General features: G+C 37.8%; 1 pseudogene; it reads right to left on the reverse strand.

The window, feature by feature from the left end:
* Positions 1–60,903: 60,903 nt before the first annotated feature.
* LOC149240368 (uncharacterized) lies at positions 60,904–61,809 on the reverse strand (annotated as a pseudogene).
* Positions 61,810–144,179: the final 82,370 nt, after the last annotated feature.

Below are 144,179 nucleotides of genomic sequence, written 5' to 3' on the forward strand. Positions count from 1 at the left end.
TTCCAACAATCCTAGCAGCAGTGGAGGACTGAATTTAAGGCCAATCCAATTGGCCTTCAAACTTTGCATTGAGTGCTTATACAGGGGCACTCTCCTCATGGCTTCCCTCATCCTGTTTGGGGAGTGATACTCCTTGATCCGTAGGCTGTGTGGCAATGTATTCCACCTTCTCATGCAGGCATGAATGCAGTCATCTCCAAACAATCTCTCCATGTCCTCGAAATGAGCAATAGCCTGGGCTTGCTTGTCAACATAGTCAGGGACAACTTGAGGATTAGCTGCAAGGTGTTGGTGGGCATAGATGAGAGCCACGGGCTCTGCTGGTTCTACTCTAATCATCAGGGGTTCATTTAGTTCTTTTGCCATCAGTTCTTCATGGCTCATCCAAGATGCCATGGCCATCAGCTACAAGTCTCCCAACGTAGCATTTGGATCCCATAAGTTCATGTCAGTAAGTGCCATGTTGTGCAAGTAAAACTCTACTAGCTTCGCTTTGTCCTCAGCTGAACTGTGATCACATAGATGCATGAATTGGCCATAATCTTGAAAAGGTATTGTGCCCCTCTGGGCTAGTGTCTTGATCTGAAATTGGAGCCATTGATCCTTGAGGTACACTACATATGATTTGGCTGGCTGCCTACACTGTAATGCCTCCATAGCCCAGCTGGCCATGCAGGCTAACTAGGCTTCCTTTTCCTATAGCTGCGTTCTCAAAATCAACACCTCATTTTTTTTCTTGGGATTCCCTTTCCTGTTGTTGTTTTATCAATGTTTCACTGTCTGCCTGGGGTTCCTCTTCCTATTGCTATCTTTTTAAGATTGACAACTCATTTCCTCCTTTAGGTTCCCTTTCTTGCAGCTACTTCTTCAACATTTCATTTTCTACCTCTAATTGAGCTCTTCTGATGCTTTCTGTATGCCTAACCATGCTCAATTCTTTGCCCATCTCCCTCAATTTTTTTTCCATGTGCCCAATGTCTTCCACCCCTTTTGATTTTGCAATCTGCATCCATGTATGGGTCTTGACTCTTTCCTTTTCTAGCTCGAAGAAAAGAGGGACTGCAAACTTTTGTGGGATGATCTTCCCACCTTCCAGAAGGTTGTAGTAAGAGCCTAAGTTAGGCTGAGGTCTAGGCTCTGGTATCTCTTTTGCCTTGTCTTCCTCCTTGGTCTGTTCTTCTACCTTCTTTTCAATTTTTTCAATCTCTTGGAGCTTTGCCAATGTCTCCTGTAGAGAGGTCTGCGCCTCCTGTAGGACTATTTTAGAGTCCATTAGTTTGATCCTTTCTTTCCAAGTAGAGGTCTTAGGACTTCCTCTTTCGTAAGTGATGGGGGTTTTGGAGGGAGATTCCTCCCTTGTTGCAATAAGGACATCCTCAATGACGATGGGCTGCTTTGAAGGTGGCTGAGGCTTCCCCATCTTGATTCTAGTGCTCTTTCGAGCCTTGAAGTACATAGATGGTTGTCTCTTCCTTTTCCCTTTGGGCTTGGCTGGAGTACTAAGTGCAGCAAGAACAGCTACTACTTCTCTTGCTAGTGTCTCAGGAGACACTTCTTCTTGCTATGTTTCTTCTTCCTCATCTGTTGTTTTGTATGTTTCTTCCGGTTCTGTGTCTGCTGTCTCTGACTCTGTTTTCTCCTCTGCTTGATGAGTTTTTGCCTTTCCTGTGGCAACCTTTTTTTGAGCTATCTTAGGCTTCTTATTTTTAGTTCTTGGCCTCTTCTTTTTCTCTGTTGTGGTTTTACCTTTTTCTGCTTTTGATGTTGTCTTCTTCTCTGCTTTAGGCTCATTTATGGTGGTGTCATGTTTCTCCTCTCCTCTCTATTTTTCTTCTTCTGTGTGGGGTTCCTCTTCTTCCAATTGAATGTTCTGTTCTTCTTCATGGATTTCCTTCTCAGCTTCCCCTTTTTGTTCCTCCTCTTCACTTCCATATGGACTAAGGTCATCAGTGAGAGTTTTTATATCATCCTCTTTATTCATGTTCCTGAAAATCTCCTAACCTATGGGGATTGTGTAAGTGTGGAGGGCATCCTCCACCAGCAATTTAATTAGCCCATGGTGGGCCAATTGGTCTAGAACCCCTGCCTTCAGTTTGGTGCTAGACTCTATTAAGGATTGGAGGAGAAAATATGGAAGACTAAGTTTTCTAGATGCAGGAAGGTCCATGCCATATCTTAGTTCATGTAACAGTCTGAAATGATACCCATAAACTATGTTGTATCTTCCTTCACAGGAGATATATTTCATGATTTGATAACTGACCTCACACCATGGATAAGGTATACTTGTCCTCTTGATGCCATTCTTATCCTCCACAGGATGTTCATCAGGCTGGAAAAAGGTCTTCTTGCCCACTTGACCTAGTAGATTTTCTTCCTTACTCTAGGGGAGCCCAAGTGGGAGGCTTGTAATCCTGCTAATAAACTCTGGTTTAAATTCTATGGTTAGACCCCTGAAACTGACTATAGCATGGGTTTTTGAATGAGGTTTTAAAGACAATAAAAATTCCTTTGTGACTTCCTCATCATACCCATGAAATTTTTCAAAGAAAGGCATCCAATTTGCCCTAGTAAATAGTGCTACCACTTGTGGATGTTCATGTAGCTTTGTTGAATTCATAGTCTTCTTCCTTATAAAACCCCCTGTCAATGTTCAGAGACTACTAGAATGTTTCAGGTGAGGAGGAAGGTAGCAAATTTTCAAACCTGAAAACAGGGGTACAACTGAGGTTTTCTTTCTGGAACTAGAGAGAGTTTTTCATGTTCTTCCTTTCTAACAAAGACAAATTGCAACTTTCCTTCCCTTCAAACTCTATTCTCAAACTTAATTGACTTCACGATCTGTTTGAGAGAAACAATATTTAAAAAACAGAGAGTATATAGAACAGTGTTTTTTCCCTTTCACAAAATAAGCAGACTACCCAAAGCAAATTCACTTCTTTCACAGGCTTAATTCTCTAGAGTTGCATCATCTTTTTACATAGGAGAATACCACGGAGGAGAAAGAGACATAATTTTAGTGCGGAGAGTAAATGGAGAAACTTTATATATTTCTGAAAAACACAGGCAGACTTCTGTTCTCACTTTTCCTTTCTTTTCAACTCAATGCTTCGCTTCAAATCCCACCACCTTTTGTAGATATATGAAATGCAGAGTGGGTTTTATTGAGCCTACCTTTTCGAGCTCGAATTTGGCATAAAATCCTGAATTTTCCTCTACGAGACTACTCACTGGCCCTCCTGTAGAAGGGCTTCTGTAGGACTGTGTTTCCACTCCTGTAGAGTGTGATAATGCTCCTGCAGAGCCCAATAAGTGGAAGGGTTTTGAAACTGATAGAGAGCGACTGTTTCGAGGCTCTGGAGGTGGTAGGTAGGTTGCTACAGCCTAGAACTCGTCAATGCAAATGAAAACAAAGGTGGTGAACGCAGTCAACTACAACGTACTTAAGCTTACGGGCATGTTCTGCGGTGACAAGATGAGGTGGCAGGAAGGGTACGTTATCCCCATCCAGACCATTGGTCCCTACATCAGTGTATTATGAATCTTCATGCCGCCTGCCCACAATCACTTTCATCATTCCCATTATATGCCACCACCACTACCTGTTTTGAGTTTTCTACCCGAGTTGACTGAACAAACGTTCCGATTGCACCCACTAAGCACTGTTTGAATTAGACGAGGGTGTTATTCGAACTGGACGAGGGGTGCTGTTTGAACTGGACAATGGTGGCCAATTAGCTGGCCACCAATCTTGTTTAATCATAACCATCTCATTTGTCCATGTGGTTTCTAAATTATACTCATGCAACAGAGGAACAAGTTTAGTGACTTACCTGTTAGTCACTATCGTGTTGTTGCATGCTCAGATTTTGGCGTTCTGTTCATGGATTACTACTGTTGGTGCCCATGGCTTCTGAATTGGTGGCTTGGCTACCTCATGCTGGTGATCTTTAATCAGGACCGGTCCCTTGTGTGCTTTATCACCTGTGGCTACACTGGCCTTGCCTCTGGAGCTCGATTTTTAAGGGGATCAGCTGCTATAGGAATCCTACAGGATTTCATGTAACTGCTTCTCCCTCTAAAACTTTTGGCTGAGGTTTGAGCAAGGACTGGAGAGATAGTCGAGGAAGGTTCTTATAGTCCCTAGGTGAGAGATAAGTTAAAGATGTTGTTGTTTTATTCTTCATTTTTTTTTGAAAAACAAAAGAAACAGGATTTCTGTGTTTTTTGTGCGGGGAAGAAAGAAGCGAGTGGAGATGTAGTGGTGTAGGTATGGAATGGAGAGTTAGGAGGATGAATGGTGGTAGGGGGGTCCACAGGTCTTCTGGACAAGTTTCTAGCCCTCTGAACCTTTTCTAAACTTGATTTCGAACTCTCTATGATTTCTATAGGAGCCTCCTGTAGAATGCACAGAGCCTCCTGTAGGATGCAGTTTTCCGGAACAAGTGAGACCATGGACTGGGAAAAGACAATAGCGATGGAGAAATGGTATATCAAGGGTGTATTCATCTTGGCCATGTCCCTTTTTCTTCTATGGCCCTCATGCAATCTGCAATGCATTCAAAAAAAAGATAATTTTTTGTTCCTGTTTTTTCTTCTTTTTTTTCTCTGTTTTTTTTTTTTTTTAATGAGACAGTTGGGGCACCTCCAGGAGGTTTTCACCCTTCACTGCCTACCCTGGGCACCTCCAAGGGGAGGTTTTCACGCAGGGATCTTTTATTCTCCTTTTTTTTTTTTTTTTTTAGGGTGTGGGTGGAGTGGAGGCAGAGGCTTGCTCCACTACCAACACTATTTTACTCATATTCTCAATGAATTCTTGCTTTGAGAGGGGCTTCCTGTAGATCTTCAACCTATGTCCATTGACAAGCATGGGGATTCCTTCTTCATCGATGGTCCTAATAAAAACTGAACCATTGTCATTGCACCTTTCTACTGTGTACGGTCCCAGCCATCTTGTCCTCAGTTTTCCCTTGAAATATTTATACCTTGAATCATACAGCAACGCCCAATCTCCTTCCTGGAATTGTTTCTCTTTGAGGTGTCTGTCATGCCATATTTTCATTTGAATCTGGACTACCTCTGAGTGGATAAGGGCCTGCAATCTCTATTCATCCAATCCATTTAGCTGAGGTAACCATTCCTTTTGGGCATGGCTAAGATCTAGGTCCAGTTGAGCTACCATCCTTAGTGTGTTATATTCAAATTCTATTGACAGCAAAGCCTTCTTCCCATAGACCAACTCATAGGGTGTGAACCATGTGGTAGTTTTCCAGGTGGTGTTATAGGCTTAGGTGGCCTCAACCAATCGATCTGCCCAATATTTTCTACTGCTGCTCACCACCATGGTCAAAATTCCTTCCAAAGCTCTATTAGTGACTTCCACCTGTCCATTTGCTTGCAGATGATAGGGGGTGGATGTTTTGTGCTTAATTTTGTGATGTGTGAGTAGGTCTTCAATCATATTGGAGGTAAACTCACTCTCTTGATATGTGACTAATTCTCTTAGATATCCAAACTTGTAGAATATATTCTCTCTCAAAAAATCAGCTACTTTTTCTTCTGTAGCTACCTTGATCGCCTTTGTTTCTGCCCATTTTGTCAGATAATCAGTGCACGTGATGATGTAAGATTTCTGCTTTGAAGGAGGATTAACAGGACCCACAAAGTCCATGCCCCACTTCTCAAATGGCTCGAAAGTCACTTAAGGTTGTAAGGGCATCTCATCCCTTGGAGTAGGTTTCCCCATCCTTTGACATCAGCCACATTGGCTGATATATCTCCTTACATCTTGATAAAGAGTGGGCCAATAGTAACCTGTCTGCAAAATTTTGAAGGCAGTCCTCTTTGCTGCAAAATGGCCCCCACAGGGCCCATCATGACAGGTTAGGAGAATGTCAAAAAATTCCTCCTCCTGACACATCTCCTCAAAATATGATCTAGGCCAAGTTTGAAGAGATTTCCCCCAATCCAGGTGAAAGGGGCAGTTTTCCTCACGATCTTGCTCTTCTCTTTTGAGGACAGGTGTGGCGGGAACTATGCTGAAACCAAGTAATTTTCTATATCAGAAAACCATGGAGAGAGTACTGAGATAGCAAATAGGTGTTCATCTAGCATTTGATCATCCACCATTCCTTCTTCACCTACAGGTAGATCTATTCTAGACAAAAAATCAGCAACAACATTTTCCTTACCCGACTTATCAACAATGGTTAAATCAAATTGCTGCAATAAAAGTAACCATCTAATAATACGAGCATTTACATCTGGTTTGTTCATTAAATACCTAATTGCAGCATGATCAGTGTGTAAAAATGTTTGATAGCCGGTGATGTAGTGTCTGAACTTATTTAGGGAATGGACTACAACTAGGAGCTCCTTTTCAGTTACAGTGTAGTTTAATTCTGCCTTCGACAAGTTTTTACTTACAAAATATATGGCATAAGGCAGCTTCTCATCAATTTTCCCTAAGGCTGCTCCTATCGCTTTGTTCGAGGCATCTGTATGAATGTGGAAAGGTAGGGCCTAGTTTGGACCTCTCAAAATTGGGGCAGTCACTAGTTTACTTTTCAAGGTATCCAGAGCCTCTTGACAGTTGTCAGTCCATATGAACTCAGCATCTTTTCCCAAAAGACCAAAAAATGGAGAGGCTAGCTTACTGAAATCCTTAATGAATCTTCTATAATACCCTGCTAAACCTAGGAAACTTCAAACATCTCTTACCTTTTGAGGAGGTGGGACCCTTTGGATGATGGAAATTTTGTTGGGGTCCACCTATAATCCTTGCTGAGAAATTGCATGACCTAGCATGGTCCCTTTAGTCATCAGGAATTCACATTTTTTAGGACTAAGGGACAGGTTAATTTCAATACACTTGTTCAAAACTTTTCCTAGGTTAGACAAAGCCTCCTGGAAGTTAGAACCATAAGGGGTAAAGTCATCCATATAGATTTCCACTGCATCATGAACCAGCTCAGCAAATATACTCAATACAACACTTTGGAAAGTGGTGGGAGCATTACACAATCTAAAAGGAAGGACTCGGTATGCAGAGGTACCCCAAGGACAAGTGAAAGTGGTCTTATCTTGGTCTTCTGGGCTGATTTGGATCTGGTTGTACCCACTAAACCCATATAGGAAGGAGAAAAACTTCTTCCCTGCCAAGCCATCTAACACTTGATCTATGAAAGGAAAAGGAAAATGGTCCCTTTTGGTGGCCTTGTTTAATTCTCGATAGTTGACACAGATTCTCCACTTCCCATTTTTCTTTGGCACTAGCACCAAAGGAGAGACCCATTCTCTGTCAGAGATAGGGTAGGTGAATCCTGCATCCAATAAATTTTGTATTTCTTCTTTGACAATGTCATTAAGGGCTAGATTCATACTCCTTTGAGGTTGCCTGACTGGTTTGCAATCTTCCTTAATGTAAATGTGATGAGTACAGACTGAAGGTTGCACTCCCTTCATCTCCTTATAGCTCCAAGCAAAAGCATCCAAGTGGTTTCTTAATAATCTACATAGTTCTTTCTCCTGAGAGGTGGATAGGGATGAGTTGATCTTCAAGGTTCTTTCTGGGCTGAATTCCACATTCTTAACTCGGAGAGAGGTCGAGTTAGCCACACAGATATCAACAAAAGGATTGGCTTGGGTTTCTTCCACTAGCTCTTCTAATGGCAACACACTGGGGGGTGGATTCTAAATCAAGTTTTCAGTAAGATCATCCTCAGTTTGTGTCCCCCCCCCCATTGGTAGCTCCTACTGCACACAGTGGTGCGGAATAGACTTCATCCTCATCTTCTTCCTCTAACCAGAGAGGTAAATCATGTTCTAACAAAGATTGGGCAGGAGGATATAGGACTAGCTGCTTGGACATATGCCCATTCTTGATTGTCATGTTCCCAACTCGACAACTGATGTAGGCATCTACAGTAGCCAACCAGGGTCTTCCAAGGATGAGAGGATACCTAGTGAGCTTTGCCTTTGGTTAGAGAATCAAGAAATTAGTAGGGTACTCCCAAGAATCAATGGAGACCATTACATCTTCCACAATCCCTTTAAGGGTCACGGTGGAGCAGTCTGCTAATTGTAGTACTGTTGTGGTCTTTCTCAGGGAGCCCTGAAGGTTGAGTTTGAGCATAGTGTCCTTGGTCATCACATTAATGGCAGCCCCTAGATCAATCAGGGTATGGGGGATTATGGTGCCATTGATGTGGACATCGACTACAGGACTTCCAGGGTCTAGATATTTCGGACAAATTACCTGCCCCAACATTAAGTCGGACAGTTGTCCTATGACATTGATAGTTGGAGCATCTCTCCTACGCCTACCTGGGTGCCTGAAGCACTTCTCCTTGATCATCTTGTTGTATATAGGCACATCCTTTATGGCTTGGAGAAGTGGTATCTTTACACATAATTGTTTCAATTCTCCTAGAAGTTCAGTTTCTTTTGGGGTAGGCTGTGTTGTTCCAGTTAATCTCTCAGGAAAGGGTGGAGTGGCTTTTGGTTCACTTTCCTCTTTTTCTTCCTCATCCTCCTTAGGGGGAGGTTGGTTATCTGGGAGAACCTTTCCAGATTATAGGTTAATCTCCTAAATATCCACAGTATAGGTCGGGCATGATGTTTCCCCACTATATACCTGTTGGGTTTGTCTATTATTCGGGTTTGATTTCGGTTGCGCAGGTATTTGAGGTTGCCTTGGTGGAGCAGGAGGTAATTGTTGCGGTTGAGTAGGTGGTGGAGGAAAAAGAGTGGGGGGAGAGTTGTACTGGGGCCTGCACCCCTGATGAGGTGCATTCCACCGAGGCTATGGCTGAGCATAAGAGTGAAATGAATGAGTAGTTGGTTGAGCATGGTATTGATATGGATATGACCAAGCAGGGGTGTGGACCAGGAAGGATGAGCAGGGGGACCCTAAGAAGGCATGGAAGTAGCTTGGTTAGGGTTGTAATATGTTTGGGATGTCCCTTGCATTCCCTGTTGGTAAGGTCTGGGCCCATGTGTTCTCCTTTGGTCCATGAAATAGAGTGGTTCAGTGGCTCCTTCGACCCCCTGGTATGTAGCTTTAAGTTCGAGCAAGGAAGGGCACTGATTCATAGAATGGTCTTCTTCACAAACTGAACACACTTCTATAGAGTTCAATGGACATTCATTCCTAGGATGCCTTCTAGTGCACCTAGGACAAAAGATGGCCAAAGCCCTCTCTGCTTCCTCTTGTTTTCTTTTCATATGAAAGGTATCCATTTGCATGGCAAGAGTCTACCTCATCTCACTCTTGAAATCTTCTAGCAGATTTTCAAATTCACCTCTAAGGGATGAATTGGATGAGGATGTACTGGCTAAGGGTTGACTTCCCCTACCTCTCTTTCTGGCTGCCCTAGAATGGTTTCTAAACACAGTCTTTATGTCATCATAAGGTAGTTGGTAGATGTCCCCCCTAGCCAGCAAATGGAGGGTATCTAGAAGGTCTTCTGGGACTCCTATGAGCAAGACCAACTTCAAAGATTCAGGGTTAAGTGTGCACCTATCCCTTTTATAACTGAGCTGAAACCTCTCTTCATAGTCTTCCAAGGATTCATCGCTTCCCATGGTCATTCGGAAGATTTATTCCTTGGTATCCTTTGACCTACAGTAGTCCCGGTATTTGTTATTAAAGGCTTGCTGCATCTGAGCCCAAGTTGTGATGCTGTTGCCAGGTAACCCCATGAACCAATGCAATGCTGCATCCTTGAGGGTAGAAGGAAACAATTTCAACTTCTGCTCATCTTCTGCATAGTCATAGGTCCGACAGATAACAACAAATTCAAACAAGAAGGTATCAGGATCTTCGGTAGTCAACCCATGGAAGTGAGGTAAGGCTGAAGGACTTATGTTTTTCATTTTAGTGTCCCCATTGGTCTCTTGGATGGGAAAGGTACCCTCTACTCTTTCCCCATTCCCTCTAACATTTCTATTTTCAGCCATGGTCTCAGGAGGAATGGTTTCTTGCTCTTCTTCTGCTATAGGCCCTTCGTATATCTTTGGTGGTTCACCTATAGGTTCTTCTAGATCACTGCCACCGAAGAAGAGAGAAGGGTGACTTTGTGATGTGATGGGGGTGTTGGGTAGGAATTTTCCAGAATTATCTCTGTTCCTACGAGGAATGAAAGGAAATCCCTTTTTGGGTGATTTTTGTTTTTTTTTTTTCCTACTTGTACCTGCAAAACTGAAATGGATTGAACAACAAATTGCAACTAACTGAAATGAAATTTCAGAATTGAAATGAAAGCAAGGAAATGACTAATCTACTTTGCTGGGATGGAAATTGCAGAATTTGAAATGAAAGTAGGAAATGTCTAATCTAGTTTGCTGAAATGAAATTGTAGAATTGAAATGAAAGCAAGGAAATGACTAATCTACGTTTGCTAAAATGGAAATTGCAGAATTGAAATGAAAGTAGGAAATGACTAATCTACGTTTGCTGAAATGGAAATTGTAGAATTGAAATGAAAGCAAGAAATGACTAATCTACTCTTACTGAAATGGAAATTACAGAATTGAAAGGACTAACCTACTTTTGCAAAATTGAAATTGTAGAAATGAAACAACTACTCTACTTTCACTGAAATAAGCTACTTAGCAGAATGTTGCAGTAGAAAATAGAAGAAAGTAGTAATCACAAAATACTCTGACGCTTCCCCGACAACGGCGCCAAAAAGATGGTGAGCACCAGTATCGCAGTAATAATGCTACAACTCCTAGGGCTTCCTTCTTTACTTTTATCAACCTAGTAGTTCATAACAAACTTGGAAGCGATGGTGCTGTATGCACAAGTACTAGCTCTTACTACAGGATGTCACTTGGTCAGCTGGCACAAGTTTGCTAGGATCTTAAGCCAACTTCTATGAATTCTCAGAAGAAGCTTTTAACTGTGATGGAAGAAAGCTAACTCTATAGAGGCTATTCTGTTTATAGAAAGAGAATGGAAACTGAAATATAATGCAAACCATAACAAACCCTAGAAAACCATAATTTACCTATTAACCCTACTTTTGCATGAAAAGAGATGAAAACTGATGAAATGAGTGCCATTGACTATTGAAAAGCTAAATTGCATTTATTCCAGCTACTTCTGAAAATAAATGAGAAGAAAACATCTTTTTGTGTTTTTGAGTGTCTTTATGTGAAATGATTATGCTTGTGATTTATCTAGTTGTGATTGTGCAGAGGTTTGGTGGCGAAGGAAGGCAGAGTTGGTCTTTGCAGAGGTGGATGGAGGTGTGGAGAGGTCCTAAGAAGCCCCTAGTACCCTTCTTAAGACTTTCATAGTGATCAGACTTCGAAAAATCACTCACAAGAAATTCTACAGGAGGCTGTAGGGGATCTATAGGAGGAGGCCGAGAGCTATTTTTGAAGTTTTGAAGGTGGAAAAATAATGGGAAATGGTAACTGAGGGATAAATGAAGGTGTTGAGGTGTCTGGAGCTTGTCAAGGAAGATCAGAAAAGAACATGATGGTTGGATTTGTTCAAATGGTAAGAGGATAGCTTATGGAGAAAAACGCAGAAATTAGGGCAGATTGGCAAAATGTTGCAAATGACTTGGGAAACCTATGAGAAGTGAGCTGGTGCTAGCTGTTTTATGGATGTATAGTGAGTTGAGGTGTCCTACAAGAGATCTGCACATCTACTTACAGAAACTGATCAAATAAAGAACTAACTATGCCATGAAAACAAAAATTTCTCTAACTTGACCTAATTTCTGACCTACAATAGAAAAATGTTGAACAGTAACCTTTGAACAGAAAAGCATGTAGATAGATCTATGGTAAAAGAATAGGAAATGATCTAAGCAAATGAATCTGAACCAATATATCGATCTTTCCAAATCAAGTTATCACACTAGCAGTTGCATGGAAAAACAAAACTGTGTTTTTGGTGGTAGCAGAAGTGTCTTGACCTCAAATCATAGTCCCCAAAAGGGAGAAAGGAGATCAAGGCCTATTGTTGGCCTTTTTGATTCTTTTTTTGTCACTATAGTAACCTACTTGAGCAACTGAAACAAAAACAGCTATGCAAACCATCAAAAGCAACCTAATCTAACAAGGTAAAATGAATCTATGTAACAGAAATTAACTCATGAACTGAAGAAAAAACATATAAGTACACAATAAGAGGTGCTGGGAAGCTTGGGTTGGGCCCTAAACCAAGAGCATCAGCCCTCTGAAAGAGATCAGTGCTGGCTCAAAAGTTGTTTCATCTTCATTATCAAAAATAGCAGTCACATTACATGAACTGTTCTCAAAAGGAACTTGAAAATAAACTGAACAATGTGCTGCACCAAAGTGCGAAAATTCTACTAATGACTGGCTAACCTACTAAGGCTCTAAGTCCCCTTATTTATACAAATGGATTCCTCCAACAGTCCTCCTAAAATCAAGGAACTCGGCTTCCTAGAACTGGAGATAACAGCAATCCTTCTTTACTTGCTCGGCTGCCCCTTGGAATGTGGACCTTTGTGCTCCGAGTTGCTGATGGAGGATTCGAGGAAAGGGGTCATAAATGAAGGAGACACCCCCCTACAAATCCTCTTCCCTATTTTCCTCGAGTTTTGGCTGCCTTTTGCTCATAAATCCCTTGACTTTGTCCAAAATTGACCAAAAAATATGCATAAGGCACACATTAGACTACATGGCAAAATGACTAACCTAATTCACTCTATTAGCATAAATATATTTAGAAACATGCAACAAACTAATGAGAATGGTGGATTAAGTCGAAATAAGAGGCCAAATGAGCCCATATAATTACCCATTTCTGGGGCTTATCACATTTTACGAAAAAACTATAAAGTCGACTAATAAAAAATTTAGGCTATATAGAAAGCTCCATTAGGCAAAACTTGAAAAGTACTCCAAAACTAGATTTGATGCATAATGGCATCCTTTATAAATCCAAGTGGATGAACCTGGTTCTCTTGAGAAAGACATGGATAGAAACAAGGTCATAATGAAAACAACCCTAGAATGAGTCTCAAACATACAAAACCATACGGGGATTTTTTTCCTTTCCACAAGGAGATGAATAACTTCAATCACATGAAGCCTTCTACATAATTATAGAAAAGGTTGAAATTTCCTTTCAGGAATAGGTGAAAGCTAGTACAATCGCCAAAGAAGGATAGATTGAATGGTACATCTAAGATGGGATAAGAAGTTAGCATTTATTAGACATGAGCATGAGAAAATTTGTAGAGAACTTATTGAGATGGATGAGCCAAATCACTGATATGGGAATATCATGGTGCATGTACTAACTATGATTCACAGTTAAGCTTTGGATTTGAAACAATAATTGCTTCAAGTAAAGTAGGCAAGGAAACACGTGGTATGAGTCACCAAAAGTACAGCTAATGAAACACTTGAAGTGATCAAATAAGAAAGAATCCTTCTAATCAAACAAGTTGATGTAGTTAGGAGGATACCAAGATTTTAGGTTGGGTAAGTGTAGGGTGTGAACACACGATTTTTGTAATTAAACCCCATAAGGTATCAACTCGAACAATGTAATAAATGTAGTGTATGATCAATATTGACAAGAACAAACAAGTCATAAGATACATTTTTTCATCAATGTTAACCTTGTTAAGTAAACCATAGCTATTAAAATACTTGGTAATTAGGATGGATCAACTACTTTTCAATATTTAACTTATATTATCAACTATACTATCTCATGGATAATTTATCTATGTCATTTTGACAGCGGTTGGTTTTTTATTTGGGGGTATTAGGGTGACCCACTTGGTCCTAGTATGTTACTATGTTTTGCTTATGGATACGTGTGTGCTAACTTTGTTTTATTATCATTACTTTCTTTGCTATAATGTATTATTTACTCATAATTGATTTATTTAGTTTCTTATGCTTAATTAGATTAACTATTAGTGAAAACGTTATATTGATTACACATATTGCAAGTTTAACCATTTTTAAGCTCAATAAGGCCTCTAAACCCCAATCCAAATTTTCCTCAAAGTGTATTTATTACTGAATCCCCATGAATCCAACACCTACATGAATGTATGAAGGTAGGCAATCATATTAATATGGAACAAAATCATAAACAAGTGATAGGGAATTTTCATTTCTAGTAATACTAAAATTAGGAAAGTGTCTAAAAGATATAAAACCAAATTTTTTGTGGTAGGATGGAGAGAAGAGGAAGAGAGGTTATATTGCCTCAATTCCCCCCTATAAACTTAACATAGATATAATGCTTGCTATAAACTTAACATGAATATAATTCTTGCTATCAATGGTTGACATGATCTCTCATTCTAGTCTAGCTATTGTACATATGATACAAGATATCACTTTATTCATCTTTATAATAGCAATGTGGAAACAACAACAATGACTAAAGAGTTAATTCCATGCTCATCAAATTGAACAAAACACAATATTCCATGTTGATATGAAGAATGTGAAATTGCTCTTCCATCCAAAAAATCAAACTATAATCTACGTTATATGATTGGTACCAATTACAAAAAATCAATGCTCTATTGCACAAATTTAGATAAGTGTTCAAAATCCTATTATGTATCTCCATAGCTAATAAATTTAGCACTTGGTGTGCAAATGTAGCATGGACATCCTCAAACATCATCATAATTATTCTTGGATCAAGGACTTGGTGAAAAATCTTAGGTTGCATTGTTCTAAATTTCTCAATCTCTACTACAATCATAAACACTTCATGATATGGTTGAAGAAATTAAAATTATTGTGAAATATGACGACATTTTGCAATCAAATCATCAATTTTCTTCCCAAAAATCTCAACATCACTTATCCATACATTTATCATCTTCAAACATTGTGACAAGGTGAAAACTTGCTTCACAAGTAATGTTTTATCTATGGAATTTAAGGAATGTTGTTGGATGGTATCATGCTCTAGTGGAAGGATAAAATGAATCTTACAAGCTAGGTGACTAGTTGTGATAAAGGTGTACATGCTACTATAAGATATGTGTGCTTCTACCAAAAGGATAAACAAACATCCAAATATAATTGTAGAGTTATCTCCAAATATATTTAATTAATATTGGTTGATGTAAATCCTACACATTCTAAATGAAACTATTTTCCACAATAACCTTTCCAAATCCATAATGTATAAGCCTTGATTTCATTTTATGCATAAAAAAGAGCATTACGATCATCTACAATTATCACTTTAACTAAAAAATTATAGTTCCAAAATTCAACATGTTTGCCCCAAATCTCTAATCCTTGGCATATGGAATTTCCAATATAGCTTCATCCAATATTCTCAAGGTATGAACTAAGTTATCCATGACGATATCCTCAAATCCTTGTTGTACGTAAACTATAGGACCAATTTAAAACATGCTTGACCATCATCTAAAGCACTAATATTGAAAAATGGGGGTTGGGGACAAGGACAAAAGGAATTTCTGGAGTATAGTATTTTGGTGGATTATAATGTTAAATTCATGGTAATTGTCTCAACAATTATTTCTACTATGAAAGCACTAAGTGGAAAAGGGTTTTGCATACTCTTGTAGGGGGTGGGATATTGTGGTTTTAGGGAAAAGGGGCATGAAGGAGGAAATGTTATAGAGATAAATGTCCATATGTGTCAGAAGGTGGGAGGTGGATGGGGGTGTGCATGTCGGGGAGTATGTAAGAAGACCAAAAGTTAGGGGTTTGGAGTTTAGCTTGGGGGGGTTGATTGAGTCATCCAAAGTAGGTTGCAATAGTTATTTTTGAATCCAACATGAGTACATCTATGTTTAGGGTATGATGAGAGGTTTCTTGTGGTAATTCTTCCAAGATAGGGATCAATGAAGGATGGCATGTATTGGTGGGTGGAAATATGAATTCACTAAGAGGGATTCATTCAATGGAGATATGGTGAGAAAAACTAAATAGAGTCAAGGTTATGGAAAATTTGTTTGGGCACAATTGTGGCATGTATGGGTAGCTAAAGAAGAGGGTTTTTTACTTTTAACCTATCACACGATACTATCATCATCAAGTGGAGTGAAATTGTGGTTGCAACCATCTATGATTTTGTCTTGTATTGATTAGGAGTCATGTGGATTAGTAACCAAAAGTGGATATAGATTGATGATGTTTCATTGGTGAAGGACTCATTAGATCCACTTCATTCATTAGTATTTTCTTCTTACTGCCTCTTAAAAAAATTATAATCTAAATGGCTACATATAGGCTAACATGTTAATGTATGGAGATTGTGACACTGAGAATTCACATGTGCCAAAACAAACCTGAGAATATCTAACTATGTCAACACTAATCTATTTTATCTACTAAAGGCCATGAAAAAATCACCATATTGAAAATTATTGAAAATGTTCAAATTCTATCTCAAACTAATTCTCAAGTTTTAATGAGTGACACATGGAAGCTTATATACCTATCTCTTCATTAATCCATCACTATAAAGCAACATGGGTAGGTAAGATAAATTGACTGTGTTAATAAGTGGTAACATGTTAACACATTAGTTCAAACAAGAACCCATTCATATTTAATTACTTTTGTAAACTTTAAAATAGATACAAAGAGTCATAAGAAATCACTGGGAATTGTTGTTTAGGTTGCAACCATTTTCATTTTTTTCTATGTTGAATTCTCACAAATGAATAGACAGTTGTACATAAATGGAATGCTTATTATTCACAAAGAATGTGCATATAACTACATTGTCTTGGCCCTTGGTTTCATATTCCAAGACTTCTCTTGGACTTCCAATATCTATTGGAATTATTACACATCAATCCTTACATGTTAGGTTTCCAACATTACCCCCCTTAATTTGTGGGGATGTATATGTGTCCAAGAAGAGAGTTGTAATACAAAAATGCATGGAATCCAATGGCCAAATATGCTCTCTAAAAAGACAATTTTTAAGGAATACCACAAGCCCAATGAGGTGGGAGAACTCGAGGTCTCAACTGGGGGTGTTTTAAGTCCTGTCACCAACTCTGGAACTAAAGCTTGATGCAATTCCTAGAACAATTCCAAATCTAGCTAGAAGTTGAAGTCTTGTACTTGTGCAAGTGCTTCTTGATAATGGTTTATATGTGACCATAAACTGATGTAGTAGAAACATAAGTCCTTTTCCAATAGAGGTTTAAGGCAGAAAACCAACCAAAATCATTTTCATGGAGCATTTCTTTGTCTCTGGCTACAACTTTGAATCCAACTATGGTTGACTCTAGATTTAGGCTATGGAAGTTGGATCTAGTTCAGGTTATGTCTCAACTTCACTTGATTTGGCTTTGAATATGGTAATTGACCATCTATTCCCCCTTGTTAGATACAAGGTGAAAAAATGAATAAATTGCAACAACAAGACGTGTCTTTAATCGAGAACGAACTACGAAGTATGATTGAAATATCTTATTAGCTATTGAAGCCCATTGTCAAGAAGTGATCCATCCAAGGTGAATCTTTTCTCTTGTAGGAGGCTTGTTTTTGGAACATTTATTTGAATGATGAGTATTTTTACCACAATTTTCTCATGGGTGAAGATCAAAACATTGATATTTCACATGGCCAACCTAATCACAATGTTGGGATCTACAAATATGATGTGGCTATGGAGGAGGAGCAAGATCTATAATAGGCGAAGATGCATTTTCTTGAAGAAACCCGACACTGTGAAACTAGATTGGCTTGAAATAGTCTAGGATGTAAGAGGACACATCCTTGTTCATCCCAATACCGATTTTGTTCAAGTTGTTGATAAGTTCTTCCCAAGGTCTGATGATGGGCTTAGGAAGTGTAGCTTGAACTTCTGCATATTTATGTAAACTTTCTCCTGAAAAGGGAATTTGATAGGGATCAGCCTCAACCTCACTTATTTGATCACTTTTTGGTTGCTAATGGGAGTCTATTTCAATCTAAAACAAAGAATTTTTCTATAAAAAAAATAGTTCAGAGTGTTGACTCTTTTGTTGTAACAAAGATTCAAGTTGCAAAAACTCGTTCTTGTCTTGTGCATTTTGCAAATAGGTTTGAATGTTAGAGAGAGTTCCCTTGTTGATTTGGATTGTGTTGTCAGCAGCAAAGTGTATAAAAGTATTCAGCAACTCTAGTACTCCGTCAAGTTTGGCAATTTTCTTAAAATACAAAAAACACTTCCAATCAACTTTGAAAAGGGTGTCAATTTCAACCGAAAATGCACTTGTTTACAATGAAATTTAACAAATGAATATAAATGGAACCTAAATGTCAGATGAAAGAGAAATCTTCATCTTGCATTATAGATATATGAGAAATTTGCAAGATTTAGGAAGTAAGATGCCTCCAACCTTCAAAATAAGGCATCACTTTTATATATGCCACTTTCTCTAAAGTGTAATGTAAGCAATGAGACAAAGATCCAACAAGCAATCCAGTGGAAAAATTTGAAGGTCGAACCACTGGCCTCATTTTAAATAGAAAATAAATACTCCAGTCTTCTTAAAATAGGAATTATAAGGAAGATGGTTTTTTATCTAATAACCCAAGAGAGCTAGCTTCTCAATAGAAAAATCACACCTTTTACAATCCAATTGAGCAACATATCATAATCCCCCACTACTACCACATACCATCCACTGATCTTCACCAATTGACAGATTTCCTCTGTAGGTGACCCCCAAATAGCCACCACAATCCATTTCTCAGTCTTAACAATGTTGTATTTGATCTTTTCATTTATAAATTGATTCCCTTCTACTTACTCACATCAGGATAAAGGAATCCAAACATAGAAACACTATGTAGCCTCTATTGTGGAGGATTTGAAGGCCCTTGACCTTCAAATATACAAAAATACAAAGTCGATTAACAATTTGGATAAAACACTGCCCAATCTACTGTTGGGTCAAAGTCTAATTGATTATTTCATCTATATTCAGAAGCTCATATTTTAAGACTAGAGATGAACTATAAGCAATGAGTATATGCTTACAAAGCTGAGCTAAACGAATCACACTACACTGAGATGTTCTACCATCTACTATCACTTTATCATGACCCTTAACATAGAATAGCTCTGTGGAATTCTAAATCCTTGGAAACCTATCATTCAAACCATGAACCCAAAGATGGTCCTCACCCAAGTCTCCTTCTCGTGTGTGTATATAAATCTGAGAGCTGCTGGGTGGTCGAAGATTGTGCCAAAAGGAATTCGTTAAATGTGTTGTAATGATGAGGATAAAGTTACAGTTATTTCTAGCCAAAAGTATGCAGTTGTAAATGATTGCATAGGATCAAGCAATAGAATATTGTGATTGTTTTAGAGTCAGTAGAAAACGCTAAGCAAGGGCTACTCGAAAATTCAACGAAAAAACATATCACATATTCCTGCTATCATGTACAAAGCAAGACCATGCTAAGGTTAGACTAGGGATGCATGCAATGTATCTATCGCAATGGTCACCTTAATGAGCTACTTCCACTCAACACATATCGCAATTTCTGTCAAGGATTATGATCAATATGGGATGTAGGTCATTGTCATAACAATGATCACAAAACTAATAAAATAGTAAAGTTAACAAAACTATTTAAAAAAAATCAAATAGTAAAGTTAACAAAACTATTTAAAAAAATCAAATAATAAATCAAAACAGAACAAATAGGATAAAATATAAATGTACATATAAGTAGATGTCTAAATGAAGCACACATTTTTATATATAACAATAAATGGAATATAAATGTAAAAGTAAACATTTGAAAAAAAAAATGACGAGTTAAATTCAAACCAAAAATATTCAATTAAATTAAAATGAAAAGTTAAATTCAATGATCAAATGGTCATGGGAGCTCAAGGCCCAAGTGGAGAACGAGACAGAGACGAGGATCTAGGTCTTGTGGTCAAACAATAGGTGAGAGTACACCTCCAATGACATAACAAATTTTGACAAGGAGGCATGGATCAAGAGGGAGTTGATATTATTGTTCAACCCTCAGTAGAATAAGGTTGTAGAGAGAAAGAATTGGTCCATTATTAATCCTGCCAGGACTATGATATGTGAATAGAACCTGCCTGTGTTCCTTTGGGCAAAGGCATGTAACATAGTAGTATATGTGCAAAACAAGATTCCTCACAAGATATTAGGGGTCAAGACTATGGGGGGAGCTTTTACTAGGTTCAAGCCAAAGATAGGACATTTGAGGATCGGTGGTTGTCTAGTATACATCCACATTCCAATGGAGAAGAGGAAAAATTTGAACATTTGGGAATCTTTGGTTCTTTAGTAGACATAAATGTGTCTATGAAGAAGAGGATGAAGTTGGAGCCTTAATGAGAGAAGGGGATGTTCATGCAATATAGAAAGATCTAAAAATATTACAGGATCTTCATACCAAGACAAAGGAATTCAGTTATTAGTAGATATTTCAAGTTTGGGGAGAAATTACGATCTAAGAAGTCCGATGAGTTTCCACCAACAATAACAAAGGATGAAGGAGCAAGAGGCTCTGAAGGGAGAACACCATTTAGACGCTTCTAGTTCAGGGAGTCAACTTTCAAGTGGGGAGAACGAGTTAATAGCTCTTTCCAATAATGTGAGGATACCTAGGTGGTTTACATATACATTAAGAATGATCAGGAGCACATTGAGGCTTCTAAGAGCACATTTAGGGAGAGTTTGCCTCTGAAGAAGTTTCCAAAAGTACATGGCATTGATAAACAACATTATTGATAAGGCAACAGACCAAGAGTTTTAGAGGAATGTTTTGGTGAAAGGTGATGTATGGGACATTGTGCTAAGATCAAAGGTGAAAACAGTTCTAGGTGGTTATTTTAGAGGTAATTTTCTTGCTAAAAGGGAGTGTTGATAATTGTAGCATCAAACAAGTACTTCTGCACAAATTTAAGAGTCTAGACATGTAGAAGTTATTTAAATCCTTCAACCTTAGCAAAAACATTTTAAGGAATAATTAAAGTAAATTTCTTTTATAAGAAAAATCAATTTAATCTAATGAAATACAAACGTTATTTACATTAGTGAATTAGATGAATCCTAGCCATTGATCTTAAGTGAAGTGAGATCTAATCTCAACCGATAATCAGTTTGGAGATTAGGGTTATGGATTCCTCCAACAAATCAAGCTTATACAAGTAAGGCTAGGTGAAGGAGCAAGACACACAAGAGACATTGAGAACTTGAGACACAAAGGACTATGACTCAAGGAGATCTTAGCAAGGGTGAAGAAGGACTTGCATCTAGAGATCGACTCAAGGGAGGAGAGTGCAAACAGATTGCAAGAAGAGGGGGATAACCCAACAACTAGAGAGCATCACACAACAAGTGAGAAAAGTTGCAGTGCCTGAGGACATACCATACAATAGTAAAGCAAGGTTGTAGAAGCCTTGGGCAGACTATACAACAATTTCGCAAGGTTGTAGAAGCCTTGGGCAGACTATACAACAATTTCGCAAGGTTGTAGAAGCCTTGGGCAGATAGATTTAGGTTACACCAGTGACAGGAAGGTCCAAGTAAAGTATAGACCATGTGGGCATTCTTGTACAATCGCAAGCAACCAAAAACAAGCCCCATACAAGTTGTACTCAAATTCTGTAGACATACAGGGATACAAGCAGACCATATAGAAATGGGGGCCACAGGTCAGGCAACCAGAAAATAGGTTTTGTTTCAAGGATAGTTTGCCCAATTTTGCTATAGCTATAATTTTCTTAGTGGAAACATTATTTCTCAAGTTAGGAAAGCCCTTGTAAGCCTTTATCTTGTTTGATGAGAAGCTCATTTGAAGGGCATAAACTTGTGTGAAATTGGTGTCTACTTGCTTCAGCAAAATTTTATTTTATTTATAGTTAAAATCTCAATTATGAAATTTATTCAGTTATCTGCAGTTTAATTTAATTTACAACAATGAATTACTAAGAAATATTTTTCTTATTTGATAGGATTAAAGAAATTCAACATATGTTCTCTTCAAAAGGTGGACTAGAGTCATCAAATAGAAGATGAAAATAATTACCATCCTAAAAATGGCAGTTGTCCATATACCTGTCATCACAACCATCCTCTAAATCATACTAGGCATGTCTTTATTAGTTATACTCTTCATTAATACAACTACATATGGTCATAGAGTAAACCTGGAAGGTTTCCTTCATCAACAATAGCATATTTCCATAGTTTAGATCCATTAGGGTTAGAGAATAGAAATTGTCAATGCCTATAACATAGAGGATATTGATCGAAAGCACAACATATAATATACCAATAAAACCTATGAAAATCTTCTATTCAATGGTGTTTATCAAACAACAATCTGCAAAACATGTCACAAGATATCAACTCCACAGTCTATGTGGTCATTATGAAATAACATTGAAATAGTTGATTTCAGTTCAGTGATATGACCTCCCAAACTTTGATTGAGATGATTGTTTTCTTTTGAAATCATAATATTTTTTTTAGAGGAATTGAGATATACAAATGTTTTTACCATATTTTGCACCAAAAGCTAGAGACATTGATTGCAGTGTTGCAACCCTCTTTTTTGTGTTCCTCTAGAAACCTACAAAATAGATATTATAATAATAATAATAAATAAATAAATAAAAATTATTCCCCATTGTTGGCCCAAAAAAGTGTTCTAATACAAACCGTTAACCACCTAAACATCAACTACTATCCCCTTGGGTACCTACCCTCGATACCTTTTATTATCCTCCTAGGTACACTGCAAATTAAAGAGCGAAGAGGACAATTTGAATTGATCTCATTCCAACACATATACATGAAACTCAACATATTGGTAGACTTGTTATCAATAGAAGCATTAAATATGCAGGAAGGCAAGGTGAAAATAAAAAAAGTGGAGGGGAATGCATATCTCTCTCTATATTCTTAAAAAAATGTTCAAATGGAGAGTTGTGGTGGATGTTTCTTGATTATTATTAGTTTTTTCAAATTATGTTATATATTTTCATAGTGACAGTCTTTAGACCTAGCTGGAAGATGATGTTAATGATGGATAATATATAGGATTAGGGAGATATGCAAGTTATGGAACTAGTTTTTTTTTTGTTTGGGAGTTGTAGACAAACAAAAGCTATGTATATTTGATTTCTACTTTAAATATCAATATATGATTTTTTTTTCTTTGAAATAATACATTGTAACTTATCCTTAATAGGAAAAAATAAGATTGACCAATTACAAAGAAAAAGTAAAAGCATAGACTTTAGAAAACATATAAAAGAAGCAACACTCTTTAACAAAAGAAAGTTATAGCTAGATAGAGCTTGTTAAAGGACTCACTACTTGAAATTTAGGTGTCATTGGAAATTAGTTTATGACTCTATTTCCATTTCCATTTTTTCGTACTTTTCCTCAATAGTTACTAACATCGTAGTTGTATTCTTATATTAAATACTAAATAGTATTAGCAGAAAAGTTATCTATATGTTTAGTGGGATGTGACCGCCTAATGCATGGTTATATTAAGTAGTGTGGCATTACTAGAATAAATCCCATGAAACCACTTTCTTTGGTTAACACTTGTCTAAGTTTTAGTGTTAAGCCATTTGTCAAGGTTAACATTGATGCAATGCTAATATTTACAATCGCATATTGTGGTCCATGCCTATTTTTATCAGGCACTTGAGATGGGACAACACATGAAATGTGATTTGAGCTATTGCATGACACCATCATGTCTAGCATGCCTATCATCGAAGGAGATAATTTGTGCTTGATATTCCCATTAATTCCATTTCATGGACATGATATGGATGAGTTATCATGTGTTATGAGTCCAAATGTTATGGACCCAATGAATGCACTAACCTGCCAATTACTATAGCTATAAAAGCCAAGCCAAAACCAACTAACTCTATCAATAGCAAATTGATATCTCTATAACAACATGTATTGATTAATCCCTAGTACTGAATTTTTTCTTCTTGAAATAACAACATTATGATAACAACAGATTTACCTATAACAACAATAAATTGAATTATAACAGCAATAGTTTTTACTATGCAAAAAAAATATTTAGAGCAGTTGTTTGGTTTTATGTTAAACTTAAATTGCCATAACAAGCATTGAAACAGATCCTCATAGATGTATAAACCTTACTCGCAGATCTGCAGGCTTTATTGTAGATGTTGCATTGAAAACTCAAAATTATATGAAACATTTAAAAATAGTTTAAACCCTATAAAACCAAAAAGTATCAATGGTTCCCATCCCTCCTATGTGTAGGAGTGACCTCATATTCCTCTTTCCCTAGAAGTAGGGTTCCATCCAAAAGAAGGCACCATGCAACAAAAAATTGACAAAGTTCCTATGAATGGTTGTAGGACCAAGGATAAGTAAGCATCCAACCACATTGGGATGAGGAAATGTGCCAATGATTTTACAATCAATGGAGAAGCAGAAGCTAAGTATTGGGCAAACATGGCCATTCCAGAAGATATGAAATTAGGGATTGCTCCAAAATGAAAAGATAAATGCATTTGTTTATTATATTCTATACATATACATATATAACCTATATGTATGAAAGGGAGGGAAATATCAAGTAATTAATCTAAATCATTTTGCAATAAAATTATTATCTTTATTATGATATTAATAAAAGAATTATTTATTGTCCTTGACTCATTAGTTATTATTATTTTTCCTTTTTGAAGAACAATTTGTTTGGTTTCTATTTTATTTTATTTTAATTTTAAATTATGTAAATTTTTTATAAATTAAAATTAAATAAATGTAATAATATTAGGGAAAATTGAAGTAGAAGATTATGCCAAAAATATACAATGATATTATTTTATGGAGTCATCAAAGGATCTTAGCTTGAGTGGTTTGGTGAACAATTATGTTGTAACTGACCGTTTGTGGCATTTATGAAATAGTAAAATGACTAACTGGATAATTAAGACTACTAAAATTTATTAAGGAGTTTACTTTCCTTCATTTTGAGGTCGACTTGTCTATAAACCAAATCTTAATGCATGGACCTTGGTTTTGGAGAAACACTACATGGTTCTTTGCCAACACCATGAAATTGGCTCTTTAGTCAACCATGTTGTTTTCTTTGAATATCAAGTATGGACCAATTACCCTAAGATGTCAATGTACTTGAAAGTTTACTTCCATATGTTATTGTTAAGTTGGAAAAATGTATTTGCATGGAGATGGTTATTGCACCGAGAGACCCTCTCCAACCTAGTATGGAAGAAATGTTGTAATATCTTGTCTTTTCCTATCCTGTTATGTTAAACATTTTGACTTGGTAAAATTACATGCAAGTAAAATTAAATTAAAAATAATAAAATAATAATAATAATACTAATTAAAAATTATCAAACTTCATATTTTGAAAACCAATGGTTTTTCCCATGGTATTCTTCAGCCCTCAACACAGGACACGTTTATCCTTGTCCTTATGGAAGTACACTTCTTAGGAGGATAAAAAAGAAACATTGGGAAAAATACAAACAACATTTTCAATTTGTCCTTGTTTCTCCAGGTACTGTACTTCAAGACCATTTTTTCTTTTTTCTTATGCGTGTAGAGAGACGTCAAAATTTCTATCAAGGTGAAACCCCATGATATTTCATTCCTCTCCCATCGAAAACAATGCATATCCATTTCATAATCATGATAAAAAAACCCTTAGAAGAAGAAAAAATCACGAAGAATAAAAGTGACAAATGCTTGGTGTCGAGCCAATTAGATGAAACCCAAGATTTTTTGTTAAAGTTGGAAACTAGGGCCAAATTCCACTTTGGATAGATCATTTAATGGAGATAATTATTGCATTTAATTCCTCTTTTCGATAGGACCACAATCAACCTAAAGATAGCTAAATTTGGACAAGGAGAAATATGTTTTTTAAGTCAAACCCACATGTGTAATTTGTCAAGGTCGGCCACACTATCATGTAGGCCCATGAAGCCCAAGAGCTATGTCTTTTGACCCACACTGACTCAACCTCATTTGGTACCTCATTTGGAAGGAATCTCTCATACGTGCAAAGGGACAAGTGGTTGTTTCATATTTGCCGAATTTTAGACTTATTGCACGGCGTTGAACAACGTTGACTTGGGTGTATTTGACCTCCTTTGAATGTGTTCTTACGTGTATTTTTTTTTTCTTTAGGCTGCATCGGAGAGCACAAAGATTGAGGAAATATGGGCTAGTTGACCAACGTTGACCTCAAGGCTAATCACAACCAAAATTGCATACTTTGACCAAGTTTGGCTAACAGTTTTGAGACGAGTTCGAGTAGCAAGAGAGGTTGAGTTCCTCTTTCCTTTGACTGAGATGTTTTGGAAGAATTTAACCCAGAATTTGACTTTTTAGTTAGGGAATAATTTGATTGTTGTTGACTAAGGGCTAAATTGCATATTTGATAGGGTTGTTTTGGACAATGGTATTGGATCATCAATTGGCAAGTCAATTTTGACTTTGAATTTGTATTATTGTACTCTCTCTATTGAAATTTTGATAATTATAATAATAAGAATTGATCAAGGGTTACCCTCATCTTGGGGTTTTTCCCTAGCTTGATCCAAATTCTTGTGTTCTCTTGTCTTGCCACTTGTCTTCTACATTTATTGTTTATGTTCTATCTAGTGTAACTGTTAATGTGATTGCTATTGGAAAATAAGTGGAAATTATCATTGGGCTAAAAGAAGGACTTTGAAGGAATTGTTGCAAGCATAGAACATGTCATTGTTATCTAAAATTAACACAAGAATTTGGCTCAAGCCAAGGAAAAACCCCAAGATGAGGAAAACCATTGATCAATTCTTCTTATTATAAATATCAAATGTTCGGGAGAGAGAGAGATAGAGAGTACATAAAACAAATTTAAAGTCAAGATTGACTTGCCAATAGATGATCAATACTAGTTTCCAAAACATCCCTGTCCAATCTACAATTTTTCCCTTAGTCAACAGTAGTCAAAGTCAAGTCAAACTCTTCTAAAACAGCTTGGTCAAAGGAGAGAGAAACACGACCTCTCTTGTTGGTCAAAGTCATCTCAAAACAATCCCAAAATAGTCAATATGTTGGGTGTTTGTTATATTTTTTCCACGACTACCCCACGCGTGGGGGGGGGTCACAGGGGGGGTGGTAGCCCCCCTTGTATGTTTCGTCGGGCACAACAGGGGGGTCACAGGGGGGCAGTTGCCCCCCCCCCCACACCGTCGAGAGGTAAGTAGGGGGGTGATAGCCCCCCTGCATGGGGTCTAGAGCAGCGCCCCGAGAAGAAAAAATTGGACCCTATATTAGGTGGGCAGACCTACCTATGGTTTTGTGCATGGATTTCACACATGGTTTTGGGCATGATGGTTTTCTATCCATGGTATTCTGTAGATCCGGTCAAGGGAACTACGGTTATGTTCTAATCTAGGGTTAAATGGTTGAGGTTTATGGATGCTTCAACATGTATATATATGTATTGTAACATTGAAAGGAATATAATGAAAAATCAATCTGGTAGTCCCGGTTTCGAGATCCAGGAGAAAATCTTTGTGTATATATTTTGTATGTTTTATGCTCTCTCCATTGTTTATTTTTTGTCTTTTAGAATTCGTATGCAGGTAATTTCTGTACAGGGCTAAAACCTACATTTGGTATCAAAGCAGTTTCGACTTCAAGGGGACGCCTTTGTTGCTTAGGGGTTTTGCTCAAGCCTGTGGTAGACCATGTTCAGTGGGAGATCTGCAATATCGATTCTTGTGGTGAAAGAAGATGGCGAGCACTGGAAAGGTAGAGATCGAGAAATTTAATGGTTCGAGTTGTGAATTGTGGAAACTCAAGATGGAGGATCTGCTGGTGAATAAAGATTAGTGGATCGTGGTAGATCTGGGTACTAAACCAACAACAATGTCAGCTAAAGACTGGGAAAAGTTGGAATTGAAGGAAAAGAGCATAATACGATTGTGTCTCAGATTTAGTATTGTTGAATGTATCAAGGGAAGCTTCGGAAAAGGCTTTGTGTGATAAGTTGGGGACTTTGTACCAATATAAGTCTCTAGTGAATAAATTGTTCCTTGAAAAAGGTTGTATAACCTAAGGATGAAAGGTGGAGGCTGGATGACAGAGAATCTGAACACCTTTAATACTATGGTAAGCGAGTTATTATCTATTGATATTAAAATTTCAGATGAAGATAAGTGCATCAGTTTGTTGTTTTCTCTACAAGATTGGTGGGATAGTCTGGTTGTTGCAATAGGTAGCAATGCAGCTGAATTGCAGTTTGATTAAATAGTGTCATCCTTGTTGTCGAAGGAGATGAGATGGAAAAATATGGAGGGCCAGAATGGTGATGCCTTGTCTATACAGGAACGGTCCCAAAACATAAACAAAAATTAGTCCTTGAGAGGGAGATCTAAATCTCCGGGAAAACCTATAAAGGTGTGTTGGAAATGCGGAAAAGGAAGGGCACTTCAAAAGGGACTATAAATCTAAAGCTTTTAAAAAAATAAAGGGACCTGATGATGCTCCTTTTCTAGATGCAAAAACCACCTCAGATGAAGGTGGGATGTGTACTTGGCTTCTTCTTCAAGTACACATGTAGATCATGAGGCGTGGTTGATTAACTCATGTGCATCCTTTCACTTCACTCCCCATAGAGAGTGGTTCTGCAAGTATGAGAAATATGATGGTGGTGATGTCTTCTTAGGGGATGACAGGAAGGCTAGAATAGTTGGTTGCGAAAAAGTCAAGTTGAAGTTGCAAGGTGGATGGGTTAGAACACTTCTAGGTGTTCTGTGTATTCCTGCATTGGCCAGAAATCTGATTTCTATTATCAAGTTGGATGATGTAGGTGTAAAAACAGTGTTTAAGAAAGATACATGCAAGATGGTTCGAGGCGCACTGGTATTGATGCAGAGAGTTAGAATTGGAACTTTGTACAAGCTTCAAGGTAGCACTGTTATTGATGGGTGCAACAGTTATGTGGTTCCTGAAAGTGGAGCATAAAATCTAGTGGTCTCTAGAAAAAGGACAATGCTATGGCATCAAAATCTTGAACATATTGGAGAGAATGGTCTTTGAATACTGCATGGTAATGGTATGGTAGAAGGTATGTCTAATTGCTCTCTAGATTTTGATTTCTGTGAAAATTTTGTATATGGAAAGCATAGGCGGGTGAGTTAACCCTCTGGTGCTAAGAGGGCGAAACAGATATTAGAGCTTGTGCACAGTGATGTATTTGGACCTGTGTCAGCTCCATCACTTGGTGAATCTGTGTACTATGTATCATTTATAGATGAATTCTCAAGGAATACATGGATATATTTCCTTAGGAAGAAATCTGAAGTCTTTGATAGATTTAAAGAATATAAGGCTCTGGTGGAAATCCAGATAGAGAAGAAGATAAAAGTGTTGAGGACAGATAATGGTGGAGAGTTTTGCAAGAAGGAATTTGAAGAGTTATGAAAGAAGTGTGGTATAGCAAGGTAGAAGACTACTCCATACACACCTCAGAAAAATGAAGTTGCAGAAAGAATGAACAAGACATTGATGGAAAGGGCAAGAAGCCAACGGTGTCGGGTTAGGATAGGAATTATGGGTAGAGGCAGTGGAGACTGCATGTTACCTGGTCAACAAATCACCTTCATCAATGTTGGAAGATAAGACTCCACATGACGTATGGACTGGTAAGAAACCTTCTCTTTCACATATGTACATGTACATGTTCCAAAGGAGAAAAGAACAAAGTTGGATAGTAAATTTGAAAGGTTCATCTTTATTGGGTATAAGGATGGTTTAAGAGGTTATAAGATTTGGAACCCAGAAACAAGGAAGGTTGTGTACAGCCGAGATGTGGTTTTTAGTGAGGTGAAAGATGTTATTAAACATGAAGTCCTACCAAAGGAACTTGAGAAGATAGAGTTTGAGCTAAAGGAGGAAGAATAAAACTCTATAGAAGAAGAGGAATCAAAAGATGAAGAGCCACAAAATCCAGCTGTGAGAAGATCGGTTTGAGAAAGAAGGCAACCAGAAAGGTATAGTCCATGTGCTTTCTATTCAAATTTTTCTTTATCTATTACTGATGATGATCCTAGAACTACGAGGGAAGTAGTAGATTCAGAGGATGAAAAACTCTAGAAACAGGCCATGGTTGATGAAATGACATCTTTGCACAAAAATGAGGCTTGGGATCTGGTGGAGTTGTCGGCTAGAAGGAAACCTATTGGCAACAAATTGGTGTTTAAGAAGAAGATGAATAAAAAAGGCAAGGTGGAAAAGTACAAAGCTTGGTTGGTAGCAAAAGGTTATTCCCAGGTGTCGGGAATTGATTTTGGTGACATTTTTTCTCTTGCCAAGGTAACTTCTATTATAATACTTTTATCTATTGTTGATGCTTTTGACTTTGAGGTAGAACAAATGGATGTGAAGACAACATTTCTTCATAGGGACCTGGAAGAAGAGATCTACATGAAGTAACCTGAAGGATTTGCGATGAAAGGTAAGAAAGAACTGGTATGTAAGTTAAAAATGTCTTTGTATGGGTTAAAGCAGTCACCAAGGATGTGGTATCAGAAATTTGATTCATTTATACGGGGACTTGGCTTCACTAGAAGAAAAGCAGATCACTGTTTGTATTTTAAATTAATTAGCGACCATGTTATTTATCTGGTCTTGTATGTGGATGATATGTTTCTAGTTGGAAATGACAGAGAAATTATCCAGTATTTGAAGACCCAATTGTCCACCAAATTCGACATCAAAGATCTTGGTGCTGCATGTTGAAAATGGCAACAAGAAATGCTAAAAATAGCACTGCTATAAATAGCAATTTGGGTACCAGTGCTAGATTGGGCAACAGGAAATGAAAAATGGAAGTGTTAAAAATAGAAGTTCTATTTTTAGCAGTTCAGGATGATTTTTATTTTAGTCAGTCCTTGGACTAAACATAGGAAGTAAAATTCGAATTTGATATCAACAACAGTTTGGAAATTAATTAATTAGTTCATCTTGAGTTGATTAGTTAAGGAAATTCAATCTTGAAGTCTATGTTAGGACATGCAACAGTTTCTCCTTTGATTGAGGAATTTAACCTTCAGTTAAAGAGATAAGGATGAGTTGTAATATTGAGTTGTAATTAGTTGACTTAATTTAACTTAGTCAAGTCTAGTTAGATTAATTTAATAGTTTGTTAAATTAATGAGAGTTCAATTAGTTAATGCTTGCATGCATGTAACTACTGTAATTCAAATAACTGAGTATTCACTCATGGATAACTCACGCATGTCAGTTCAGTTAGAGACCCAGTTGAGATCAGATGGAGGGATAGTGTACTATCAGTTGCTAGGATATTCCTTGGTGAATATTCCTTGCATGCAAAAGGAATATTATTCCTTACGGATTGTGCAGTTGGACCTGAGGTTACAGTGAGTGTGATGAGGCCAATTCACACATGTGATATCATTGGACTCCAATCAAAACTGCACAAGGAAATAGGAGGCTTGAAGGGCTTGAGGAAGATATATTATATGTCTATTGAGTCTGTGAGCTGTATTTTTTGAGTGCAGAGAGATCAAGATAGCTTGAGAGCTAATTATTTTTGTAAATTGAACATGATTTCCACTTGTATGATAATACAGAGTTGGGGTTTTAGGCTGGTGCTTTCCCCACTGATATATCTTATGTGTTATGATTGATTGCTTCTCATTCTTAGTTATATATGTTCATGCTTGATGGTGCTCATATCTGTTTAGGCTTCCGCAAAGTTTATGGTAGAAGTAGATCAAGTATTATTCTTTAGGACATTGCATATATTAGGTTGATCTACAGGTGAAAATTCTACATGGTATCATAGCAAAGGTGATCAAGTCAGAACAATATAAAAGTAGGAGAAGTACGAAGTTTGGTTTCTAAATATTGAATTGAGCTCTTATCACATCTATTTCACCAATGGTGTTCAGTGGTTTAAGACTCGAATATGCCCTTGATGGTAGTTCGAATTATATAGCCTGGAAGGATCGCATGGAGGCAGTATTGGAAGATAACAGTCTCAAGGACTTCATTGATCAAGAATTCCAAAAGCCGACCGATGCTACTCAACTGGCGGAATGGAAAAAGTGTGTGGCTAGAGCAAGGAGAATCCTCCTGGAGGGAGTTCGAGATCACATTGTCTCAAGCCTCCATGGGAAGGAGACTTTGTTTTTGATGTGGAAAACATTGAAAGATATTTATCAGAATAGCAGCGATCAGAGGAAGCTGGCGTTGAAGGACAAACTTTGCAAGATCAAGTGCGAAAAGGGCGACACAATCTCTACGTTCCTGAACAAGCTCACCACCTGCAAGGATGAGCTTGCAAGTGTAGGGGTCATGACTGCTAATGACGACATGGTGAGTCTAGCACTCCTCGGTCTTCCTAAGAGCTGGCATAGCTACCAAGACTCAGTTAATGGAAGAGAGAAACTACCAGATTGGGAAAAAAATTGGTTGGACCTAATGCAGGAGGGGATAAGGCAGAGCACCAGGGATGGATCTTCATCAAAACAAGATGATGAAGAAAATCTAGCTTTAGTGAGTAAAGCTAAGAGAGGGAAAGGGAAGGCATCCCAATCCAAATCTTCTCATGGTGGGAAGAAGGTTGACAAGTCGAAGGTGCGATGCTTTCACTGTCATGAAGTGGGTCATTATGCTATGCATTGCCCACAGAAAAAATCCAAGAAGGGTTCCTCAAAGGGATCTGATGGTGATGCACTAGCTTCACAATTTGAGTTGGATTTCTCGCTTATCGCATGCATGGTTTCATCCATGGTGGGATGTGTTTGGTACTTGGACAGTGGAGCTTCTTTCCACATGTCGGGTGACAAGAATCTTTTCAGTACATTGGAGGAGAAGGATCTCTAGATGCGGATTGAGATGGGTGATGATGGAAAATACTGTCTCTAGTGAAGGTACAGTTGTGTTTCAGAGGGAGCATGGTGCTCCTCTCACCCTATCTGCTGTTAAATATGTACCAGGTTTGAAAAATAATCTTGTGTCTATTGCTATGCTAGAAGATAAAGGCTATGATGTAGTCTTTAGTAAAGGAAAATTGTTCCTGAGGCATATCGGCACCGGACAGACCAAGCGAATAGGGATTCGAGTAAAGAATCTCTACAAGCTGGAGGTAGATGACTGTGCTGCATTAAGTTCCAAAGCAGAGGTGGTGCAAAGCCAAGATGTTAGCGAGCTATGGCATAGGAGACTGGGCCACTTGCATCATGGAGCCTTGAAGATCATGCAACAACTTTCTACTGGCTTACCCAAGGGAAGACTGGAGCAAACAGACACATGCAAAGGATGCACCCTGGGTAAGTATGCGAAAGCTTCCTTTCCGGATCGGGATAGTAGAGTTGGAGCAATCCTGGACCGAGTTCACTCAGATGTATGTGGACCATTCTCTACAGCCTCCACCGCTAAACAAAGGTACTATCTTATTTTCATTGATGATTTTTCTCATAGATGTTGGATCTAATTTATGCAAAAGAAGGATCAGACCTTCTTGAGGTTTTGTGAGTTTAAAGCCTTGGCAGAGAAAGAATCTGGGAAGAAAGTAAAAGCCTTGCGTAGCGATAATGGTGGAGAGTATATCTCCCAGCAGTTTAAAGACTTCTGTGCAGCAGAAGGAATTAAACGGGAACTGACGGCACCTCATAACCCACAACAGAATTGGGTGGCCGAAAGGAAGAACAAATCTATTGTGGTAGCAGCTCGAGCGATGTTGCATGAACAGGGCCTACCACTTCATCTATGGGCTGAGGCATGCAATATAGCAGTGTATCTTCATAACAGAAGTCCTCATCATATTTTGGGGATGAAGACACCTATGGAGGCTTTTTTGGGGAAGCGACCAGATGTGAGTCACTTCCGCATCTTTGGATCACCAATTTTCTGTTATGTGACAAAAGATGCTCGAAAGAAGCTAGACCCAACAGCCGATTTGGGGATAGTTGTGGGGTACACAAATACACCCCACAGTTATCATGTGTTTCTTCCTGCTAGTTAGAGGACCGTAGTGCACAAGGATTTGAAGTTCGACAAGCAGAGAGCCATGCGAGTGTCACTTGAGAGGAAGCTCAAGTTGCATGGTGATGAGGAACTTTTAGTTCCAAATGAGGAGGAGCCTCCTGATGATGTGGATCAATCACATGCAGAGGATCCAGTAGTGGAGACCACCATTGCTGGAGAGTCTTCCATAGATGGGTGGAAACGCTCGCGGGAAGTTGATAGATTGATGCAGAATGTGAGAGAGAATGTGGGGCAGCCATCCTCTCAGCACAAACAAAGGAGATCTCCCGAGAGATACACTGGCTACATGGCCTTGGTTGGGGAGAGTGTAGCGACCAAACCTTCTTCTTTTCGGGAGGCAGTGCAGCAACCAGTCTAGGTTGATGCAATGGTAGAAGAGTATGATTCTATCATGTGGAATAGTTTTTGGGATGTTATCCCTAGACCTATGAACAAATCAGTGGTTAGTTCCCGATGGATTTACAAGGTAAAGCAGGCAGTTGATTGCAGTATTGAGAAACATAAGGCAAGGTTTGTTGCCCGAGGTTTCTCACAGGCAAAGGGATCACATGCAGCCATACCTCTAGGTAGGAGGTGGGGCAATGTGGAGTGATCATCCCAAGAAGGCTGGAATAGGGGTAGGATCTTTGAGGTACCCAACCTCTTTGATTCGACTTTGCTATGGGAGCCCCAACGAGGAGTAGCAAGACTGACTGATTGAGTAGAGCTTCAACAACAGAGTATGCTTCTAGCCCAATGGAGAGGTCGGTGGGGAGTTTTTGTTCCGAGAGTTGCTGGAGCAACCACACTTGGTAGAAGTTTTGCATGCAGAACATTCCAAAGTTATAGGATCGGGTTCGAGAGGAAGTCTTTCTTGTTGAGAGGGAGAATTGAAAATGGCAACAAGAAATGCTAAAAATAGAAGTGCTAAAAATAGCACTGCTATAAATAGCAGTTTGGCTACTAGTGCTGGATTGGGCAACAGGGAATGAAAAATGGAAGTGTTAAAAATAGAAGTTCTATTTTTAGCAGTTCAGGATGGATTCTTATTTTAGTCGGTCCCTGGACTAAACATAGGAAGTAAAATTCGAATTTGATATCAACAACAGTTTGGGAATTAGTTAATTAATTCATCTTGAGTTAATTAGTTAAGGAAATTCAATCTTGAAGTCTATGTGAGGACATGCAATAGTTTCTCCTTTGATTGAGGAATTTGACCTTCAGTTAAAGAGATAAGGATGAGTTGTAATATTGAGTTGTAATTAGTTGACTTAGTTTAACTTAGTCAAGTCCGGTGAGATTAATTTAATAGTTTGTTAAATTAATGAGAGTTTAGTTAGTTAATGCTTGCATGCATGTAACTACTGCAATTCAGATAACTGAGTATTCACTCATGGATAACTCATGCATGTCAGTTCAGTCAGAGACCCAGTTGAGATCAAATGGAGGGATAGTGTACTATCAGTTGCTAGGATATTCCTTGGTGAATATTCCTTGCATGCAGAAGGAATATTATTCCTTATGGATTGTACAATTGGACCTGAGGTTACAGTGAGTTTGATGAGGCCAATTCACACATGTGTTATCATTGGACCCCAATCAAAACTACGCAAGGAAATAGGAGGCTTGGAGGGCTTGAGGAAGATATATTCTATGTCTATTGAGTCTGTGAGTTGTATTGTTTGAGTGCAAAGAGATCAGGATAGCTTGAGAAATAATTATTTTTGTAACTTGAACAAGATTTCCACGTGTATGATAATACAGAGTTGGGGTTTTAGGCTGGTGCTTTCCCCAATGATATATCTTCTATGTTATGATTGATTACTTCTCATTCTCAGTTATATCTGTTCATGCTTGATGATGCTCATATCTGTTTAAGATTCCACAAAGTGTATGGTAGAAGTAGATCAAGTATTATGCTTTAGGACATTGCATATATCAGGTTGATCTACAGGTGAATATTGTACACTGCAAACTATATTTTGGGCATGGAAATTGAATGATATTAGGCAAAGAGGAAGCTCTGGTTAAACCAAAGGAAGTATGTCGAGAAAATATTGTAGAGGTTTAATATGCAGGATAGTAAACCAATATAAGTTCCTATTCCTATAGGTGTAAATTTATCTATTGAATAGTGTCCCAAGACACAATAAGAGGAAGAGGACATGTCTCGTGTTCCATATGCAAGTGCAGATGGTAGCCAGATGTATGCAATGGTTTGTACTGGACCATACATTGCACATGCAGTGGGAGTATTGAGCAGGTTTATGTCAAAACTAGGGAAGGAGCATTGGATAGTAGTGAAGCGGGTTTTCAGGTATTTTTGTGGCACTAGTGATTATGGTTTGTGCTACCAAGGAAGACCAGGATTGGACAAAGTTTTGGACATTTGTGGCTTTGTTGATGCAGACTAGGCGGAGATCTGGATCAAAGAATATCTACAAATGGGTATGTGTCCAACCTATTTGGAGGTGCAGTTAGTTGGATGAGTAAGAGACAGTCTGTAGTGGCCCTTTCAACTACAGAGGAAGAATACATGGCAATCAATCATGTAAGCAAGGAAGCAGTTTGGTTGCAGAGATTGTGTTCAAGTATGGGGTTAGTACAATGAGCTATAAGGATAGACTGTGACAGCCAAAGTGAAATTTTCTTGGCAAAGAACCTTGTTTATCATTCAAAAATAAAGCACATTGATGTTCAGTATCACTTTGTGAGGGATATGGTTGAGGACAAAAATGTGTTGTTGGTAAAGGTGGACACTTTGAAGAATACTGCAGATGCATTGACAAAGTCTGTGAGCACTAAGAAGTTCTCTTGGTTTATAGAAACAATGGGCGTTGCAGGGTTGGATCAATGAATAAGCTCTCTTGTGGCCCCTATGGAAAGAAAACAAGTGGGAGAATGTTGGGTGTGTGTTATATTTTTTCCATGAATACCCCACATGCACAGGGGTCACAAGGCGGGTGATAGCCCCCCTGTACATTGTGTCGGAAACAACACCTTGAGAAGACTATTTTGGACCCTATATTAGGTAGGCAGACCTACCTATGGTTTTGTGCATGGATTTCACACATGGTTTTGGACATGATGGTTTTCTGTACATGGTATTTTGTAGATCCAGTGAAGGGAACTACGATTATTTTCTAATCCAGGGTTAATGGATTGAGGTTTATGGATGCTTCGGCATGTATATATATTTATTGAAACATTGAAAGGAATATAATGAAAAATCAATCTCATAGTCTTGGTTTTGGGATCCAGGGGAAAATCTATGTGTATATATGTTTTATGTTTTATGCTCTCACCATTTTTTATTTTCTATTTTTAAAAATTCGTATGCAAGTAATTTATGTACGGAGTTAAAACCTACACAATCAAACTTGGTCAAAGTTTGTAGTTCTTGCTACGATCAAACATGTGGTCATCCCTGAGGTCAATGTTGGTCAACTAACCCAAAAAAATCCTTGGTTTTTTTTTCCAATTAATGCGGCCTACCCAAACAAGATTATTCCTCCAAAAGTTGCAGTCAACAAGGGTCAATTACACCCAAGTCAAGACTGGTCAATGTCGTGCAATAAGTTTGAAATTCCGCCAATTTGAAACAACCACCTATCCCTTTGCACGTGTGAGAGATTCCTTCCAATTCTGAGTTGTATGAACCAATAGAATGAGGAGAGAGAATATATGTTGTGAGTTGATGATGCTAAATTAGGTTGGAGGTCACTCTTATTTGTATAGTCGATGAGGGTAAAAATACATGTCTCCCGGGCTTTATGAGCCTACATAATGATGTCACTAACCTTGACAATTTGCATGTGTAGGCTTCACTTCAAAAACATATTTCTCTTGTCCAAATTTAGTGGTCTTTAGGTTGATTTTGGTCATCTTGAAAAGAGGAATTCAATGCAATAATTATCTCCATCAAATGATTTGTCCAAAGTGGAATTTGGCCCTAGCTTCCAACTTTAACACTCCCTTTCAACTAGGGAGAATTCCACTTGCCAATATCTGACCATTGATCATCATGTCATCCTGTCACCATGAACAATCTTTGCATATCGTCTAGGCTTTGTTGAACACTGATATAGATAATAAGAGGAATCAATCAAGAGTGAGTCACAAGACCTTACCACTCTTCACTGATATAGATAGTAAGAAGAATCGATCGAGAGTTTCCTTTGATGAAGACACTACCTTTGGGAAAGCCAAAGATCTCCCCATCTCAAGGAAGGATGTTGATGATGTTGTCGAAAAACAAGATGAACCTTTGATGGATGATCCTGTGCTTGGTGTAGATGGCCTAATGGATCCTATTGATCCACCTCTTGGTGATTCCTCTACCTCAAGGAAAATAACTCTATGGCTCAAGGACACTCTTGAAGATGATGAAAGACATATTTCTCCAAGAGGGAAAATTCGCTAAAGTAAGAAGCCTAATAGGTATCAAGGGTATTTGGTGTTTATTTTTATGTAGCTTGGGAGGTACTCCAAGCCCTAGTGTTTGAGGGTTGGAGGTCAAAGCACCACAAATGGGCTTGAGATCCAAGTTAGGGGGTTTTTCACCCATTGTGATTTGGGCCACAACCATGATGAATTTATGACATATGATGGATGAGGATGATAGTGCTCAACAAGACGATTCCAACGCAATGAGAATCATCCAATTCTGAGTTGTCGTTAGAGAGAAATGAATTTTTGAAGTTGACTAATTAATTATTGGTTGTCAAGTCATGTAGGCTTGATGTAAATAACTCCAATAGAAGGGTCTCTTCATTAATTCGGTGAAGCCCCTCTTTAGCCTATAAAAGGAGGGTGAGATGATTCATTTTAGGCATCCTTTTGGTGCAACACAAGGCAAGAAAGATAGCTCTGAAATTTCCCTAGCCGTAGCAAGAGAGGGAGGCTCTAAGACAGTGTGGAGGAGGTATGAGTTCCTTGATGGAGGCCGAGTGAGCTGCTGGAGCAGCGGTTTGTTTTTGGGTCACGTTGGTGGAGGTCAAGAGGTTGTCTTAGAGGTTGCAGGCCTGTTCTTGAGGGCGGAAGGGAAAGGGTGTCGTTTTGTGGGGTTAGGACCCTTGGAAAGGGTTGCTGCAACAAGGGATAGGCTTGTTGTAGCAAGTTACAGTCCCTAAAACAACCATAGATCTGCATTAAGGCTAGCAAGGAAGGCAGAAGGCTTGTTTGGGAGTGTTGGTTGATGGCATGACAACGTAGGGTTTAGGGACTGCTGGAGAAGGGTGACCGCAGCCTTAGAATATTTGTGGAAACTGATGTGTGAGGGATGGTAGGGATTTTATTGACACCTTAACCAGTCCATGAATGCAACAATCAAGGAGACCACAAACAACAAGCAAAGGTATGTTATTCATGACATTTCTTGTCGGTTTTGGATCCTACTTTAGGATCAGATTTGGATCATGATAGGGCAGCCTATGGAATTCAATGAGGAGGGGGAAGATCTCATGGTTAAATTCCCCAGACCAGTGATAGTTTCCACTATGATTGGGCAACAAACTTGTTTTCTGTGTACTGGGTCAAAGTGTTGAGTATTGCATTGATCAGATGAAGGGAAGCTTGAGGAGGCCTTAGGAGTTGTTTGGAGGAGCCCACGTGGATCGTTAGGAGGCATACCAAGTATCCAAAGTGACAGTAGGTGAATCATATTGGAAGGCAAGAGGAAAGCAACAAGGTGTGTTGCAAATGGACCCGTGTATGATGGATTAATAGTTGTCCTAGGTGAGGACATGATTGGTGCCTAGATTTGTGCAATAACTCCTCTATTCAGAAGCAAAGGGCTGACTAGTGGATTTTTTGGGCAGCCATGTGTAAGGGTCTCTTAAGTGTGGAGATGCCCTAACTAGTTGCAAATGCTATAGTGTGGACTTGGTCTCTCGTGGACTATTGGAGGGTAGCATGAGAGAAGACCAGGTGTGGACAAGATTGGGCACTTATGGTCTGTTGGAGGACAGTGTGACAGTGTCCAAGTTGGAGCTCAGTGAGAAACATCTTGATGGGAAAAAGTGGCTGCGAGAGAGGAAGTTGTTGAGCTCAAGGATCTGATCAATTAAAGGAGCAGTTTGTGGAGACCGAGACTTGCTTATGGAGAAGGACATCTACAATAGATGATGGGTAGTCCTCCTAGACCGAGTTCAATATAGGAGATGGGCATCCTGCAGAGATAGGTGGTAGCCCTTTGTACCCTATGTTGGTCTTCATCTGATCTTGGTGGCTCCAGACACACTCAGAAGTCCAAGAGGACTCAAAATAGCTCAAAATTCAAGGTGATCGGATTTCTCTCGAACCAGGACCAGATCAAAGTGCTCATCACCCTGATCCCAACGGTGCGAACGACACTCAAATCCGAGTTCGTATGAAGAAGATAGAGCTAGTAAAACTTTTGGTCAAAGTTGGACAAGTGGCAAGTTTAATGATCCTACAAATTGACCGAAACGCGGCGCACAAAATCCTTCCATTTGGTAGGTAAAATTGTTGCCTATCTAATTTGCCCAATAACCCTTATTTTCAGCAAATTTAAAAATGACCATATAGATTTTAAAAATTGAAAAATATATTAGAAAAAGAGAGGCGAGTCGAGCCCGCCAGACCCGTCCACCCCCCAATAGTCACATGTTAAATACATATATAAGCAGGCTAGCCCCATATTAATATACAACCAAATCAAAACGTTGAAACCAATAACAAATCGTCATATTATGTAATCGTTATAACAAAAAGGTGTTGACCGCGCGCCATTTTAAAACATTTGTGCCAATTGGGGGTTGGTGTAGTTGGAATCCCCAACCACCCAAACCAAACTTAACGCGCCCGTTGTTATGCCAAATGGCCACACCTTGTTTAGTCTGCCCAGAAAAACACGTATAAACTCACCCTTTCATTCAACCAAGGAGAGAGGGCGGTGGAACAAAGGAAGATTAGAGCACCAAGATAGTGGAACTGTGCACGAAGGTCGAGGCAGAACAATGCCCGAGGGAACCTTGCCCAATAGAGGGTGTGGAACCCTGATGCATGTGGATGAAGATTCCTAAAAGATTCCTTGGGAGGTAAAATTTCACTTTATCAGAATGATGTCAAGTTTATAGTCAAATTTCACGAAATTTCGCAGGGAACGCGATGGTGAAGTCAGATTCGCCATCTGAGCAGAAGATTTGTAGGCACCCTGCAGTGTGGAATCTTTGAAGAATATCGAGGAATCTAAAATATTCCCTTAGAGGCTGAAATTTGCCAAAGTCAAAATGTAACCAACTTTATACTCAAAAGCCCCAGAATTCCATAAGGATCACAATGGTGAGATCAGATTTTCCATTTTAGAAGAAAATCTCTAGTCAGCCCATGGAGCAGAATCTTTGGAGAATCATGAGGAATCTAAAAGATTCTCAAAGGCCCAAATTTTGACGGTGTCAGAATTTGACGAATGGATATTCAATTTTACACTACTCGGTGCCAGAAATTCAGTAGTGCAGTCAATTTCAGAAGCTAATCCTTTCACTTTTCGGCAAAGTGAAGGTACATGAAGCAATCATGTTATCTTTCCTTTCATTATTATTGAGATGATGTATTATTCTTGAGATCCTTGTTTGATACTATGTCGAGGGATCGTTATTGCCACAGTATGTGAGATTTCATTAGTTTTTCATGCTATGTATTGTTGCGAAGATACATGTGTAACTATGTTGAGGGGATACTTGTTGCCACATTATGTGAGATACTTGTTAGTTTTTCATGCTAAAGGAAGCCCATTTTGAGTGAGAATTCCTGTAGGGAGAACGTCTCATGGAGAGACAAGCCACTCTTGTTGAGGGCATATGACCTTGTTATGACAAAGAATAGTCCATGTACATCAACATCATTTACAACATTATATGAAGCGACCTCCACCATCTTGACATCGGGCCCAGAGACGTAGCCCACACTAGGTGAACTTCATTATCAAATGTATTGTGTTCTTGATTTGTTGATCATTGTCATGTTTCCTCTTGTTTAAGCATGCACATGTGGTTCTTTATGCTCTTTTAAATGCAATTCTAACAACATCACAAAAGTAAAATATCTTGGATAATTTTGGTAGCTGAAGGATCCCAGATCAAGTTTGGTATCAGAGCGGTCTTCTTGCTAATGTGAATTGCGAGTGTGAACAATTGAATGTGCAATAATGGAGGATGACAGAGAGATGTACGAGGCCTTCCTAAGGATGTCCAAAATGGTGGACATAATGTATGAATCTTATGAGAAGAGAATAGAGGAAGAGAAGAAAGAAAGAGTAGAGGACGATGCTCCATCTAACCCCTTAAGTGAACATTCATCACCTTCATTGTCTTCTCATCATTTGAATGGGGAGATCAACCAGAGTCTTCAAGTAGAGAACGTTGAATTGAAAAGGCTTCTACGAGAAGAGAAAGAGGAGAAGCAGAGACTACAACTTCAGCTACGAGCCATGGAATAGGTCTTGGAAGAGTTGAAGTGGCATGAAGGCTTAAAGAAGTGATCATCACTTGTTTCAAAATCAACAGTTGAGGTAAACAGTTGTGATCGTTCTTCAGTGTCAGCTTCACATGATGTTATTTCTATTGGAAATGTGAAGGTACCGATTATAGGAACTGGCATGAGACTCCTTACCAAGATGGGGTACAAAGGAGGATGACTTGGTGTTAATGGCCAAGGAATGACTCAGCCATTGGAGGTCATGCAAAGACCTTGATTTGTAGGTTTGGGGTACACTGAAGGAGAATGCTCAAAGGTGTCAGAAGCTTCCAAGACATTGTTGAAACCATCAAGGAAAGAGAATGATGGGAACACATCACCATCCTCCCATGATAACGCACATTACAAAGGAAGAACTAAAGCAAGCTCTCACGCCAAACATTAGGGGATTTTTGAGGTTTAAAATGAGCCTCCTAAGGAAATTATTAAATAATAGTGGAAATAATAAAATAAGATTAGGTTACATCATCAAATTTTAGAGGGAAAAAAGACAAAACTATTTTTTCAACTCGTATTTTCAACTTATCTCCATATGCGTTTACTCAAATTTAGAGTGGAAACACTTGTTGGATGCAGAATTTGATTCCTCATCCAAGGAGTATCCATGTTGCATACTTTCGATGGTTTCATGTATTTCTCATTTTTCGTGTAGCAAGGTCCATCAAAAGTATGCAACATAGATACTCCTTGGATGAGGAATTAAATTTTGCATTCAACAAGTACTCTCGCTTGAAATTTGAGTAAAAACTTAAGGAGATAAGTTGAAAATACGAGTTGAAAAAGTAGTTTTATAGTTTTATTATTCTTTAATCTTTGTACTTTTTTACTCCAAAAATGGTGAATCATCTCCCATGGTTGACATCACCATCTTGAATCCTATTAGTTCTTATAAAGTTTATTTTGGTTGTACATTTTTCTTAGGAGGCCCATTTTAGACCTCAAAAATCCCCTAATGATTGCACCAGAGACAACCAGGAAAGGTATAACAAGTATTAGTATTCTAAAGTTCATTTCGATTACAATCATGTTGTTAATGATGAACATAAATCATGGCATCGAAAAACATGTTTTTTTTTTTTGTTTACATAACCATGTGTTTGTTGAGTGCTAGAAGAGAATGGCAGCACGAAAGAGGATGAGGCATGAAAAGTCTTTTCCACAGCACGAAAGGAAGCAAGTTAAAAAGATCTGAAGGAAGAAGACATTTTGCAGTCATTGCAATAGAGGTGGGTCTCAAAGAGCCACATGTTGGAGGCTCCATCCAGAGCAACATCGCAAGGACAAAGTGCTCGTGTATGAACCAGTTGAAAAAGTTGTTTGACAAACGATTCCGCCACAAGGAAATGACCCATTCACTTTGACAAGTGAGAGATGATTTTTCTAGAAGTGTTAGCTTGTCATGGTTGTATTTTTGTAAATCATTTGTTGCAATTTACATTGTAAAAGTGATTATGTGTTTTCCATCACTTGTTGAAGCAATAATGATGTTTTGGCCTTGTATTGATAGTTGGGGTATTGTTTCCATTTTGATGTAAACTTGACCACAGAGTATGTGTTATAAACTCATGGCAAGTATATTCTTGAGTCATAATTGGTCATGTAAATTAATCATGTAAATTGCAAAATATTGTACTACAGTTTTGTAGAGGACTCAGGGGTCAGCTGATCGTTTATGGCTCTGAAGAACAAAAGTGAAGGAGAAGGAAGGGTGACCTGTCACGACAGTTGTGGTGCAGAAAATGTACACAACAGTTGCGGATTATGTTCATGATTTTTTGGAGGACCAAAAGCTCCTCAGTGGGGAGGAATGATCCAAGTGACTCCAGACACACTCAGAAGTTTAAGAGGACTCAAAATAGATCAAAATTCAAAGTGGTCAAATTGCTTTCAAACCAAGACCAAATCGAAGTGCTCGTCACCTTGATTCCAACTATGTGAATGGAACTCAAATCCGAGTTCATATGAAGAAGATAAAGCTGGTCAAAATTTTGGTCAAAGTTGGACAAGTGGTAGGTTTAATGATCCTACAAATTGACCGAAACCCGGTGCACAGAATCTGGCCATCGGGCGGGAGAAATTGCTGCCTACTTAATTTGCCCAATATCCTTTATTTTTGGCAAATTTAAAAATGACCATATAGTTTTTTTAAACTGAAAAATATATAAAAAAAAAGAGAGGCAGGGTGGGCCCGCAAGACTTGCCCACCCCCCAATGGTCACATGTTAAATATATATATATAGTGGAGCTGACATGAGTCGAACCCGCCTGGCCCATGCAGGTCGGTCCCCGCTAGGCAATCCCATATTAATATACAACCAAATCAAAATGTTGAAACCAATAACGAACCGCCATACTATGTAACTGTTATAACAAAAAGGTGTTGATCGCATACCATTTTAAAACATTTGTGCCAATTGGGGATCGGTGAGGTTGGAACCCCCGACCACCCAAACCAAAATTAACACGCCCATCATTATTCCAAATGACCACACGTTGTTTAGTCAGCCCAAAAAAACACATATAAACTCGCCCTTTCATTCGACCGAGGAAAGAGGGCGGCAGAACGGAGGCAAATTAGAGCACCAAGCCAGTAGAACTGTGCATGAAGGCTGAGGCAGAACCATGCCCGATGGAACCTTGCCCAAGGGTGGGTGTGGAACCCTGATGCAGGAGGATGAAGATTCTTGAAAGATTCCTTGGCAGGTAAAATTTCACTTTATCAGAATGATGTCAAGTTTATAGTCAAATTTCACAAATTTCGTTGGAAACGTGATAGTGAAGTCAGATTTTCCATCTTAGGAGAAGATTTGTAGGCATCCCACGACATGGAATCTTTGAAGAATATCAAGGAATTTAAAAGGTTCACTTAGAGGCTGAAATTCACCAAAGTGAGAATGTAACCAACTTTATACTCAAAAGTCTCAAAATTCCACAAGGATCGCAATGGTGAGATAAGATTTGTCATTTGAGGAGCATGGCTCTAGTCAACCCATGGAGCAGAATCTTTGGAGAATCATGGGGAATCTAAAAGATTCTCAAAGGCCCAAATTTCGACGGTGTCAAAATTTAACGAATGGATAGTCTATTTTACACTACTCAACGCCATAAATTCAGTGGTGTAGTTAGTTTCAGTAGCTAGTCCTTTCATTTTTCGGCCATCTTCAAAAGTGAAGGTACATGAAGCAGACATTTTATGTTTCCTTTCATTATTGCTGAGATAATGTATTATTCTTGAGATCCATGTTTAATACTATGTCGAGGAATCGTTATTGCCACATTATGTGAGATTTCATTAGCTTTTCATGCTATGATTTGTTGTTGAGATCCTTGTGTAACTATGTTGAGGGGATACTCGTTGCCACATTATGTGAGATACTTGATAGTTGGTTATGCTGAAGGAAGCCCATTTTGAGTGAGAATTCATGTAGGGAGAACGTCTTGTGGAGAGACAAGTCACTCTTGTTGAGGGCATATGACCTTGTTATGACAAAGAATAGTCCATGTACATCAACATCATTTACAAAATTATATGAAGTGACCTCCACCATCTTGACACCGAGCCCGGAGACGTAGCCCACACTAGGTGAACTCTATTATCAAATGTATCATGTTCTTGATTTGCTAATCATTGTCATGTTTCCTCTTGTTTAAGCATGCACATGTGGTTATTTATGCTCTTTTAAATGCAATTCTAACAACATCATAGAAGTAAAAAAATTTGGAATATTCTGGTAGCTGAAGGATCCCAAAGCATCATCATAGCAGTAGAGGAAGACCATAGTGGATTGAAGTTCCTAAGTAGCTGAGGAGCAGCAGTGGGCAGTTGAGAGTTGTTCACAAGTGGAGTTGTGAACAACTCAACAGGACTCTCGATGTGTTGATGCGTTGATGGACGAACGATCAAATAGTGAGAAGATTGGATAGCCAAGATTCAGTGGCTAGATGGACTTGGAGCATTGATAGAGGCAGGAGTTGCAGATTGGGAGTCGAAGGAATGGGTAGGTACAAGGTACGACCGAGAGGAGCTGAAGGAGCATGCAACAGCCAGATGGTCAAATTATCTTGCTGAGGGTGGATTGGTTGTCGATGTCCTAACACCAAGCCCCAGTTTGTATCTTGTACTAGTGGATGTATGAGGGCCATTATGCCTGTACAGGAGCCTAGAATGTTGTATTATATGTTGTTTAATATAACGAAGTTAGGTTGAAAACTGTAAAAAGTTGTCTATATTTTGTGCATGTGTGATTTATTGTTGATTATATTCCATTGTGCAAAGTAGTATCGTTGAGATTCTTGGTTTGATAGCATCAGATATTTTAAGACTCTAACCTAGACCCAAAGTCATGCAAATTCAACTTGGTATTAGAGCATATCTGAACTACTTTGAAGGATAGTGAATCGGAGTGTGCATAGCGAAGCAACTCAAAAGGAGTTGTGGGTGTCTAGATCATGGAGCAGAGGGTTCAACTGAAGACATGGAGATATGGTCTTGATTGGCTTGGTAGCAAGATTGGCTGGGAGTTCTGGTGGATTGGTGGTGAGCCTGGTGAACAACAGTTTGTTGTAGGGTAGATTGTTGATCGTGGACTTACGTTGACTTGTCATGGATGGTTGGGACAACTTTAGGGTTTCTTTGGCATGGACAAGATCAGGTTGATCGAGATGGATTCATGTGATGGACTACAAGTTGGCTAGTGAGAGTCTTCCTTGGATCGTGATGTTGCATATCCTAGATTGGTGGGATTTGCACGAGTAGTATTTAATCCAGGAGGATGAGTGCTTGCAGGACTGAGCCAATGGAGATCATGTAGGCTCAAAGGGAGTCTAGCCTCAGAGGCAACATCATCATGGAGGTTTGATATCTTCAGTTTCATATGTGATGAGGTAGAGGCATTACCGAGATTGTTAGATTCATCTACAGGGTATGCCACAGTGATGAACGCCAGATGGGCTAGTGTCATCACTGGATGATGATAATTTCTTCCTAGCCTTGGAAGTACCTCACTCACTAAAAGGGAGTGTTGATTTTTGTGTAGCTTGGGAGGTACTCCAAGCCCTGACGTTCAAGGGTTGGAGGTCAAAGCACCACAACTCTAAGACAATGTGGAGGAGGTTTGAGTTCCTTGATGGAGGCCGAGTGAGCTGTTGGAGCAGCAATTTATTTTTGAGTCATGTTGGTGGAGGTCGAAAGGCTGTCTTAGAGACCGTGGGCCTGTTCTTGAGGGTGGAAGGGAAAGCGTGTCATTTTGTGGGGTTAGGACCCTTGGAAAGGGTTTCTGCAACAAGGGATAGGCTTGTTGTAGCAAGCTGTAGTCCCTAAAACAACCACAGATTTGCGTTAAGGCCAGCAAGGAAGGTGTAAGGCCTGTTTGGGAGTGTTGGTGGATGGCATGACAACATGGGGTTTAGGGGGTGCTAGAGAAGGGTGACCGAACCATTAGAAGGATTGTTGCAGCTGATGTGTGAGGGATGGTAGGACTATTATTGATGCCCTAACCAGTCCATGAATGCAGCAGTCAAGGAGACCACAAACAACGAGCAAAGGTATGTTATTTATGACATTTCTTGTAGGTGTTGGATCCTAGTTTAGGATCAGATTTGGATCGTGATAGGGCAGCCTGTGGAAGTCAATGAGGAGAGGGCAGATCTCATGGTTAGATGCCCTAGACCAATGATAGTTTCCATAGTGATTGGGCAACAAACTTGGAGTGAGAGTTTGTCGTGTACTAGGTCAAAGTGTTGACTATTGCGTGGATCAGTTGATGGGCAGCTTGAGGAGGCCTTAGGAGTTGTTTGGAGGATCCCACGTGGATTGTTGGCAGGCCTACCAAGAAACCAAGGTTGCAGTAGGCACATCAGATTGGAAGGCTAGAGGACAGTAACAAGGTGTGTTGTAGATGGACCCATGTATGATGGATTAATAGATGTCCTAGGTGAGGACATGATTGGTGCCCATATTTGCCCAATAGCTCCTCTATTGTAGAAGAAAAGGGCATATTGGTGGATTCTGTGGGCAGCCACGTGTAAGGGTCTCCTAAGTGTGGGGATGCCCTAACTAGGAGAAGATGCTACAGCGTGGACTTGGTCTCTCATGGATTGTTGGAGGATAGCATGAAAGAATACCAAGTGTGGACGGGATTGGGCACTTATGGTCTGCTGGAGGACAACGTGATAGTGTCCAAGTTGGAGCCTGGGAAGCAACACCTTGATGGATAAAGGTAGTTGCAAGAGAGGCAGTTGTTGAGCTCAAGGATCTGATCTACCAAAGAGCAGTTTGTGGAGCCCGAGACTTGTGTGTGGAAAAGGACATCTACAACAGATGATGGGAAACCCTCCTAGCCCATGTTCATTATAGGAGATGGACATCCTACAATGATAGGTGGCAGCCCTTCGTGCCCTATGTTGGTCTTCATTGTAGCAGCACAGGAAGACCATTGAGGGTTGAAGTCCCTAAGTAGCTGAGGACAATGGTGGGAAGTTGAGAGTTGTTCACAAGTGGAGCTGTGAACAACTCGACAGGTGTCTCGATGTGTTAATGCGTTAATGGACGAATGATCAACTGGTGAGCAAATTGGATAGCTGAGATTCAATGGCCAGATGGGTTTGGAGCATTCATAGAGGTCGGAGCTGCAGATCGAGAGCCGAAGGATCAGGAAAGTACAGGCTACGACCGAGAGGAGTTGGGGGAGCATGCAACAGTCAGATTGTCAGAGTATCTTGTTAAGGGCAGATTGGTTGTCGATGTATTGAAACCAAGCGCTAGTTTGTATCTTGTACTAATGGATGTATGAGGGCCATTATCCCTGGTACGGGAGCCCTAGAAATTTGTATTATATGTTTTTTAATATAATGAAGTTGGGTTGAATTCTGTAAAAAGTTGTCTATATTATGTGCATGTGTGATTCACTATTGTTTATATTCCACTATGCAAAGTGGTATTGTTGAGATTCTTGGTTTGGTAGCGTAAGAGATTTTAAGACTCTAATCTAGACCCAAGGTCGTGGAAATTCAAGTTGAAGTACTATTGTCAAGTTGAACCTTGCACGTTCGAAGAAGTCGTAAAGCAACAAGTCTAAAAAGATGTGATGAATGAGGAATATGAATCGATCATGAAGAATGATGTCTTGGATGTGGTGCATATATCTAAGGACAAGTTTGTGGTTGCCTCAAAATGGATTTACAAAATTAAACATGGCGCTAATGGAAGTGTTGAAAAATATAAGTCCAGGTTCGTAGCTCATGGCTTCTCTCAAAAGGGAGTAGATAATATGATGAAATATTTGCATCAGTTGCTCAATACACCTCTATCTGATCTATAATTGCTCTCGTTGCAAATCAAAGATGGATCCTATATCAAATGGATGTCAAGATTGCTTTCTTGGTTGGCTTACTTAAGGATGAAGTCTACTTGGAACAACCTCAAGGGTTTCAAGTACAAGATAGAAGGACACATGTATGTCGGCTGAAGAAATCCCTCTATGGGTTGAAGCAAGCCCCTAGGGCTTGGTATGACAGAAGTGATAGTTATCTCATGAAGTTGGGATTCGCAAGGAGCTATGTTGATCCAAACCTATACTTTAAGGTTGAAAAGAACATGCCACTTATTTTGGTCCTTTATGTTGGTGATCTCTATTTGATTGGTGTAGACCCCATCATTTATCAATGCAAGAGGGAGTTAACTTCCGAATTCGAGATGAATGACCTAGGACTAATGCATTTCTTCCTAGGCCTATAAGTTTGGCAAAATCCAAGTGAGATTTTCCTTTCTCAAGGAAAATACATTGTGAAGCTATTAGAAAGATGTGGGATGGTGGAATGCAAATCTGTGACTACTCCAATGGAACTAAACTTCAAGAAGCTGTGGAAGTGTTGTTGGGCCTCAATTGGCAAACCATTTTACATATAAACAACTTGTGGGGGTGCTGATGTTCTTCGTAAACACATGATCAGACATATGCTTAATTGTAAATACTTTGAGTCAATATATGGTTGAGTCGCATCATATACATTAGGTTGCTGCAAAGAATCTCTTAAGATATCTTCGTGGCACTATCAACTATGGACTAAGATACACTATCGAGAATTTGAGGCTACATGGATATTCTGATGTTGACTGGGTTGGCAGTGTGGTGGATAGAAAGAGCACATCAGGATGTTGCTTCTCTTTGGGATCTACTTCAATTTCTTGGATGAGAAGGAAGCAAAAATCGGTTGCTCTAAGCACTGCTGAGGCCAAATATATTGCAACTAGTATGGCCTGTTGCGAAGTTGTTTGGTTGAGGAAGCTCTTTAGTGAGATATTTGAGCACTTGCTAGATACCACCTTTATTGCGACAATTACAGTGGGATTCGCCTTTCAAATAATCTCGTGTTCCATGACCGCTCCAAGCATATTAATATTAGGTACCACTTTATCCGAGATATGGTACAATGAGGAGCAATAAGGCTCCAACACATCAAGACAGATGAACAGGCTGCTGACATCCTCACAAAGCCTCTTGGTAAGGTCAAGTTGATTGCCTTCAAAGAGAGGCCGAGAGTCGTGGAAGGACTCTCCCATGAGGGTCCCGCTTGAGTTGGACATTGAGCTCTAGGAACTCCTAGGGACCTAGGGTACTTCTTGGAGCTATGTACAACCATAGGGTGAGTGGTCCACCTTCCCCTATAGGTACATTGTGTACAGGGTGAGTGGTTCACCTTCCCCTGTGATACCCCATAATGATATATGAGAGCATAGGGTGAGTGGTTCACCTACCCCTATGGTTGATGATATATGCATAGGATGAGTGGTTCACATTCTCCTATGTCATATGACCAGGATCACTGGTTCACCTTCCCCTATGGCTAATGATATATGCATAGGATGAGTGGTTCACCTTATCCTATGGCATATGAGCAGGTTGAGTGGTTCACCTTCTCCTGTGGATGCCCAAGCATACATCCTACCCTTGCAGTCTAGGACTCTTGGGAAGTACCTCTCATCTGGCCAATGAGTTGGGAAAATAGGATAGGGACCATAGCACTACAGATGGACGCATTGTGTATTATCGTACTCCCTATGTCTAAGATGCATGATGTTCAACAACTTGATCACTCAAGATCAAGTCAAATTGGGGTTCTACCCTTGGTTATGTGGATTGAATTTTGTTAGTGGAGAGTGGCAAGGTCTTATGACTCACTCTCAATTGATTCTTCTTATTACCTATATCAATCTTCAACAGAGTTGAAACGAGATATAGAGATGATAGGATGGCATGATGATCAACGGTCAGATATTGGTAGGTGGAATTCTCCCTACATGAGAGGGAGTGTTAAAGTTTGAAACTAGGGCCAAATTCCACTATGGACAACTCATTTGATGAAGATAATTATTGCATTGAATTCATCTTTTCGAGAGGACCAAAATTGACCTAAAGAACACTAAATTTGGACAAGGAAAAATATGTTTTTGAAGTCAAACCCACACGTGTAATTTGTCAAGGTTGGCCATACCATCATTTGGGCTCATGAAGCCCAAGAGACATGTCTTTTGACCCACATCGACTCATATAAATAAGAGTGCCCTCCAAATTCATTCAGCACCTCATCAACTCAACATATTCTTCTCTCTCCTCATTCTATCGGTCCGTACAACTCGGAATTGGATGGAATCTCTCACATGTGCGAAAGGACAGATGGCTATTTCAAATTGGTTGAATTTCATACTTATTGCAAGGCATTGACCAACGTTTACTTGGGTGTATTTGGCCTCCTTTGACTGCGTCGTTGGGTGGAATTTTTTTGTTTCTTTAGGCTGCATTAGAGGGCACAAAGATCAAGGAAATCTAGTCTAGTTGACCTCAAGGCCGACCACAGGTTTGACCTTAGCAAGAAGTGCAGAGTTTGACAAAGTTTGACTCACTGTTTTGGGACTGTTTTGATGTGACTTTGACCAACAAAAGACATCGAGTTCCTCTCTCCTTTGATTGAGCTATTTTGGAAGAATTTGACCAGACTTTGACTTTCTAGTTAGGGAAGAATTTGATTGCTCTTGACTGAGGGTTGAATTGCAAATTTGAGAAGGTTGTTTTCGACATTGGTATTGGATCATCAATTGGCAAGTCAATTTTGACTTTAACTTTGTATTATTATACTCTCTCTCTCTTTTGAACTTTTGATATTTATAATAAGAAGAATTTATCAAGGGTTTTCTCCATCTTAGGGTTTTTCCCTGGCCTGAGCGAAATTTTTGTGTTCTCTTGTCTTGACTTGTCTTCTGCATTTATTATTTATGTTCCATCTACAATTACTATCAATGTGATTAATGATTAAGGTGATTGCTATTGGAAAATAAGTGGAAATTATCATTGGGCTAGTAAAAGGACATTGAAGTAATTGTTGCAAGCATAGAACATGCAATTGTTATCTAAAATTAACATTTGTTGTTTAAGGAATTTTGTAATATTTCAAAAGCCTAGATAGAGGGTGTTCAACATAAGCATGGATTAGGAAATATGGATGATTCGAAGAGTGATACTGCACATTTTGGGGTGGAGGGAAGGGCTTTGGAGGGGTTAAAGTAATTTGTCGATGTGGAAGGTAGGGTTGGGGAATGGTTTGAGGGGGCAACAGGAAACAAAAATAAGGTTTTGCAAGGATTTACGATGGAAGATGAAAAAATTAGGGCTTTTAAAGGGTTTACAAGCTAGAAAAAGTCTGGAAGTAGGAAATTTTATGTTTTTATAGATGTCGCTAGAGACAAGGGAAAAGTTATTAAAGGGTTTCAAAATCAAATTGGAATACAAAGAAGAACTTTGCAAGGGCATGTTTTGGAGAAAGATGTTGATTTGTTGTTTGTGATTCATTGCTTGTTACATAATTTACAGTGGTTTGAGGCAGAAGGCAGGGTTTTTGAAAGTTTCAAGAACATGAATGGACTACAAGGTGGGATTTTAGAAAGGGGAAATGGAGAGAGGAGGGCAACTGTTAGTAGTGAGTTCCAGCAACAAAATTTGATGAAAAATAGGACATAGTGTGGTGTTCTAGGAGAGTTAAGTCGCGGGACAAAATCAGAACCAAGGATTTATAATGCGAGAAAAAATGGCAGCAAAAGTTATGCAGACGCCATTGGCATGCATATGGTGCAGAGTTTGGTGAAAGAAATGGAGGAAAATTTAAGAGTGGGAGGAAAAGATATGCCAACCTCTATGGAAAGCCTGCAGGATGGAAGTAAGGATTTTGCAAGTAGAAGGCCTTAATTGGAACATAGTAGAATTGCATCAATGAGTAAGAGAAAATTTTAACAAAGAGAGAAATGTTGAATCCCATCGTTATCAACCAAAACAGTCTAACAAGAGGATGCTAGCAAAGCCAAGTTTAGGGTGCATAAATGTAACAAAGAAAATGGAAACTAAAAGTAAAAGCTCACAGAAATCATATGGTGGGTGTATCTCAATCATTATGCAAGCTTTGGATTGCACAGAGAACATTGATGAAGTGCTCGCACCTTGAGAAGCAAGCCTCAATGCAAAAGAGCAAAGCATTATCCTAAAGGAGCAATGGGACTGGGAAAGGACAATTCAGATTTTCTAGTGGTTTCAAAAGAAAGAGTGCTATGAAGTTAATGTAATTCACTATAATATATTTCTTATAATTCTAGGAACAACACACAAATGGAATCAAATGAAAAAGTTTGGGAAAAAATGGTGAAATACAAGGTCTTTCCTACCACCACTTAGTTGGGTGATCTCTAATAATTGTACATTTTGGATTTTTTCGCCGAAGTCTCAAATAATTGTACATTTATTTAACATATAAATATATATTTTAAAGAAAACTTATAAAAATTCTTTTAAATATAAAATGGAGAGTAATTTATGCACAGATATCATAATAGCTTTAATGAAAACTTATAATTAAACCAGCGTAGATTCATCTTAACTCCATATCTACCAAGTGCCAAGAGGGATCAAATTTCTTTTCACTCTAAAAGAGATTTGCACCTCAAGAGATTTGATTTCAGAGCTTGGTAGATCCCAATATTATCAAAACCGAACCGGTGATTGAACTGAAAAACCTTGTGGACCAGGTACTGGTTGGAACCAGATTAACAAAAAATAATAATAATAATAATAAATAAATAAATAAAATTTTGGTTTACCAAAAACACAAAATATTCATATTTAAAATAAATAAAAACATATATATTCATGTGCATCCATATGAATCCAAACCATTTATACACAAATATGCAAAAGTTCTCATTTACATTGCATGTAAGGGTGCACATAACCAAACTAGCATCGAGTGCAATCCATCTCTGAACTGAAAATACATCAACAAATAGGCTCTAGATGGTCTCTAGCATCCAAAAAAAATCATGCTACAACAAATGCCTACATATCATCAAAGCCATTGCCTATATTGGGGTCTCTGTCGTCAATATAACCCATTTAGGCATTATATTAAGATAGAAAAAACATTACATGGCATGTCAAGATTTTGTTTGAGCGATGGGTATATTTTTAGTACAGTCATCATAGAGGAGTTTGACAACCAATGCCACTAACATCGAAGTACATAGAGGGATTTGTGCTCTTTATTAAATACTAGTTCCATACCCTTGTACATGAAAAAATTGAATGGAAAAGTTGCAATCCCCCCAATCATGAAATCTTGAAAAACTATTAAATTTATTGAATTTTGAGTGAAATCTAAAATCCTACTTTCTCCATATGAAATCCAAAAACTGCCTGACAGGCCTGTTCCACCAGTTACGGTCTAGTTATGATGACACTCATAGATCCAGGATTAAGATGGATATACATTAATATCAATACCATCCTAAATTATTAGCTAAAACTTGTATTAAGTGCATTTGTCCAAAATATTAAAAAAAAGCATGATTTAGTGTTATTATGAGTAAAGGAGTGTGAAGATGTTCTTGATACTTATTCAAATGATCTGATAAGTCCTACCATATCAAATAAGACTCTCTCATGGAAAGAAAGAACCAACGATTTTCAGAGTACAACAATAATTTATTAAAAAAAAAAAAAACTTACCAAGTAAATTTTGTTATGGCTACTCTAACAGGGTTGGTAGGATTATGAAACCAAATAATAGTTATAAAAAATATTGTAACTCACAATAACAAGAGGACTTACGATTATCAGTATCACAAATACATCGTAGATAGATTATTTTTGGGCTCCATTATTCTGTGCGCAAAATTGCAAATAAACCATTGTCATGAGGGGCATACTAACGAGCTGCCACGTAATCACAATTACAACAAACAGACAAACAACTAAAATGGTAACTAAAATGGTGGCTCACATGCGACTCCACCTATCACCCCTGCAACATAGGCAAAACACTACCAGCTTTAGTGTACCCAGATCTCATTACTCTAGTGAAATGTAATTAAGATACTTAGTCAAAGGACGATATGCTCTAGTGAAATGCTTACCTCGGCTTTTGATCATATGGATACAATTGGGTTGGAATTTGGCTTCATGAATCAGTGCAAAAGTGGGTTTTTTCTTCTGGGCACTGGCCCACATGAAAATTTTAACATTGAAAACCTCGGAAAAAATGAATACAATGCCTGGCATGGTGCATCCTGTGCACGGAAAACAAAAAGTTCATTTTTCATACCTTTATGGACTCTACATTCTCTAGAAAAGTTTGGCAGCATTCTCTCCAATATCGGCTTCCCTTCCCTTTAAAGATCTTGCTGTAACCAGAATGCTATCAGCTAGACTAAACAGTACCATGGCTCCCTCCAAAAGAAGCCTCTTCTCAATGTAATCTGTAAGCTAATCCCAAGAATAATTTTCTGGAATGTATGGAACGCAAAATGATCTGTTGTTTAACAACATAGAAAAGAGCCCACTGAAAATTAAGCATTATGCCATGAATCTCATTAGAGAACCTACTACCACTAATTTTCAGGGAGACAGGAATTTAATCCATAGGCAATATTAAAAATTGGAATCAAGACTTGGGAGTCATGTGAATGGGCCACAAGATCCAGAAAACACCGTAAAGAAGACAAATAATTGGGTCCTTCACATCTGCATCCTGCTGACACTGGCATCTGCAGACGGATATGCTCAAGAAAATCACTGTTTTTTCAAGGAGCAGCGAACGGGAATTCTGGTCCCTTTTGGTCAACGGGGCAATTCCGTCTTGGAGGAAACGTAAGCCTCAGATATCCCTGGAATATAGGAATTAATTTAAATAACAATACAGAGGAACTGGTTATATTAAATGATTTAGATTACTTCAGGAGAAATGATTTGCATTGGAGACTCCTGTCCCATTATCTTTCTAATTCAAGATTTGGCTCAATCCTATTGTCTCTCCATCTGCAACACTATCACTAGGTGCAAACAAATCTTAAGCCATATTTTCTTGTGAATTCTGGCATGTGTTATGTGAATTAAACAAAGATGCAAATACAATGGTTAACAAAGCCATTATTCTGGAAGAGGACTTTCTGCTTCCCAGGATGAATCTGAATCCACTTTGATGTGTTCTATCCCCTAATACTTGTGACATCAATTTAGCTCCTTTCTTGTCTTAGTTTTGTCAAAAAATTATTTTACAATTGCCAAGATGTAATGTTGCAGTGGTACTTGACCCCAAACAGATGCTTGGCTTTGGGATGTGGCATCTATGGATGTGCTAGGAATCCAAGAAGAAGTGCAAGTCATAGTACATACAATAATTTGAGATTCACACCCTTTTTAGTCCTTCTTTTTATGATTTTATGGATTGAAACTAATGGTTTTTCATTGCCATAATTCAGTCCATCTATAAACAATCCATTAACACATAGGTCATCCTTGCATAAGGAAATCCAATCCAACCTCACTAAAATACAAAAATTCAGTAAGCATTTGTGCAATTCTTACATCATGAGTTTGTTTATCAAAGAAAAACTAGATAAATCAACCTGCAGATCCTAGTTGCACAAGTTCCTAACAAGTATGGGGAGTGGAGAGTTAAATTTCATGGAGTGTAGGACTGTAGACGTGTATAGAAATCAGGCCGTTTTCATGGGTATGAGAAGCAACCAAGTCGAACTATTATGGACTCAAGGACTGCACTGCCATGGCAATTACTATCGCTTGAAAAGCCAAGCCCAAACCAACTTAGTCTATCAACAGCAAACTGATATCTCTGTAACAACATGTTGTTCTCTAATACAGAAATTTTGCTTCTCGAATAACAACATTATGATAATAACAACAGTTTTACCTATAACAACAATAGTTTTTACTATGCAAAACAATAATTTAGAGCAATGGTCTGGGTTTATGTTAAATTATCATAACAAGCATTGCAACAACAATTATAGAAACTGGGAAGCGTGGTAGTGAACAAGATTGCAGAAATAATCAACAAACATTACTGATAAAGTAAACTCTTCTTACACTACAGCTTGTGAGCTTTTTCATAATGAAAACTCTCACTTTTGCTTCACTATCTTTCTCAGCTAAACCAGTTGAAAAAATCTTAAAGAAAGCCTTGGCAGCAAAGATTGCATGATCAGTGTTGGACAGGTGAGAATTTAAATTTATCAAAAAGTCGAATCTCGTCACCAACTTTCATACTATTTTAGAAAACGGCCCTAAAGATCAACCAAGCAATGAAGGGGCAAAAGGCAGCAAATTTGAACTAGTTATAAGAATGATCGCTACCTCCTTGCCAAGTTTTTCAAATCCGAGGCTGCTGATTCTGATCCATTTAGCTTCTATAATGCTTCCTGCCAACATCCCAAGGGGGTGAGCAATTACGTAACAGATCCTCTCAAATGTGCACACCTTACTGTAGATGTTGCACTGAAAACTTAAAATTATATGAAGAAAACAGCAAGAAAGTATTTACAAATAGTTTAAACTATATAAAATCAAAAATATCAATGATTCCCATCCCTCCTCTGTGTAGGGAGTCACCTCATCTGCCTCCTTCCCTAGACGTAAGGTTCCATCCAGAAGAAATGGTTATTTGGAAGGCACCGTCGGACAAAAAGCTGACAAACTTCCTATGAATGTTTGTAGGACCAAGGATAAGAGAGCGTCCAATCACATTGGGACGATGGAATGTGCCAATGATTTTTTGCCTAAGTTGTGTTTTAGGGTAGTGGCTAGGGTTCTGCTTTACAAGAGGCGTGATTGAAATGGATCGCATTCCATTACCGCTAGGAATGGTGTTTGATACCACTAGCAGTAATAAAGGTCATTACCACAGACTTTTTTCCCAAGCAAAGAAACAGAGACCATTAACAAAGCACAGAGAGAAAGTGTGCATACTAGTGTCCAATTTTTAGCTTGGATTTGAAATGTGTTAATTCCAGCTAAGTCTCATAGATATAGCAGATCTGGAAACAATCAGATCATGCTACTGTAGAAACACATAAAATTTTAAGGTCCCTACATTTGGGATTTGAATATTTCCTTTTACAAGTTAACCATGATTCAAACAGTCAGAATTTCACATCCATCCCATCCATAGTATTCAAAATAGGCCCAGCTAACCGGTTACCAGTCTAACCGGTCTGTTAGCAGGCCCACCGGTTGGAACCAGTCAAAAACCCTGGTCAGACACCTTGTTTGGCCAAAAATTGGAGCTAACCAGTCCTAACAGGCAGGTTTAGGACGGAACTGGTGGGTTTTGTCCTAAACCAGCGTATTTATTGCCAGAGCAAGTATAACCCCCACACAATGCATTTTTGTGAGTCTTGAAGCTGTTTTGAGGGAAATTTGGGGTTGTTTTCTTCCAAAAATAGTCCCTCCAAGAAAAACATGCCTACCCTCTCATTTTCCTAACACATTTCAACCCTAACAATGTTGACAATTAATGGTAATATTAAATTCTTAAAGTAAAAGTGACTTAGGATGTTTGAGAGTGGTTTCGACCTCATATGGAGTAACTAGAATTTTAGATTTCACTCAAAATTCAGTACACTTAATGGTTTTCAAGATTTCATGGTTTGGGGGTAAACAATAAATGCAATTGGAGCTCCAAATGATGATCAAAACTCCTGATCTAGATCCCACTGGGTTGGACGATATTGATCCAACATCAGAATGGGTGGAGGAGGCTGAAGAACCTGTGTTTGAGGCTGATTTTGATATCGACATGGCTTTAGCGGCGGGGGATGAAGCAGATTATGTAGTGGCATCAGAACCAGGATCAGTAGCGGCATCAAGGAAAGGCAAAGAACCAATGGAAAGCACTAGTCATGCAGGTCGACAAACTAGTGCTTCCATTAGGTCCACTTCTATTGTTATTGGTGGCATTGATACTGAGGTTGTAGATCAGGCTGAGGCATCCTCAGACTCTGAACTAGATGATGTCTATGTAGCATCACCTTGATGATTGATCATGTGTACACTGTAGACTTGTAGTAGGCCAATGGCCTCATAGCTTGCAGGGTTGTTTTTGGACTTTATAGGCTGTTTAGAGCCTCATTGCTTATGTATTTTGCTATTTTGTGGATGATATGTATTGCATTAGGTGCCATTTTGATATATTCACCCTTACATGGTATATAAATGAACAAACTTTGCATATTTTCTCTCTATTGGCTTGGAATCATGGTTTTAAATCTTAAAAATAGTTTTTTTTCATTAAAAATTAACTATTTAATGTATTTTTTTAAAACCTGTTTGTTTAGACCAAATCAGTCCCAGTTAGACCGGTTCCGGTGGATAAACCAGTTCATTAGGTAGACCGGTGCAGTCACAGGTTCCGGTTTTAAAAACTATGATCCAGCACATTTTAAAGAGAGAAAGCAATGCATGATCGTTGCAAAACTACTAGCAAAAAACAAATTATCTGGTGATGAGAGTTTTTTCATCTATCCAAAAACGTGTTACATGATGCATTCTCTGTGATTGTATTACCACTGAGTATCCTTCAAGTACTATCAATCACAACTGAGTATCCTTCAATAGTGCATGTAAATTGTGATTGTTGTGCGACAAAAAACTGGCCAAAACAAGATCCCAGACCGGAACTGACTGTGTCGTGATTATCTTCTATATATACCAGTTCCCACTCACTACTCATGTGGGCTAGAGGGATCATGGCACTGGATCATAACAGACTGATGATCCCTTGGTTAATGTTCTCAAACCTCTTTCCATCAATAAGACCAACGCAACACAATCTAACCCTCTAACCCTGACCAAAACAGAACCCGAATATCTAGTCTTTTAGAGGAGGGCAGGCTTGCCACTGTACATTTCGAGTAACTTTTTGGCATGAAGACTGCACTGGACATATTTTTTGAGGAACTTCCGCTCACTTAAACAAAGCGCAGGAAGGAGACTAGGAGGGCACTTGGAAGGTTGCATTGCACTGAGAGCACTCAACACCTTGTGGCGGGGCTTGATCCTACGCTCCAAGCCGTAAGAAGGCACTAACCGAGAATATGAAAAAAGAAAGTTTGCAGGAATCCCTGCAGTATGCATCAAAAAGTCCATGTTCTTCTGCACCTTATCCATGGAAGCCCTTAATATAAGTGGTTCCCTCCTAACAAGCTCCTTGATGTCATCTTCGAGAAGCCCAAAACTTGTCAAATGCTTCAATTTCTTTTCCCAAAATTCAGGCCCGTTACGTTTAAGTAGAATACCAGGTGCCGATTTAAAAACATGTGAGACATTAGCCTCTGATCCGAACAGGTTTTGAAAATATTTGATGTTAGGACGCAGAGTTTTCTCGAGACTGCTGCCAAGCAATCTGGCTGTATTGGATATGACATTTCCCAAGTCTTGTGCAGGAAGGCCCGATGATTTCATGAACTCGATCTTGGGTTTCAACTGCCGATCAGCATTGAGAAAAAGAATAGCTGGGCTTCTGGTAATAGTCATCATTACCTGGCGTTCTGTGAATCCTGAATCTCTCAGTAACTGTACCGCTTGTTGGGTTGTATGAGCTGATCTCGTCGCAACCATGGATGGCCTTGCTTTAAGAATAGCTGAGAGCTCAGACTGACAGAAACCACATTCGTTGAGTAAGAATTCTGAAACGGGGATGTGTTCTCTGGTTCTGGGTAGCTTGTGGAGATGTCTTGATCAGCATTAGTCGTAGAAAGCCGTGATAATCTTAACAAAATAATAGGGGGAAATGGTGAAGATAGTGCTGCAGCAGCCGCTGCCAGCGGGTGACGCTGAGATCCCAAAGATGAAGCCAAGTAATGGGCAAACATGGCCATTGCTGAAGCTCTGAAATTAGGATTCCTCCAAAATGATTCCATAACAAATCGCCGAAAGGATAAATGTGTTTGTTTTTATATTCCATACATATATACATATATATCTCCTCATTAGATCATCCATGATGGAACTGATATCGATCGATGGTTTATCCCGATCCATTCCTCCATGTATTCATCACCGCTTATATGACCTTAATATAACATATTTTGATTTTTCTTCTGGAAAAAAAAGCTATATATATGAAAGTTTGGGAAATATCGAGGAATTAATCTAAATCATTTTCCAATCAATTTATTATGATTTTTGTTTAATAAACAATAATGTTCAAAATATATTATTTGATTCAAAATAAATAATAAATTTAAGTAAAAATGGAAAACAGAAATAAATAAATCCGCAAAAGAAATTGATTTTTTCATTTAAAAGTCAAACTTAACCATGCTAATCATATGTTAAAACAGAAAAATAAAGAATAAAACAAAGCCTAAAATATTAATTTAACTAAACAACAAAATATATAATATCTCAAAGTGAATCAAAGAATTAATAAAAGAAAGAATTTTAAGAGAATTAATAAAAGAAAGAATTGGGAATTTAAATGAAGGAGAAAATTTAGATAAAATATGAATTAAGATTAAAGAATTTTAAGAGAATTAATAAAAGAAATAATTGGGAACTTAAATGAAGGAGAAAATTTGGATAAATTATAAATTAAGATTAAATAAAAGAGAAATTGGATAAAAATAAGATTAAAAAAAAAAATTAGAATAAGTTAAATTCAGTTATATTAGTTATAATTTATATTTAGTTTAAATATAAATTAATTACATTAAAAATAATATTAAATTAAAAAATAATAAAGAGAAAGATTTTATCACAAAAAATAAATAAATGAACTAATAAAACAATGTATTATTGAATTTAATCACCAAAAATTAAAAAATATGATTAAATGATATATATTATTTTTTATTTTTTATTTTTTATAATATGTTTTTTTATATAATACTAAGTTATTTTTAATTGGATATATGGAGAAAAAAATTATTATTTGAGTATTGAAGGGTTTTCTCAGTGCATAATGACTTACTTAATGCATTTGAATCCCAAAAAAATGATATCTAACTGTTATTTGTTCCAGTCATTAGTTCTTTGTCTTAAATGTTTGTTGCAGTCATTAGTTCTTTGTCTTAAATGTTTGTCATTCTAGAGCCCAGTATGATGTGTAATGTTGTATGTTCATCAAAGTTTAAATTTTGTTCATGTGTACCAAAATAAATTAAAAAAAAAAAACTATACAAAACATTTAAATAATGTGGGCTCATAAAAAAATTTGCACATGAATAAATTGGATTCCTCTAGGCTCATATTAGATCTGTATTTAAGATGGACCTATGTTGGTACATACTTTAAATGTCAGTAACTGGTATTAAACCATGATTAAGAAAGCAAATCGATTTTTTATTTGTAAGTACTAGTCAGATGGAAAGGGAGTCGTAGATTCACAAACATGAATTCACATTGCGCATCCACTGGGCATTGATGAGAAAGGGCCAATAGTTGGGCACATCAAGCAGGAGGATAGAGGAGGTTGAGAGGGGTTGCTTCGAGCCAAAAAAAAAATGTGATTCATTGGATTAAGTGGCAAATGCCATTAAGAAAAAGTAAGAGAAAAAAAGAAAAAAAAAATGAAGTGTCACATAGTTCGAAGAGGACTCCTTGGAGCACGTAGTAGACTAGTAGAAGTAAACCCTAGCCATTGATTGAAATCGTGGATTTAATGAAACCTATGGCTGTAAAGTCAAAGAAAGCCTAATCAAGTTGAAGTTTTGTCTAATTGAGAAGCTGCAAATAATAATTCAAATATACTTATTTTTTAAATTTTATTGTGTTTATTTAAAAAAAATTTGAAGCCAATAAACTTTAGCGGAGAAATTTTTTTTAGGGGGAGAAGATATATATTAGTGAAATTTAAAAATAATTAAGGGTGTTTATATATAGCCTCAGGGAATTTGAACTTTAGATCTTATTGTTTACCTAATACTTCATAACAAGTTTATTGTTAATAACTAGGATTTTTCTATTAAAACAGAATTTCTAAAAGGATTTGAAAACATAGTTTCTAGTTTGTGAAGAAAAGTGTGTATATATATTTTTAATTATTCAAAGGATAATGGCAAAGGTAACAAATAATAAAGTTGAAGTTGAAGTTTTCAAGAAATTAAGGGTGGACAAACACACACACACACATATACATCTGTTGAGAGAGAAAAACATTAAAAAGTTTTTTTTCTATAAAAATAAATTTTCTAAAAGGATTTCAAAACAGGGTTTTGGGTTTGTGAAGCAGGGTGTGTATATGTTTTTTTTAATTGTATAGAGGATAATGCCAAGGTAGCAAATAATAAATTTGAAGTAGAAAATTTTAATGGCAAAAAACAACTTTGTAATGTGGTAACTTAAAATGAGGGATTTATTAGTGCAGCATGTTGAAATGTGTAACTAGGTTCGGTCTTCATAAATATTAAATATACTCTTGATTCCTATATATTGTAAAAAGAAAGAAAAGATATTATTCTTATTTTTGTAGCATGAGTTTCATGCTCAAGGTTTTTTTATTTAGAGGTCAAGCACCCATTGCATGCTTCTAGGGTTTGGCCTACTATTAAGAAGTCAATAGAGTCATTGTCATATGAAGAAAACCCCATTGGGTACATGGAAACATGTCAAAAGAATAATTTTTGTATTTAGAAGTGTCAAAATACCCTCTAAGACCCAGACCAAGTTGGCTTAGCAGCTAAGAAGTTGGCCTCATTAGGCCATGTCGTCCTCCTTGAAAGACTATATATAAGAGGGAACTGAACCTCCTATGGACACTCACTCACGTCTCATCATTCAAGTGAAGGAGAAGCAGAAGAAAGGTAAGAGAAGAAGGATAGAAGGACGAAGGAAAAATTTCCTAGGTTATTTATCTCTCTTTCTCTCTCTCACTTGTGCGAAAGGAAGGATAGGATTTTGAAGTTGCAAGGTCAAAGTTTTGGAAGTTGCAGAAAGAAGGTCAAAGAAGGGACTCTTAGGTCACCTACGAGCCCTATAAGGAGGAGGAGCCCAAGTGAAGGTCAAAGGAAGCCTTGAAATCCCTAAATTTTCTAACATGTGTGGAAGCAGTATGTGTTGTAGGGGCCGAAAATTCCAGATCTATAGTAGAGGCCAAAATTATGTAGTTGGAGGTTGAAGTTGTGTAGCTGGAAGATATTTGACTAGGTTTGACTTGATAGAAGAAGCACATCATCAAGAAGGTATGGCTTGGTCTTGTAAGGGTATTGGTCTTGTTCAATAGGTCTTGGAATTCAACATTTGAAGAATTTATAAGAAGAAAAGAGATTTGTGGGTTTTCCTCTCAAGTGGAGAGGTTTTGGCCCTCGCTTGCACCCTACATTTTGTGTTCTTGTGTATTGTTGATCTTCTTGTTTTGGCAGTTGTTTGATGATAAGAACAACACAATAATAAGAGAAGAAGCTAATAAGTAAGAAAAAGGTAAAAAATACATCACAAGCAATTATCAAGTATAAAAGAAATCATCTTAATTGTGGCCTTATATATTTTTGTTGACGATGTTGGACCCGCCAACAGAGGGGATATCCCTGTTGGCATTATGATTCAAGTGTTGTCCTTGATGGCAACTCACTCAGAGGTTGGTACAGGTGCTCAGAGACTGGTACAGGTGATGGCAACTTAACTAGTGGACAGATCTCAGTACAGCAGGACAAGAAAGAGATATACGCAGGTTCAGCAAGGAGAATCAGCGTGTACACGCAGGTTGTCTTCAGTAAAAGCGCGTACATGTGAAAACGTACCTTTGGTCAGTGGCAGTTAGTCCTTGGAAGTTGTGCCTATGGTTTTGGACCATGGTGTCTCGACGGACGTGTCGATCCCTAGTTTCGAGGTTGATGGTATTGTGTTACTATGGTTTTGGCTCTTGGTATTGAGCAAGGCCTAAGGCTATATAAGGAGAAGATCACTAGGCCAAAGTGTGCAAGTGTGAGTGATGAAGATCTGAGAAAGTGTGTGATCCAAGTGCTGGTTATGGGTTGGTGATCTGAACCAAGGTTTCACCCATGTGGAGGATGATGAATGATGGAACGAGATCTCAAGGCTTGGAATGATTATCTTCATATGGTTTGAATCTGGATAGACTAGATCTACTGACGCATGGTTATTATTATGATCTGGGTATGTTTTGATGTCTGATATAGCTGCAGAGTTTTAAGGTTGAATTTATAGATCTGTACGCGAGTTGGTTTTGGTAAAAGAGCGTATACACGCAGGTTGGGTTCATCCAAGTAGCGTATACAATGTGAAGTATGATATTTGAATATGGAGCTGGATCTGGTTGTTGCTATGATTGTCTGGTTATTGTTGATAGGGTTACAGTGATTCAGAATTGGGTGTTTCAGTGATTAATGATGCAGGTTGTACTACAATGATGATTGTCTTATGGATCCAGTATGAAAATGTATGAAACGTGGTCCCGGGTAGCTCGTAGGCCGGCACCTACGTACTGGTAAACATATCAGCCAGTACAAGAGCCAGGGGGTTGTAGCTCCCTTCCACTAGCAGCTGGAAAACGAGTAAAGAAGCATTCTGTAGGTAGGCACCTACGTACTAGTAAATGGATCGGCTAGTACAAGAGCTAAGAGGGTTGTAGCCCTCTGCAGGTTGTAGCCTGCGTGCTGGTAAAGGACTGCACCAGTACATTGTAAAAGAAGTTCTCATTAAAGAAGAAAGAGACAAATTGCAGCAGGTGGTTTTCACCCACATTGGGTTTCCACCTTATATCATGGTGTTCATGTGTGTGGCTTTTGTGTGATGATCTGTTCTGTTATACTGCACCTGTTTACTGTTAATATGCTTAATAATGTTCTGATGCATTTACTGAAGATAAGATTAACTGAATCATAAGATCTCTGGATATACGCTAGTTTCATTAGACACAGTAGCGTGTACACGCGGGTTCACTTAACTGAAGTCGCGTATATGTTTCTGAGCATGAAATTGAAAAGTTTTATCTGATCTGATAATACTGATTCACCCCCCCTCTCAGTATTATTTCCAACAATTGGTATCAGAGCAGGTCCTTCAAAGAAGCTTGATCGCTTGAAGGAGATTCGTAGAACAATGGGGAAGAAAGCACGTCAGAAGAAGAAGACAGCTCAAAAGAACAATGACAACCTGTCGTTGTGTGGAAGCAAGTATTTAGATCCTGAAGCACCTCAGATTGAAGATGGACAAGCAAATGAAGCGTCAGATCAAATCATAGATCAACAAGATCTACCTAGCAAAAGGGAGAATGCCCTCAAAGAAGAAATCATCAGATTAGAAGAACAGTTGGAATGTGCCTCCAGAGTTCGAGAAATGCTGCTAGCACTGAATAAAGAGCAAGAAAACGAGATCCTCAAACTAAGGCATCAGTTGGATGAAGGAAGGAAAGTTGAAGAGACCTTGAAGAAGCAATGTCTTGAAAAAGAAGAACAACATCAAGTTGAGGTAAATATCTTGAAAAGCAAATTAGAAGAAAAGGATAAGCTTTTACGATTTCAAGATAGCTCTAAAGTCTTGGATGATATTCTTAGTAGTCAAAGATCTCCTGCTATCAAGACTGGTCTTGGTTTTCATGAATATGTTGAAGGTGAATCTAGTTCACAAGGTGAGGCAAGAAACTCTAATGAGAAATCTGAAATGCTCAAGGAACAACCAAGGAAAGAAATTCCTCAAGGAAGATCCTTTACTCCTAACTATGGACGTGATAGACGATTATTTCCTCCGCTGAATAATGTTGAATGTTTTGTATGTCATAATCTTGGACATGTTGCAGCCATATGTAGAAGAAGAAGGTTTCAAGACCATCATGCAGAAAGATCATCACATTCAAGATACTTTAATGGATATTGCTTTTCTTGCAATATGTTTGGCCACAAAGCTGCTGATTGCTACAAGAGGAATATGAAACATGTAAGATGCTATGCATGTAACAAGTTTGGACATAAAGCAAGAGATTGCAGGAACAAAGCTCATGATAAGAAGAAATCATCAACATGCGTGAAGATATGGAAGAAGAAGGAAGTTCAGTCAGAAAGATGTGGCACAGCACAGGGTACTCAGCACAGCACAGACATAACAGACTCAGGGGGAGCTGAAGGTATAGAACTTCAGTGTTCTGATTCTCATACGCAAGTTTCATGAAGACAAGTCGCGTATATACGCGAGTTACAGGCTGCAAAGTCGCGTATATGGAGAAAGGGCAGCAGAACAGACCCAGGTTCAGTCATGGTTGGCTCAGGCTCAGGGGGAGCAGAACAGACTCAGGAAATGGTTCAGACATGGTTGGCTCACACTCAGGGGGAGAATATTCTTCAAATAATGCATTGTTGGCATTATGGTTAGAAGTTGTTGATAAAGTCTATGAAGCTAAATGATACATCTTACTGTTTAGGAATGGGATTGCAGGCTGATGCTTATGGTACAGATCATGATGCTGTTGGTGGCTTTCATAAGTCTTGGTCTAGATATTTCGTCTCTATGTCATGTATCTCTTGTGATATCTCTTTTTATGGTGTCAAGGTCATGTAACGGCCTATGTTGGTTTCCCCACTATGCCTGGGATGAATGATGAATGTATGTTGAGTATTTTGGTGATAGGAAGGTCTTCTATGATGTATAAGTCTTTGTTCTTCTTGAAGAACATCTTTTGCAGATCTTGCCTACAGTCAAGGGGAGCATGAACAGCACAATTCAGCAAGAGCAGGATGGATAGATTGGTACACTTTGGCATACACAAAGGGGGAGCACATTTGGAGATTTCAGCATGTACTCAGGGGGAGTATGGACAGCAGTATGGACAACAGAAGGTATACCAAGGAAGAGAATATCTTGGTCCACCCTTTGCCCTTGATGTCAAAGGGGGAGAGTGACTTGGTGTGGTGGTTGCCATCAAGTCCAAAGGGGGAGATTGTTGGCATTATGATTCAAGTGTTGTCCTTGATGGCAACTCACTCAGAGGTTGGTACAGGTGCTCAGAGACTGGTACAGGTGATGGCAACTTAACTAGTGGACAGATCTCAGTACAGCAGGACAAGAAAGAGATATACGCAGGTTCAGCAAGGAGAATCAGCGTGTACACGCAGGTTGTCTTCAGTAAAAGCGCGTACATGTGAAAACGTACCTTTGGTCAGTGGCAGTTAGTCCTTGGAAGTTGTGCCTATGGTTTTGGACCATGGTGTCTCGACGGACGTGTCGATCCCTAGTTTCGAGGTTGATGGTATTGTGTTACTATGGTTTTGGCTCTTGGTATTGAGCAAGGCCTAAGGCTATATAAGGAGAAGATCACTAGGCCAAAGTGTGCAAGTGTGAGTGATGAAGATCTGAGAAAGTGTGTGATCCAAGTGCTGGTTATGGGTTGGTGATCTGAACCAAGGTTTCACCCATGTGGAGGATGATGAATGATGGAACGAGATCTCAAGGCTTGGAATGATTATCTTCATATGGTTTGACTCTGGATAGACTAGATCTACTGACGCATGGTTATTATTATGATCTGGGTATGTTTTGATGTCTGATATAGCTGCAGAGTTTTAAGGTTGAATTTATAGATCTGTACGCGAGTTGGTTTTGGTAAAAGAGCGTATACACGCAGGTTGGGTTCATCCAAGTAGCGTATACAATGTGAAGTATGATATTTGAATATGGAGCTGGATCTGGTTGTTGCTATGATTGTCTGGTTATTGTTGATAGGGTTACAGTGATTCAGAATTGGGTGTTTCAGTGATTAATGATGCAGGTTGTACTACAATGATGATTGTCTTATGGATCCAGTATGAAAATGTATGAAACGTGGTCCCGGGTAGCTCGTAGGCCGGCACCTACGTACTGGTAAACATATCAGCCAGTACAAGAGCCAGGGGGTTGTAGCTCCCTTCCACTAGCAGCTGGAAAACGAGTAAAGAAGCATTCTGTAGGTAGGCACCTACGTACTAGTAAATGGATCGGCTAGTACAAGAGCTAAGAGGGTTGTAGCCCTCTGCAGGTTGTAGCCTGCGTGCTGGTAAAGGACTGCACCAGTACATTGTAAAAGAAGTTCTCATTAAAGAAGAAAGAGACAAATTGCAGCAGGTGGTTTTCACCCACATTGGGTTTCCACCTTATATCATGGTGTTCATGTGTGTGGCTTTTGTGTGATGATCTGTTCTGTTATACTGCACCTGTTTACTGTTAATATGCTTAATAATGTTCTGATGCATTTACTGAAGATAAGATTAACTGAATCATAAGATCTCTGGATATACGCTAGTTTCATTAGACACAGTAGCGTGTACACGCGGGTTCACTTAACTGAAGTCGCGTATATGTTTCTGAGCATGAAATTGAAAAGTTTTATCTGATCTGATAATACTGATTCACCCCCCCTCTCAGTATTATTTCCAACAATCCCCGGTATGAAGTCCCAACTAGACCTCACACTATTTGGTGTAGGAGTCCCATTCAGTACGATGGTCCGGTTTCCATTATCTTAAAGATATTCCTTGGCTCTAGTTGTTAGCACATGACAGTGTTACATTGGTATCTTCAAACAACAAGGTATGTGTTCCTAGTGAGTGCATAATGTAACTCATGTCTAGGTTCTCTTACTATAAAAGGGGAGAGTGAAGTGAGCCTCTTGATGAGAGGGAGTAGTCCCAACCCAGGAAGAAACACACACAAAAACAACAAGGGTCTATCCAGCATCCAGTAGAATAGTCCACAGCGGATGCGATAGTCGTTAAAACCAAAGTTCAAGGGAAAACACGTACATCGTCCAGTGGAATAGTCCACACGGGGGTGATGGTCATTAAAACCAAGAAAACACAAAGATGATCTGTCTAATGTTCGGCGGAGTAGTCCACATGGACGAGACAACAATGATAAACAATACAACACATCTCAAACAATGTAAGTACTTAAATAAATGAAGTAGTTCAACTATCTTAGTACAGATTAAGCAAACATGCATTACAAATGTTTAAAGAATAGTCTTACAAATAGATACAAAACATGCGTGAAAATGTGTTGGCCTGAGACAGGTTTTTGAATTAAGCAAAAGTTCGAAGACACATTTGTACACCATACACCACTAGCCCCTAGTAGTGGGACATCGGAGCCACTCCTCGCTCCTCAAAGAACATACCACAGAATCTCAAGGTTATGTAGGAGGAGTGTTACACAGTATTTTGTCATGCCTCCTGCACTTCCCTGTGACATACCCCGAAGTGCTCAAAACATGACCATACTGCAGTGTATTCATGTAGATATCCAGCTCAGATCCTCCCTAAAACACTGATTGGAAAATGCTTGGAGCTTCCCCTGAAGGAAATGGCTCTAAAACCCTAATTTTAGAATCATCGCTCTTATGACATTGAAAACCGCAATGGTCGCTAGTTTCACTATACTAGCCCCGCAATGATATCACTGTGTTTGCTTGTATACTCGCGATGATCCCTAAAAGGCAATTTTCCAAAAGAAGATGAGAAGCTTCGTGATCTAGAAGCTTCCAGAGTGACGAGCTGGAGGTTGTTCGGCGTGGATGAGGTTGAGTTCTCTCAACTTGGATTTTTGGTCTTATCCCTATGAGCTACCTCCTTGAGATGAGGGCCTTCTCCTATCTTTGGAGAGATTCTAACTCCCTTTCCCTGCCTATATATTCATCTTCTCCCATTCCCAAATGGTTGGTCTCTGTCTATTTTCACCCTTATGCTAATATTGTGCCTATATGCTACTCATTTGGCTTGGAAGAGTGCTTGGTGAAGATAGCTTGGACTTGGACATTCATTCAAGGAGAGCCTATTGATATTAAGGCTTGGTTGTACGCTTCCCTTCTTTTCTATTAATATACAACTATTGGTTCATTTTCCATTTTTGTGTATGCTCATGTATCATCTATCCTAACATTCTTTGATTAATTAAGTAGGTTGCTTTTGAATATTCTATTTGTATTTGCATGCCTTGTTGTGTCTTGATCCCTTGTGCAGGTGCATAAATGTTGTGAGCAGTAGCAATGAGCCCGTGATGCAAGTGATTCAAGATATTTAACAAAGGATGACGTGATAGAATTAGAATGAGGTAGGCCAGCTTATTCATCTCTCTTTTGAATTGTAACTTAAGAAAGAGTCTAGTAGATTTTCATGTAGGTTGCTAGTCCTACTCATTGGGCTAGAGGGATTGTCTCTGTCCGCAGAGAGGATTTACCTAAACAACAAGGAGCCAAGGTGAAAATTTATTTGTTCATACAATGAGGGGGTATATATAGCAAGGGGGGGTAACTGAACCTTGTGACTCTTCTACTTCCCTCATGATTGTTTGACTTCCTATGAATTTTCGACTTTACATGACTCTTCAACTTCATATGTGGGTATCTTGGACTTTCACTTTACATTACATTGATTACAACAAGTATGGCCCATAGTAGTGATGTGGTTGAGACAACTCATGACAAAAATCCACATAACATTGTTGACATGTACTGGCTGACAGTGGTGTTCGTGTCGAGTTGTTGTGCTTCTGAGTGACGGTATTCTCTCGATGTAGCATGTCTTCACCTCCGCATGGCATGGTGCATGGGGTCTTTGATGGCCTTGGTATTTTCTTGATGGTGTATGTGTATGTGTCCCTTCGCTCACTGCTCGATGTGCTTCATGTGTTCATTCAACTGCGAGCAAGTATTCTAGCATGTAACTCTTCTCCATCCCATTCATCTTCGTGCCATATTTCATCAATGTACATGTTCGTACAATCACTCATGACGAGACAACACCAAATCTAGAAATATCCTAGTCTAACATTATGCATTGTTTTCCGTTTCAGTGCAGGTGACCGAGAGAGGAACACTAAAACTGTGCAAAGCACAGCTCAAGCCAAGATGTGAGGCTCTGGAGCATTGTCAGGAAAAGCTGTCTAAAAGTCACTGGGAGGTAGATTTGTGCAATTTGGGACAGCAGTGATAGTTGCAAGGAAAATCCCAGCTGGGAGGTAGAATTGTGCAATTTCCAGGAGGAAGACCAGGCAGGGTGTCGGGGAACTACTGGGCTAATCTGTGTAATTTTCAAGGGGAGCACTGGGTAGGTCATCTAGCTGGGATCTACGTAGTTTCTCTAGGGAAGACAGAGTGGGTAGCAGGAGGCACTAGCAGAAAAATATATGCAATTTTCTAGAGGAGGACAAGATCAGGATGTAGGAGCTACTAATCAACATTGCACAATTCTGGGAGACAGTCCAGGATAGGCAGCAACGCCTTTGGACATAACTGTGTAATTTCTGGGCTGATTGTAGAGCAGGGAAGAAGGGCAGGTGATAAACAAATCAACACAATTTTCTGAGGGAGAACAAAGCAGGCCAGCAGGGAAGCCTGCCTGTCAAATCTGCGCAATTTCTCGGGACAGTGCAGTGATAGGCAGCAGAGGCCTATCCCACATGTCTACGCAATTTCTGCAGGCAGTGCAAGGTAGTCAGGCTAGACAAGTTCTGTGGAATTTTAGAGATCAGTGCAGCCCTAGGTCACAACTCAAATCCTTTTTTCTGGTTGACTAGCGGGAGGCTTGAAGGGTGATATTGCAGGAAGCGCAGACTGGATTAGGTTCTGGGACAACTTCTATGCAGTTATAGGAGACAATCAGATGGCTCATTTCTAGAATTGCACAGTGCAGGCTGCCTAGAGGATAGCCTCAAGCTCTATGCAATTCTAGGCAACAGTGCAAGGTCACTGAGATCGGGGTCTGGTTGAAGGAGGGTTTTCCGGTCGACAAATTTTCAAGAAAAATGACTAAGTGTGAAAGCAAGTGTACTTGTGCATACATGACATTGTGATCACACACTTAGCATGACTCGATGACAAGACACCTCAAACCAACAAGACAAGCATGTGCTCAGTGGGACTGACTGGGAGGTTAAGAGCGAAAAGTGTGGCACTTGAGATAGATATTTGAACGACCATGATGACACTTGTGCGAAAATGTTTACAACTTTGTGTGTGAGTGTGACCGATGTTCACAGAGCAAAAAAAAATCATGCACACAAAGACAAACCTTCAAAATTTCTAGAACAAACTCACAAGCATGACATAGCAATCAACATGCCAAAAGACAACCGGTGGTCGATCAAGCAAAAAGGGTGCAATAACTTGATAAGAGCTCATGGGATGAGCTCGAGTGTTTGCAACCATCAAGGGGGAAAACCAAGGAAGGCTCAAAAATTTGGAGGGTGTTGTAGCCTCTACAACAATTTCTCAACATGGTATCAGAGCTAAGGTTGATTAAGGGCATGCTAAAGATCACTACATTGTTGAAGAAGTCATTGATGTAGTTCTCTATGATGGAAAATCACCTCAAGCAAGGCATCAAATCATTTTGGAATCTCCTATTATCTATGAAGAATTGTATGACCAAGATTTCCACTATAAAATACGAAGGATTGTTCTCATCTCTTACAGGTACATTTGAAGATGAAAATATATGGGTAATTGATAGTGGAGCATCCAAACATATGATAAGTGAGCACAAACAATGGAGGAAAAATTTATCTCAACAACATTCTATTTGTTCCAGGTTTGCAAATAATTTACTTTCTATTTCATGTATATAAGACAAGGGAGATAGATTCGATTTCATAGATGGAAAGGTTGTAGTATAGGATAAAGACTCTAGCATCAACAATGCAAAATTCATTGGGGTTTGTGAAGGAAGACTCTACAGGTTGTTGACACTTCTCTCTCAAACATTGGTTCACATTAAAGTAAGTCCATGTAACTTTGGAATTGAAGGTTTGAACACCTTCACTACAAAATATTACCAAATCTAAATTCAATGGTGAATGGAATCCCAAAACTCAAGGAGGATCATTAAGGAATGTGTAAGGGATGTGAATTAGGGGAAATGTTAAGAAACCATTTGGAAGAAGTGCTTCAAGATCAAAAGCAATCCTGGATCTCATTCACTCTGATGTTTGTGGTACTATGTCTACAAAGTCTCTTGGAGTTCATCTATATTATGTAACGCTCATTGATGACCACTCAAGGAAAACTTGGATCTATTTGCTGAAGTCTAAGGATGAAGTGTTCGAAAAATTTCAAGAATTCAAAGTAAAGGTAGAAAATCTTACAGAAAGAAGGATAAAAATACTAAGATTTGATAATGGAGGAGAATACATTTCAAAGGAGCTCATAAATTTCCGTAAGGTGGCTGGAATTAAGAGGGATTTGATAGTCTCTTATAATCCAAAGAAAAATGGAGTAGCGGAATGAAAGAATCACATGATTGAGTAAAGTGTAAGAGCCATGTTACATAAAGACTCCTAAATGGCACAATCGATCAAGAAGTATATATAAAACAACCATCAGGGTTTGAAGTGAAAGTTAGAGAGACTCATGTTTACATGCTGAAGAAGGAACTTTATGGCCTTAAGCAAGCACCAAGGCCTTGGTATGCTAGAATGGACACATATTTGCAAATATTGGGCTTCTTAAAGGGTTCTGTTGATTTGAATCTCTATATCAATGTTGTGAAGGGTGAGTTGGTAATAATTCTTATATATGTGGATGATCTTCACATGACAAGTGTGGAAGGTCATATTCAAGAGTGCAAGAAGCAACTGGAAATAAAATTCGATATGAAGGATCTACGGTTGATGCACTATTACTTGGGGTTGGAAGTTTTGCAAGGACCTAATGAGATTTATCTGGGTCAAAGGAAATATGTGATTGAGATGTTAAATAGGTTTGACATGATGGATTTCAAACCTATGAAAACCCCTATGACCACAAATTTGAAGAGGATGAAAAGTTTTGATTCAAGCCATGTGGATCTGATAAAGTATAGACGATTGGTTGGCTCTCTGATGTATTAGGTGAATACTCGACCATGCATTTTTTTGCAGCGAATATTCTTAGTCAATTCCAAGTGGAGCATAAACATGATCATTGGATAACAACCAAGCCCATATTGAGATATTTGCAAGGAAAAATCCACTACTGCCTAAAGTATGATAGAAGGAATGATGTCCACTTGATTGGATATACAGATTCCGACTAGGGAGGTAGTGAGATGGATGAGAGAAGCACTACTGGAGGATGTTTTAGTTTGGGATCCTCCATGATATCCTGGATGAGTAGAAAGAAAGAATCAATTTCTTTGAGTAGTGTTGAGGTTGAATACATTATAGCATGTGAAGTAAGCAGAGAAGTTGTGTAATTGAGGACGTTGTTGTCCAACTTGTTTGAAGGATTGATGGACCCTACAGTGATACATTGTGATAGTGCCAACTGTATAAGGTTGTCTGAAGACCCAGTGTTCCATGGAAATATAAAGAAAATAAATAACAAGTATCATTATATATGAAATTTGGTGCAAGATGGAGTGTTACAGTTATAGTATATCTCCACCGATGAGTAGGTAGCTAACATTTTGACAAAATCTCTTCCCAGTAAGAAGATTTTGTATTTGAGAGACAAGCTTGGATTGGTTGATATATCCTCCCTAGTTGAGAGCGAGATATAGACACGTCATTCTTGTCTTCACTTCGTGAAGAAAAAATGGAGGATTGGGTAAGCATATAGTTTCTGATACTCTTTGAGGATGAGATATGGCATCCAATAGGCAAGAGTAGTCAAAGATAAAATTCCTTGACGATATGCTATTCCAAGATAGGAATTTTCCTAAAAGGACATACCCTGTGAACACCTGGGTGGGGTATGTTCCTTGAGAGAAAATGATGATGGTTTCTATCAGTCATTGGTCTCGCCAACATTGTGCTATGATCTTGTGGAGAGATAGAGCTGTTATTCAAGGCCTTGCTGTGTGACAATGTTGGTTGGTATGATGCAAAGAGATAAGCTGAGATGATAGCTTATGAGATGGCTTACCAATCCAACTCTTCTTACAATATCTCTTCAATTTTACAATGTCCAAGAACCATTTATGAATACCTCCCTAATTAAGAGGGAGTGTTGAAATGTTTAACTAGGTTTGGTCTTCATAAATATGAAATGCACACTTGATTCTTGTATATTGTAAAAAGAGAGAAAAATTATTATTGTTATTTTTGTAGCATGGGTTTCATGATCAAGGTCTTTTTATTTAGAGGTCAAGCACCCATTGAGTGCTTCAAGGGTTTGTCTTAGTGGCAAGATGTTAATAGAGTCATTGTCATATGAAGAATACCCCATTGGGCACATTGTAACATGTAAAAATAATTAATTTTGTATTTAAAAGTGTCAAAATACTCTCCAAGACCAAGTCAGCCGGGTCACTAAGAATTAAACCTCATTAGGTCATGTCGTCCTCGTTGGAAGCCTATATATAGAAGGGAACATGATCTTTTATGTACACTCACTCACTTCTCATCATTCAAGTGAAGGAGAAGCAGAAGAAAGGCAAGCAAAGAACGATAGAAGTACGAAGGACAAAAATTTTCGGTTATTTCTCTCACAAACACACACATACAGGTGCTAAAGGAAGGCTAGGGTTTTTGAAGTTGTAAGGTCGAAGTTTTGGAAGTTGTAGAAAGAAGGTCAGAGAAGGGACTCTTAGGTCACCTACAAGCCCTAGAAGGAGAATGAACCCAAGTGAAGGTCAAAGGAAACCTTGGAAGCCTTGAATTTTCTCACACATGTGGAAGCAATTTCTATTGCAAGGGCTAAAAATTTCAAACCTGCACTAGAGGCTAAAATTTTATAGCTGGGGGTCAAATTTAAGCAACTAGAAGAGATTTGACTATGTTTGACTTGATAGAAGAAGTACATCATCAATAAGGTATGGCTTGTTCTTGGAAGGCTATTGGTTTTGGTCTATAGGTATTGAAATTCGTCATTTGAAGAATCTATAAGAAAAGATATTTGTGGGTTTTCCTCTCAATTGGAGAGGTTTTGGTCGTGGCTTGCAACCTACATTTTGTGTTCTTATGTATTGTTCATGTTCTTGTTTTGGTGGTTGTTTGATGATAAGAACAACACAATAATACAAGAAGAAGCTAAGAAATAAGAATAAGTAAAAAATACATCACACGCAATTATCGAGTATAAGAGAAATCATCGTAATTGTAGCCCTATAAATTTCTAAACAAAACAAGGGTTATTGAAAGGCATCAAATGGAAGGAGGAATAAACTTGAAACAATGACTAATGGAGTGGAAGGACATGGATATCAGAGCCCTCAATACAATTTAGTTATGTCTAGTTGATGATGTCTTGTTTAACATCATTGGAGAAGCAACAACAACAAGCTCGAGGACTAAGTTAGAAGGTATTTATATGACAAAGTCCTTGACGAATAACACTTATTAGCAGAGACAAATATGTAGTTTGAAAAATGAAATAAGGTACGAAAATTACAGATCACTTAAATGTATTTAATTTATTTTCCAATTGGATAGTATGGATGTTAAAATCGTTGGTGCAGATAAGCCAGTTACATTGTTGTGTTCATTGCTTGAATTGTGGGATCATTTAGTAACTTCAATTAAACTAAAACTTTGAACTGTATTATGTTATTGGAGCTTTATTGTCTGAGGATATGAGGAGAAAATCAAGTATTGAAACCTCCACACCAAAAGCAATGGTGGCTATAGGTTAGTCCAAGGAAGGAGGAGAAAAGTTGAGAGCTACATCCAGACCAAATTCCAATGGCAAAAAGAGAAAACTCAAATATTGGTACTATAACAAGATTGGGCATCTCAAGAAGGATTGCTGGAATAGACATGAATGTAAGGGTGAATCCAAAAAGGAGGCAAATCCAGTTGAATTAGACTCAGGTGTGATTGATGGAGTTTTGTCTATCGATAATGTTCCTCAATAATGTGAAGAGTAGTTGTTAGATTATGGTGGTTCTCATAATATGTATCCACACAAAAATTGGTTTTATTCATATGAAGAAGTTGATGGTGGCAATGTTCTTATAGGAAACGACATTTCTCGTAACACTGTTGGGGTGGGAAATGTCAAAATTAAAATGTTTGATGGTACTATAAGAACATTAAAAATATGTTAGTCTACAAGTGCTTAAACTAACGAAGAATTTAATATCTTTAGGAGCTATGTATTTTGGAGTCCATAAGTTTACAGGTCAAGGTGGAGCTCTGAAGGTGTTTGTTGTAGCTCCTAGAGACAACCTCTGGGTTGAAAGGAGACCAGTGCCTAGGAAATCTTGATGAGTGCTTCAAGGATCTGTTGATATTTTCTATTACACTCAATATTTATCATATTTGAGATGAAATTGATTCAGAACCTTCCTTAAGAGGAGAAATACAAGATTAAATATCAAATATAACTCACTGAAGCATTAATATATGGATCTAGTGGTGAACATCATATACACATACAATGTTATAGGTCATTTGTAGTATATCATATGGAAGAAATAAAGATGAGAGAAAACCATTGCACACAACTTAAACATAAGAATTGTGTTCATTAAAGTTCAGCGTTGAAATGTATGAGAAGGGGATTTAAATGAAGTGTTGAGATACATGGAGCACATTTTAAGGATAGCAATTCACATCAGTTATAGGCATATTTAATCATCATCAGACCTAGATGAATCCATAATTCCATGAAAAACATATCCAGTAGCTCCTATTGCATTTAACCTGAGAAGAGTGAAAACATATGGAACAAACACAAGAATAAATACATACTACACATTTATATGAGCTAGAATTGCCAGAAACTTTTATTATTCTTCCATAGAGCATACATTTCATTGACAACTTGTAGAGCTTCTGTCTTCGAAAACCAAAATTTTGAACCCTTGGTTCAATATCGCAAACTATTTTGATAGGGCCTAAGAGGGATAGCCCATTACAAAATATGCTTTCTTGATTTGGCAGTGAATCATTATAACAAAATATCTACGTGCTCAATGGCACAACTGTACTAACCGAATTCTAACTAACTAACATAGTTTCTTATGAAATAAAATATTTACATAAAACAAAAAATCAAAGTGTCACGATCAACATGATAAACAACACCCTTAGTTGTGATGAACAAGTTTTGGAGGCAACGTTGTTGGGTTGATGATTTGAAGCACAGGAGGATTGACAAACTGCTCACACTGTTTCCATAGTATTCGAGCTGGTAGAGGAGCATGAAAGAATTGTTGATATGAAATCTTGATATTCATGACCCTTGTATAGTCCAACCGAGGGTGGATTAGGGTCTTTACCAACCCTACTAGCTGGAATTCCTTTATGAGATAGTTAACCATTGTTTTACCTCTAGGGGTGGCAATCTTCTCATGGGAGGAATATGCCTTGCTCTTGGCCTCTAGTAGAATATGGTTGTATTATTTCCATGGGATTCACATTCCCACAATATCCCAGCAGCTAGGAAACCTTACCTTAAATCTTTCATCAAACTCAACATGGAAAACATCCACATCTTTCTATACCACCCTTAGGCATTCCTTAACTTTGACTTTGGCCTCCTCCTTCTGGATAAATTTAGAGATATCCATGATAGCAGACACTCTATCTACGATGTCAATTGGCCTCAACTCACTGAGTGGCCTTTCATTCACATACTGAATTAACTTCTTGGCAATCTGGGAGTACAGGCCTGAATCGACCACCCAAAATGGGTCTTCCCCTCTGACATGGCTACCATAAGAATTGAATCGAAGGTCTAAGAGGTGGTAAGCACTAGAGTGGTCAGTAATTTGTGCTTAAGTGTCCATGAGATGCTTAACACTGGAGGAGGGTTTAACCTCATGCACTTTAGAGGTCTTAAGGGCCACCTTCTTCATGTTCCAATGAATAATCAAATGAATTTCGAGTGAAAGGGACTAACTGGTTACTTGGTTTCCCTACAGATAGATGAAAACGACGTTGGAAGGGGTGTTCTGAATTGACTGAATGGTTGGATGACATTTGTAGAACAAATGGAAGATGGGAGGTGTTTTCACTAGGAAACAATTCGAAACTTTCAAAAATTCAAGGCGGGAAGGGTTTTTATAGGTAGAGAGGGGCCAACAGTAGGCTGATGTGGGGGTGACATCATTGGAGGACATGTCGCAGAAGGGGATTAGGCAGTGATAGGTGATAGGTAGACGGGAGTGGGAGGAGGGCGAAGATGTTACCTTTTTAATTTGAATTCCCCACTCACTTGAATTGATGCCAAAGGACTGATTATCGTGACAGGTGGTCCCCACCATCTTTTGGTAGGTAGGAGAGCAGGACACCAGCTCCATCAGTTACCCCTCAGAATTAATTTGGGTCATTGGATTGGAGGGCCCGCTTGACTTGTCAACTCTAGGGGTAGCGTTTGCTTATCACCCACACATGTTACCCCCTCGAAATGTTGTCGGGGGTGGTTGGGTGTAAGTGGATGGTGATCTTCCCATTAACCTGCTCAAAATTTAACCAAAAGGGTGTGTATGCTCTAAAAATATTCCTTTTTCCTTCTACGCTTACCTGGTGGGGGCCCATGAGCACAAGTTTGAAATTTAGAACTTATGTCATGGCATTGGGGCTTGATAATTTCCCCCATCACTGATTTAGTTGATTTTTTAGCTAGGGATCTTGAACTTAACTTCTTAGCCCTCTCTACATAAGTACTAAAGGGTAACAACATTGGATCCAACTAGGCACAATGTATTGTATACAATTCTTTGAGAACGTATAGATTAGTGCCTTACGCCCAGGATATGGAGTCATTTTATTTAAACCTCTATAAAACAAAAAGCAGTAATAACAACCACAAAACAAAGTTGGTATTTACAATGGCTCACTGATATTTACAGTGGATGAGAGTGAGCTTCTTTAGTGTTGGAAGTAAGGCTTGAGAAATTACCCATTCACTGGCAACTCAAGCACTTCACCATCTAAAGTTTCTAGCAAGAACATATTATTCCCTTTTTCTTCAGCAATCTTTAAAGGTCCAAACCAAAGAGGGTCAAACTTGCCATGTTTTCCCTTGTCTTCCCTTCCGACATCTGATCTAAGCACTAAATCTCCTGGCTATAGATACTTGTCTTTTTCCTTTCTATCAAACAGGGACTTCATTTTTTCTTGGTAACTGATCAAACTTTGATTCACATGTTCTCTCCTCTCTTGAATTTCTACCAACTGATTTATCCTTCTGGTCAGAGCATTTGGCTCCTCCTCAACATCTTATAAGATTTTAGCTACTGTCAAAGCTAACTTCATGGGGAATATTGTAGCCTTCCCATAAACCAACTCAAAAGGGGACTTCCCAATGGACCTCTTGGTGGTAACCCTATTGGCCCATAGGGAAAATTTTAGCTATGAATCCCAGTTCTTCTGATTTTATAATATTTTTCTTCAAAATCCTTACCAATGTTTTATTTGAAAATTTAGCCAACACATTTCCTTGTGGATAATAGGTGGTAGAATGGCCCACTATATTGTTATATTTTTGGAAAAATTCAATAAACTTGGGTGACTTAAACACCTAAGAATTATCAGTGACAATATTCTTTGGGCATCTAAACCTAGCAAGGATGTTTTCCTCCATGAACTTAAATACTACAACATTTGTTTCATTTTTGGCTAGGGCCGCTTCTATCCACTTAGTGAAGTAATCATTAGCTATGAATATGCACTTGTGTTTACCGCAAGCAGGTGGTTGTATTTCCCCAATGAAGTCCAACCCCCACTGCCTAAAAGGTTCTTTGATGAAAAAATGGATTAAAGTAAAAGGTGTTAACTTCTTCTTTTCTGTAAACCTTTGGCACTTCTCATAGGCCCAAACGTAGGTATGCACCTTGCTGAACATATTAAGCCAATAAAATCTTGCTTTAAGGATTTTGTGGGTTGTAGCTCTCCAGCTGTAGTTTCCTGCACATTCACAATTATGGAATTCATGCCTTATGGATTTCTTCTTGAACCAAACATAGGAGTAAAATCCCCATTGGATCCTTCCAATACAATTGGCCACTTGAGATAACAATTTTTTAGGCTTGTAGCCTTAGATCCCTATACTTAACTTTATCAAAATTTACTGGACACCTTAGAAAAGGTAGATAATGGAAAATATGTTTATACCAATGGCACACAATGTATTTCATCAGGATTTTCTCGGTTGAGGTTCCAATCCATTGTTGTTGCTCCAATTTTTCACTTTCCTCGTCTTTTCTAGCCAGTAAGTTTATGCCCAATGCTTGGAAATTTGATTCAGACAAAAGTTTAGCTATCCCCTACCCCTTGATCAACTTGGTAGGTTTGATATCCATGTCATACTCCTGTATTTTAGCAATCCATTTTCCTCGCTTTCCCTCACTATCACCTTACACAAGGATATCTTTCCCAACAGCTGTAGGAACATAGGCAATTATATTTGATTGTAGGACATAGATCCTAAAACCGTTCAGGGCTTTGACTAAGGAATAGGCATGCTTCTCCAAAATATTGTATTTTAGCTTAACATCTCTTAGCCCCTGGCTTAAAAATGCAATTTGTTGTTCGTGCCCTTCATAATTTTTCTACAGTAAGACAACAACCACTATGTGAGGGGAAGCAAAAAAATAAAAAATGGTTTTAAATAATTTGGGCTAACTAACACAAGAGCTTCTGTGAAAGCCTTTTTTTATTCTGGAAAATGATTCCGAGCTTCTAAAGTCCACTTCACTTCCTTATCCTTCTTCAACATCTTTGTAATTTCTTTGACTATCTCAACATAATTTGGTATGAACCTCCTTAAAAAGTTGATTATGCCCAAGAAAACTTGGATTTATTTCTTATTTCTTGGTAATGGGATGTTGTTGATGGCTTCCACCCTTTTGGGATCAATCTTCACCCCCTCCTTTGCCACAATGTGCCCTAGCAGTTTTCCCTCACTTAGAGTGAACTGAGATTTCTTGGGATTTAAAGACAACCCATACTTTCTACATTTCTCAAAAGTGAGCCTTAGATGTTCAATGTGATTTTCATTTGTTTTTTAAAAAATAATGATGTCATCCAGGTAAATTACCACAAATTTGTCTTGTTCTCCCACAAACGCTATATCCATGACTCTCTAAAAAGTGGCTCATCCATATATGAGGTTGAAGCGCATTTTGACATATATACATGTTCCCAAGGCGTGGTGAAATCAAATTTCTTTTGATCTTTAGGGTGGAAAACCACTTGATTGTATCCAGAAAAACCATCCATCATAGACATCCAGGCTAAACCTACCACCTTCTGCAGAATGTAGTCCATTTTAGGCAGTGAGTAATTGTCTTTTAATGAAGCCTTGTTCAAATTTTTGAAGTCAACACATAATCTTATTTCCCCATTCTTCTTTCTAATAGGGACTAAGTTTTCCACCTAGTCTGAATATCTCAAAGGTATAATGATTTTGGCCTAGAGCAACTTCTTTACCTTTTTTTCAATTGATGGGAGTAACAGAGGATTAATTTATCTGAGATTTTGTTTATATGGTTTCATCCCACCTTTTAAAGGTATCATATGTTGAATTATAGTAGTATCAAATGTTTTTGGGTCATCATAAGTCCAAGAAAACACATCCATATAATGTTGTCTAGATACTTCTACTTATACCAATCAAGAACTCCTTTTTCCAATTTTAACACCCTGAGGTCTTGGTCTGTACAATGTTGCAATATTCCACTATTTATTCCAGCTCTTTCTCAATAGGTTTGGCAATCACATCATTTGGGTTAAACAACCTTTCTAATGGGACCAATCCCCCAGGGATGGTGTTACCCTTTAATTGTAAAATCTTGTGTTTAGAAATAGTTTCACCCAAACTGACTTGTTGTTCATCTATTACTTCCTCATGCTCCTGGTCAATCACCAAGTTTGAAAAATGTCCAATAACCTCCATGAAGTGTTTAATTTGTTCCTCATCTTCAAACACCTACCAATGTTTGACGTTGTTTGGCACAGAAGGTTTGTACGTAACCTCAAATTCATATATGAGTAATGGGTTTTGAGGGGGATAGAAGTTACTAGCATCTACGACTAAGGAGTAAGTCATATGATTTCTATCTCTGGGAAAAAATTGGATATTAAAGGCTAAGTAGAAATTATCAATCATGTCCCATACCTCATTTCAGTAAGACTTCAATCTTGGATGTTTAGCTTGGCATTGATTTTTGATTTTCTTCACCACCAACTTTGAGTCTCCAAATGTTGTCAAACACCCAATGTTGATATTCTTGACACCTTGTTGTCCTAAGAACAAATCCGCATACTTAACAAAATTATTAGTGGCTTCAAAATCTAGCTTCAATGAAAGAGGAATTGGGTTGCCTTCTCAAGATACCAACAAAACACCTGCTCCATTTCCTTCCCTAGAATAAGCATCGTCAAAGTATAGCTTCCATACTTTATCACATTCCAGTGATGCTTGTTTAGTTGGACAGAACACTCCACCTATGTTTCATCTAGGATTAGATCATTTTCCTCTAACAACAAATAGGAGAAATCTTTCTCTTTACTAAACACATGAGCATTATTTGAACAATCATCCCTTGTAATTGTCTTTACAAATCTTGATTCTCTATATAGTCGTCTTTCTTCTCCACCAAACACAGGGATGGTAGCATATGTTAAATCTAGTTTGATAGATCCTCCAATCTTATACCCCCATGACTTGGACAAGAGCATACCAAACCTTGCATGGATATCAACAACCATAATGTCCATTACTACACTTTTTACAGGAATCTAAGCCAAATTGACCACCAAATCTTTAATCATCCCCAAGCACTTTACTCTCTTAGATTCAAAAGAGTACAAATCCTTATATGGTTTTGTTATTTGCAGCCCCAACTTCTCCATCATAGACAATGGCATCAAATTGTGAGAAGCTCTTGAGTCAAGCATACAATTATGTAAAAGAAGTTCATGAATCACCAAGGTAACATAGAAAGGGGCAGTGGAAGAGTATTGCTCCTCAACATGAGGTCCAAATACAACCACGGGACTTTCTTCTTGGAGGTTTAGGCTATCTTGCATAGGAGATGTGGTAGGTGGACACATGAACTAAGATACTTGAGCTTTGTAATTTGGCTATTTCAACAATTCAGTTAAGGGAACAAAGATTTTGACCTTCTCCAACTCTTTTTGAAGATTAAAGGAAAAGGGAGTCCTATCGGTTGTGGCAACCTCAATAGGCTCTTTCTCTCTATCACAGATGGGTTTGGATGGTAAGGGTGACTGCTCTATTTTAGAAACTTCAGGCTTGTGAAGAATGGAATCTGAGGACACTTTATTTTTTGGTGAGACTTGGTCCAAAGGCTTCTTTCCCTTCTCAGCTGATTTGGGAGAATTTGAGGGAGGGGGCTCATCATTTTGGTCCTACATTCTTGACCTTTTCCTAGAGGATCTGAGGTCATACTTTCTATGTAACTAAGCCTGCATGAAGTTAAAAAATTGTCTACAATAATTGTCAATCTCACCATCATCCAGTGGAGCATCCAACTCATCCCCTTCTTCCTCATGTGCTTCAATTTCATATTCCTCTTCAGAGAGAGAGGAGAATTGGTTTTCTTGAACTTCCATGGTCTCTTCAACATGCTCCTCTAGATCATATTCCAAATACAAAGGAGGTTGAATGTGGTCTTGTTGATATTTTCTTTCCCTTTGCAAGAGTTGTAAAGGTGGTTTCCTATACTGGGGATTAAAATTTCGATTAGGATTTGGTTGAATCTATCGAGGAGGGTTTTTGTTTTCTAATTCCAGTTTTACAAGATTGTTAGATAAATTTCTTATTAGTTTATTCATCTCCTCAAGCTTTTGTTCTTGGGTTTCCTTCCCATGGCTCAAAGAGATGACTTCCTCCTTTCCTCTTCTACTATCACAATACTCATTCTTTCCCCTCCATTTCCCGGTGGAGGTGAAATTTGCTTCAACCTCTAAAGCATCTATTTGAATTTGGTCCAGGGTACGAGACTTTATTTCTCTAAGAGTGAATCCAAATTTAGGTTTGAAAGCCCCAACAAACACCACTTTAGCAACAACCTGTGGAGGTTTGATTTCAGCTGGAAGACTATTGTATAATTTGTTAAACCTTTTTATGAATTTTGAAACATCTTCATTATGTTTTTTCTTCATTGCATTGAATTCAATGAGGATGTACCCATGGTCCCTTTTCTCTCCCCATTTCTGCATAAAAGAATTCTCCATCTCCTCCTAGGTAGTGATTGAGGCATTTGGGAGGCATTTGAACCATTTCCTTTCTTCCCCGTCCAATGATTAAACAAAAAGTATTAGCACCACATCCAATTGTTCTACATTTAGATTTTTCTGTAAATGCATAGAAATAAAACTCTTTGTGATGAGATATCATCTTCTCCAGTGAATCTTGGAAAGAGCTTAAGATAGTCTTGTGGCATACCATTTAGGGGTTGTGGCAAGTCCAATGGGGCATATTTATTTAGGAGAAAACTAGGGACAACCATGTTTTTCAAAGGAGGTGGTAAGAGGTTTATCACAGGGCCTTGCTGAGGAGTTGTCTGAATTGCAGCTGACTGGGGCTGAGTTGGAAGGCTATTTACACTCTGTGTTGGACTGTTTATGAGAATGTCTTTAACCTCCTTAGGTTCTGGGAAGGTATGAAATGTGAAAGGAGGAGAGATGATAGAATCTTCTTTGATTTTGACTCTAGAAGAAAATGGGCCAAACAATGCACAATGTTCCTCAAGATATTCCAAGACTTTGGAGGAAGACTTAGGGTAATTTATCACAACTTTTTGAGAGCTAGTTGATGATACTTCTGGAAAAAAAAGGTCACAGTAACTGGAGTGACATGGGTTCTTTCATTCCAGACTCTCCTAAGTATTATATTTTCAGGGTCAAACACAGGGGGAGTTATTTTTTGTGAAGTATCAAAGCGAGTGTGTGGCATTCTGAAAGCCAAGGTGCTCAAAGTAAGACTTAAAAAATGGAGTCGCCAAGGTGATAGGTCCACAACACACACCCATTATTTCTTACCTTACTAAAGGGTGTATGAATGTCGTACCCAAGGAAAATTTTTCGATTTGTCACCAACAACAGTGCTAGAAGATGTTGTAGCTACTAGAGACAACGTTTGGGTTGAAAGGAGACCAATGCCTAAGACATATTGACGAGTGCTTCAAGGATCTACTGATATTTTCTATTACACTCAATATTTATGATATTTGAGATGAAATTGATTCATAACCTTCCTTAAGAGGAGAAATACAAGATTTAATACCAAATATAACTCATCAAAGCATTAATATCTAGCTCTAGCGGCCAACATCATATACACATGCAATTTTATAGGTAATTTGTAGTATATTAGATGGAATAAATAAAGAGGATAAAAAACCAACACACATGGCTTAAACCTAAGAATCGTGTTCATTGAAGTTCAACATGAAACGTATGAGAAGGAGCTTTAAATGAAGTGTTGAGATACATGGAGTGCATTTTAACGATAACAATTCACATCAATTATATGCATCTTTAATCAACAATAGACCTAGATGAATCCATATTTCCATGAAAAACATATCCAGCAACTACTATTACAAACACAAGAAGAGTGAAAACATATGGAACAAACACAAGAAGAAATACATACTGCACATTTATATGAGTTAGAATTTCCAAAAACTTTTATTAATCTTCCACAAAGCATACATTTCATTGACAACTTGCATAGCTTATCTCTTGGAAAACTAAAATTTTGAACCCTTGTTCGATATCATAAACTGTTTTTATAGGGCCTCAGAGGGCGATCCCATTACAAAATATTATTTCTTGATTTGGAAGTGAATCATTATAACAAATTATTTGCGTGCTCAGTAGCACAACTGTACTAATTGAATTCTAACTAACTAACATAGTTTCTTTTGAAATAAAATATTTACATAAAACAAAAAATCAAAGTGTCACAATCGACATGATCATCGACATCCTTAGTCATGATAAACAAGTTCTATAGGCAGTGTCATTGGGTTGATGATCTGAAGCATAGGAGGATTGACAAATTGCTCACACTTTTTCCATAGTGCTAGAGCTGGTAGATGAGAATGAAAGAATCATTGATATGCTATCTTGAGATTCGTGACCCCTGTATAGTCCAACCTAGGGCATAATCGGGTCTTTACCAACCCTAATAGTTGGAATTTCTTTCTGAGATAGTTAACCAATGTTTTACCTTTAAGGGTGGCAATCTTCTCATGGGAGGAATAGGCCTTTCTCTTAGCCTCCACTAGCATATGGTTGTATTGTGTCCATGAGATTATTATTCCCACAAGATCCCAATAGCTATGCAACCCTTCCCTAGCTCTTTCATCAAACTCGGCATGGAAATAATCCACATATTTCTATACCACCCTTGGGCATTCCTCAACATTGATTCTAGCCTCTTCCTTGATAACTTTAGAGATATCCATGATATAAAATACTTTATCTACTGTGTCAATTGGCCTCAACTCACTAAGTGGCCTTTCAATCAAAAATTGAATGAACTTCTTGGAAATCTAGGAGTAAAAGCCTGAATTGACCACCCGAAATGGGTCTTCCCCTCTGATGTGGTTACCGTACAAGTTGAATCGAAGGTCCATGAGGCGGTAAGCACTAGAGGGGTCAGAAATTTGTGCATCAACATCCATGAGATGCTCAACACTAGAGGAGGGTTTAATCTCACAGACTTTAGAGGTCTTAGGGGTTGCCTTCTTCATGTTCCAATGAATAATAAAATGAATTTTAGGTGAAAGGGACTGACCAGTTACCGGGTTTCCCTAAAGATAGTTGAAAACAACATTGGAAGGGGTGTTTTGGACCGACTGAATGGTTGGATGGTGTTTGTAGAGTAGATGGAAGACAATAGGTGTTTGCACTAGGAAACAATCAAAAATTTTAAATATTCAAGGCGGGAAGGGTTTTTTATAGGCAGAGAGGGGCTAAAATTCGACTGACATGGGGGTGAAGTCATGGGAGAATGCATGGCAGAAGTGGATTGGGTGGTGATAGGCGATACATGGACGGGAGCGGGAGGAGGGCAGAGATGTTACCGTTTTAATTTGAATTCCCCGTTCGCTTGAATTGGCACCAGAGGACTGATCATCATGGTGAGTGGTCCCCACCATCCTTCGGTGGGCAGGAGAGTATTACGCTAGATCCATCAGTTACCCCCTGGAATTAATTTGGGATGTTGGATTGGCGGGCTGGCCAAGTTGACTTGTCAACTCTGGGGGATAGCACTTGCCTATCATCCGCGTAGGTTATCCCCCTCGAAATGTTGTCAGGGGTTGGTCGAGCATAGATTGATGGTGATCCACCCATTAACCTCCTCGAAATTTAATCAAAAGGGTGTGTATGCTCCAAAAATATTCATTTCTCCTACTACACTTACCTCGTGGGGGTCCATGAGCATGGGTTTGAACCTTAGAACTTTTGTTATGTCGTTAGGGCCTGGTAATTGCCCCCATCACTGATTTAGTTGAGTTTTTATCTAGGGATCTTGAATTTAACCTCTCAGCCCTCTCTACATAAGTATTAAAGGGAAACAAGATTGTCCAAGGGTGCTTTAGTAGTCATGAAGGCTACTAAGACAAGCAATGTTTACAATCTAGATGGAAGTACTAAGATCAAAGAAGAAGTCATGGCATCTAAGGAGGAAACTAAATCCTAACGTGAGGCATTTATGTGGCCTAATATAAAGCATATCTGTAGCCTATCTCAATGCATCTATGCAGCCTAATATCAAGCATATCTATGGCCTATCTCAGTGCATCTCTATGACCTAATGTTGTCCCCTTCTATGGCATTTTGTGGCAGATCGTTTGGTGTCTCTGTGGCAGTCCGCATTGCATAAAATTGTTGTCAAAATCCATTTCTACTATCATCAAAGGTTCATACAATAATTTCATATTTTGCTATTACATTTGTTCATCAATTCAAAGTTATTGTAATCAAATTCATTCCAAGAAGATACTTTGGGAAGGGGATATGGTATTATTATATGATAGCAAGCTCGCAAAGTTCTCAGGAAAATTCAAAACACATTGCTTGGGGCCATATATCATAAAAAACATTTTAGATGGTGGTGCAGTTCATCTCGTGATTTTGAATGGTGAGTTGATTTTGGGATGAGTGAATGGTAGTATATTGAATATATATATGGATGGCTTGTCCCTGGAGCTTCGCACTGAAAAATGAAGGGAAGGAAGTCTTAGTGCCACTTGTAGTTGAAAGTGGGCATGAGACTATAAACTACTCTGTAGGAAGGAACTTCACCGAAGGAAGACTAATACACGATACTCAGGAGTATGAAGAAGTCTGAAGGAACTGTGACAAAGAAAAGGTGATTGCACCAAAGGTGAAATTTGACGAAGTTAGCCGGAAATATGACTGTTGGAATGGAAAAAGGCAACGTTAAAAATAAATTACTGTTGAGGGGCTCGAGAGAAAATCATTTATGAAGCAAAAATGGTTGTACCTAGCCCATACCTATATTAAATGAACTAAATATAGAGCCAACCATGAGCTTGAGATTTCAAATTTGTTATAAAATATGCATCCTGTTCCACATTTTACACTTTGCTAACTAGAGAATTCAGAAATTGTGTTTGTGTGTGAAAGAGTTATTGCATGTCTGAGAGGAGCTTTGAAGAGATGGTTAGGATATTTGCAAAGAAAGGGATATCTAGTATTATGGAGTCACAAGTAGGAAAGGCTGTAGGAGCAAATGTACATATGTCTCTGAGGTGCTTAAGGTCACCGAGAGAGAAGGTTCCTGTAGAGTTGCAAGCACAAGCACAAGCACAATCACAATCATAGTCATTGAAAACGAAGGAGAAGAGACCACCCAAGGTCTTTGTAGCATAATTAAGAACATCACCACTAAATAAGATACAAAAGAAAGTGCAGATGAAGAATGCAGAAGATAAAGGTAAAAAGCCCATGGATAAAGGGAAGAAATCAGCGCAATAGAAGTGATCTCAATAGGTCCATGACAGTGAAGAAGAGGTTGAGTTTCAGCGAAAGGAGACAGAGGATGTGGAGATCCACTTTGTTCTCCCAACATACATGCCACCAAGAAAACCAGACGCAAAGACAGTTAGGGAGCCAAAGAAAGGAAAGTTTGTAACATATACCTTGTTGCTGCCATAGGAGGTGCCCTTTGAAGGTGAAGCATTGGGGAAGATTCCCCAACTGAAAATGGAGGACTGGGACTTCAATGATAGAAGAAAATACCCTTAGTTTGATCCTAGTAGATACCTAAATAAAGTCTACTACCCGGAAAGTGGAGTTACAAGATTGGAGCCACATACATGGGTTGCGGAATTGCAGAGAGAAGGGATACTAAACATGTTGAATGTGCCACATTTTGGCTAAAGTTCATCTAGCACATCCTATGTGTGGCAACTCCTTGTACCAGTGCATGATGGAAGTCTATCGTTAGGAATGAAGATCCCAATTGATGAGATGCTCATTAGGAGAATAACAGCATTGCCACACCAGGGAAAATACCCCACAGATGAGTTTGTGGGTAAAAACAAAGATAAGGAGATGGCACAGATGATGAAGGAAAAGTTCAGATTAGTGAAGAAATCCCGTTGTTATGAGATAAACTATATTGAGGATCAGGGTGTGCTCTTTGCTGCACATATCTTAGTGGGTAAGATCATGAGGAGGTGTAGGGCCAATGAGGTGCCACAACAATAATTTCATTAGCTTAGTAGTGCAGTGAAGGGGTCCAGTTCAACGGGGCATATTATCTATGTAAAGAGTTATTCATGGATTACAGGGAAGCGTAGGAAGAAGTTAAGACCTTTCACTATGCCTAGTTATTAATTCTTATTGCACTTGTTACATGGAAGGAGCCAGAATATTCTCAATTCCCATCTGTCAAGGTAGATGTATGAGAAGCAATGAGGTATGCCTTGCTATGGTTTACTAAGGAGCCAACCTGCGCAACAGAGAATCACATTTTCTTTGTGATGATGTCGATGGATCTGCATGTGGTGGTGAATTAGCATCCCGAGTTGTCACCAATCTTGTACAAACAATATTGTCACATCACGGAGTTCAAGGTAGACTTTCACAGGGCATATGTGAAAGCGATGGAGGACCCAACTAAGACATGGCATCCATTGCCATACTTGGTGATGAAAGATGACTTGTTCATGGTAGTGCAAAACTGGCTGGAGGAATGGATGACTCCACCTAGTGGAGCAGTTGGAGCAGAGAAGGGTACCTCACAGGGTGCAAGTACAAGTAGGAAGGATGTTGATGTAGAGACAGAAGAAATAGGGCGCAGATAGGAGCACGAAGAACACCTCAGTGATGCGGGGGTGTCAGAATATTTTCCCTTGATAGTCAAAATGAGACCAAGAAAGAAGTAGAAGGAGAATAAGGCTAAGGGAGTGGTGTCGCTTGTCCTCACTGATGGGGACATCAACAAGATAGTGGAAAAGGTCTAGGAGATCAACACAGAAACCTGGGACAAGATTGATGATCGATGCAAAGCAATCTTGGCTAAGGTGTAGCAGGGCATCGCGGAGCTGAAGGAGTTGCCATAGATAGCAAAGAAACCAGAGTAGGTAACCCAACTATTGCAGCTAAAACAAAGATTGGAAACAATTTTCAGAGTTAGGATGTTGTAGGTGCCAGTTGGGGCACTAAAGTTTGAAGCATCAATAGACAGAGAGATCTAAAGCATGATGCAGTGTCCAGATGAATGTCATTGCGCTACCCCTCTAGGTGTTGCATGAATTTCACCAAGGTATCACCACAAAATTACAGGAATGGGAGAAGCGTATATCATTGTTAAAAACAAAGGTGGAGTCAGAAAAAGAATCGATGAAGAAGGAACTGGAGAAATTGAACAAGGATAGGGAGGAAGCAATGCAACAACAAGAATATCTAAAGAAGGCCATCGCTGAGACTTGTAGCATAGTTTCGGACATGAAGGTTTGTGAGGATGAACCACTAGCTAAAAAGGTCGCGAAGCTCAGCCTCGCAATCAAGGAGTTAAAAGATACATTGGCTAAGTTGAAGTTTGAATACGAAGTGCAGATATCAGAGTTGTGAATAAAGTTGCAGCTAGTTACACTACTAGAGGTTTGGGAATAGAGACAAAGGGACCTCAGTGCAACATTGAAAGGAATATTTGATATGTTGGCAGATTGTGGAAAACTGCTAGATGACATGATGCAGATTTGGACCTCATTGTAGGAGGATCCAAATGTCCTAAAGATTGAAGAAGAACTGCAGGCCAAGTAGAAGCGATGTGATGAGATCCTGGCAGCTGTGAAGACCTTACCAGTCTTGCAGAGGCTTTCCAACATTACTAAAGGGAAGAACCTCTATGTGCAAATGGATGATCTTCGGAGGAAAGCACAAATATTGCTGGACTCAGCCATGGCAGGAAGAATCCTTGTAACTTTCATAGGCAATGGATGAGAGGCTGAAGGAATTGAAGAGAATGGAAGTGAAAATATTGCATAAGACTGTTGGCCCTACTACAAAATATTTTCTAGAGGAGGTGCGCTAAGAAGAAAAAATGATGGCAAAAATAATCCAACAGTACAATGTAGTGTACAACAGGATCACAACAAAGATCAAGGGTGTCGAAGCTGAGTGACTCGGGACAAGTCATTGGTGAGCGTTGGGAGCCTATTGGGCATGGCCCAAATTGGTCCAAGTTTGGGTAAAAAACCCTGTGAACGAAGGAGCAAACCACGCAGATTTAGCAAAGATATATTCATCACGTGGTCTTTTAGGGCTTCGGGGATGGAACAAAGCCCTTATTTTGTAATAGGTATTGGGTATTAGTTCTTGTTTTGTGGATCCATGGTATGCGAACCATGGTTTTTGTAAAGATGAAATGTATTTAAGGATGTGCAATACCTTAGTGAAGTAAAAAGAAACATAATCGAATATCTCTAGACGGTTGATATCTTTCTGTATTTTGGAGAAAGAATCCACAGCTAAGTGCACAGGGACCTTGAAGAGTATGCAGTTGAGTGTGTAGACCACCTACAGCTGGGTGTGCAGGTCAGAGAAGTGAATGTAAATGAAGATCACTTTAATAAAGAATAAGTTTTGGCGAAGTATCATATATCTCTTTGTGTCTTGTATTTACTGTTATGTACATTGTTATGCATGACTTTTGCTGAATTATGCTAAGAAATATAAGATATACTGTTATTTGTTAAAGTTGATGGGTTTAATGCGAATTTGTTAAGTTAATCATCTACGGGATTTTCTCTATGCATGCGAATTTGTAATATCAATATATATTATAAGTAATTACATGACGCCAATGCGCAGATATCCCTTCAGTTGCAGAGACCTGGTTCTGTAGCCTCCCATAACTGGTTCGGGTGAGACTGCGATCTGCTTGCAAGTCGATGTTGAAAGGGCCAATAGTTGAGGGTTTTGTTGGTGCATGACACATTTTGAACCTAGGTCAAAGCCCCTCTAACCAACATCAATGTTCTAAATTAGACTGTGGATTGAAAGTATATATCTTTGTTGGTTATGATGATGTTGCAGAGGGATATAGATCGTGGAACCCTCCTACCCACAAAATCATGATCAACAGAGATGTGATATTTGATGAATCTCCTCTCATTAAATCATGCAATATAGAATATGTTTTGAAACATGAAAATGTACAGATCAAGGACCATTAATTCAACAAATTCCGTTGGAAACCTAATGATTTACAATCATAAGTAAGAATGAATAAGCTTATAATGATAAATAATTCATAGATGCTATGGATATTTAGGAAAATGTGGAAATTCCATGACTAACACTTAGAAGATCTACATGGGAGACAAATCCTCCTAAACATATACCAATTTTATTTCATCTATTACTTTGGTCATTGATGATAAGGATCTTTCTTTTTATCAAGAAGCAATAGATGATATCAAAAATACCAAATGGAAGGTAGTAATGAAAGAATAAATGGACAGCTTAGAGAAAAACAAAACTTGGGACTTGGTAGGACTTCTTGAAAATAGAAAGATTTTTAGATGTAAATTGGTCTATAATTTGAAGAAAGGAGTTGATGGTAATGTTGAAAGGTGTAAATCTAGATTGGCCACAAAAAGTTACTCTTAGATAGAAGGTATAGATTTCCATGAAATATGTTCGCTAGTTTTTAAGCTTGAATTTATTTGTATTATGTTGGCACTAGTTGATTTGTTTGGTTTAGACTTCGAGTAATTAGATGTGAAAGCAATATTTCTACATGGAGATTTGAATGAAAAGATATAATATTAGTTTGCAAGCTCAAGAAATCATTGTGAATCTTGAAGCAGTCACCTAGGAAATGGTACAAGAAGTTTGATTCCTTCATTATGAATCAAAACCATACTAGAAATGGGTATAACCATTGCATGTAATTCAAGCAAAATCATGGATGAGATCAACAAGTTGAAGGCCCAAATGGCTAGGACATTTCATATAAAGGGTCTAAGAGCAAAAAAACAAATATTAGGCATTGAAATACACAAATACAAGAAAAAGGGTAAGCTTAGGTTTTCACAATAAATGTATGCTAATAATGTGCTATATAAGTTTAATGTAGATTCAAAACTGCTCATTTAATGTACTAAAACATAAGACTCAAATCTACTCTACTCATCCGTGGAAGCAAATTCATGATCAAGAACACATATAAAAAACATGCATCATGATTTAACACACATACGCAAATATTTATCTAGGGGAAAGAAAATTCTCAAAACCCCTTCCTATCTGTATTGCATTAATCAAAGAATCTAGATGAATACAATATGCTTGCTCAAGCTTGAGCACAACCTACACAAGTATCTTCTATCCTCTGCCTGACTAAATGAATTTGGCCAACACTTAGCCAATTATCAAGCCCTCCAAGATCCTATTTCCTTACATTGTTCCTTGAGGAAATAGGCTCCTATTAAATAGGATTTTCCCTTATTTTCTTGCGCAATTCCTCTGCGTTGATCCTTTGGCCAATACCATGAACTATACACTCAATATGGTATATAATTAATTGTACACTGCCTTGGAAACTCCACCACAATTGGGAAATTTGAATTCTTTGCATGCGTGAGCTAATTTAGGTTGATTGATTAGTTATCTGGATGATCACTGAGTGTGGTTGAAGTTCTACTTCCACAACTTGACCTTCCACTAGTTCCTCCAATAGTTAGAACTAATTTAACTGACCATAACTCAATATAACTGAATTAAATTTCTACAACTGAAAATAATTCAACCTAGGCTTCTAAAATGTAGGAACTCACTGCACAGAGCTGAACTTCATGCCCCTAACTCGAATTAATTGATTTAGACTCTTATTGTTTGTTGAGAAATGGCAACAAGCAATTCCAATTTAATTTGTCCTTGAATTTAAACTGTGAATTAAAATCGAATTATATTCTCATAACAACTTGTAAATAGTTAATTAAGTTTAATTGAATTAATTAGCTGAGGAATTTCAAGTTGGAAGTCTTTTTGTAGTTATGTATGTGTGATCCCTAAATTTTATGGGTCCAGGATGAGTTTATTTGAGTTGTAATTACATAAATTAGGTTGACTAAGTTACAGACAGTTAAACTAGTTCTAACTGTTGGAGGAACTAGTAGAGGTCTAGTAGTGAGTTGGTTCACTGGTTCATCCTCAGTGCTACTCCAGCTAACTAAAGATTCACTCATGAGAAACTCATTCATGTCAATTCAGAGGAAGACCCAGTTGAGACTAGAGTGCAGGGATAGTGTACTATCAGTTGTATGATTTTCCGAGTTGTACAGATCATGCATGCAATCAATAAAGGACCTAGTTTTGGATTGTGCAGTTATGGAGGAAGGATTTCCCAATTAAATATGGGCTAATCTTCACATGAATTGTGCAATGAAATAGGGGCTTGGTAGGCAGCAAAATTGGCTAAGTGTTGGCTAGAGCGGGCTTGTGAGGCAGAGAGTTGATCATACTTGTGCATGAATTGTTCTAGTGAGAACAAGCTTTGTATTTTCACTCAGATTTTTGATTAATGTAATAAAGATATTTAGGGTTTTGAGGAGTGGCTTTTCCTAGAGAAATATTGTGTTATGTTTCATTGATTATCTTCCTCTTGTCGATTATTGTTTTCATTGATCTATTGGTTTTCGTTGTTAAAGAGTAGAGTAGATTCTTGTCTTGTGTTTTAGTACATTACACAAGCTATGAATCTACTAGAAAATCTACATGGTATCAGAGCTGAAGACAATATACTAGAGGAGTTTTCGAAGTTTTTAGTTTGGGATTATAGGTGAAATTCGAATTTGCAATTCATACTTCAGGATCAGAAAATGACTTTCTACGGTTTGAGGCTTGAGTATCCCTTGGAAGACAGCTCGATTATATAGCCTAGAAGGATAGGATGGAGCCAGTGTTGGAGGATAATGGCCTCAAGGAATTCATTGATCAATACATTCTTAAGACAACAACGTCAAATGCATAGAATCTCGATGAATGCAAGAAGCGTGTGGCCAAGGCGAGGCAGATAATCCTTGAGGGAGTTTGAGACCACATTGTCTCAAGTCTACATGGGAAGGAAATTTCATATGCTATGTGGAAAGCATTGACATACCTATTTTAGAACAATAGTGAGCATAGGAAGTTGGCACTAAAAGACAAAATTCGAAAAATTAAGATGGAGAAGGGCAAGACCATTCCAAAATAATTGACCAAGTTCACTCACTATCGTGATGAACTTGGAAGTGTTGGAATAATTGTTGCCGAGGATGATATGGTGAGCATAGCTCTTCTAGGAATCCCCAAGAGTTGGCATAGCTATCAGGACTATGTCAATGGTAGGGAGAAACTACCAGATTGGGAATGACTATGGTAATATTTGGTGCAGGAAGAGATCCGAAGAAACACCAGATATGGTTCCTCATCAAAGACTGATGATGAGGAAAATTGTGCCTTAGCAGGTAAGACAAAGAAGGGGAAAGGGGAAGTGTCCCATTCCAAATTAGATTCTTATCATGGATGCAAGTAGAAAGACATGTCAAAAGTTAAGTGCTTTCATTGTCACGAGCTTGAACATTTTGCTACAAATTGTTTGCTCAAGAAGTCCAAGAAGAAGTCCTCAGGAGGAGCAGCGGGAGAGGCTCTTGCCTCTCAATTCGAATTGGACATTACCCTCATTGCATGAATGATGTCATCAATGATGGGTAGTGTATGGTACCTAGACAATGGAGCTTCATTCCACATGACTGGTGACAAGGATCTGCATATGCATATCGAGATGGGTGACAACGGGAGGTATAGTGCTACCAGATTGGGTACGGTTACCTTTTTAGAGGGAGAAAGGTGCTCCTATCACCTAAATAGCTATTATGTATGTTCCTGGGTTGAAGAATAACTTGGTATCGATCACCATGTTGGAGGATAGAGGCTATGATGTAGTCTTTAGGAAAGGAAAGGCATTATTTTGACACATTGCCATGGGTCAGGTAAAGAAGATAGGGATTCGAGTTAAGAATTTCTATAAGTTGGAGGTAGAGGATTGTGCTGCTTTGAGCATGAAAGCAGAGAGGGTGCAAAGGTGAGATGTTGGCAAGTTGTGGTACAAGCAGTTGGGTCATTTGCATCACGGGGTTTTGAACATCATGCAGCAGATTTCTACCAGTCTTCCCAAAGGTACACTAGAGCAAGTTGATACATGCAAGGGGTGTACTTTGGGAAAATACACCAAGGATTCCTTTCAGGACAAAGACAGTTGAGTAGAGGTGATTCTAGAGAAAGTCCATTCAGATGTGTTTGGACCATTCTCGACAACATCCATGACCAAACACATGATATTATGTTATCTTTGTTGATGTTTTTTCTCATAAATGTTGGATCTTTTTCATGCAGAAGAAAGATCAAACGTTTGCAAAGTTTTGTGAATTTAAAGAATTGGTTGAGAAATAGTTTGGAAAGAAGGTTAAAGATCTAAGGAGTGATAACGGTGGTGAGTATATCTCAAATGAGTTTAAGAACCTTTGTGTGGTAGAAGGGATTAAATGGGAGTTGATGACACCCCATAACCCACAACAGAATGGGGTGGCCGAAAGGAAGAACATAATCATTGTAGGGGCAAAATGGGAGATGTTGCATGATTAGGGCCTACCACCAAACTTTTGTGTTGAGGCATGCAACACAAATATTTATTTGTAGAGAAAAAGACCATATCAGATACTTGGGATGAAAACACGAGATGCTTTCTCTGGTAAGATACTAGATGTTGGCCACTTCAGGATTTTTGGGTCACAAATATATTTCCATGTGACCAAAGATGCACAAAAGAAGCTTAAGCCAACAACAGAGTTGGGGATATTTGTGGGGTACACTAATACACCTCACAACTATTGGGTGTACCTACCAACCAACAGGATGAGAGTGGTTGCAGGGATGTCAGATTTGATGAGGAGAAGGCCATGTGGTGTTCCCTTGAGAGGGAGCTTCAGCTACATGCAGTTGAGGAGATTTTAGATCCTAATGTTGAGGAGCCTGAGATTAATGTGGAGAGCCACATGTAAAGGATCCAGGAGTGGAGACATCCACTCAGGCAGAGTCTTCCAGAGATGGGAGGAATCACACGAGAGAGGCTCACAGGTTATTGCATGATGAGAGAGAGAATGTGGGAGCACCTGCATCACAACACAAGTAGAGGAGGCCACCTGAGAGGTACACTGGATACATGGATCTTATGAGAAGATGTGTTGAGAAAGAGCCATCTTCCTTTGAGGAAGTAGTGCAACAACCAGTTTGGGTTGATGCCATGCCAAAGGAGTATGACTCCATTATTCAAAACAATGTTTGGGATATGGTCCCAAGATCGGAAGACAAGTTAGTGGTGAGATCCCAATGGATTTACAAGGTAAATCAAGCTGCAGATGGTAGTGTGGAGAAGCATAAGGCCAAGTTTGTGGCCTATGGCTTTTCACAGGTATAGGGGATTGACTACGATGAGACCTTTTATCCTGTTGCAAGGTACTCATTAATCAAATCCACATTGGCACTATCATCATAGATGGGTTGGAAGATAAATCAGATGGATGTAAAGACAACCTTCCTTAATGGCATGATTGAGGAAGAGGTGTACTTTGAGAGACCTGAAGGTTTTGAGACCTTTGATTGTGAGTCACATGTGTGCCAAATCAAGAGAGCGTTGTATGGGATGAAGAAATCACCCCATGCTTGGTACACCAGGATTGATAGCTACTTCTCTGGGTTGGGCTTCACAAAAAGTGAAGTGGGTGCGAACCTGTACCACATAGTGGTGGAAGGTAAATTGTTCATTATTGTTTTATATGTTGACGATTTGATCCTGACAAGTGATGATAAGTTGATTAAGTCTTACAAGGAGGATCTTGCAAAAGATTTTGAGATGAAGGACTTGGGGCTCATGCATTACATTCTGGGCATGGAATTATGGCAGGGTGATGGGGAATTATTTGTGTCTCAGGGCAAGTATGCCAATGAGATACTCAAGAGGTTCCGCATGGAGAGAAACAAGCCCATAAGGACTCCTCTAGCAGGTAACTAGAGGAAGGAGGATGCTACTTCAGGTGAAGTGGTGGAAGCTACTATTTACAGGCAGATTGTGGCTTCACTCATGTATTTTGTGAACACACAACCATACATGTGCTATGCAGTTAACCAGCTTATTCAAGCGATGGTTAGGCCTACCAAGCTGTATTGGAAGGTGAAAAAGCATGTGTTGAGACACCTCAGAGGCACTACTAAGTATGGATTGTGGTACAAACAAACAAATGGAGTAAAGCTTCAAGGCTTCACTGATGCAGATTGGGCAGGGAGTCCATCTGACTGGAAGAGCACATCAGGAGGGATCTTTAGTATTGGGCCAACAATAGTTTCTTGGTACAAATGGAAACAAATATCAGTTGCACTCAGTTTGGTAGAGGTAGAGTACATGGATGCAAGTGAGGAAACATGTGAGGCCATCTGGATGAGGAAGATTCTGGTTGGTTTGTTTGGTTAGAAGATGGATCCAAATATGATTTAATTCAATAATCAAAGTTGTATTAAACTCTCTGAAAATCTAGTTTTTTATGATCGGTCCAAGCATATTGATATCCAATATGATCATCTTCGAGATTGTGTATTGAGGCAAATTATGTTATTGGAGTAGATTCCCACGGAGGAGCAAGATGCTGACATTTTTACAAAGGCATTGTCAAGATGTAAATTCGAGTTTCATAGAGATAGGATAGGGGTAGCTAATAATCCATTTCTTTTTGAGAGGGAGTGTTGAGAAATGGCAACAAAAAATTCCAGTTTAATTTGTCCTCGAATTTAAACTGTGAATTAAAATTGAATTCTATTCTCATAGAAACTTTTAAATAGTTAATTAATTAGCTTAGGAATTTCAAGTTGGAAGTCTTTCTGTAGTCATGTATGTGTGGTCCCTAAATTTTAGGGGTCCAGGATGAGTTTATTTGAGTTGTAATTAGATAACTCAGGTTGGTTGAGTTATATACAGTTAAACTAGTTCTAATTGTTGGAGGAACTAGTAGAGGTCTAGTAGTGAGTTGGTGCACTAGTGCATCCTCACTGCTACTCTAGCTAACTGAAGATTCACTCATGAGAAATTCATGCATGTTAGTTCAGAGGAAGACCCAGTTGAAACTAGAGTGCAGGGACAATGTACTATCAGTTGTATGATTTTCCGAGTTGTACAGATCATGCATGCAATCAGTAAAGGACCTAGTTTTGGATTGCGCAGTTATGGAGGAAGGATTTCCCAATTAAATATGGGCTAATCCTCACAAGAATTGCACAAGGAAATAGGGGCTTGGAAGGAAAAAAATTGGCTAAGTGTTGGCCAGGGAGGGCTTATGAGGCAAAGAGTTGATCATACTTGTGCAAGAATTGTTCTAGTGAGAACAAGCTTTGTATTTTCACTCAGATTTTTTATTAATGAAATATATATAGTCAAGGTTTTGAGCAGTGGCTTTCCCTAGAGAAATATTGGGTTATGTGTCATTGCTTATCTTCCTCTTGTCAACTATTGTTTTCATCGATCTATTGGTTTCTCGTGTTAATGAGTAGACTAGATTCTTGTCTTGTGTTTTAGTACATTACATGAATTGTGAATCTACAGGAAAATCTACATTTTTTAGGAATCAACTCAAGTAAACCGAGCTTGAACTCATTAACTTGAATTCAATGTTCTTAATTGAGTGACAAGAGCCATGTCACCTCAGTTAACTCCTCCAAGTTGTTTGTTGATGTGGAATTTCAAATTTCCTTAATTTTAATTAAGGAAAAATAAAAATTGAGACTTTCTTGCTGCATTTTCAACAAGTACTTGTAAAATTTGGGTTGGATAATGTGAAACCTATAAATATCCCTTTGGATTCCCATTTTAAGTTTTATCTGGGTTTATTACGCATTAGTAAGGAAGTAAAAGATTATATGTCTCATGCACCTTATTTTAATGCAATAGGAAGTTTGATGTATGCAATATGCATTGGGTATTATCAAGAAGTACTTGGAAAATCCTGGAAAAGAGCATTGACATGCAGTGAAATGGGTGTGTCAGTATCCTAGAGGCACCATCAATCATGGAATCAACTTTAATTGTTGTAAGGATTATATCTATGCCTATGTTGATTAATATTCTGCAAATGATTTGGAAAAGAGGAGGTCTAATTTGGGTTATGTTTGGGGGATTTATTAGTGTTGCTTTATTGACTACAATGGTAGAGTACTTTTTTTTTGTCTCACATGATTGCAAAGAGGAAATCATCTAGGTGAATTTGGAAGAATACATAGCAACTTAACTATATTCTACGATAGTCAAAGTGTTATACATTTGGCTACAAATCCATCTTATCGTGGTAATAATAAGTATATTGATATAAAGTACCTTTTGTAAGATAGACCATTGATGGAGGTTGAGTATAACTTAAAAAGGTCCACACTCAAGAAAATTGTGCAAACATGTTTACAAAACCAATATTAATAGAAAATCTATGATGGTGTTTGACTTCTCCTGGCTTACAAAAGAGGTGATGGAAGGACTTTGGAAAGGTCAATGTATTAGGAAATTATTTTCAAGGTGGATATTGTTAGAGTATGACAACACTTTAATTAAAAGAAAGTGGAAAAAATGAATTTACCTAAGTAAAATTTGTTACAATTACTCTAATGGTATTGGTTTACAATACCAAATGATAATTATAAAAACTACTATAATGATGTCTACTTTATTTATGAAACCCAAGGAATTGAGGAGGTTGTTAAGCCTGATTCTAAAACTATTCTCCTAATAATAAAGCCCTTGCATTGTCTATGGATGTTTCCTTCACAAATCATCTGGGTTTTACCATGTAAAATCTGTGTATTATTTATATCAATCATTATTTCTCTATCATAAATATTTGTACATACTCTTAATACCAACAACTAAATCCTAGAAAACATCCTAAACTTGTGCTATTATTTGATGTATATTGTTAGGTAAATATTTGGCAAAAATGAATAATGGAGAGAATCATAAGAATCAACAAAAGGAAGGTGATAGGTGTCTAAATTGGCATATTTTAACACCCATATGTAACTTTTTGATATCATTCTTCCCTTTCCCTCACCTCTTTATGCACTTTTCATCCACTATTACCCCATTCCTGGTGTAGGTATGACTGATCTCTTTTTTTCCACTTTTATACTATTCTTATGCATTATATTGTGAAATTGTCATCTTTCATACTAATATTGACATACCAGAGCAAAAGGGTAATGGTTACAACTCCTCCATGTTGATCCAACTCTAGTTGTAACTCCACAACATTATTGCAACTCCACGAGCCATGATAGGTAGAGTGTTGTGGCTCTCTTCCACCCCACTGCTGCAACTTCTCTACAACACTACAACTTCGGCATGATCACTGAAGGGAATGTTATTATTCATCCAGGACCAACAAATTTGTTGCAACTCATGAGTGCCTTGAATTTGTGTTGTTGAAAATCTGGCACACTACAAAAACTCAATGATCAATTATCTAGTTATACAACAAACATGTGTTTCTCACGATGTAAGGTGACAAAGGAAAGTGGGTGACCAATCACAAAGGAAAACTCAACAACCAACAATGCCCAGCTAACCTAAGTCAACGTTTTCTCAAATTTTACCAAATTTTGAATGTATTGTTATAACAAGATGTGTCACCTTATTTTCTCAAGTTTGTCTTCCAATCTATCACTTAATGTAGACATTAGCATTTTTGTATAAATAACCAGTTTCCATTGAATCCCAAAGGAGAATACCAGAAGAAATTATTATTGATTGTTGTATGATTTGTTGTTTGTTATAGTAGAAAGATTCCTTTGATCCACTCGCTCAATATCTATCTCGTGATCATGTGATTGAAGGTTTTACAATACCTCATCTAAAGAGGTAGGCCCCCCTCCTTAGATTTCTTGTTTGTTATAGTAGAAAGATTCCTTTGTTCCACTCGCTCAATATCTATCTCGTGATCATGTGATTGAAGGTTTTACAATACCTCATCTAAAGAGGTAGGCCCCCCTCCTTAGATTGGCAATACCATGTAGCATTAGCAGGTAGATTAGTCTTTACAATTCTAGTTAAATTAAATTAGTTACATTCTTGTTATTTGATTTCATTGTAACTTTGATTCATTTCCTTTTGTTGCAACTCATAGTTTCCTTTCGTTGCAACACAATTAATTTTCTTTTGTTACAATTATAATATTTGTTAATGTTGTAATCACATTACTTGTTGTTGCAACTCCAAGTTATGTAATTTTAGGCACTAATCACAGGATTAACAATTAGTTGATGGATTTGCATTTTTTTGGACAATGTGGTTGTTGTTGCAACTCTCTTGTAGCTTACTTTTACTTTGTTTTCAGTAATAGCTTACAATTGAGAATTGTGTCTTATTTGAATATTTTTTCTAGGTTGTTTTCTTATCACACATTGCATCCTACACATGGGCCATTGCATCAATTTTACAATAAAAAGAGAATACTATTATATTATAACATGTTACTCTTAGTAAGTGGTGTATTTCCTTTTCTGCAAGTGGGATTTACCTTTCCTGCAATTAAGTTTCCTGCGAGTGTGTTTTATTTTCCGCAAGTGTGTTGTGTTTTGATATGAAAGCATATATATATATTGAATTGTGACAACCATTATATTACTAGAACTTCATGACACATAATATATTGCACTAGCATAGATTGTGCACGACAATTCACAAGTTTCAAACGAACCTTACATTGATAATTTAAATGCACAGTTGATCAATTTCTCATCAAAATAATTATAATTAATGTTGGACACCTAATCCTCTAAGGGTTGGTGTGGAAGCTGAACAGCCAAAGGGAGTCCAAGGGACCACTTGGAATATGAAACCAAGGGTCATTCCTATGTATTATAAATATGTATTATTCTAAATAAGAAAAGTAATCTAACGTTTATCTTTCATATTGCCTCTGCCATGTCTGTGTTTAACATGGTATCAAAGCGATGATGTGTGGCCTCTGTAGTCTTCTTCCTCACCATTTATACCTTAGGTAGAATAGAAAAAAAATGGCATGTTGTTATTCCCTGTGAAGATGGTCTGAGCTTCCTTGAATAACATTGGCCTGGTCTTCATTACCTGTTGTGCCTGTAATTTAGTGAGGACAACACATAAAATACTGGGTGTCCAAAACTTGTCAGTGCTACCTATCCTCAGTAAATACAAAAAAAAAATGGTTAGAAACAACCTTTATAAGATACAAGTGTTATTATTATGGCTCTGGTGTGGGCGTTTTCTATTTTCAAACTACCCAACACATTTGTCGACTTGGTTTTTCTTTATTATTCATTGTGCATTCCCGCAGAAACACAAGTAATTGAGAAGGGTGCTCAATTCTGTGAACTGGGTATTTTCTGTCTGAGTTTAAGTGCGTCCTCACATTTTATTTTATGCTTCAAATATGTTCACAACTCCATTGCTTTCATTATAAGGTTCCTATTGCATTCTCTCTTGGTATTTAAGTGTTGTTCTGCACACTGAGCTTCATTTTGAAGACCATGTAATGATTTCATGTGCATTGAGATGGTTCATTTTACATTGTACTATCCAAAATTAGTATACGTTGGAGATTAACATTGTATTAGAGACTGGACATATATATGCCAAGCCAAAGCATTCAGCTTCTTTGTATTTCACCTTGATTCTTTTATGTGTTTTATTGGATCTATGTTGCCATTGAATTGGTGCATGGTTTGCAAAATAAATGCATTCATGTTGTCACCAATTAAGGCTACGTGATTCCGGCCCCTACCAAAACTCTGATCCATATTCAACTCTATATTATATGCTATCCAAGTCTGACAGTCATACAACACCTTCCACTGTGCCATTTCTTAACTATCCACTCTTCCTCCCACCATTTAGCACTCCTCCCACAGCTCATCATACCAATGTTGGTAATACTCCAACACCAAACCGCCTCAACCATCCCATCCGATATCGCCAGAAGATTCAGAGCCTCGCAATCAAGCTTATGACTTCACGGCCAGGGTGCACTCTGTCCACATAAACAAGAACTCGAAAACCCAACGTCTCAAGATCGAATCCTCAGAACATCACAGGCCATTGGTAGCAAGGAGTCCAATTATTCTGAAGGATATTGAAGCTTTTGACTAAGAATTCTGTTCTCATTGATAATCAGTAAATGTGTTGAGGTAATTCAGAGTTAGCGTAACCAGTGTTGTCTGGGAAGCTCATGCATTGACTATGGGCAACGTGAGGGCTTATCACAAGAGAGTGGTCGACCATTACAATAGCCCTCGACCACTTTGAGTTCAAGTTCGATGCCACCTTGAATTCAATGTTAACCTCGATTTAAATTTGTCTATCGAGAATCCCATCAAGGCGAGCTTCAAATTTGGAAACAACACTACACAGTTGCTGTATTGTGGCACAAGCATCAGGAAAGCAAAGGTTCCAATAGATAAAATAGGTAGCGACCATTTTTTCTTAGTTAGTTTCAACCATACACTGGCTTTATTTTGGTGGAGTATAGCCTTAAAATGTTATATTGTGTGACTCACCTTTTTCAAGATGAATTCGTTTTACTATTTGTAAAAAAAAAGAGGATGTGGAGGCTTGGAATCTTTTAGAACCATAGGATTGTGTCGGTTTAATTTATGAGAGTCGTTACTGAGCTAGCTTTTATAGGCAGAGTTGGAAAATTTGGCTTCTGTTTAGTGAGTTTGGATTCCACTGCTGAAATTCCAGATCAATTGCTGAAATTTGAGGCTATTTGAAGGCTATTTGCTAGTCTAACTCCTTTGAGTTGTTGAATTTTCTGGTTTGAAGATTTTGATTCTTTAAATCTAGTAAAACTTGTTGGATTTTGGAACATCTTGATGTCGTAGGTTTTCATGTGACAATATGTCGTTTCAGTCATTGTGAGGTTGGTGAATCTTTGGAGAAGCAGTTTCTTCCCTAGATACAAATCATCACTTATTAAACATACTTCATTTAATGTTGAGCGATATCCACCATGTAGTCATGAAATCCATTAAGGGTTAGTTCTATTATTGAGGACTGTTTTCTTTAGAGCATCAGTACAATACCAAATTTTGGAGAGATATTTGACTCCCAACAAGGAAAGAGGCACCAATATTATTAGTGAAAGAACACTATTTATTATTGCTAGAAGGTTGCTTTTTCTCAGCTTGAATCGTTGAAATGGCTAAAATTGATGATACAATAGAATTGTTGAATACTCTCATCCATTCCACTATTCATGATAAGGTACAAATTAGAAAATCCAATCTTGTCGATATTTGAATATGTCTACAAGATGTACAGGAAATGATTGAGTTTCTGCAACTTGAATCTCAATTCCAGCGAGATGAGTTACATCAACATAAGCATCATGACACCCATTAGCAGCCAACAAGTGGCCAAATCAATAAAATTAAGACAAACTCCCATCAGCAGCCAACAAGTGGCCAAATCAATAACATTGAGATAGACTCCCATCATCAATAAGAAATGGTAGATGTAGTACCCATTTCAAGAGAAAATGTGCAAAAGTATGCAGAGGTTCAGTATGCACTTCCCAGGTCAGTCATCAGACCTTGGGAAGAGCTTGTACACAACAAACAAATAACTTTTCTTGGATATGACAAGGACATTTCCTTTCATATTCTAGATTACTCAAAACCCATCAAATTTCAAAGTGTTGGGTTTCTTCATGTCGGTTCACCTTCAATTGTTCTAGATTCTGGTCCTCTTCCATAATAGCAACAACAGATTGTGAAATGCTAACACTTTGACCAAGTTGGCCATATGAAAGATCATTGTTTTGATCTTCATCCATGTAAGCACTATTATAAAACCAGTCATTATTCAAACATATGCTTCAAAAACAAGCCTCCTACCAGAACAAAGATTCATCTTTGATGGATTGCTTCTTAGAATGGGCTTCAACAGCCAAGAAGATATTGCAATCATATGTCAGAACTTGTTCTAGAGTATTGAACAGTCTTACAGTTTAGTTTTCTCCATCATCTCACCTTGTATCTGAAAGGGGGAGAAATGATGGTCATCTACAAGCTTCAAAGCCACATCAAGCAAGCCTAGGCCACAACCTGCCATACTAGATTCAGAGTTGTATCCAGAGACAAATATTCCCTTGAGCATGCTTTCATTTGGTGATGCCTCTTCAAAGAATTGGGGACACTTCCTGTAGCAGAAGACTTTAGCTTCTTTCTAGTTTTGGAAGAGTTCTAATAATCACATTAAGCATTCCAGAGTTGTTGGCCATCCTTAAACCATCACAGGTTGAGAACTCCCTTTTCAAGTTGAGGTTCTCCCTTTTATGTGAGGTGAGACCTCCCTTTCATGGTTGAAGGTTTCCATCTTCAAAACCCCAAGAGCACTTCCTCTAGCAGAAGACCTCAGCTTCTTGCCAGACCTGGAAGAGTTTTGGGAACTGCACTAAGCATTCCAATGTTGGTGGTCATCCTTAAACCACCCCCCTTAATACCAACATTTCAGAGAGCACATTCAACCTAGTGTTGCCATGCATTTTTGCACGTTTTGCATTACATATCTCTTCTTGCACTCATACATAACCCTTTAGATTAGGGGGGGGGGGGGGGGTGGGGGGGAATGTTGGACACCTAATCCTCTAAGGGTTGGTGTGGATGCTGAATAGCCAAAGGGATTCCAAGGGACCACTTGGAATATGAAACCAAGGGTAATTCCTATGTATTATAAATATGTATCATTGTGAATAAGAAAAGTAATCTAATGTTTATCTTTCATATTGCCTCTGCCATGTATGTGTTTAACAATTAATTTAAAAGCTCATTATTTTTTGGTGTCATTGTCGGGGAATTGTCAATAGTACAATCGATTTTGTGTCAAATTTTGCGTGGAATTATTTGTTGTTTTACAAATTTTCAAGACTTGATTATTTTAACCTTTTATCTTTTAGTATGACTTGTTTTATGCCTAGAAGTAGGGACCAACATGGTAGATTTATCAAGAAAACCCCCCATACTAACATTGCAAGACATTTGCAAGAGGGAAAGGAACATGGTTAGCAAAATTACTTGACACCACCAACAACCTCTCTTACCAAAAAGAAGTTTGGAATTTCTACTTCCACTATACAAATCCTTGCACAAAAATTTGGAGCTAAATAGATCTGTGATCCAACATTAGAATTGATTTTGGATAATCCATCTTTGCAGTTTATCAGGCAAATATCTATGGAGAATGAATAATACCTTTATGAAAAATTAGTTCAATGATCAGAGCCCTCCAAAAAGTGAACCTTTCCCTTCTAATGAACACCACCCTGAAAGCAAGAGATTTCCTAAAACTCTGAAGGCACCTTCATAAGAAGAAAATACTCCTCTAAAAGAGATGGCACACCATATTTTTAAAGAAGAATTTGACTCCTTCAGATTCCCTATCACATAAATGGATTTGGATGCTAAACTGAAGAACATTCCTCTGCAATATTTAACTTCCATGGTCTCTCAAAGGAAAACCCTGATACTTGTTGAAAATGTAACTAAGATCGGTCTTCATAATTGTTATTATACTTTGTCATTATGCATTTATTTTAAAATTGAAAAAGAAGAAAAAAAAAATTATTTTTAAGCATGGGTTTCATTCTCTTTTTATTTATTTATTAGGTCAAAGCCTCCATTGTAGGCTTCTAGGGTTTTTCTTGAGTCTTAAGAGTCTTTGTCAAATTTATTAGACCCTTCTTAGGATTTTGTATCATGTAAAGAAAATTATTTTTGAGTCAAAACAATTATTTGTCACCTCCTCACCAAGACGGCCTAGATTGAGGCAATTAGACCCTGTGGAGGCAGTATAAATAGAAGAATATCTTGACCTATTTGGCATCCAACCACAACAAGTTTGATTTTTAATGCAATAAGAAGAAAAATAGTGCAAAGTCAAGGAGAAGAAAGGAAAAATCAAAAGATAATCAAAATCGAAGTTTTTGGGCATCTCTCTCTCACACGTGTGAGTTTTTTCTATGGTTTATGGGCAAGTTGCAGGGGTCGAAATATTTGCAGTAACTGTAGGTTTGAAATTCTAAGCTATAGGTGCTTGAAATTCCATATTGATGTAGTTTTGAAGGAGTTGACTATTGTTGACCAAAGTAGGACTTGTCTACTTGAAAGGATGGTTGACTTGGTGATTGGAGGAAGGCTTTGTCTTGGTCAAAAGGTCTTGGATTGTCTCACTTTAAATTGATTCTATTATTGAAGAATAATTGATTGGGTTTTCCCCTTGAAGAATAGGTTTTCCCCCGTTGAGTGCCTACATCTTGTGTCTCTTGTTCTAGTGATCTTCATGCATTTTTTATTTGGTAATTTCTTAAGAATTAAAAGAAGCGAACACATATCACAAGTAATTATCAAGAAAAGAGGAATCAAACCCTAATAACTACATACATTGATTTCTCAACAATACCTTCCTTTTTTATTTTGATGTCCTATGTTAAGGCTGTGATTATGTAACCAATGCTCAAAAGTTGAAGCTCTTTCTTGCCACATTAAAAGATGTGGCATTATGTTGGTTCATGGGCCACGAATAAGGTAGCATCGGTTAGTGCGAGTAGATGAAGCAAAAGTTCTTTACAAAATATTAATATTAATGTAAAGCCATGGAAATAAGAGAGGGTATCATTATAATGACCCAAGAGGAAGATTAAAGTCTTGAGGATTATGTTGAGATATTTAATTATAACTTGTGCAAAGAAAGGAAAGAAGACTTAACCCCTTAGACACATCGAATTTTGTTGTTACAAGGAATTTGAGATGAGTGTGTGGATCTCCTCAACTTGATGGGTGGAGTAGATGTTTTTTAGCTGGAATATAATGAAATCATAAAACTATACCGATTATATACTCAAGGAACATCCAAAGTAGTAAAAGGATCACAAGAGATGATGGCAAGAAATACTAAGGTTGCTACAAATGGAGTCACAAGAGCTGAATTATAACTTATTGGAAAACTTCAAAACTAACCTGCTTAGTTCCTTGGGTTCTCAATTGGATTTATTGAATACTAAGAAGAAAAAGGAGGAATTATAAGTGGATTTGGATCGTCCGCAATGCAGAAAAAGGAATCCACTTAAGGAATGTCAAGTGAATCAAGTAGATATTTGTGCTATATGTGGGAATGACCATAACACTAATAATTGCTTGCCTTTGCCTAGTTTGAAGGTTGTATATGAAGAAGTGAAAGAGCAAGAGTGGTTATACTTTGTGCCTCCAAAGAAACTATGGTCCCAAACCTCCAAGTTTGGTCCAAGACCAATCTTAGTTTTATAATAATTCTTATTAGAATAACCTTGTTATGAAGTACACTTCATAGTAATGGAATATGCCAAAATAATCATGGGCTCCTCCTCCCCCAAACTAGATTTCGCAACTGGGGTGGAGTAATCCTACCTATGGAGCACCCCCACAAGTTGTTGTATAGCGTCATTCACGAATCCTTCCTCCTTCACATTTGCAAGTGCTAATATCTAACCCTACTAGACTTGAATATACTTCACAACCAATCCCTAACCCGAATAATGGGAGGGAAACTCAACCTGCATAGGTTGCAGCCACCTATCCTACTTAGTCTATCTCTTCCATAGATTGCAATGATATTCATTTGTGAACTTGGAGGACCCTAACCAATAACCAATCTCGAGCTTGCATTGAAGATCTAAATAAAGAGGCATGGAATGAAAAATTTGATCATAAATTAACTCTAGAATCTCCACATCTTGAACCCAAACCTCTACCATACACTAGAAAATTAAGATAATAGAAACCTATTGTTCAACTTGAATTTGATCTCTTGGGAGAACTTAGAAATTTCTGAGTAAAGATAACATTACTTCAAGCCATCAAATATGTTCCTATTTACTCTAAAGAAATTAGGGAACTTTGTTTGAGGAAACCCAGGAGAAACAAGAAAGAAACGCAAACTATCCATGTTATAGAAAAATTGTCAAAATTGATGATGGGAGGGGTCTTAATAGCCAAGTATTCTGATCCAACAATCTAGTGGTTAATTTGTAGGTTAACAACATTGTTATTCCTAACACATTGATTGATTTGGGTGTTGAAATTAATGTCATGATGCGTGAAACTATGAAAGCCCTAGGACTCTTTAGTCTTAGGAAAACCCCCACCATGTTACAAATTGGTAACGAACTTACCATTAAAGCAAAATAGATATTAGAGGATGTTGTAGTTTCAATGAATTCATCATAATACCCTGCATATTTCATGATTTTGTGATCTAAAATCTCCTTAAATGGGAATCCTATGATATTTGGCAGACCTTGGTTGGCAATTATTGATGCTTATATTGGTTGTAGGTCAAGAAACATGACCATCTCACATGGAACCTATATGAAATAATTAACCCTTTATCCTCCCACCAAGCCCAGTATAGATTCAAAATACCTATTTGGACTGAAGAGGAGGATAGTGATGCAGATAGATAATTTCTTCAAGGCCTCTCCATAAACCAATACTTGGTCATTCATGAGAAAATAGAGGATTATGAAATCAATGATTTGATAGTCGCCTCTTCTTCCTCAAAGAACGTACACACACTTGATCATATTTTACACCCTGAGATACAATATTATCTCACCTCAACAATCACTTCACCTATATATAATAAGCCTCCAACTAAAGAAGATTAGGATTCCACTGTAGAATCCATAGAAATTAGTCTTGGCCAAGCCATGAACATTAACAGGGGATTAAATGAACAACAAAAGGAATATTTGATCAAGGTAATACAAAAACATAGCGATTCCTTTGCTTGGGATTACTCAAAAATGAATTGTATCAATCCTAAATTATGCACACATCACATATATATTAAGGAAGGATCTAAACCCATTCACCAACCCCAACGTCGAAGGAATCTAGTATTGAGAGATATAGTAAAGGAGGAACTACATAAATTTCTTGCAACTTATTTTATTTACCCAAGAAAAATGGGAAATGGAGAGTTTTCATAGATTATCGATAATTTAACAAGGCCACTCACAAAGACCATGTTTTTCTTCCTTTCATCGAATGAGTCTTGGACACCCCAGTAAGAACGAAGTATTTTCCTTTCTCCAATAGATTTAGTGGTTATAATCAGATCCAAATTATGTCTGAAGACAAATATAAGACAACATTTACTTGTCCATGGGGGACATTTCCATATCAAGCTCTACCATTCAAATTGTGTAATTCCCCTGCCACATTTCAACAAGTTGTAATTGGTATATTCTCTGAATTGATACATGATTATGTGGAGATATATATGGATGATTTCACAATTTACGCTGACGAGTTTTATGACGCAATAACTAATTTGGAGAAAACATTGATAAAGTGTAAGGAATCTAATGTGGCCCTTAACAATCTCAAGTGTCAAATGATGTTAACTAATGGCAATATGTTAGGACATTACATTTCAGCAAAAGGTATTCAGGTAGATATAGAAAACATTAAGATGATATTACATTTTTCGACTGCTTAGTCATAAGAAGAAGTACCTAACTTCTTGGGATGTGTCGTTTACTATCGATAATTTATTGATTTTTTTTTTCAAATTGTTTGTCCATTATTTCTCTACTAACTAAAATCTCTATGCTTGCATGGACATAAAAATGTTAACATGATTTCAAAGAATTAAATTCTAAAGTGTTAAAGGTTTCAGTTTTAAGAGGGTCTAATTGGTCCATCCCATTCCATATTACCGCAGATGCCTTAGACACCGCTATAGGAGTTGTGCTATGACAAGTTAAAGAAGAATACCCATATGTAATCTACTATGTTAGTAAGAATCTCTCACCTACAGATCTAAACTATATGATAACTGAAAAGGAGTTCCTTGCCATGATTTAAGCAATTAACAGATTCCAACATTATATAACAGGTTATCTAGTAAAATTACACACTGACCATGTTGCAATCAAGTATTTAATGAATAAATTAATTACGAATGATAGAGTTACTAGATGTTTATTGTTATTACAAGAATATGATATCACCATCCTAAATAAACCATGCTTTAATGTTGTAGTTGATTTTTTCTGTAGACTCACATCTAATGAAAATGAGAACCTTGTAGAATATTATTTTCCTTATGAGCACCTATTTCTGATTTCTACTAACTCTTGTTGGTTTTTAGATAACACTAACTACTTGGATGAAGATAGATTTCCATATTATCTCTCACTGAAAGAACATCAAAATATTGTGAAACAAAGAGAAAGGTTCACATGGATTGATGGATGTCTCTATTACATAGGCCCCAACCTCATCATTCAGAGATGTGTGAGAGAAGATGAAATCTATGATCATCACTCGCAACTCCTTTCTCCACAATTGCAAGTGCTCACATCTAACCCTACTAGACTTCAATTTCCCACACAACCAATCCCTAACTCAAATAATGGGAGGGAAACTCAACCTGCATAGGTTGAAACCACCTATCCTACTTACTCTATCTCTTCCATAGATTGCAATGATATTCATCTATGAACTTGGAGGACCCTAACCAATAACCAATCTCAAGTTTGTATTGAAGATATAAATAAAGAGGTGTGGAATGAAGAAACTGAACAAAAATTAACTATATATTATCCACATCTTGAACCCCAACCTCTACCTTACCCTGGCATATTAAGCTAATAGAAACATATTGTTCAACTTGAATTTGATCTCTTGGGAGAACTTAGAAATGTGTGTGTAAAGATACCATTACTTCAAGCCATCAAAGATGGACCTATTTACTCTAAATAATTTAGGGAACTTTGTTTGAGGAAACCCATGAGAACAAGAAAGAACCCTAGACCATCCATGTTATCGAAAATTTGTCAAAACTGATGATGGGTGGGGTCTTAATAGCCAAGTATTCTAACCCAACAATCTAGTGGTTAATTTGCAAGTTAACGACATTTGTATTCCTAGCACATTGATTGATTTGGGTGTTACAATTAATGTCATGATGCATGAAACTATGAAAGCCTTAGGACTCTTTGGTCTTAGGAAAACCCCCACCATGTTACAACTTGGTAACAGACTTACCATTAAAGCAAAAGGGATATTAGAGGATTTCGTAGTTTGAATGAATTTATTGGAATACCCTACATATTTCATGATTTTGTGACTTGAAACCTCCTTAAATGGGCATCTTATGATATTGGGCAAACCTTGGTTGGCCATTATCGATGCTTACATTGGTTGTAGGTCGGGAAACATGACCATCTCACATGGAATCTCTATGAAATAGTTAACCCTTTATCCTCTCACCAAGCCCAATATAGATTCAAAATACCTATTTGGACTAAAGAGGAGGATAGTGATGTAGAGAGAGAATTTTTTCAAGACCTCTCCATAAACCAATACTTGGTAATTCATGAGAAAATAGAGGATTATGAGATCAATGATTTGATAGCCTCCTCTTCTTCCTCAAATCATGCACACACACTTGATCATATTTTACACCCCGAGATACAATATTCTCTCATCTCAACAAGCACTTCACCTATAGATAATGAGCCTTCAACCGAAGAAGATTAGGATTCCATTGTAGAATCCATAGAAATTAGTCTTGGCCAAACCGTGAACATTAATAGGGGATTAAATGAACAACAAAAGGAGCAGTTGATCAAGGTAATACAAAAACATAATGATTCCTTTACTTGGGATTACTCAAAAATGAATTGCATCAATCCTAAATTATGCACACATCACATATATATTAAGGAAGGATCTAGACTCATTCTCCAACCCCAACATCGAAGGAATCTAGTATTGAGAGATATAATAAAGGAGGAACTACATAAATTGCTTGCAACTTATTTTATTTACCCAATTTTTTATAGTCAATGGGTCTCCTCTCTCATTGTTGTACCCAAGAAAAATGGGAAATGGAGAGTTTGCATAGATTATCGATAATTTAACAAGGCAACACACAAAGACTTTTTTTTTGCTTCCTTTCATCTACTGAGTCTTGGAAACCCTAGAAAGAACGAAGTATTTTCCTTTCTTCAATAGATTTAGCAGTTATAAGAAGATCCAAATTATGTTTGAAGACCAAAATAAGACGACATTTACTTGTCCATGGGGGAAATTTGCATCTCAAGCTCTACCATTCATATTGTGTAATTACCTTGCCATATTTCAACGAGTTGTAATTGGTATATTCTCTAATTTGATACATGGTTTTGTGGAGATATATATGGATGATTTCACAATTTATGCCGATGAGTTTTATGAGGAAATAACTAATTTGGAGAAGACATTAATAAGGTGTAAGGAACCTAATGTGGCCCTTAGAAATCTCAAGTGTCAAATGATGTTAACTAATGGCATTATGTTAGGAAATTACATTTAAGGCAAAAGGGAGGTCTATCAAAAATTAATATGATATTACATTTCCTAATTGCTTAGTCACAAGAAGAAGTACGCAACTTCCTAGGACATGTCGAATACTATTGATAATTTATTGAATTTTTTTTGCAAATTGCTTGTTCATTATTTTCTCTACTAACTAAAAACTTTACACTTGCGTGGAGAAAAAAATTTCAACATGCTTTCGAAGAATTAAAGTCTAAAGTGTCAAAGGTTTCAGTTTTAAGAGGAGCTACTTGGTCCGTTCCATTCCATATTTCTGCAGATGCCTTAGACACTACTATAGGAGTTGTGTTATGACAAGCTAAAGAAGAATACCCGTATGTAATCTACTATGTTAGTAAGAATCTCTCGCCTGCAGATCTAAACTATATGATAACTATAGCTCTAGTGGTTGTAACTCTGTCGCACAAGCCTGACATTGCTACAAATCCAGCTGCTACAACTACGGAGGAAGAAGAATATATCATTTCGACTCCCTTGGCTATAAAGTTCTTGTTAGTGCCTATTGAGGAAGAAGGGCCAAGCACTGTAACACCACAAAAGGAAAACAACCCTCACGTCAAAATAATTAAAAGTAAAACAACCACCAAGAGGATGAGAGGGTCTCAAAAGGGACACCCCCATGTTCTAAGGAAAGGACATGATTGATGAGCCTCAGTATTGCAAAAAGAATATTGCAACTCCCAAGGCTACCAACTTTAATTATCAACCTGGGGTGCGTCCAAACTTAAGAGGTATCAACATTATATGTGCAATATACAATGTGTCATTTCTTTGTTGTCATGATGTAATGGAGTGCATGTACTGAAATCAAATCCTAAACTAATTGAAAATGAACTGCTTGAAATGGAAACCCTAACCTATTGCAAGAAATAAAGTACAAGGAAAGAAACATATTCTAATTGCATAAAGATCATGAACTAAATGTAAAAGAAACCTAACTCAACCCTATTTATCACATGTGATGATTTAAACTAACTGAGCATGGAATCTAACCTAGGGAGTATTAACTATTGCATGCATGTGCTAATTAATAAATAAAAAGAATTTTTTTCTTTACCTTTTCATTTTATAAATGTAAATGCTAATCTTTCCTTGTTTTTTAGCGGGGGAGATAGGTGTGGAGGAAGAGGGGTACAATGGTTTTGATGGCTTGGAGGTCAAGTAGATGCCTAATCCCAACTTCGATATGATTTTTCTCAATTCGGGTTCAAAACAGGCTGCTATAGGATGTCTACAGGATGTACTAGTTCCTGCAGGATGTCTAGAGGATCCCCTGTTTTATTACAAAAAGCAGGCCAAAAGCTCAAGAAGTGGTCTAGAATATGGAATGGAGCTTGGGAAAGGTGGATAATGGAAATAAGGCATGGAGGTGGTGGACACTACCCATAACTCAAGCAAGGGATTCAATATGGATAGATTTGCTCAATGGGGATGGCATTTTTTGCTTATAAAACAAGAATTCAGATTGAGATTTTAGTGGATTTTGGTGACATGGGTGGATGAGGCTTAGATGAGGCGAATGAGATGAGGTCTCCCTAAAATGTATAAGCTCCTGCAACAACACACATTATTGTATGCATCTATCCACAAATTCATCTATACATGGGAAAGATTTATTAAATAATGGAAAATTACTAGTCTAAAATCCATAAATTCGAGAACTAGTGAGCTAGTAAATCTATCAAATTCATAACCTAATCAAGTGAAAATGCAATGGGGTAAATTTTGTTATTAAATAGAATGTTTTTTTTTATCTAATGCAAGTGGAATCAACTTGATTGAAGCTCGTTAGCATGCTCTAAAAAATAGCATAAATTTGCTGCTATTTGCCACAAAGGAGTTCTAGAAATCTAGATTTGGGAATAAGCAAACTAATCCAAGCAGCTCAATGATTACTATGACCTTCCAAATATTTTCCAAGGATGAAATGATGATTTTGACCCTGCAAAAGAACTTACATTAACCATTTAACCCAATCCTACAATAAAAAATCATTAATACTAAATGCAGAAATAGAAAGAAACAAGAACAAGAAATGCATGTGAATAAGAAGTGAAAACAATAAAAAAAAAATGATACAAAAGGGATCTGAGGCTCCTCGGATGTCCAAGACTAAGGAAAATAAAATTCCTATGGAGGAGAACAAGATTTAGAGACTGGACATGACACCAATTTTTATTATTTTCATTAATACAATTACATCCCTGCAAGAAATGACAGTGGAGCTACAAAAATACGAGTTCTCTCCACAATAAGACTAATAAAAATCCACCCCTAGAGGAAAATTCGACTTAGTACTTATACAAAATTATTAGGAATCATTCCCCATGAAAGGAGGAAGCTTTCCCCACCAAAATCCCTTGATTAGTGGATATGGTTCTCAATACTAGGAATCTGCATTAAATAGCAAGGAACACATTCCTAGATTTTCTCAATCATTGGAGTTCCATAATCTGTGCCATAATTCCATAATATCTTGTTGATTTATTATTTAATATTTATCCTTCTGTAGTAGGGAGCAAGTCCCTAAATTATCTCCTCCTCCAAATCTTCATAATCTGCCCAATATTCTCATAATATTCCACAAAAATAAATAATATTAAGCACAAACATGAAATTATTCATAAACCTTCCTAATGAACATATTAAAGTCGAAAATACATTATCTAATGCAAAAAGAGAGGTTTAATATGTTGAAGGATGGTTAGATGAGCCTTAATTCATGTTTAATTTAGAGGCATGGGCCTTAATTTATGTCTAATTTAGAGGCCCATCAATGATACACTCCTATTGCCACCCAAGTCATGTTGCTCCACAAGAACCAACATGGCAGTAGGGGAAGAAAAATCCATGGAGCAATAGGAAGATACCGCCCCTACTAACACACAAGAACTAGTAGGGGTAGATGACCTAAGGTTTGAAGAATTTAGGACAAGAAACCTTGTTTCTCCACAAGAACCAACAAGGAGAGCTCTTGGGGAAGGAATCATTGCCATGTTAGATGCATATTTAGATGATGAGGTTGTAATCACTGTTGCTACTACTCCCGAGGACACAACTGTCACCACTCCTATAGACACGCTCGTTGACACTCATGAAGAGACCAATGTCGTTGACCATGAAGAAGTAATTGTTGCTACTCTCATAGGCACAATTGTTGCCACTCCTAGAGACTAGCGTTATTGGATGAGAAGGAGTAATTTATTCCATTCCCATAACGTGTAAAAAGGTAAGGCATATTCCCTCTTTACCTCTGTATACATCACCCATTCCATTAAAGAAGCTACTCAAAATGAAGAATCGAGAATTGAAAATCATGATTAATGTAGTGAGGCAAAACTTGGATGAAGGGCAATCCTTTGAGGGACTAGAGTGTTGCACCCTAGTAGTAGATTCTCTTGTTTCCAGGGAACCCACTAAACAACAAAAGGAGACAACCCCTGATGAGGAAAGAGGAAAGAAAGATATGGCAGTACAAATCATAAGTTCCATTACTGATAAAATTATTGAAGTTAAAACTAGGGCAAAGGAAGACAAGCAATGGATAAAAGCAAAAGAGAACAGGAAACACTTACTAGCTTCTTATAAGGTGGAGGTGATACCCTTCAAAGAACACCATAAATTTGTTAGAAAAATAAAGGACAAAAGGTTTGAGACAATAAATATTTATAAGACGAAATGGGAATCAGAGGAAGAGGACATGAAGAAAGTGGATCAACAAGAGTAAATAATCAACAAATTCATTATCCAAAAGGTCCAATTGGGCATTCTTGTAGAGATTTCCCTCAACACCAAACATCCCTCTCCTCAATATAGAATGTTCTTGCAAGAGAAATATCTATTGTTCTAGAAAAATGCATTAATGTGTTGAAATTTGATGACTAAAAAAAAAAATTCCCGCAATCCCAACCTAGTTTTAGTTTCACCTTATCACTCCCATTTAGTTAAATTCCCTTTTCCATAAACATACATTCAACATATATAATTCTGGAAATGAAATTTTCAGATTAAAACACATGGGACTGTCAACACATGCTAAAAATAAATATGGACATAAACAGACCAGCAACACACATAAAAATACACACAGACCTTTTCTCAACTTAGACTGAAGCAAAACCCCTTCAATCTTCTCCAGGGAAAAATTTTTAGAGAGCTCTTCAAATTTATTTATCTTTCAAGTTCTGGAAAAATACATTTGCAACAAAAATAAATAAATAAATAAATTAATTAATTAAAAAAAATAAACATAAAAAAAATAATAATAATACAACTTATCTCTTCAGCCCAAAACTCCTTGCAAACCGTGCCCACTTTGCATCAATATGCCCACTTGAAGCTAAAAATATGTACTATACCAATACAGACTGTATTGTACGAATTCTGTACAAACTGTATGGATTTCCCTACCATTGTATGGACTGTACTGTACAAATTCCTTACGGATTGTACAAATTTCCATACTGCTGTACAGACTGTATGAATTTTTCATTTTTTTTTCTCAAAAACTTCTCTTGAACGTCGTACAACTCACAACTTTAAATGATGCTCATACTGTACCTTTTGTTGTCTTCTATGCCTCGATTTCCATGCCCATCTTTGCTGAGAAATCACTCCTTCAGCACGCTGCAACAAATTTCTCCTTCAAAACTTTTCTCCAGCTCTCAGCCTCTTTTCTCCAATCTGCTCACGAAGAATGAATGTAATCTCTCTTTTCTTTTCCCTGTTTTGTTTCCCTAAATGAGTTTTGGACAACCCTAAGATCTAATGGCTCAAACTCATTTAGATCAAGGGATGAGAATAAATGTGCATTTAACTCTCACTTATAAAGTACGCACATTTTACTTTGTGTTTAAAGTCACTTTTCACTTTATAAAGTCACACTTAGGAAAAGAATTATTTTGGACACTTTTCCCTAGGTATAGACTAACCCATGGGAAACTACTTGTCCAAGTTACATTAAAAATCAACACTCCCTCTTATCGAGGAAAGTGTTTTTCACCACACCCATCTTGTCCTTGAAATGGATATGATTGCCTCTTAGCAAGGACTTTGTGACAACATCGACCAATTGCTCATTTGTTGATATATACTCTAGTTTCACTACCCCCTTCTGAGCATAGTCCCTGATGAAATGATATCTGATGTCAATGTGTTTTGACCTATCATGAAACATTGGATTCTCTGTGAGTTTAATGCAACTTTGATTATCACAGTGAATAATGGTCGGTCTCAATTCCTAATCAAATAGGCCATACAAGAACTTGTGAAGCCAAATGGCCTCACAACTAGCGTAGCTAGTAGCCATATACTCAACCTTGAAAGAGCTCAAAGTGACTAACTTTTACTTTTGACTGAACCATGACACAACTGTTGAACCTAATCCGAAGCAACATCCTGAAGTGATTTTCCTATCAGAAGCACAACCTACCCAATTTGCATCTTTGTAACCTGCCAACCTCACTCCATCTCCCCGCCTATAGTCCACACCATAATCAATAGTCCCCTGCACGTAGCGAAGAATGTTCTTTGCAGCTACCCATTGCACCCTCTTGGGCTCAACCATGAACTGGCTAAGTGTGTTCACTGTATAGCATATATGTGGCCTAGTATTGACCAGATACATCAAGGACCCAACAAGCTGCCTATACAATGTGGGATCCACAAAACTATAATCTGAAGCAGAATCTTATTCTAGTTGGTGATCATAGGTGTAGACATGGGTATACAGTCTACCATGTGAAATATGCTCAACACATCCACAACATACTGGTCCTGCCCCAGATAGATATGCCCCTCCTCCTGCCACACCTCAAGCCCCAAAAAGTAATGCATCAACCCAATTTCCTTCATATCTAACTCCATAGAATGATCCTCCTTGAAACCACTAATCAGTCCCTCTTCCCAAGTAATGAAAAAGTCATCAACATACAACACAAGAATGAGCAGATCGTCCCTTACAACAATGTAGTATAGGTTCGGATCTACATCACTCTTCGTGAAACCCATCTGCTACAAGTAAATATCAATTCTCGAATACCAAGCTCTCAGAACTTTCTTAAGTCCATAGAGTGCTCACCTTAACTGGCATACATGGGTATCCCTCCCAAGTACCTCAAATCCCTGTGGTTGCTCAACATACACCTCCTCCTCTATAACTTCATTCAGAAATGCGACCTTGTTATCCATCTTATGGATCTGCCAACCCATTTCTACAGTAATAGAAATAAGGGACCATATAGAAGGTCTCATCATAGTCAACTCCCTCTATTTGTGAGAACCCTCTAGCCACACACCTTGCCTTGAACTTCTCAATGCCGCCATCTACACATGCTTGATCCTGTGGAGCCACTTGGAAGTCACAACTCACTTTCCCTCAGGCCTAGGCACCACTTCCCAGAAATTGTTCTTAATGATAGAGGCATACTCCTCCACCATAGCCTCTCTTCATACCTCTTGGATGGAACCCTTCTCATAGCTAGTAGGCTCAGAGTCAACAATGCTGGTAGCCTTGGCTACATAACTACAAAACCGCTCATGTGGCACACTCTCCCTATTCACCCTCTTCAGAGGACCAATGGACTCTACTTCCTTCAAGGTGTCTTGAAGCCAATTGGGCCTCCTTTTCCATAAAGAAGCTTCCCCATAGGGAAACTCATCCTCTGCCCCCCAATATGGTGAACCTTAAGGTGTGCCAACTGACCCTGGTGTGCCTGTACCAACACTTGTCCTCGAAGAAACTATACTGACACCTGTGCCTATGTCAGTTGAAGTGCCATGTGAACTTTGTACTAGTGGAATCCATAAATAAGTGCTCAGTGAACTCACCATTGGTGCCCCAGATGTCACTAACACTGAAGCACCTCTTGTACCAGTTGATCCAGAACCCTGAGGTCTTCCTCCCTGTACCTGACCTCCCTGCTAAGGAGAAGTTTGTGACACTTTCTCATCATACTCCCACGATCTCCAATGGGCCCTCTCCTCCTCGAACTTCACATCCCTCCTAATCACCACTCTCTACTTAGAAGGAATGAAGATCCGATAGGCCTTCAAAGTCTCGTTGTAACCCATAAAGATACCCATCTCTGCCATGGGTTCCAGCTTTGTCCACTTCTCCTTGGGGATATAAGAATTTGTGAGACATCCAAAGATACGAAGATGTCCCACATGAGGCTTATCTCTAGTGAAAGCCTCCTCTAGATTCATATTCCCCAATACTCCGTGAGGACTCCTGTTCTAAAGATAAACAACAGTATTGTAGGCCTCAACCCACAAAAACAAAGGCAACCCCTGATCATGAATCATCACTCTAGCAGCCCCAACAATAGATTTGTTCTTCCTTTCAGACGCCCCATTCTGCTAAGGGTTGTAAGGAACCTTAAAATATCTCCTAATTCCCTCCTATGCATAGAAGTTAGAAAACCCACCATAGGTGTACTCACCATCATTGTCAGACATCAAGACTCGAATCTTCCTACCAGTCTTATTTTCCACAAGATATTTGAACTCTTTAAAGCGACTGAAGACCTCATCTTTGGTCTTTAGGAAATATATCCAAGTCTTCCTAGAGTAGTCATCAATGAATATAACATAATACTCATAACCATCGAAAGACACATGAGATATATGACCACTAACATCAGTATGAATCATGTCTAGTATACATGTAGATGTACTGTCGATCGTTGGGAATGGTAACTTGGTGTACTTTCCCAAAGAACACCCTCTGCAGACCTCATAATGCTCGACACTGAAATCAGGAACTCCAGTAGTGATATCCCTTAGTACTCTCAAAGCTCCATGATGCATATGTGCCATCCTCCAGTGTTGTATCTCGCACAAGTCTCTACTGTTGGTGGTACTAGTGTGAGTGCTACCAGGTGTGCTACTCACCAATGCTCCTACCAACTAAAAACTAAACCTATATAGATTCCCAGAGCGGACTCCAATCACTTTGGCCAAAGTGATGGAAGCTCTCCTGGGATGCATCAATACCTGCCCTCCTAAGAAAGTGACGTCAAACCCCTTCTCCTCCATAGTAGACACTCAAATCAAGTTATGCTTCATCCCCAAAGCATACAAAACATCCATGACCTTCAAAGGAGGCAAAGACTCCCTCTCAAAGGTCATAGTCCCCACAGCAAAAACTCTCACAATGTGGTTATCTCCTAATACAATTTCAATATCAAGTGCCCTCTCTATAAGCTTTGAAAAGAACTCCCATGCACCTGTCATATGGTAGGAAGCACCGCTATCTATGTACCACACATTGGATGATGTACTCCTACTAGATGTAGAAGTAATAAATGCAAAGTTCTAGTCAAAGTTGTGAAGAAAACTGCTCCACCTTTGTTGAAGCTGCAGTACCCTTCTTCCCCTTGTTCTTCCTCTCAGGACATGTAGCAGGATAGTGTCCCATCTTTTGACATTCCCAACAATTGACTTTGGACATATCTATATCTTTCTTCTTATTCTTCTCATTTCCCTTAGTCCCATATGATGTGGACCCTTTCTTGGCATTCCCTTTGTTCTCCCCCCTGGCTGTCAAGGCTACATCCTCCTCATCTGCTATCTTCACCTCGCCATTACCAGTATTTGTATCTCATCCTGTACACAATCATCCCAGAACCTGTCCCAATTGGGAAGATTCTCCCTAGAGGTAACATCATATCCAAAGACCTCCCAAGACTTCGAAACTCCCGCTACAACTATCCTGACTAAATTTGTGAGTGCAACTACCTCACCAATAGCAGTCAAATCATCACTTACCAATTTGACCCTGCCAAGATAATGAACTACACTTTCATCCTTTGTCATCCTAATGTTCTTCAATTGTTCTTTGATTACCATCTTCTTGCTTTCATTGGTACTCTGATAGAGAGTGGTTAGAGCTGTCCACATATAATATGAATATGTGTTTCCTCACACCTAAGGAACCATGTGATCCTTCAGGCTGTCCATCAAAATCCATTTTTCCTTTGCATTATTTTTTGTGAATTTAGCAAGTTCATCTACAGTAGTAGGAGGTACAACCACTTGCCGCACTATGTCCCACACTGTTTCCTCCTAAAAAATTGTTTGAATTATGTCCTTCCAAATGGAATAGTTGGATAACCCATCCATTATGTCCTCTATCCTTAAGAACATGGCCATGAATGCTGTCTAAAATTTAGAAAACCAAGAAAATGGAAAAATGAACTTTCTAGCACACCTTGTTGTCCCAAAAGTTCAGTCTGTGTGAAATTCTACCTTGTTATCCCAAAATATCAATTTGTTGTCAAAAAATTTAGTTTGTTGTCCAAACCACTATTTGATGTCCCAAACTACTGCCTGTTGTTCAAACTGCAATTTCCAGCCTGTAGCTCTGATATCATGTTAAAATTTGATGACTAAAAAAAAAAATCCTGAAATCCCAACCCGGTTTTAATTTCACCTTATTACTCCCATTCAATTAAATGCCCTTTCCCATAAATGTACATTCAACATATAGAATTCTAGAAATGAAATTTTCATATTAAAAAACATGGGACCATCAACACATGATGAAAATAAATATGGACATAAATAGAGCAGCAACACACATAAAAATACACACAATTTTTTGGTCAACTTAGACCCAGGCAAAACCCCTTCAATCTTCTCCAGGGAAAACCTATTAGAGATCTCTTCAAATTTATTTAAGTTTAAGAAAAATACATTTGCAAACAAAACAAAACAGAAAAATACAGTTTATTTCTTTAGTCCAAAATTCCTTGAAAATCGTGCCCACTTTGCCTCGATTTTTGTGTCCACTTGACACTAAAAATATGTATTGTACAGACTGTACTGTACGGATTTAAAAAATATATATATATTTTTTTCTAAAAATATTCTCTCGAACATCGTGCAACCCACAACATTAAATGTTGTTCATACTGTACCTTCTGTTGTCTTCTATGCCTCAATTTCCATGCCTAACTTTGCCAAGAAATCACTCTTTCAACTTGTTGCAACAAATTTCTCCTTTAGAAATTTTCTCCATCTCTCAACCTCCTTTCCCCAATCTGCTCATGTAGAATGAATGCAGTGTCTCTTTTCTTTTCCCCCTTTTGTCTCCCTAAATGACTTTTGGGCAACCCTGAGATCTAATGGCTCATATTCATTTAGATCAAGGGATGAGAATACATGTGCATTTAATTCTCACTTTCTATTTTTTAACTCACCCATTAAATAAAGTACCCACATTGTACTTTATGTCTAAAGTCACTTTTCACACACTTGGGAAAATAAATATTTTGGACACTTTTCCCTAGGTAGAGACTAACCCATGGGAAACCACTTGTCCAAGGAACATTAAAAATCAACATAATGACTGGTAAGACTTTTGAAATTGTAAGTCCTCTCACCTTCCTTGCATGTTACTTAGAATGCACCCACAAAGAGAGGAACCTCTTTTGTGAGCTCTATCGACATGATAATTTATTATTTCATGACAAAATCTAGAACCCTAATCATTTTGTAGGGATTGAGGGATTTTTTTGCCTTTTTAGCCAACCAAGTTTACTAGGCTACAACTTAGAAAGCTTCAAAAAGTAATGTTGACAACAATTTGTGGATAAGGGGAGAACACTCCATGCCCTTGTAGGTCATCCAAAATAATAAGCATTGGATCTCTTCTCCCCCTCAGACAACCTTTGCATTAAATAATAAGCAAGTGGTTGTTACACAACACTTGGATCAAATCAATATAATTAGGGAACCTACTTAAGGAAGGGTGTAAAGTGAGATGGAAACATACTAGGGGTGATGTCAGGAAGAAAGACCCATTTAGTCCTAGCAAATTGAAGATTTCCTTGGAGAGAGTACAAAACTAAGTAAGGTGCATAGGAAAGTGCAAAGATATTTGGATTGGATTGAACTTCCATTCCCTTATGATATGGTTTCCAGATAGGTCATACAAGACGGAATTTAAATTGGTTAAGAAAAAAGAGTTTGAATGCTAAAAAACCATATGGGAAAAATGAGGATGCTCCTTCCAGAAGAAGCAAGGAAATTAAAGTTCAACCTCAACAACCTCCATGGGAACCTTATTCTCTCTCTAGCTCCAGTTGACCATTGGTTGCATAAGGGACATGCAACAATTTTGGCTGGGGGGAGATGGTGTGTATCTACTATTGAAATTTTGGGTGGCTATGGGATGAATTTTGCAAGAGAAACCAAATTACCCCTTATTATTATTAATGTGGTCTTAGCACTTCTCTTCAAGCTGAAATTTTTATTTGGCCAAACAATCTTCTACACGATCCATCAAAGAACTCAAGTTAAGTTATTGTCACAAATAATAATTTATTTGAATTTATTGTGGCACAAGCTCAATTCAACTTCATAACATTTCATGCGGGCCTGCCTAAGGGACATTACCCTTCATAGGTGGAAAAAACTATAAATTGGCACCTTACCTCCATCATTTGGCATTCGATTCTGACTTCGACTACAAAAGAGTTCAGACTTATGTGGCACATATTGTGGCTATCTGAGGCAAATTATGTAGCCTAACATGAGGCATTTATGTAGCCTAATACAAAGCATATATGCAGCCTACCTCAATGCATCTATGTGCCTAATATGAAGCATATCTATGGCCTATCTCAATGCATCTCTACAGCCTAATGTGGTCTCCTTCTATGGCATTTTGTGGCAAATTGTTTGGTGTCTCTGTGACAATCCACATTACATTAAATTGTTGTCAAAATCCATTTCCACTATCATCAAAGTTTCATACAACAATGTCATATTGTGTTATTACATTTTTTTAACAATTCAGAGTTATTGTAATCAAAGTCACTCCAAGTTATGGCTCAAGCATGATATGGTGTGCCACCAAGCAAGAGATACAAGCCATTGTCACTAATGCATGCCACCAGAGGAAGAGATATGAGCCACTGTTACTAATGCATGCCACCATTGGAAGAGATAGGAGCCATTGTGCTACCAAAGGAAGAGATATGAGCCACAGTCACTAATTTGTGCCACCCGAGGAAGAGATACGAGCCACTATCACTAATGCATGCCACCAGAGGAAGGGATATGAGCCACTGTGCCCCAAAAGGAAGAGATACAAGCCATTATAACTAATGTGTTCCATTGTAAAGTTTATGAAACAAGCCATAATCTATTGCTAGGTGTTATCAAGATGCAATGAGATCAGGCTAAAGTACGAGAGAGCTCCACAAGCCAAACATAAGGAGAATAGGGTGTGAATAATACAGAGAGTGAGCTCAAACCATAAGAGAAAATGTGAACCTTAGATCACAAGGAAGAATGCGAACTTCAGAAATGAGAGACAAATTCTACTCCTTTGAGATGAAATGATCTTCCTTCTTATAACCTTCCACAAGATCGAATGAGGAGCCAAAAAGTTGTCAAATTGACTTTGAATTCTCATGGCGGGAAATAATTTTAAGTTTGAATTCAAATTTAAATATAAAATTTACTTTTAGTATTTTCTTTGAAGCAATATTCTTTATTGACCATAAGGCATGAAATTTGGGGCTTAGGGTTTCCCTTAGGGGAAATTCATCCTGATGTTGCCCAACTTTAAATGGAGGGGTGAATCATCTAATATGTATCTAAAAAGAGGTCAAGTTTTATTCTAAGGAAAATGCATGATTAGTAGGATTTTTGTGACAAACCTTTAGGGTTGCAAGAAGCCCTAACCAGGACCAATAAATTACAAATATTTATGCATAGGTCGAAAGGTGACAGAGGGCATAAATATGACGCCTTTTAGAGGTATGTATCTCTTGTGTTGATGAATTTTCTAGGAGTTGAAGTCATGTTTGGATGGTTTGCATATTAACTTATATACTAGTGTAATGAGTTGTTAGAAGGTGCTTTAAAAGCCCTTATAATAGTCTCTTGTAAAAAGACAATAAGGGCAAATGGTTTGCAATCTAGATCCTTGATATCTAGTGTGAAGAGAAGATTGTGACTTGAGTTGCATAGCTTACCTTCAGTTATGTTTGGAAAATTTCTCTTCACAGTGATATTTGGCAAATTTCTCTTGACAACAATGTATGATAGAGTTCACTTGACAATAATGTATGACAATAACCTTGTGACTCTGATGTATGCTAGTGGTTTTATGACAGTGATCTAATGACAATGGTATGAAAATTATGTATTCTAGTGATGTGAGATTGTTAGGTCCCTATAATACTAGTGATTCCCCCATTACTATTTCAATTTTAGCCCTTATTGTTATTGTTGCGCCCTTATATTATTATTGTTATGTCGGCTTTGATTATATTGTGACCCGTTAGACTCCTATATATAGAAAGGAGGCTTGTTCATTTGTATCATCCAAGAATTATTCATTTGTGTAATGTAAAGGAGGTTGCCCCCTTGAAGAGGCTTATTTTGAAGGCATTGATCTACTTTTATTCTATTTTATGAGCTAGTTGCATAACATTTGGTATCAGAGGTTTAGATTCTAGGGTTTCATTGCTCCAAACAAGTCATCGTGGAATTTTCTCTATAATTTTTTTTTGCAATGTTTCAGAAGCTATAAAAAAAAACCCATTTGAGTTGAAATCTCTCTGAAGCTCAGGTCTAATTTTCAGATCTTTTCTTACTATAGTTTCAAAGATATGATCCAAGTAAGTTAGGGTTTTTGTAGGATATTGAATTATATCTCAAAGATGTGACCTAGAAAAAATGTCATAACTTCTTTTTTTTTCTAAGCACTAGATTGAAATTTCGTAAGAAGTTACAGAAAGAGGACGACCTGTAGTTTTTTGTGTATCAGTTTCAGATCCTAAGGTGGAAACATTGACACGTGGAACTTCGTACAAGTTCGCTCTACTGAACCAGTCTATAATCAGGTCATCGTGGGAGATTTAACATAACTATTCCGTAGAGAATCCAATCGTGATCAGACTTGTAGGGTTAGAAAGAGGACTCAGAGAGCTACCGCAGGAAGCAATTTTAGGCCTTGGAGATCCAAAGTAACATAGATACAACATATTCATTATCGAGTTCCTACAAAGTGAAAAAAGGTGTGTAGTTTTCTTTTTAATTTTGCATAAGTTTGGTTTGAAAAAATAGTTTAAAGGAATTCAAAGGACATAGTGAAGCATTATTATCATTAATTGATGCCTCAAAGAAAGAAAATGGAAACACCTAGTAAGAAACCTGAAAGCTCTAGTGTGACTCATGAAGAAGAGGGAGAAATGCAACATGATATATCAAAATTACGAGACCAAGTGCAACAAATTTCACTCTCAAAAAAAGTAACAAAAGCTAAGATGGCTAGTTTAAAGAAAGACATGGAAGGTTGGAAGGAAGGTTTTACAAAGTTGCTACAAGAAAGGCTTCCTAATGGCGAAAGGTTAGTAGAGGAAACTCATAATGAGAACAAAAGAAATGTTAATCATGATTCCAAGAATGACAACATTGAAGATTTGAAGAAAGACGTGGAAGGTTTAAAGGAAGGTTTGAAAAAGTTGCTACAATAAAGGCTTCTTAATGGCGAAAAGGTAGTAGAGGAAACTCATGATGTGAACAAAAGAAATGCTAATCATGATTTGATAGACTCTAATGTTGGAACAAAGACCCACAATGTTCCAAAGATCGATATGAGGAAGTTTGATGGCAAGGATCCCGTAACATGGATACTATAGATGGAACCATATTTCGATCTCCATAATGTGCAAAACACACAAAAGGTATACATTGCAACTTTATATTTGGAACCAAATCAATTTGTATGGTATCAATGGCTTTTCTCTCATAAACAAATTGTCACTTGGGCAATTTTTACAGAAGAAATGATAACACATTATGAGGATATAAAAAGCAACACTTTTTTTAGCCAATTGATAAATCTCAAACAAAAGGGTTTAATGATGGAGCACATTGAGGACTTCCAAAAATAAAAGATATTCAAGAGGAGCATATGATTGATGTGTTCATAGTGACTTTAAAGGATAACATCCAACATGAGGTTTGCCTTTGGGAACCTGATTCATTGGAGAAGGCATTTAGGTTGGAAAGAAAAATGAAAAGTAAAATTATGGCAACAAGGAAATATACAACTCACGACTATAAAGATGGAAGTGTTGGTTCTCCTAGCCTTCCACAACTTACAAGGTTGACAACACAAAAATTGGAAGAAAAAGGAGCAAAAGGGCTTTGTTACAGTTGTGATAGAAAATACACTAAAGGTTATAAATGTGTTGATAAGAAATTATTTTACATAGATTGTGAAGAGGAGGAAGAAAAGGAATAGGAAACGTCAAAAGAAAAGGATATACACCAAGAACAAAAGCTAGATAAAGAAGAAATGAATCCAACCATATCTTGTAATGCATTGGTTGGAATTACCACTCCTTAAACTATCAAGATAGAAGGACATATGAAGAAGAAAAAGGTAATAGTGTTGATTGATTCAGGCAATACCCATAATTTTATTCATTATAAGATAGCCAAGGAATTGAATTGCTTCCTATATCCAGCACTAGAGTGTCAAGTCATGGTTGCAAGTGGAGGAACCATAAATTGCTCTGGAAAGTGCCATAATATCAAGCTATCCATGGGAGAATATGTATTTAATAGCCAAATGCTTTCCATTCCATTGGGTGGTGCTGATGTTGTACTAGGAATCTAATGGCTACAATCCTTGGGTACAATAGCTTTTAATTTTCTTGAAAATTTCTTCGGAAGGAAAGAAAGTTGAATTAAGTGGTGTCACAAGGAAAATGGGAAAGATAATCAACTCTAACAGAATGACAAAGCTTCTAAAGAAATAACAATGAGGCATAATTGCACAATTATGTTTGCTAAAGGTTCCCACATCGAAATCATCTATTTCTCAAGATCTCCAAAAAGTCTTGCACAATCATTCCAAGGTATTTGATACTCCCAAAGGCCTCCCACCCATTCATGATCATGATCATGATCATGCTATTCATTTGATTCCAGGTAGTGTTCCTCCAAACATCAGGCCTTATAGATATCCCTATGCCCAAAAGAGTGAAATTGAACGTGAAATTGAATGTATGGTTGCAGAAATGCTAGAGGCTGGTATGATTCAACCTAGTCAAAGTTCTTTCTTTGCTCCAATAGTATTGGTGCACAAGAAGGATGGGTCATGGCGCATGTGTCCAGATTACAAAGAGCTCAACAAGCTCACTATTAAAGATAAATTTCTCATTCTTGTCATTGATGAATTATTGGATGGATTGCAATGGATCAATTTACTTCACCAAGTTGGATCTTCATTCAGGATATCATCAAGATCAGAATGAAGACTGAAGACATTCTGAAAACAACATTTAGAACTCATGAGGGTCATTATGAATTTTTGGTCATGCCTTTTGGCCTTACCAATGCCCCTTCTACATTTGAAGGTTTGATGAATTCCATTTTCAAAACCTTCCCTAGAAAAATTGTGTTAGTATTTTTTGATGATATATTAATCTACAACAAGTCTTGGAAGGATCATGTTCAACATGTTGACAGGGTTCTCAAACTATTGGAGGAGAAACAATTATATGCAAAAAGCTCCAAATGTTTCTTTGGAGTACAAGACGTGGAATATCTGGGTCATATTGTATCTCATGAAGGTGTTAAGGTAGACCCAAGCAAAATTAAAGCCATTAAGGAATGGAAAATCCCCACATCCATAAAGCATCTGCGAGGATTTCTCAGGTTGACAGGATATTATTACAAGTTTGTTAAGAATTATGGGAGAATAGCAACACCTCTAACAACATTATTGAAGAAAGATGCATTTTCATGGACTCTAGAAGCAATGAAAGCCTTTGAACATCTTAAAGAGACAATGTGCCAAGCACCGGTCTTAGCTACGCCGAACTTCACAAAAACATTTATTGTGGAATGTGATGCCTCAGGAAATGGAATTGGTGTTGTTTTAATGCAAGAAGAAAGACCCATTTTTTTTCGAAATTCGTCCAATCAAAGGAAAGTATTTACACAAAGCTATTTATGAGAAGGAAATGTTGGCAATACTACATGCACTTAAGAAATGGAGACCCTACCTAATGGAAATACACTTCAAGGTAAAAATGGATCATGAGTCTTAAATACTTTTTAGAACAAATATTATCTTTAAAAGAGCAGCAAAAATGGGTCACAAAGATGTTGGGTTACGACTTTGAAATCATCTACAAACAAGGGAAGCAAAATGTTGTGGCAGATGCACTCTCAAGAAAGGATGAGGATGTGGAAACATTTCTTTGTGCCATTTCTATTATCCAACCGGATTGGATAAATGAAGCAAGGGATGCATAGAAGAATGATGAAGAAGTGTGGGAACTTATTCAAAAAAAGATCCCAGTACATCTGATACATTTAGTTGGAAAAATGATTCATTATGGTACATAGATCACTTATACCTATGTAAGAATTCCCAAATCAAACAAAAGATTCTTATGGAATTGCACACCTCTTCCTTAGGAGGGAACTCAAGATTTTTAAAAACTTACCACATGGTTAATAAGGAATTTTTTTGGGAGGGCCTTAAATCGAATATTAAAAAGATTGTGGTGGAATGTTTGGTTTTCCAACAAAATAAAATTGAAACAATTAAGACCCCGGGTCTATTACAACCTTTATCCATTCCAAACCAACGTTGGGAGGAGGTTTCAATGGATTTTATCACAGGTTTACCCTAGTCTGAAGGAAAGATTGTCATCATGGTGGTAGTTGACAAACTTACCAAGTATGCACACTTTTGTGCATTATTGCATCCATTTAAGCAAGTATAGTTTCTACTGCATTTATGGAAACAATTCAAAAGCTACATGGAAACCTACAGATTATTGTAAGTGACATAGATCCCATTTTCACTAGAAATTTTTGGACAAAATTATTTTCTTGTCTTGGTACTCAGTTAGTTCATAGCTCATCTTATCATTGTCAATCTGATGAGAAAACTGAGATAGTAAACAAATGTTTGGAAGGATATCTTCGTTGCTTTGTATTTGATAAACAGACACAGTGGGTCAAATGGTTACCTCTAGATGAATGGTGGTATAACACTTCCTTCCATACTATGGCAAAGATGAACCCATTTATGGCACTTTATGGATATCATCCACCATCCATAACATCATATTTAAGAGAAAATTATAAGGTTCAAGTAGTGGAAGATCACATCGAGCATCAACAACAGGTTCTCCAACTCTTAAAGGATAACCTCACTTTGGTGTAGAATAGAATGAAACAACAGGCATATCAACATTGCGGTGAAAGAAATTTTGATGTAGGTGACTAGGTATTCCTACAGCTACAACCATATAAACAGATGTCCCTTAAGAAAACTAAGAAGAATAATAAATTATCACCAAAGTATTATGGTCTGTACAAGGTGTTGCAAAATATTGGTACTATGGCATACGAATTGGAGCTTGCTACAACTTCTTGAAGGCACCCAATTTACCATGTTGTAGATCTAACCCATAATATTATAGATCTGATATGAAAACATAAGATAATGCAAATAAACCCAGAAATAATATGAAATGCTTCTTTATTGATCAAACCTTTAAGGTAGGGCAACACCATACATTCACTCCTTAAGGAAGGAGAACACTCCACAAGCCATATGCATGTTCATACAATAATCCTTCTCTTCCTATTCTCCATGTGGAGTCTCTAGCCTCTATATAGGCCTCATACATACAATACCATGGATCATTACCATGGTTCCCTCATACCATCAACTAATACCATGGGCCCAAAAACATAAGATAATGCAAATAAACCCAGAAATAATATGAAATGCTTCTTTATTGATCAAACCCTTAAGGTAGGGCAACACCATACATTCATTCCTTAAGGAAGGAGAACACTCTACAAACCATATGCCTGTTCATACAATAATCCTTCTCTTCTTATCCTCCATGTGGAGTCTCTAGCCTCTATATAGGCCTCATACATACAATACCATGGATCATTACCATGGTTCCCTCATACCATCAACTAATACCATGGGCCCATTACATTATTATTAACTACTTGTGGTCCCTTACATGACTTGGGTTAACCACCTTATTTATTACTATGGCCCATTCCATTATTATATTATTACCTTGGGTACCTCCCTTGGTACCCCATATTATCCCCCCTAGGTATATAACATTCCACCCCCTAAGCATGTTTCGTCCCCAAAACATGGGAAGAACATAAATAATAAGATCTACTCAAAAGAGTAGTCCAGTGGTACCATGCACGTGCATCTAGCCATCCAAGAGAAAGGTGAACCCTCAATCTCGCTGGTGCCTCGCTCGCTTGAGATGAAAGTTGACTGTGGTAGCTCTTCTGTGTGGATGTGTAGTAGGTGGATCTTCGTTCCTCTCGATTTGTTATGCGAGGGTTGTTGTCCATGTGGCTAATTGGTTGCCATCTTGATGGTTGTCTTGCGGGGTGATGTGGGTGATGATATGTTGAAGTTTTAACCCACGATGGCTCTTTCTTTACTTCACCCTGCTATGGTGCCTGTTGTGGTGGCTTCTTTTTCAATATGACTTCAACCACTGAGCCCTCCTCTGATGTATCATCACCTGTAATCTTTTCTTCTTCAGCCTCTGTTTGTGTTTGATTGTTGATCATCAAAGGCTCATCATCTGATATGTCAGTCCCTGGAACATCTTCCGCTTCAGCCTCCATGTGCTCTACTTGCTTATTGATGGAAATATCCCGTAATGTAATTTTCTTCTTTTTATACCAGAGCTTCAGGAATTTCTTCTGCACATTAATATTGATAGTGCCCACGGATTCCATCCAAGGATATCCCAAAACAACATCCATATTATCCATCTCTGAAGCATAAAAATCACCATGCAACACATATTTATCCATACAAATCTTCAAATCCTTGTACACTTGAACATCCTCATTATCAACTTGTACAGTTTCTATGTGTTTAGCTGGAACTTGCAATCTTTTTGCCAAATTAACACTTATAATATTTTGCTTGCAACTAGGATTTATAGTCACAACTATTTTCTCCTTCTGAATCAATCCATGAACCTGCAATAAGAAAGCATCAGTAGAAAATAACCCTTTAGGTTCTATGGTTTCCTTCTTTTTTGTAAAAATAAAATCTTGGCTAGGCAAAGTGTCTGTCTGTGTGAGCTTATCAACAAGAATAGTTTTTCGGCCAAAGAGGTCCATAATAGCTTTTGTAAACATGTCCCAAGTCCAAAACCTTCTATTGCAACATTGATGCTCTTACCACCATTGTCGTCTTTCATAGTCCAAGTACATGCTTCCCACCATAAGCTGAGTTTCATTATCATAGATGCGATTCCGATTGAAATACTGCTCCATTTGCGCTATCCATCTAGCTGGATGAGAGCCATCAAATTCCCTCAAACTCCGATCTAGGCCCACCATCATAAAAAATATTGGCGAAAAATTGAATTAGTCACAATTCCGTCAATATTGCTCAGAATCCCTATTATAACCCGTTTTTAGAAATGGAATAATCATTCTGCATCTGCCCATATGATAGAAATCTTGATCCAGGCACTTGAAATTTCAGATCGGTGCTGCAACTTTTCCGCCGTCACCAAAATTTCTGCAAAAAAGAGCTGATTTTAAATCAGCGATATCTCCCTCATCCAGACTCCGATTCGACTGATCTTTTTTTTGAAATTAGGTGTTTTTTCACAAAGATTCCAGATCTACAATTAGATCTTGTAGATCTTGCACCAGGACGTCTAGATCTGCGCCGCAAACTCGCTACCCTGAAAAATTGTCTGCAACCCCACTGATTTTTAGATCAGCGATATCTCCTTCATCCGGACTCCGATTCAACCGATTTTTTTTTTGAAATCGGCTATTTTTTCACAAGGAATACAGATCTGCAATTAGATTTTGCAGATATTGCACCAAAACTTATAGATCTGATCTGCAACTCGCCGCCCCTGAAACCCTGCAAAAATAATAAAAAAAAAATATCTCCACTTTTGTGCCCAAGAAAGTGCTCTGATACCACTTGTTGTAGATCTAACCCGGAATATTATAGATCTGATATGAAAACATAAGATAATGCAAATAAACCCATAAATAATATGAAATGCTTCTTTATTGATCAAACCCTTAAGGTAGGGCAACACCGTACATTCACTCCTAAAGGAAGGAGAACACTCCACAAGCCATATGCCTATTCATACAATAATCCTTCTCTTCCTATTCTCCATGTGGAGTCTCTAGCCTCTATATAGGCCTCATACATACAATACCATGGATCATTACCATGGTTCCCTCATACCATCAACTAATACCATGGGCCCATTACATTATTATTAACTACTTGTGGTCCCTTACATGACATGGGTTAACCACCTTATTTATTACTATGGCCCATCCCATTATTACATTATTACCTTGGGTACCTCCCTTGGTACCCCATATTATCCCCCCCTAGGTATATAACATACCATGTTTCATGCTTAAAGAAGGTTATAGGTGACAAACTCCCAGTTCAAACAATATTGCCAGAACTTGATGAGGAAGGAAAAATCATATTGGAACCTGAAGCAATCATAGAAACAAGAACTCATATGCTACGAAATCGATCAATTTCAAAGTATCTCATCAAGTGAAAGAACTTACCTACTGAAGATTCCACATGGGAGGGTGAGAATTTTATACAGAAGCATCGAGAACTACTCAAGCATTGAGGACAACACTTTTTTGAAGGAGAGGGGCATGTTAGGTCCCTTTAATACTAGTGATTCCCACATTACTATTGTCATTGAAGCCCTTATTGTTATTGATGTGCCCCTATTGTCTCCATATTTTTATTATTGTGCCCCATAGAAGGCCACTATTGTTATTGTTGTGCCGTTATATTATTATTGTTATGTCAACTTTGATTATATTGTGACCCATTAGACTCCTATATATAAAAAGGAGGTTTTTTCATTTGTATCATCCAAGAATTATTCATTTGTGTAATGTAAAGGAGGTTTCCCCCTTGAAGAGGCTTATTTTGAAGGTGTTGATATACTTTTCTTCTATTTTATGAGTTAGTTACATAACATAGATTAAATTATGAAAACAACCTATATGGCAATGACCTTGATACATGACAGTGGCCTTGAGTGACAAAGATATTTGGGTTGTAGTTCGTGTTCTTACGACAATGATATATATGGTAGTGATATGATAGTGATATATGGCATTAACTCTTGTACTTATGATAGTGACAAAGATATATACAGTGAAATGGAGGCAACCCAATGAGGGGTCTTATAGACTTGTTGATATCTTAAGAGGATCCTACATTATCATATATTGGTCCTGAATTTCCTTATGTGTTTGATATTGAAAGACTTATGTCCTATTGTACATTGTATCTCAGTTGAACATGTGATGAATACCTAAGAAGAAGAATTTGATTAGGTTTTCCCCCTTGTAGGTTTTTCCCTGGTCTTTGACCTAAATCTTGGTGTCTCTATTGTGTGTGCTTTTCTTCTATTGTTCCTTACTATTTCGTTGCATTATTGATGTTATTGTTCTCTCTATATAATTTCTAATAATGATATTATGCTATGGGGTGAATGTAATATGAAAATGCTAAAAAGGTTTAGAATTGCAATTATCTATAGCAAAGAAAAATCTAGCCTTAAAATTAGCATCCAATTGGCATAATTCAACACCCGTGTCTAACAGTTTTGGTATCATTCTTTCACTTTCCATCACCTATGTATATACTTATCATACACTATTACCCCATTCCTAATGTAGGTATGAATAATCTCCTTTCCACCACTTTTATACTTATTCTTATGTAGTATGTTGTAAAAATTGTCATCTGTCATACTAATATTGTCAAACATGAGATAAAGAGCAATGGCTACAACTCCAATTGTAACTCCAGAATGGTGCTACAACTCCATGAGGCACGATAAGCAGAGTGTTACAACTCTCTTCCATCCCATCACTGCAACATCTCTAAAACGCTTCAACTTTGACGTGATCATTGAAGGGAATGTTGCAATTCATCTATAGCCAACAATATTATTGCAACTCATGAGTGCCTTGACTTTATGTTGTTGCAACTCTCGTTGCCATAACTCCTATTGTCACAACTTTCATTGTTGCAACTTCAGCAAACTATGAAAACTCGATGGTCAATGCTCCAGTTGTATGACCAACATGTGTTTCTCATGATGGACGGTGACATAGGAAACTGGGTGACTAATCAGGAAGGACAACTCTACTGCCAACAATGCTAGTTGATTTGAGTCAACCTTTGCCCAAATTGTACCAAATTTTGAATGTACTTTTGTAATGGGATGTGTTTCCTAATTCGTTCAATTTGGTCATCCAATCTGTCACTCAAGTTAGACATTAGAATTGTTGTATAAATACCCAGATTCCTTTGAATCTCAAGAGAGGAGAAGAAAGAAAGAAAGTATTGTTGATAGTTGTACATTTTTTTGTTTGTTGTAATAAAAATACTCTTTTATTCCACTCACTAGATGTTTATCTTATGATCGTTTGATTGAAGGTTTTAAAATTCCTCGTCTGAGGTAAGCCCCCCTCATTAGCTTGGTACTGCTCGGTAGCATTAGCAAGTAGCTTAGTCTTTACAATTCTGGTTAAAATACAGTTAGTTTACATTGTTGTTGCTTGATTTATGTTTTTGTTGGAACTTTTATTAATTTCATTTTACTGAAACTCATAGTTTCCTTTCATTGCAACTTGTAGATTCCTTTTCCTGAAACACAGTTAATTTCCTTCTACTGCAATTTCGATATTTGATAATGTTGTAATCACATGACTTGTTGTTGCAACTCTAGCTTATGTAGTTATAATCATTAATCATAGGATTAATGATTGGATGACAAATTTGTGTGTTTTTGGACAATCTAGTTGTTGCTGCAACTCATCTATAGTTTACCTTTTCAGCAATAACTTACAATTGAGATTTGTGTCTTGTTTGAATATTATTTATGGGTAGTTTGCTTAACATATATTACATTCTAGACACATGCCATTGCATCTTTGTTCCAACAAACCAAGTGTAATGTCCCTTAATAATAAATAATAAATAATAAAAATAATAAATAATAATAAAAATAATAAATAAATAAAAAACAATGAATAAAAAAATAATAAAAATAAAAATAGTAATAAATAATAAATAACCATACTAATGCTCTAAATAAATATAAATAGAAATAAAACAAGAAAATAGTAAAAAAAAATCAGTAAAGCTATAAAAAAGAAATAAAACAAGAAAGCAATAAAGTTGCATGTAAACACATGGAGTGTGTGCATGTGGTTCCCCTTCCAATGTTTGCTCTATTTATTAAATGGTGAGGAAGATGGGAGGCATTCCATCATTCCAAGATTCTATCATTCATTCTCTTGGGAGAATAGTGTTCTAAGACAAAGGATTCCCTGACAGTAGTAGGTTGATTGAGGGCTCGGGGGTATCCAGTTGTAGCAATACTTTGCACAATTGAGCATACGGTTGGGTGGAGAGTCGTCCCAAAACCTTGTTGCAATTAGCAGACTTCAACTGAAATCACAAGTAAGTGTTTCTACTCATAGTTTTGAACTTTGATGTTAATTAGTTGATAATTGCATGTTGATTATAAATCACATGATTAATCTAATTAATTTCATGTTTTTATTTCGGGGATGTTACATATGGTATCAGAGTGAGTTCAAACCCTTCGGGACCTTAGGGCTTAATTTTTATTTTTTTTTAGAACACCTTCCATAATTACTCAGGAGATGAACATGTGGGTGGTAGTGGTGGAAAATGGCTATTAATGGAAGACTGACTCTGATGAGTTCTTTGAGTATTTCTAGATCTACGTGACTCTGGTTGTTGAATATCTTGCCTTCTACTTTTCCCAGTAGAAAAGTCCTTGGCTTCAACAATGCCATCCCTTGGTTCAGTTTGCTGAGTAATCCCTTCCTCAACAATCCCCACATTGGAATTTCTAGGAGTATATACTTTTTCCTTATTTTCTGATTGCAACCTATCATATCTTCTTATTTTGGCAGAAGATTCACTCTGATGAACATCTGCGAGGCTACTATAAATGGTTCCTCAATATAAGTATAAATTTTTTTTTTGCCTTTTAGTGATTTAGAGGTACCACGCCTACCATCCAAATGACTCCTTTCAGACTTGGTCTATTCGCAGAATTCTGGAGGAGGACATAGGCCAATAATTGTCTTTTCAAATCAGATCACAAGTTTCTTTTAAGTAGTATATACATCTGATATAAGGGCAGAAAAATTCTGATTCTACAAAACGTACATCAAGTGTTGACATTTGGTGATCTATTGTGACTCCAGTTGTAATAACATCTAAAGCCTTGTAAAATTTTGTAGTACTTGAGGCAGAGATATTTGTGCTCTAAAGCTTATCATTGTAAGCCATCCTCAAGTGGTTTCAGCCCTCTCTCCATCTGTCTAAGAGGGGCTGCTTTATCTCTGTAAAACCTACTAATAAAGCTTCATCTTTTCTCAAAGGGAGCTTGGGATTTTTCCATGGTATCCTGGCCTCCATCCTAGGAGGAATTTCTTGGTGACTTGTTAACCTTGCATCTAACTTACTAACTTAGATCTATTTGATAACTCTTGCATATTGCATTGCATCTCCTAGCTTGTTTGTAAATTGCTACATGATCTAATTGCATTTGGATATCTCTTGTCTCGTTTCAAGTTGTAATTGTGGATCTAAGTAGTGACTTTCTTCATATCTTGTTAGCAATCTCATCTGCCATCTAATAAGTGCAATTTCACTACATAATCTTTACGTGTTTCAAGTGTCCAAAATAAGTAAGGAACAACATAATGTCACTTTATCTAAAGGCATTTTGGGATATTGCTCTAAGTTCTCATTTTCATTACTATTGTTTCATTGAATAATTCTTGTTTCTTCTTTTAATCATTGTATTGGCATAATATTGAATGTCAATGGTATCTCATTGAAGCAATTGCATTGTCATCTTGCATTTTATATCCTACAACTTACCTCCAAGCATAAGATTGGTTGTATAAATAGTAGGATCACCTTCTCCACCATTCAATTTCAGAAGTGAGCCCCCATTCATGGTTAAAACAAGTGATCTTACAGTTCTCTTGCAGGAAATCCCAACACATCAAATGCTCAGCCATGGGAGCATGGAAGCATATATATGCACTACATATCAACATTAAATGAAAATTTATGAATTTAATTTATACTCAAAAATATATGCACGCATGTTATAGAATAGTTCATGCAACCAATTGTGAATAACAACAATAGGAAATTTAACGATGTACTTAACTAACTAATATATAAATTGTCAATTTTTAGTTGAAAGAACTGGAAATGATTATTGAAAAGTAATTAACAACTTGATGAAAACATGACACTAATAGTATTGGTGAGATAGTCTAGATCCTAAAGGGATGTTTAATAATCTTAGTTCATAGTTGGTAT

This window comes from Pinus tabuliformis, chromosome 8 (assembly GCF_031772625.1).
Source record: "Pinus tabuliformis cultivar Carrire ecotype Pingquan chromosome 8, CPIR1, whole genome shotgun sequence".
NCBI classification, from domain to species: Eukaryota; Viridiplantae; Streptophyta; class Pinopsida; order Pinales; family Pinaceae; genus Pinus; species Pinus tabuliformis.